The sequence below is a fragment of the Opisthorchis viverrini genome, assembly GCF_000715545.1.
Source record: "Opisthorchis viverrini unplaced genomic scaffold opera_v5_282, whole genome shotgun sequence".
Classification (NCBI taxonomy): Eukaryota; Metazoa; Platyhelminthes; class Trematoda; order Opisthorchiida; family Opisthorchiidae; genus Opisthorchis; species Opisthorchis viverrini.
The window spans coordinates 351,553-480,597 of NW_008751932.1; the positions used below are offsets into that span (position 1 = coordinate 351,553).

The window sequence follows — 129,045 nt, forward strand, 5'->3', positions numbered from 1 at the left end:
GAGTGGTAGTGGAAAGAAACCAGGCTCAAGCGCGATTGCAGCACACTTTTCCGAAACCTGTCACATCATAGACAAGGAGCAAGCCTTCACCATCATATACCGGGTACCTCTGAACGGACCACGACTGGTACGATCCAAACTACTATCGATCGCAGAGGCGATAGGAATCCGACTGCTGGATCCACAACTTTGCATCCAAAAGAAACTTGTGCGACCTCTGAACTTGAACTGGCCTACGAAACATCTGGTCCCACAAGTCTGTCTGACATTGATGTCATGACCCATTGACCTACCCCTCACCCAACCCCCTTCCTTTGACTTCTATTTCTCTAAAGTGTAGCCCCGATCTTAACCTTTTCCACGTGATTTCTGCTACCATATAAATTTGTGATGTATTAGCCAAGATGAACAATCACAGAAAACAAGCTTTGTTCGCTACCTTCTTCGTTCTCATGACTACAATGGGTATATTCAGTCGCCATTCTCTAATATTCTATTGCATCGCTGTCAGCTTGTTCAAAAACCGCAATCTCACATGAAAAGTTGGGCCTTTCGTGATTTATACAATTATTATTCATTTTCGCAGAAAAAATTACCCAGAAATTTTGAAAGCGTATATCTGTCCCGCTTTCCCTTTCAATCTTATCTGGGAGATTATTAGGTAAAAGTGGTCTCTCATGTTCCATCAGCCTTTTACTATGCTTGAATAATTAATGGTACTGACAAAGTTAAGTTACCTGAAAATTATATAGGTGTTTACGAGAGTCCCAAATGAAACTCTTGTTTATGCTAACTAGGAACTGAATGCAACGCGTAGTATCCACCATGTGTCTTGGTTGACATGATACTTGCTATATATATTCTCGACACTTCTGGTGAGAAAGAACATCATGAAATATCAATTTATTCGAGCCTCTAATTGATATCAATATAATCATTTTTTTAATATCTCCAGTTATTCGGCACTGTGCTTCATCGAGTGGAGTTCTTTTTAAATTCAGGTGGGCATTGAAGTAAAGCTGTCACTATTTTGTATTCATTTTACCAAAAACATCATTTTGCAGCATGTTTTTAAATACATATGAATAGTACTAGAACGTATGTTGAACATATTACCAAAAGGCCCTACAAAACAGATTGGTGCACAATTTTTTGTATATTTGATGGTGAAGACTACAGTAAAATAAAAGTAAAGTTGGTGTCTTGGAAATCCCGTCGTGGACACAGCATACAATGGATCAGTAAGAATTTGATCGTGTAGGCAACAATGCTGTAACAACCAAATAAAACGGTGAGTGTGTTCGATCGATTTTCAATGTAATTAGTATATATTTGGTGGCCCGTTTCTAATCGCAGCGGCAAACCTTACAAGTTAGTTCACAAGTTTATGAGACTAAACGTAAAAGCCGACCGTTGCGAGGCACAGTCGGTGCTGCAGAAACGTGTCGCATTTTAGAAACATGTCCAAACTCCATTTGTGCAGACACCGAATCTCCGGGTATTTAGTGATGCGGGGGCACGTACTTCAAAAAGTAGTTATGTCTAAATTGCAACCAGTTAAACGACAAGAGAATCGAAGGTATTTCCCCCAGGTTGTAGACATAAACCTACACTGCGAAAGTTCAAAAACCAAAGTTATATTTATGAGTGATGCGCATGGTGACAAAATTCTGCCCGTTACTGAAACGATAGGGTCGATGGACTGGATGTTATTTTTTATTTCAGTGTACAATGCTAGGTGTCTCAGTTTGTGGGCGAGCAACGGAGAAGTCGTTCCACCCAAGGACATTTATTTATGCTGTAAGATGCATTGCATTCTATTAATGCAGCGTGTCGTGGAACAGACCGCTATCTGGCTAACCCAAGCACACATTGGTCAATCAATCAGCGCAGAAATTACGGTACCACAAAATGGTGTTATGGATTTCATTCCCGTGAAAAAGCTGTCACTTTAGAGCCGGAACTTATTTTCACTACTAAGAGTTTATGGTTCATAGTTTGATGTACGATAATTATTTTTGAGGAATCGGCTGTTCAGCTGTTTCTTTCAAATCGCGAGGTCTAAGCGCGCAAACTGATGCAACCAATTTCGATACGATCACACTTTAGTACAACGAATATTCAACAGCAAACATTCACCAGTGTGAGCATCAATCGGAGAGTTCGAACAGAATAATCAGGCCCAAAATAGCACTTTTCGTGTCAGTCGCATCAATATTGCGGCTTCTCTGTCATTCAAATGAATTTAGCCGGTGAACGAAGGCAAAATGTACACACACAAAAATTTGCATTATTACGTGTGCATATCGCATCATGTTCCGTTCTCCGTATCCACCAAGCTTCACACGTTTCTGACATTCGCCCAATGTTTGTTCACCCACCGCTGTGGCATTTATTGTGAAGCGTAGAAAGCAGAAATCAACTCACTCTGTTTGACCCAACTGTTCGGTCATCAGTGGGATACCCGGGGAAGATGCATTCGGATTTTGTACAGCAAATGTTTTTGTCTACAAAACCCGTAGTGCACGAAACAAACAGGCACTGCGGCTTGGAATAACAAAAACAATCCAACACAAATGGAGGCGCTGTGCAGCCAGCTTAGTCTAGTTGACAAGCACAACGGAAGTTAAGCCCCTAGAATCACTAAAATGTCAAAAAGGGAGAAAAAATGTATAATGCTATGCGCCATACCATCTGCACAAGTATATTGGGATGATGAGTTCACTGACTCAATATACTCTGAATATGGGGCTGAAACGTTGCAAACTGTAACCGTGCGCTCGATCTTACATTCTGTCTTTCATCATACAACTCACAATACATCATCTTTCCCCTCCCCACAGGATGGAGGATTGTTATTCACTAAACAGTTACCTTCTGGCAAATATTTGTGCATTAAGTTTCAGGTCTGCGGTCACTGAATTAAGAGAATTCATGGTAATGCTTGTATACTTGCCAGTATGGCGTGAGCCAGCCGTACCCGTTTAGCACTTGCTCTCCAGGTTAAATCAATACAATAGGGATATATTTAACACAAGAAATTTCACTTAGTGCGATCTAATAACTTTGAATATGTTTCAGATGAGGTTTACTCATGTTTACCCCTATAATCATTTGTATCGACTAAATGTGCTTGATCAATCCTAGACCTCTGCATTCAAATTACCCAACAGTCCAACTCTGTGAACAGTGAACAGTTCATGGTCTGAAAAATAAACTGAAATCAGGTATGTTATGTCACATCCCGATATACCCTAAATTCGTCCCATCTTTCCATTGCAAATTTTCCAGGTCTAAACACACGTCTGACAATACTGCCGCCTCAAATTTATATACAATCTACCGCGAGCACTTCGTTCCAGTCCTTTATACAGCTACTGCTCGACAGCCAGTACCAACTCACAAAGGTCTGTGTAGACTCAAACTATTCATTGCCTTTTCTACGGCTACTAACCTATCAATAATCTCAAATCCAGTGACTCATTCCAGCTGTAATCATGAAAGCTTATTCGATAGATATTCTTGGATGCCCACGACTGTTCTCATGCGACGTAGGGCTTTTTAGGCACACACCGCCCCGAATTCTCATCAGCCTCAAGTGGGGTAGGTTATTTGGCGAGTAGTACTCTTCTTAACGGTTGAATGTAAAAGAAGTGCGTGTGGGACCGCTAGAGGTCCACCACCTTTCCCCAAGTGCATCTGAGATCCCAAAATTTGCCATCAGTTGGCTCGTCAGTAGTACTCTTCTTAACGGTTGAATGTAAGAGAAGTGCCTGTGGGACCGCTAGAGGTCCACCACCTCTCCCCAAGTGCATCTGTGATCCCAAAATTTGCCATCAGTTGGCTCATGGTGCTGTAAAACATTAGGCGGGATAGGAGTATAACCTATCCGGGCAGTGATGAACAATGCGTGGACTACGATTCTGATATCATCACGAGAAAAAAGTCTACAAAGGGACATTTCAGTGGCAGGAATTTTTCCACTGACACTTCTCAGCAAATATTCTACCAAACCAAATGTAAGAGCGGAAACCTAAATACCATAATCAATAAACTACAATAAGGCATCTAGCTGAGAGTCAAGAATACAGGAAGTCCAGAAATCTTCGTGAAGGAATTTACTCACAAGGCTGCTGAAAACTCTTCGACGGCCCACGACCGGTTTCGTCCTTCTTGGGGCTCATTAGGTAGGCGCAGTCCCCGAGTTTCCGTCAACTTTATATTCTACTTGAACCCAAATTGGACTGTTTTCGAGAAGTACAATCATATGCGAATCAATTTGGCTTTCACGAGAGACTCAAGTGAATTTCTCGTTTGTGATATTCTACGACTGAATGTGCTGCACACGGGCCACCTCATGGTTCAGTTGGCACGAGATTCGAGATATCGCAGTATATTTTTATAAGATTGTATATCTCAAAAGGGTGCTGAAAACCCTTCAACAGACCAGGACTGCGATATCTCGAATATCGTGCCAACTGAACCATGAGGCGGCCCGTGTGCACCACATTCAGTTGTAGAATATCATAAACGAGAAATCCACTTGAGTTCCTCGTGAAAACCACATAGGTCCAGATATCGTTTGACATTCGTCAACCGCAAGATCGAAGATACCCACATCAAGGAACACATGCAGAGATTATGTTTGAGAGAAAAGTTTTCCGGGATCACCTACAACATACCAGAGTCAGGAGACAAGACGTAATGGATATTTTAACCACGGTTCACCAGTCAATCTCAAGATAGTACCATTGGCGGACGATGTTTAGCTATTCAGTGAATCACGTCATTTCAGAGGGTTGACTTGTTCATTCAAAAATGGCACAGTAGACATGCCAATAGCAATCAAATGTTGATTGATAGATATCTATTAGGAATAAAAGAAGCACACTACTGGCCCAAAACAGCACGTATAAAAAGCGAGCGAACACCAAACTAATACCGAAGTCGCTAATTCAAATACCGTCACCGCCTACGTAATTTTATTGATAGCCGAATTCAGTTGCCTAAGAACCCTTTAAAATACACCCATTGCGTGGATGGTATACTCGATTTTACAGGGCCAACTCTACCTAATGTTTTTGACAGTAAGTTGAACCATACATACCCAAGTCTGTCTGAAAACCGCGAGGCATAACTAAATTATAGTCTGTTGTTTATGGACATTTTATTTATCATGCGCTCAGATGAGAGGCTAAGATGCCCATTCCGGTGGAAACCCTTTTGGACTGGTTTAAGGCCATGTTTTTCATCTTTCACACGCACGTAAAAGATTCCATGCATGCACTAACCTGGCCGGACACTTCTATGATCAAGAATGCACTTAAAAGAAAAACAGGAAAATGCGAAAAGATCCGATACCAAACTAACGTCAAAGAAAGCGCATCAGAAAAAATTGGCTGGTCTCGAGATAAAAAAAACAGATAAGAGAGAAGAGATTTCTTCATACTTGCACTTTGAAGTCACTATTCAAACTCTCCATGTTTATGTTTTTAGAACTTGGAAGCATGTTATTCCAAAACATTGACAGTTTTTCTTTGTACAGTGCTCCCAACAAAATGTGCATTCAATCATTCATTGGTTGCTACAGTTTGAAGTTGGCTCTAGTTAAGCTTGGTGCTTCCATGGATACGTCTTCCACGGTTGTCGGTCCATGTATTCTACTTTCCAGATTTAATAAGATACAAGGGACTATTTTAGCCTTGATTTCCGAAATGGTTTCAGGAACAACGAAAATAATGGGGTCAGTGAAATTTCAGTGAACTCACTTAATGCTAGAAAATCCTACTGAAAGACCTATATCAGCTACTTGCGACAGCAATTTTTTCAGTTTCGGATCCGGGCTTGCAAAACTGATCATCTTTTTACTTTGGATGTAAATCAGGTGGCCGTTAACATTTTTGCCGAATTGGACAATTTGTTTGCAAATGTTTCGTGACCTCTTTTGGGAGCCTCATCAGCGTGCTGTTGAAACTTTTGCAGGCAAATTGCGATATTTGTCAGAATGATCAACACCCACCTGATCTACTAGCAATCAAAGCACCGTAGCTAGCGATAGTTTTATATACTTCTATAATTATTTTTGCCCCAAATGGGAGTGAGCATGTGAGACAAGCCGTCTGTATTTTCTACCTCGTAATCATAATGTTCTGTCGAAAAAAAATGTAAAACGTTTGGTCGAATAACAACTTCTTTGGCAAAAACAACCGCATGGGTTGGTTCCAACTGAGCGGAACCCAAAGCTGTTTCTGGTTCATCCAGTATGGTTCCAGACCTTCACCAGTGAGATTGGCGTCCATCCGGTGTACACAAATTACCCAACCCATGTGGGTGAGTTGTCTGTTCTGCTCACGTATGTGGTCTGCCGGCAGAGTAGCAAGGCAGCATGTTAAGACACGTATCACCGCTCTAAATTCAGCAACGCACGGAATGCAAAATAGGTAACCTGTTATCAGTAACGGATAGCAGGCATGTCACTTGATCCACTAACCACGTGAGTCACACAAGCCAATGGGTATGAAGATAGCTACAACTGGAACAAAGGAGCCACGTTCAATCATTTGGCTTCTGTCACGTTGGTCGCCCATTCAGACTGTTTTCCGTGGTGCTATGATAACAGTCAAATTAATCTGTACTTTGGCTACGCTTCCTAATCTGCTCAAGGTCCGCTTGATGGGCGAAACTCACGGAAAATGAGGAGACCACTTGAGATCTGACCGCTGGTGGCGGCAATCCGGAAAGCCAACCAAGCGGACTACGGTTTGGGGGAAGTAAACTAAGTGAGACTGCTTCACAAGCACAAAACAGAGCAACGCAGATGGTCCTTCTACTCGTTTTGTCTATAGTTTCATTCATTTGCAGTGATTCCAAAATACGTTGCCAGGGTACGACAGATATCAAATCGAGAAAATATCTTTCCATCAACCGCACAGCACAGAATGTGGGTCATTGGGTTGGCCGGAAGCATCATTCGGTATCATTCTGTCACTGCATAGGCGTAGCCCACTACGCAGAAGAAGAACATGATAAGCGAGTGGTACATCTGGTTCATCCATGAAAAGCAACTGATTATGTGTATTTGTCGAGGTCTGTTCAATTTGAATTCGAGTAGAACATAAGTTTGACGGAAACTCCGGGGCTGTTCCTAGCTGATGAACACAAAAAGGGTGAAACTGGTTGTGCACTTTCAAAGAGTATTCAGCAATATTATGAGTTGTGCCACGTCTATGTAATGATAATAGACTGTAATTTCGTACTAAACAACGAATCTACTATTGCTTACCTATATTTTGGCCCACAATTGAGTGCCAGCGCCACCTTTTATAGTGAATCCATTCCCGCAACGGTAAGTATTACCTGTCATGTAGCACGTATTGTAAAACGTCAGTGCAGTGACGACTGGAGAAAAAGAGGACGGTTAAAAACCATTATGTAGATACAGTTCGCGCATCCACTTTACCCCGTACTTCTACAGTTCTTTCTATAAAAAAATATGCTTGATTCCAGGGCGTGGAATGAGGACTGGGTGAACCAGACTACATGCTCTAGTGTACTCATTCATTTCATCATGCAAATAACCTCAATAAAAAATAGGAAGAGTTGAGCAAGATTCTAAACAAACAATAAATCGCTGACTCAGTTAGTCTTTAGAGTGTTAAATAACTCGGTTATCCCTTGAAATACCAGCCGATTTCTGGCTGATAATCGGATTTTCTTTCCGATGATAAAATATGAAATTCCCCTCCAGTCGGAACTGCTGGTTACAGATCTACTGTTTAAATTAGACCACTGAATTTGTACAATCTCGAAAATAGTTGAGGAAAAAAGTTCCCAGCTAAACTAAATCCCGATGATTCTGGAAATCCTGATCGCTCCGAGTACTTTTTATCGAAATGAAAAAAATAGTTTGAAGTAAACAACAGTGGGTCGCTTGGTGTTGCATCAGACAGTGTGTTAATTTAAGATAAAGACAGTCGGAATGTAAACAGGGCAATTTTAGTAGCACAGACAAAATTAAATGCTTACATTCTCATACACCCAACTTTATACTACATTCTACTGGATAGAAACATTTCGTTTTGAATGCGAACTCAGTTCATGACGGTTGTGTGCTTCTTTTTTCTAGCCCGACATTAATTAAGGACAACTGAGTTCCCATTGAAAATACAGCTGATAATGAATCTCCCACTTATCACGCTTCCCAACTAAGCCTGCAGCGAAGAAGTTTAACGAGTGACCAGTCTAGCCGATATCGAAATGGGAAATACATGATTAGTGGGTAAAACCGGTGGTGGGTGGTCGATCATTGGGTGTCGATTGCTCACAAAATACTTAGGTAATTTGAATTTGAGAGGCTCTGTTTCAGTCACCTTAAATGTTGCCCGAAAATGGACTTCAGGATTGGATGTCTCGTTATTCTCATCGAGTTAATTGTAAACAGTTCTTTCTTAGATCCATACAATGCTATCGCACGTACCTTATCCGAATTTCATCAAAAGCGCCGACCATTAGTGTTGTGTCGGATCCGTGAGGGGTATGAGCGTTAACTAACTGCCAAGTTCGGCTTTAAATCAATATCACCCAGCTGATTGTTATTCGGTTGGTGGGTCACATGCGTACGAGATTACATCTTGATCAAATAAACGTTTGAAACAGTTTAGTTTTTCGTGGCGGCCTCGGAGTTGCCAGTAGAGACAGACCAATCAACCTTCGTAGAATATAGTATTGAATTTGTGCGCAATGGTTCCTTAAACAAATCCAAAAGTTTACCTCTCCGAATGAGGTATTTCCATGTGCTACATGCAGCATAGTCGCGATGGTCGATTGGAATAATCAGTGTACCTAGACCACTTGTACATCACTGCTCTTTGCAGATAGGTGGTCCCTTCAGATGAGTTTATCAAATCAGCTAACTTCCTCCGTGAATGTAGGTCACTTTTAAAATCTGCATAAAGGCAAAATATCAGTGAACCTAGTATTCAAGGTGAGATTTCATTCAAATTCACACAACTACCGAGTTGCAGTTTTGCACTCGAAATCTTGTAGCTGTTCACATCAGCATGCATTATCTTAAGTCGTTGGTAGAACGTCGTGTTCTCGTACTAGTTGAGACTATTTTGATGGAAATCCTCAAAATTCCGAATGCATTTGGAACGAAATTTGTACTCTCAATGGCATAGTCTCTTACTCTAGTGTTCAAGATCCCCGCGAACATGCAATCAGCTTGCAGTCGCAATCCCTCCTAACGATTAAGAAAACACGTTACTCACAATGCCTAAAGAAAAATGTTGTTCGCCCGGAGAATATTGCTGCCCGCCTGCTTAGCCGCGAAGGTATGCTGCCTTTGTTTTAAAGACCATCTTCCATGACAAACCGCTTTTGATTTCTGACTAGTTTCTGGTAAATTTCATTACGTTGGGGGAACTAGATGCCTGTTTTATTATTTGATTACACGTTCCGTTGAAATTCGTCAGTTGTATTAAAGCGGAACTTGAGAATAAATTGGATGAAATGGATACGGCAACAACTACAACGGAGTTGACGGAAAATATTCACAGCGAAGAACATCCGCCCCCTACGAAGAATTTACACTTTGAATTACCAATTAACAAAACCTCAGGCCTATTTTTCGCTTCTCGTATACCACCTCACCTTGTCACCACGAGCGCTAACAACAACCACCAGATACTACTTTTTGCTGTAATCTACAGCCCCTTAGCTCTTCTGTCTTGTGAGAACGTGGATGCAAGGTATTCGTTTCTGCGAAGTAATCAACCCTCGGTTCGCAAACCATGCAACTTTCTGAAAAACAGCTAGCTCCAAAATTCGTTAATCTATATTTTGGCGATGGTGACAGTGATCCCAATCGATTTAACTGAACGTAATAGCTAGAGTAAAGTCTAATTCATTCATTTGGGTCACCTCCTGCTACAACAGCCCTTTTATTCAAAACAGTGGCTCAATCAACCGGTCGTCTTATCGCTCGAAAAAATTCCACTGTCCTAAAATTCCCCTAGTCTCATATCTGATATTTCCAAAATAATGCTTTTCAACCAAAATGAACTGTTGGCTGGACGAGCCAAAATTGTTCACCAAAATTTGGTTTTATTCTAAACCTCTTTTTAAGGTTTTCAATCGCAAATTCGCTGAGTGACCTACATGATCATTTAATACAATTTCATAAAATGGTGATCGGTAAAGTAAATCCTACGCGTCCACGCGATGGGCGAGGTTGGCTTTTTGGTTAACTTTTCTTACGTTCTCGCACATGACAAACTCTGGTCCAACTTGGAGCCGACATTCGGTGAAATCCCAGAACGGCGCGCCACGTTGTTTTTGGCTTTATTACATCTGAATTTGACAATGAAACCCACGCTGCAATGTGTGACCCAAACGCAGAAACCATTCGTTTAGTCCATCCGTGCACTCGCACTTTGTGTGATGGCTTTCCGACCTCTTCGTTATTCTTTTGTTTTCTCAATCTCCAATAATCACGCATATGTTGTGTTCCCGTTTGAGGGCCTTTTAGACGTGGACGCCTCTGTTCAACCGTATGTACACATGAGAGTGTGTACGCGTACGCACGTATAATGGATTTGGGCATGTGTGCATGAGACCAGATTGCACACAGATCACTGTTCATGTATTGTGTAAGTGTGTGTGTGCACTTCATCCAATCTCCCCCATGCCACCGCACACTAGTGTGTGGCCGATTAGCAAAGCTAATAATCGAATGCAAGCGGACGCACCCTGCACACACCTTGGACCAGACGCACAATTCCACATGTTCATGGACAAGAAAACACAAACGTTACATCATTCGTCGGTCGTGGGGTCATGTTTGGATGGTGGCGACGATGTTATGTTAAGCTTTTGTTTTTGTTTCTTGTCCGAACCAAAGGTGAAGGAATATCACCTTAGACAAACAGTAGAGCCTAGTTTGATAGCCTGACCGGGCGTACAACTGAGTCGTGTGTGCACAAGTCCCTGGACGTATTAGTGTATTGCTCAAACTACCTGGATTATAGTGTTCTCATACAAAACCATGACTGAACATCCCAATGAAGACAAATTACTTATTTCAGAACAAGGAGTACACTGTGTTGGATGGCACACCTTCAGTCCATGAATCACATTACGGTGAACAAAATACAATGCGCCCTGGTTCTGGAATACCGTCTCTTCTACAATTTTACGCAACGGAAAATCTTAGCAACGAGCATGGAGCGATCTGCTACCGGAAATGCACAGAGATCGTGGTCGGATTTTTCGCGTGAAGCAGATTTTCAAGGTGTATGCATCCAACAATGGCTGACGACGCTCAAAATAGTACAACTGTACCTTGTTTTGGACAAAGCCTGGACAGCCTATCCGTACCCTGCATGCATTTTGCTGTTTATGCTTCCTCCATCTGAACCCAAAAATGAGGCTTTTTTCATTGTTTACATTCGTTCAAGTAAAACCACACAGCTTATCTACAGTCGAATATTTCGACTTGTGTATTTCTATTCGGATCACCACCCGTCTGTGCTGTTCCTCCGAAAGTGTAATAATCTACATCCTACGCACAATCAAGGCTTCCAAAGAACTTTTAGTTGCCACCATCGTACTCGATCGACTCTTTCATCCTGCACTAGGAGTTCAAAAAGTCCAAGATCGCCCAAGTTTTCCTGTAACACAAACTTTCGCCGATCGTTGGGTCAAATTTTTTTGGTCATTTTCCTCATGTTTACCTACCTACCAACAAGAAGTCTTTCGTCTTTCACTCTACAAAACTCCGCATTTATTGATAGTCGTCAAGAATCAACTAACCCGACATCATACCCAATCGATGACCAGGATTACCACCCAGGCGTTCAGTATTTGCCAGACATCACCATGTTTGAACCGTCCATTCCACATTTACCTTGTCGTTACCGCTTTCGTAATGACGTTGAGGCAAGCGCTCTGCTTGCGGACAATGTCATTGTTGGGTTGCCACTTGAAACCTATCGAAGACGGTATGGACCCATGTATAATATCAGTGTGTACGTTACCCAGGTATTAAAAGAAACTCCCGCGAGCCTGTTTCCAATCCGTGAACAGTATCTCATTCGAGTGGGGCAGTTCAGTGTATATCCTGATTTGGGAAGATGTCAGATTGATGCACAGCTGAATACACCTTACATATTTTTCATCCGGAGGCCTAACTGGGCCGGTTTCTGTCAAGTGTCACAGCTACCCGTCAGATACTCCAAGCAGGCGGTAAAGCGAATTCAGAGGATTCTACGACTGGGCCGTGAGTTTTAAATTATGCGCACTTTTTGGGTTGCATATGGGAAAAAGAAAACATCTTGTTGTGTACTGTGAGTCAACCGCTTAGTTACAGAAGCATCATTGAATGTGACTGGGTACTGATTACCAAGGCCTCCAAACAGTTGTACCGTCATCCACAGCTGACGCCTCTACATGCTCATTTGCGGTGGCTTTTTGCTAGCAGGCTATTGTATAGCATTCACTGAACCATCTTCATTCTGTTCGTAACGGATAAAAGCAGTGAAGGCCCGGAAATTAAAGCCACATCTCTAAGCCAGCCAGCAGTCTCTCACCATTGGATACTTGCTCGCAAAATTAACAGGCGTATCCGAGAACTGTTAAGATATTAAGTAACCAATTAAGTACTCATTCCTCTCGGGTAGACTGCCGTAGCACATACGCTGAGTTTCAACTGATATTCCAGCCAATGTCCTTAAACAAGTCAATAGCGGTGATATCAACTCAAGCCCCACCGACACGCTGATGCAGCACCAAAGGAAGGAAGGTTTTCTGGGATCCCACTGACCATACCAACTGGATCTGGCCAGTTAACGTAACTGGCCAGCTGGTATTATGTCGAAATATCTATTGGCCGTTAAACAGGTGGTTGTTGATCTGCTCGCCGAGCGTGGTAATTCAATCGAAAAGTCGCACAGCCAATCGTTGGTGACGAACGGTTCGCATACTAATTATCAAGCTGGGCAAGCATGTCAGCAGCCAGTCAAGCAACAACCAGGCACTGATCAGTTGCTGCTTTTTTTTGTCCACAAACATTGAGTTTTTTTCGGTGTTCCTTCCATTTAATATAAAAAACACTTGGAGCTTGGCAGCAGAATGCTTAAGGGCATAAATGAGGTCATAACTAACCTTGATGGTTTGGCCCCGTCTCTCTATTAGTAGTGTTAAGCAATTGACTAAATTCTGCCGGCAGCACGATGCGGTTTTCTGCTAGCTTGGGACTCATTCAGTGTGTGGAGTCCATAAAATTCGATATTTTCCATTGCCTGAACTCGGGTGTATTTCGAGTGCATTACTCGATTTAGTGCGTCATTACAATGAGGTTTTGTTTCAATTTGGTTTTCACGGGAACTTAACTGACAATTGACTAAATTCTGCCGGCAGCACGATGCGGTTTTCTGCTAGCTTGGGACTCATTCAGTGTGTGGAGTCCATAAAATTCGATATTTTCCATTGCCTGAACTCGGGTGTATTTCGAGTGCATTACTCGATTTAGTGCGTCATTACAATGAGGTTTTGTTTCAATTTGGTTTTCACGGGAGACTTAACTGAAGCTCTCGTTTATGATATTCTACAATGCGCTGCACACATGCCTCCTCATGTTTCAGTTAGCACGATATTTGAGATCTTGCAGTATATTTTCATAAAAGAAATTACTCACAAGGTTTCTGAAAATTCTTCGACAGCCCACGACCGGTGTCGCCCTTCTTGGGGCTCATCAGGTAGCCGCAGTCCCCGAGTTTTCATCAGCCTTATTTCCTTTTATTTGTTCGTGTTCGCTGTTTGGGGAATTTATGAAAAAATACTATGATATCTTGAATACCGTGGCAACTGAAACATGAGGCGGTCTGTGTGCAGCACATTCAGTTGTAGAATACCATAAACAAGTGATTCAGTTGAGTCTCTCGTAAAAATCAAATCGATTTGCAAATGAGTGCATTTCTCGAAAACAGTGCAATTTTGATTCAAGTAGAACATAAGGTTGACAGAAACTCGGGGACTGCGCCTACCTAATGAGCCCCAAGAAGGACGAAACCGGTCGTGGGCTGTCGAAAAGTTTTCAGCAACCCTGAATGTAGTTCCCTTTATGAGGGTTGTGTTCATTTATAACATATGCGGCGCTAAATTACATTCAGAGTGCAGTTAGACAGATGATCATACAGTTTTCGCTCTTTTACATGTGCAAATGAGATTGCCTAGAGACTTATCGTCAGGATGATGAATTAAGCCCAATCGGCAGATTCGATAAATGACGCATTGAAGGGTTAGGCCATTTCACTCATCCTTACCCATGCCATCGGTGAACAACTTCATTCGGCACTTGCATAGCAGTCCTTCGCCGAAAAGGTACCTGAAGATCCTTGGAACTACAAACTTATTATTGGAAGTAAAACGATCATTGATACTTTAACGCTTGTGAGATCTGTGTCTGCTGTTGGCAATTTGTTCAAAGGTACCAATTTTGAAATGTACTAAAAAGGTGAATCCTGGGCAACGAAGCCTACACAGAAGAGAGTTTACAATCTACGGCACCAGTTAATTGAAATATACTCTTGAATTTTGAGTTTTTTCGGCAGTAGACGAATTTATCCAGCAACGTAGAATAACTGATGAATGCCCGACGTTCTGAGGATCGCATATTTATTTTATTGCAAGCTATCATAATGGCAAAATGGGTTATTGGTTAGAGCGTGAATGTACTGATGGGAACGTCCGTGGTTCGAACCCAAACTCCGCATTTCACCTCCCCCTGTCTAGGCTCGGGAAACTTGGCAATATCCCAGGCCTAGTGTTTCCCCATTTTTGAAGTTGTCATTAAAATACTGCGTGATAACTTTTAAACTAAGAAAGGTCATATTTGACAGCACTGCAACCGATGAGTTACTTGTAAATTTTCAGTTGGTAATGTTCAATTTCTATTCATATTCTGCTGTATTTTTATTTTCCACTTCTGTTTGTGTTCAATTCTGTTTAATTTATAGTCGTAATGGGTGAGGCAGTCTTCCTAGCTTTCCGGAAAATAAGCTTGAAATTTTAAAATTGACCAGGGACTTGTTAAAATTGACAGAAAACATGCCCCTACATGCTAATTTTTTTCTCATCTCACTAGTGGACTTATGACACACAAGTTATTAAAATACACGACAAATACTTTTGAACGAACAATGGTTGACAGCATTCTCCGAGTCACCTGATCAAAACAAGCGCAACCAAACAGTTTGCTTCAATTGGTTTTGTACGCATAGTATGGGCTGGTTACGAAAAATTAACGGTACTTTGCTTAGGGATAAAATCTTGGAGTCTGAGTTGCGCAGTGTAAGTCGAAAAAAGTTGATGGGGCAAATTCAATGGCTAGATGTCCGGATAGTGACAAAGCAAGAGTGAGTTTCTTGTCCTTGAACAGACGGTCTTGCTAACACCATTTTGGACACATTTTGAATCTGTCCTGTCGCACACTCAGCTAGATACATTTCTGTTTTTTCTGACGCAAGGTTTCCGCAGCTACGTCAAAATCACAGAATACATGAGACACGGACACTTTAGACAGCCTAGACTCATGATTGTACCGAGTAAATCGTTTAGTGGCCAGCAGAAGACGCCGCCCGCATAATCGAGTGTGCTTTATATGAAGTGAAAAAATGGGTATACTCCTTCTGGTTCGTTAGATCTAAATTGTTTGATGTACTGTGAATTCCAGTGAAAGGCTTCGGTTGATCATCCTGTTGCAATGTTTTCCTCAAACATGATATTACTGTCGGTGTTTACACTGGAAAACAACTATAAACAGTAGATTTAAGTAAGTAGATTTAAGTGAGCATAACTATAAGAGTTGTTGCATAATATACTGAGGGAACGGCCAGTATACATGCCACACAGGTGTACGCCAAAAAGCCTATTGCGTACATGCCGATAAGATTGTACGAATGATGATATCGACACACATTCCAACAAAATATATTCTAATAAAGACTGATAACTAGGTCTAAAACCCCACATTTCACACTGCCGACCGGTTAAATTTGTTTGAATACTTGAGTAAAATCAATTTGTCTTTGGAGCGCCTTTGTTTTGCAAGAATGTCAAATCCGTTTAATGTTGCATAACAATGGACATATTAGAATCTTGCTCCATAGTGCAGAACACGCATATTGAGCCGCACTCAGCAAGCACCTGTAATGAATGAAACTTATTTAAATGTAAAATATCTCGTGAGTTTGTAAATCATATTGGAAACCTAAAAAACATTATGCCGATTGAAAGTCAACATATTCAGGGTAATTTCGGTGAGGAATATATCCAGCTAGGAAACCCTGGATGTCACTGAATGCTGGTTGGCTTAGGAACAGAAAAACATTCTATCCACATTTAACCGTAGCCGCTGACGCGATCGAAAAAAATAGCTACTTGATCAGCTGCGGCTTATAAGATTTCGTAGATAAGGGTTTACCATAATACTGCCACATGACTGAGGATAAAGTTAACATTATTCGCTGTAGACCCTACCATGTTATGATATGTCCAAACGAACAGCGTACATCTCCAGCCCACTGTATGTTTTTGTTTATGGTCTTGCAATATGGACTTTGATGCCAACATTGGTGCCGCGCGTGTACGAGGTCAGACCCAACCGGAAAATATTATAACATATAAACAAGCGTCTACGGACCATGCAGGATAGCGTTGACGCAGTGATTGGAATGTGCGTGAACCACAAACGGATTCAGTTTCAGCTTATGATGGTTTGGACCGTGCACCGCTGTTGGATAGCCATTTTGAATGCTTTCAACTTGCGGTCTGGTGTCATGCAAAGCGCAGTAAAGCGTAGCTTAAGGTTATGCATATTAATGAGGACCTGTTTATTGCTGTTCATTAATCTGACCCTGTCAAAGGTGGTATCTTTTGGCCTTTTACTATTGCACTTGACTAGGTTTCCTCACCTACCAGATTTCGTGAATGTTCCAGCTGCGCAATTTTCTGGACACATTATGGTATACGTTGACACCGCAACTTAACTCAGTGCAATTTGCTGAGTTTAGTGCACACACTGACTGCTTCAGGAGTTTTGCTGCATTCTTGGAAGTTCCGTGAATTGTATGAGGAAGCGATGAAAATAGTATGAGTACATAGATTCACCCACTTCATAGCTCAATTTTCTGTTCAAAACTAAACGCGCAGTGCTTAGAACCAACCCTCCAAATTACGGTCAACCAAATAGACTTTTGCGACTCTACTTCTTATTGAAAACAAAAATAAAGGGGTATGCCCAGAAGCAAACGTTTTCTTGTGGAATTTTGAATTGCAAGCTTTCGGGCGGTTTGAAGCTTTTTCTTCCAAATTTGTCTTCCATCACTATACATTGTAAACAGTGCATCAGAAAGCTAGTCGATGAGGTACCCTACAATTGATACGAACGTCTCGGTAGAATTGAATGCATTCGGTTACTATGAATCATCGGTAAACTACACACTGGCTAGTGGTGTTAATTTGTTTCAGACATGCTTGCGTCGAAAAAATATTATCCAAAAACTAATTTTCACCCTAATCACAAGCACAATTTCTACTGTGCCATCATATCAGTATGGTAACAGCAAAGTCTCGTTTAATTGTCCCCTTTCATTTAATCGGCCAAAAGCGTCTGAATTTAAGTACGTTCATGTTTCCTCATAGACTGCCGACTGATAACTTGCTAAAGTAAGTCGTTTTTAATGTCAAATATATCTACAACAAATTTTTGGCATAAGGATGTTTGTCGAGTTACAATTGCCTACTGTTGACTCTGTTGCTAACTGTACTTAAACCTAACCGGCCGTAATCACACTTGATTTTGATATTCTGTTCCCTAAAACCCAACGAACACGTTCTTTTCAGCAGTATAGTGAATGTTACCGGGCTCTTCTCTGACGACAGAAGTCCTCAGCGTGTTCGTAACGGCCAGCGAAAACAATATTCCGGCACCAAAGTCGTCTTCATCATAAACTTGATGCTGAGTAGCCTGAGTAGCACAAGGTGTTTGTTAGTAAACAAGCCAAATTTGACAAGCGATTTAGGTTTGACTCAAACTTGCACAAAACGAAAAATGTAAGAAAGCAGTCATCCGTATCTCACTATTGATCCAAGGTTGTTATTAAATAAAAATTCAACAAGTGAATCCCTTAGGGGAACAAAGCACCGTAAAAGATAAGATGAAGTTCGAAATTTCATCAGATCATAGTGTAAGAAGGACGTATTTTATTACAGGAGTTGAAATTTTTTGGAAAGAAAACATATTTGACAAGCGTTATATTCGAGAAGTATTAAGCCGACTCACTGACGCCAAGCATGACGTTAGTGATTCACAGGGACCACGTGTTCTTAGTGCTTGTGAAATATCAACGCGTCGATGGAAATGTCTGTGGTTAGTAACAATGTATGTCATCCAAGGTCATCAGTCGACAGCTGCCCGATTCGTTAACGGAAAACATACTCAAAATGACAGCACAGTGACGTATGTAACAGCAGCTAACAGCTGATGCTGTCATTCGAGGGCTCAGACTTATTCAGAACACTGGTTTCTTCAAATGGAAGTTTTTTAGCCTATGAGTTTTAATATGCCCGAATAAACCGTATCAAGTTATAATATAACATCACTCAGAGTGAAACCAGCAATTTCCAGGGGTTGTTTATCGTAGGCTTTGATGTCAGGCGTTTTCCTAAAAAACAAAACCTGAGCATTCTTTTTTTTTAAACACCAGCGGATCTAGTAAAGCTAATTGTCGTTCATCATAGGATAGTACAAAATAATATCATTTGAAAAGAACGATAAGACTTGGATTTATTCCAAGAACATCTCATGTTAAATAGCCCCCCAAGCAGCTTTTCAGCAGTCTCTTACATTTTTCTGTGATTTTGGCATAAAAATGTTGAGTTAAACGTCATATCAAAAGAACAAGCTTGTCTACACTAAGGAGACTGTTACCCATGAAGACAATCGTTAGTCAGTATTACTCGCACAGATTGGACACATCAAACGGGTAACCCAAAAAACGAACTCTTTTATAATTTCTGGAATACCGAATTTGTATTGAATTGGTCTGCCCGTTAAGAAATGCCCAACTTACTTCAGTAGGTACCAAAGTGATTTACGAAGGAGATTCCGTTTTCAAGCGTCGAAATTCATGCTGCTTCATTCCACAACAGAAAATATTGACCTGGTTTTGCAATTTCAACAGTCAAACTTCCAGAAGTTTTATCAGGAAACTTCACCTTTTGCTCAAAGTTGATATAGAATGTGAATGATGAGGAAACTACTAAATTTAGTGCTACCACCAATCAAATGCACGAAAAAAACGAAATGAAGAGATTCTAACACATCTGTTGTTCTTGATAGTGTGTGTCACAGAAAATAGGCTGGTGGACTAGAAGATTCGTAGCCGTTTATACTTCAACCCAAAAACTTAGTAACAAGAGCAATGGGCAATGATAAACCTACAGGCTTGAGCGGCTTGTGTTCACGGAGCCAGTAATTTTTCATTATTGACCTGTAGGCAATAAGACTATACCAGATAGGCATAAATCACCTTCAATTAGATTATGGTAATGAACCGTTACAATAGCTACAATTCTATCCTAAACACGCTACAAAGCAAGTAGCGAACACATCCTTTTTTCTACCGATAACACTACGTTATCCCACACACTTGGGTTGTACAGAAAAAAGCCGTTGTAGAACTTAGCAATTAGTCTGAAATGTCTTAAGCAGGCATCAGAATGAAGCGCTACGTGAACTAATCTTCTGATCAGTCGTAGTGGGTGGACACACCTGCGGGGCGTTTATCTTTGAGTTATGCAATGGTAAATTTTTTGAAAAAACGCTCCCAATAAGTGTTACAGCGAGGGATTTTCGAGTTCCAAGACTTACTTGAGTGCTAATTGTATAGAACGCCAGATGTCAATCCGGAGTTGCTCGTAAGGTTTTCGAATTAAGATTCGAAATGTAACTCCACTGGGGTATGCATCTGCTTAAGTGTTGCACGGGCCTCCGGGTGTGTCATAAAGCAGCTTCTCTGGAAACCGATTATGGAGGGCACTCGCATAGTAAACAGATGGTTGTTCACACAAATTCATACTTACCCCTTTGTATCCGAATATCATCATTTAGACGTGGCTCATCAAATTTATATTTTGCATGATCCTCAACTGCAACCAATGCACCCTATCGAAATGAAAAACAACGTGAAAAATACCATGGTTACTTTTTCGAATACCGGTTGGTCGTGGATGGCGCTTTTATACGATTTATCGCTTCAGCAGTGTTGAACAAGAAAAACAGCAATGATAATGCCAGGCTTGCTTATTATTTTTCAAAAGTAACAACGTGGTGGCAACTGAGCTGTTTTCACTTATAAAGTAGTCCAAGATGTAGGCACAATGACAGCTAAAGAACAACAAACCATTCACATTCTTCGGAGTTACAGACAAAATGTGAGGTGAATTATGAACTGGTCCTAAGTGTTTCTACAGCGCAACCAAAGATCAAGAAAAATCAAAAAGAAAATGATTTATTACTGCTTGAGAAATTTGTAACTTTTGAGTTTATGGACAGTTCTAGGAAAAGTTGAAGGCATACTCTGGGATTCCCAGATGTTATTTGATTATCAAATGTTTTTGTATTTTTCCTAATGCCATAGAATGCTTCAGAGTTGATCGTTTCTAAATTTCTCATCTAATTTGGAGCTTGGTTTTTTAAAGTTTTCGTCTGAACAAACCCACACATCTCTTAGCATACATTTTCAAACTGAATTAGGTTTTATTCGCACGGTCGGTGACCATTTAGTGTCACCTCTAAACAAGTAACTAAGGTTTTCGCCGTTTTGTGACACAACGCATAAATACGGTACACAGGAAACGCCTATTTTGCTTTATAGGTGAGAAGACGGTACTAGACAATTACATTTTGACTGAACTGCAAGTTTGCTTGATAAGGTTTTCGCCGTTTTGTGACACAACGCATAAATACGGTACACAGGAAACGCCTATTTTGCTTTATAGGTGAGAAGACGGTACTAGACAATTACATTTTGACTGAACTGCAACGTCGTTTGCTTGAATAGCCATTTAGGGCAGAAGTTTACTCGATGAGAGGGAAACAGGAGGAATACGAGAGTGAGCTATCGTCGAATTTGAACTGTGGTCCTATACTGCCTTTATTGTTTGCAATGAAATCTGGAGGTGTCCTTGATGCTCCCATTACGTTATAAAGCACCGAAATTTCTGTTCTGGCAATTAAACACACATACAAGCAACAAAATGTTATTATATGCGTCGTATTAATTTATTCATCTTTGCTAGACAAGGTCCAGCTGCTGGTTTTCAATCATCCATAGTTCGTATACATATATATATATATATATATTGTACACAGGTTTCCATATTGAATACCTATGTTATAACAGTCCGCGTCTGTTAGAGAAGTGGCTGCGTGAAAGGTCGTGTAATATGTTAACTGTTGCACTGAAAATGTTAACTTGGCAATTTCGCAAAATCTCACAATACTATCATTTGGCTTCCCGAATTTATTTACTTTGCGCGTCTGGATAACGTCATCAGCGGCACGCAGGTATCATTACTATTTCGCACTGACAAGCTCCATGTCTAGACACACACTTTCCCAAATGCTGCTATGGTTCGAGTGAAGTAATCAATCTCTTTGAAGCGGAATGGTAGAATACTTATGTACGACTGGGTACAAATACTGTTTCTGTCACTATTCCGCCTAAACTCAGTGTTGTCTGTCCATTCCGCCAAAAGATAGGACAACCTCCGTTAAAACAATTCTTATGTTGTATATAACTAGAAGTTGTCACTAGTTCATCCGACGCGGGTATCGTTTTTCGCGTGGGATGTAAACATCTGTTGGGAAAGTGTTCTTCGACAAACTGGTTGAAGTATCCCCTTTTGCTCAGGTGCAGTTCCACAGAAGGGGGAGGGAAGCTGAATGAAAGTGCATGAGAATCCACTCGGAATATACATGTCATGAAACCTGGAGTTTTGGTGCGAACAATAGCTTTTATGGGTTTAAACTTGTCGCTCATTCTCCTTGTTAACCGCATTCAGTCACCAGGTGGTGATTGTCTCATTAAAGCTTTGAACAAGGTGTGAACAAAACTTGGAAAGCTAAGACAGACTTTTATTTTGATGCCTGTCTATCAACAAATAGGTTCTGTGCTTTGCGCAGATGAAGAGAAGCAAAGCATGTTTTAGGACCACATTGGTAGAATTTCCAAAAACTGGTAGTTGCTCGACAGGATGTTTATCATCACGTTCAGTGGTTGATAGAGTTTGTAATATTTATCATCTGTGAAGTTAAGCAATCAATCAACAACAGTATTCACAGGACAGTAAAGACGGATACCGAGGTTTGGTTATTCCGCCAAAAAGTACTGCTCAAAATGGATTAATCTGGCAAAAACGATGCATAGCAATAGAGCGTATTTCATCAGCTATTGCTGGGACAGTTGCAAATGGCCAAGCAAAACTCAGAAAGTAATCAAGTTTAATTTTAGTTTACTGCTAAAAGGACTTTTTGTGAAGGAGTTTTCAAGTGCAATACAGACCCGCAATAACGAAATAAGGCTGATTTCCTTTCGAAAACTAGGGCAAAGTAACGCAAATAATGGAGGATAATTTTTGGCAACATCGGCCAAACATGTCAGCGTATCCTGTGGAGCTTCCGTTTAGTTTCCCCCTCTTAAAGTGAAGTAAACTCAAGCGGCCTATGACGTTGAGGAGTATCTACTCATCAAATATATCTGGGCGACAGTTTGCCATAAAGGCCCGACAAACTGACTGACAAATTTGGATTAAGATTGATAAATTAATTCAGATGAAAAGCGTTGGCGACTTTTAGTAGTATGTAAAACAATGTTGAAAGTTCGACGGCCTTAAAAACCTAGAAAGATGAGCAAACCTCAGCTGGATCTCATCCCACAGCGAAGGTTGAAATAGGCGCTGGTCAGCCACTTCATTTTTTAAATCTTTTCACCACCTGCAAACTAAAAATTAGAAGTTGTGGCTTTAACTCTATTTTGTTCCCCAAAAAGTCACTGGCTGATCAAAAAACTGCAACTCCTACTTCTCAGCCTTAAGGTGTAATGCATGACTTCGTTTATGAATAATAAAATGTTTGGCAAATTGCAAAAATGGTAACGTTTCTTCTTTTAGGCGTTAAGATTAGTTTTGTTCAACCCTGGTTCTATCCTATTGCCTCGGAACTCCGCTTTCGATTTGGTTTCTCTCACAATCTACTGATTGTACACCTAAGTCTAACGAGCGCATTGTGAAAGCACACGCCCTGGAGCCACAAGCTCTGGTTTCCATGAAGGATAAAGCTTCCTCTTCTCCGAAGAACCCACCGGGAGAATGCAAAAAACATCTCAAACAGCACCTCAGTCGAAACCAGGCATTATAAGTATATTACTTAAGCGTTCTTATTCTAGCAAGTGACGTAATTCGAAGGTCTCTTGAACTTCAAATTATCTCCAACAATATTCGACTGGAATGAAGGGCATTTAATCGCTATGACCATTGAGCAAAAGACTGCGTTAAATAGCTAACTGCGCACCGAATATTACTTGTCTACTGTCTAAAATCCCAATATAGTCGAGCCACAACAAACTCGCTTGTTTTGGGTGCTCCAAGGTAAACAGCAAAAATGACATGTAGAATAAGCAGAATGCGTGATTATTGTCTCTAAAAATTCACTGTAAACAAGGCGGTAATCCGGCATCATTGTGGACGGACTACTTTATGTAAGATGTGGGGAACATGGCCGTTTAGCGTATAAACAAGTACCGGTAACCTCAACTTGATTTCTAAGTACTGAAGAAATAGTTAGACAACGGATGCAACCTCCACTTCGCTTAATGTCTTCATCTGACATGAAGTAAATAAAACTGGAATAGTTCTTTCCGTTTATCTCCCATACTTCAACATTTCTGCTAAGTGTAAAGTGGTCATTGGCATGTTCTCTGAGCTGCGCAGATTGATTTCAAACGTTCCATCACCAATCGAGGTGACAACATCAGTGCGTTATTGAGAAAAGAGACTCCTACCGATCAAATATTGAACCACAACAGCAATCATCCGGTAAATCACAAAATGAGCTGCGTCCAAACCTTGTTCAAAAGGGCAGAGACCCACTGCAGCACCACAGAATTACGGAAGAAGGAAGAAAACCATCTATTCAGAGTACTCCAGAAAAATAGATATCCAATTAGTTTTATCAAGAGAAGCTCGAAGAGAAAATTTCAACAACAGCAACAGCAAGAACACGCCACCGGACGGGTAGTCCTGCCTTACATCAAAAATATTTCAGAACTCGCAACAAGACTATTGGCTCGAAAAGCAATCTTCGTGGCCCACAAACCGAATGCCACCCTAAGGAAATTAATCTCTAGACCGAAGGATAACCAAGACAAAACCAACAGGAACAGTGTAATATACCAAATCAACTGCAACAACTACAACAAATTCTACGTTGGACTAACTGGGAGGAAATTAGCCTCACCAATAAAGGAACACAACGCGGCTGTGAGGAGGCATAACGTCCTCTCCGTGATATCTATGCATTAAAACTAAGAAGACCACAAATTCAATCTGGAAAACGGAAAAATTTCGACATATGGATACACGAAACTTGAAGAAGAATTTCCAGAAGCATGGTACCCCATGGTAGATTTCATCATCCGATGCATCAAACTGGATCCAATTTACTTACCTGTACGTCCAGAAGACCCAAATTTCAACTGGAACACTCAAGGGGACTAAATATTGGAATCACAAACAACGTACCAAGGAACGCCTTGGAGTCAAATCAATGAAGGTCACAACCCGGGACCCGGGAGGACAAAGGTCACTCCAACACCGACCAGAATGCGACGGCAGTGGGTGCCAAGCTCAAAGGTCACGTGGGCGTCGGCGAGTGAGGACACGGGATGACAGAGCAACCAATGGAACCACCCGACCGAACAACTAATCGCGATCGAAGGTCATCTTCAGCCGGCAGCACGTATAGTAACACACGTAAAACTAACCAACGTACAACCACTAACCCCCCGCTACGTAACACTACGCTCCCCAATAACTCACTGATGATGTCACTTCGATTAGTGATGAACCGTTTGCAATCAAATTGCTCAGCTCAGTGAACAAGCTAATGACCATCTACGCTACCTGAGTTATCTCCATAGAAATATGTAAACAGTCTTCTCTGCGGTATATGGTATGAGCTACAAATCCTGTCTGATTAATTGCGTGGATTTCCACCAGTCATTTTGGTTTGTACCAGATGGTGCTTCACGTTCTTCCGTGATGAAATTCTGATCGACGAAGTGTTCAAACTGGCTGACGTAACATACATGTCTCAATGGTGGGAGTGCGCATGCCTACATAGCACAATTGTCATTTGTTCCCTCGCCACAGCCAGTTTGAATCGGAGTTCATTGATTGAAATGGCATTCAGGGGAGCAAATTTTGAATGATGACCTTACTGGTGTAAGGATTGGCTTCTAATAAAATCTGTCCAAAAGCAGTGTTAGAAAACCAACTGGCGAATACTTCAAAGGGTGTTTATCAAATGCCGAAACGAACGTGTTTATGTAAATACAGGAACGGACCTTCGGAGAAATACGCACTTTTTCGATCGTCATGATTGCCGGCATCATTTTTCTCATCAATGAAGATAGACTAGTTCACAGCCAGCACGATCAGTACGCCAAAACGAAAGCATTGGGCGATTTGAATCGACGAACACAGGTGATAAACAGAGGCATCTACAGATATTTGTATGTATTTACTTATTTAATAATATATCTCGGTAGAACCATACAAAATCGATGGAATGAAGATCGCTTAATGACTAAGCAAAGTATGCGTGAGATACGGCGAAATTCACCGCAAACAAACACGAATTTCTCAAATTTGGCATATTTCAGTAAACTTCTGAAACCGAACCGATTTATCAAAGAGCAACAAATAAATGCTGTCACTGAGTAGTCTATTGAACGAATGTCAGCATCACAGTGCACGCCAAGAGTTTATAAAACACTCCATCTGGTTTTTAAGACCGAAATTGATCAGGAGTCATGTAAGTATACTATTCAGTCCGACGGAACGCCACAGGTTGATTTTTGGGTTTTACTGTGATACACGGGATAATAATTCAGTTTTCCATGAACCAATTCATTCTTCCTAATTTGCAGACCTTTCGAAAGATTATGCGGAATATTTAGTTGAAACAAGCATTTCTAGTCACAGCTACTGATTAAATTAACCTTTTGTCCGTTTTGTTCACAAATGATTGGTAAATGGTATTCTTCGTGCGTATGCGCAACTTATATGTCACGCTAGCAAAATAATACATTTGGCCAAAGAAATTTTTCGATAAACTTGCGCCTGCTTCCTCATTTCAAGATGTAATACTTCAATCATAATTTGTTAACAGTCATTTGTACCCTTTAGTTATTGCCCAGCCATTCCATTTTACGTCTTACGTCGGAACTAGTCAGTTCATGAAGCCATTGGAACCATTACAACACAGATACGACTTACTTCAATGTTTCGGCTTCCAACTCATTAGAGTCGGTTTAAGCCAAGCGTAGAAAAACTAATCTTGTATTCACGCCCTACTAAGATTGTTTGTATTTCAAGAATTTCATTATTATCATTAGTTTTGAGTTTCCCTCAAACTGTCACGCAGCTATGTACTTAAACAAACTCAGCCACTTTCCTGGCTACAATTCATCTACAACTAAAACCTCCACTTAGATGAGACCTACCGCTTATCCATGGCCGCCGGCACTTCATTAAAAGCAACTTGAGACAATTAGCTGGCTTGCAGGCAGTTCATTTGGAACGTCAAATCTGTCCTCAAGTAGCTTTCTCGATTATCCTAGCCAACACTTAAGGATACTCGAACAGCTCGTCCCGACTCTCAGCCACAATTAGCCACGTGCATGATTACTTTTCGCTGGCGGCTAAACCATCCACTCGGAGTAAACTAAAAAGTTCAAAAAATGAGCACAGTTTTCACTGAGTAATGAAATAGTTTAAACTCATATCAGATTAAGCTTGTGTTGCTTAATGTGGATAATTCTTATTAAATAATAGATGGTTAGGATCTTCTAGGAACATCTCTTTTAAAAATTTTGATGGTAAATCATAATTAAGTCGCTTAAGTGGTTAACCCGGCTAGAAATCATTATGTTCAGAAAATGTAGGTCGATGCTTGCCCAAAAGAGGGCAAAATCCTTGGGTTTCTCTGATGACTGTAAATAAAGCAACATTTTTGTGGGTGTCGTAAACCCACCCAAAAACCATCACCTAGGGGCCTCCAGGTACACAATAAATTGCGAAGCCTTTTACTTGACTTGATCTGGCTGGTCGAAACATAACATTTCAAGTTGCTATGCATTGCAAAACGTTCCACATGATAACTGTTATTCTCAAGGGTTACATATGTTATTTTGACGGTAGAGAAAAATTCAGCCTTGTAAGTAACTATGCGTTGTTTTAGCTAAAACTTCCTCCAGGATACCAACGTGTATGTCCTGGCCTGCTAAGCTGCAGGTTGATGGGTGCGCCTTGACACTCTTGCTCAACTTGAGACTCATCTGGCAGACATTTTCCGGGATATTCTATCAAGTTTATCTGAACTGGCACACTAAGCTCTGCATAGCTGTCACGATTTGACAGCGTGAAACCTGACGTTATATTCGAGAGAGATTCAACTCAGGACCAACATGGTCTCCCGGTTATGGTGCTCTCCAACCACAAGTTCTGCAAAAAAGCCAACTTATTTACCAGCTGAGACAATATTCAATACTCAGAAATTACCAAGAGGACTATACAATAAACGTTTTACCCTGCTTACACCTCAACATGTTTTCATAGCCCTTGAGAATTTATCAAGCAAATTTTCTAAGTATACACCAAATCACTTGTAGGTGGAACTATGTACTTAATTGTCAATTAAGTCCCTCATTAGCACTATGCAACTTTGAGGGTGAACACATAACTCCACTAACGTATTTTTGCGTTCAAGATTATTGCAATCTCAGGGACTGCGCTCAGATTGTGAGCCTCAAAATCGGGATAAAAAAACAGTAACGGACTGCCACGGAGTTTTCGTTAACCTGACAAATTAAATTTGAGTCGAAGATTGCAGACGAAGTTATCATTTCAGAGACAAGAAAGAAATGTTTCTAAACGGTTACTGCCAAAATCAAAAAGATATTCAAAAGAGATTTCGTTCTGTCAGTGAACCCAGCGTACCCCAAACCACTGCACAGCTGTGTCGTTATTATTAGGAGTAGCCAGCAGTGCATATCTATCGAAACGTAGAGATCTCGGAACTCGTGACATTCTGAAGAATGGCTGACCATTTGATCGTTCAGTCTTGAGCCTCTGAACAACAGGGGGATTGGCTCCCATTAGACGGATTATAATCGGAGCTTGACGAAACTGTGTAAGAGTTGCTAATGCAGAGAAGGTTGCTAGAAAATGAGGGACTTCCTACCGCATGACAGCCACTTCGTTGACTACCTCGTTTCGGAAGCAGCAGAATTGTAGATCGCGATTTTTCGGCCACTGTTGATTTTATAATGCTTGATTTTGCAAGGCCATGATAGAGGTTTTTTAGCTTCGACTAGACATTATTAGTCACGAACCTTGCAACGCATGGAACCAAAGTTAGCTTCACTTTCTTGCCAACATACTGTAGGTTAGGTGACCAAATGTGGAAGCATAATTAAAAGATTCTGGGGAAATGTATAGGCCCACAGAAAGTCGGTAACATCTTCGCATCATCGTAAAGTAAAATGCTCACATAGGTATTTTGAAAATTCGATGGAGGAGCTTGCTAAATCGTAACGCGTACGCTGAACCCGAGTTGCATTTCCGCATACCAAACTAGAAACAGGATGCAGATGACCAGCACTGTGCGCCTGAAACTTGGAACGTTGATTCCAGTTGGCAAAACTCCCGTTTCGAAGTGCTCACTGGAGACGCCAGTTCACAATTTACCAACTCATGAGCACTTGGTGACAATATGTCAGCGATTATCGTGTAAAATATAAGTGTTCAGTTGCTCCGATTTGGTTCGCGTTTTGCATAGAGGAGGATTAACTGCAGACAGTTATGGTGTTTACAAGTTTGTCGTAGTGCTCACAGTTTGATGGATGCAGTTAGATCATGCCATGGTCTGACTGGAACACTTACACAGTTTTGCGGGAATATAGTGTGAATACTAGATGGACAGAATTATTTTGATCAGAACTTCCTTGTTAGCGCAGCGGAATAGTGGTTTGAAATTTGTTGACCTGTAAATAGAATAGTTCAAAAGATAAATATGTTAGTTAGTTCCGAGCATGTATTATGAGCACATTTCAACGTGAGGAATTTATGGATGAATTGGTTGTTGCTTATCTAATCGGAGAAATGTTGGTTTTTTACAGACCTTAATGCCTTTGTCACTTATTTTTTATCCGGTCGCATGTCGGCAACTGACAAATCCGTTTGTTATAATGTCATGTTAAAAAATACTTGCAGACTTTCGACGGGAATCGACATGCAACGTACCAGCTACATCTTGGGGAGACTAGATTTAGGTCAGTGTGTCAAACCTTTGCAATAAGCGGACACAAAAAAATAAAACCGATTGAAACTGCGTAGTGTGTCAAACCTTTGCAATAAGCGGACACAAAAAAATAAAACCGATTGTAAACTGCGTATTCTTCTCTCCGCTGATCTTTTATTAAAAATGGTATGTGATAAAGGAGGCAGTTTCAACTTTAATAGGTTTATCGGTTTTTGTATAGACCTGAATTTTTAATTTGATTAAAACTTTAAACTAATGGATTTTAATTAAATTGTGTGATCCCACTATGTCAGCTTCAATGAAACATACAGACGTGGTAGGTGAAATTCAGTTGACCACAGACATAGCATTTATTTAATTAACTCTGGGGTAGTCATTGTCAAGTTGGCGGTTGTTTTAAGAAAACAAATAGGGATAGTTTCATTCTTCCTGTGATTATATGATTGTCAACAGCGTCCGCGTGGACATAAGTTAAACGAGAACGCAGGAAAAAATTCGGAAGGCACTGGCAGTAGATTTTATAACACGGGACCAATTTTTTAAAGAATTTTCAGCTTGCACGCATAAACTGGAATGTAGTATAGATACGTTTGTCTGTTAGCATGAGTTTCCTGGCATAGGGTTATCCCTTGTCGGCTACGAGACACATACTGGTTTTATACGGCTGGCTACAGGGACGCATTATGAAGGACGTATAGTGCCACCCAACCCGCAAAACAAATAACAATGCGTAACTGTGCGTTGGAAAGGGCTGGCAATTGCTGGTTTGTGGCTTTTGGCTAGCTCCAGCTGAAAGTTAAATGTGATGTGCGCAGCAATCTGACAGACTGATAGGTCATTAAAGCGTTTTGATATAGCTGAGTGCGTCCATGGGGTGCTCCAGCTTGAAATGAAAAGGGAAAAATCAAGAAATGGCGTTTACAGTGTTTAGTCTATTGTATGGAGGGCGAAAATGAAGTCGGCCAGAAAAAGCAAAAAATGCCTTGTGTTTTACACGTTGCTTGATTCTGCCTGCCCATAGTGAGCACGAACTTAAAATCAATACGAGGAACAACCAAGAGTAGTTTGAAATTACTGAGACTACGTTTAGACAGATTGTAACTTGGTACTCATTTGCACTTATCCGATATTTGCATTGAGATAATATACCCTCCGCCTTCAACGAATAAATATTGGCACTCTGGCTTACCTCGCTAATCGAAAGCCTGTTCAAATCAAAGCCACGAGATACAGGTTTCCATTAGAGCGCATGATCATCATTTTTGATTAAATTACGAAAAAACGTATTCTCCTTATCAGATGAGCGTTTCCTCATAGCGCACTGTCTTTGCGGTCGACGTAAGCAGAAAACATTATTCACTGATTTAAAAATGGTTGAAAACCTACCGGAAGTCGGCTGACGCCAAATATCTTGTCTTTTCAGAGTATAGGAATGGCAAGTATTTCCCAACTAACGAGAATCCTTCTGTGCTATGATTAGCGTTAGGTTGCCTTTTGCTAGCAAATTAATTTTCATTGAAGTACAACGCTGGATTTTACTTCAAAGGAGAGGACAAACTCACTAAATATCAAAATGCCCGTATTCACACAACAGTTTGTTGGTTTCAACGGAGGGCTCAACTAGATCCCAGATGAGTATATTGTGAGGATTTCGCACAACGTAGGTTTAAGTAGAACATAATGTTGACTGAAATTCAGGGGATACGTCTTCATGATGAGCTTTGGGTATGGTGAAACCGGTTGTGGAAATGTTTAGCAAACTTTTGAGTGTTTCTGTACTTTGTATCACTCTGTCAAATTAAAAGACGGACGGGTTTGAAAACCATGAATAAGAATTGCACGTTTGCTGTAGCTGACTGCATTGCATTACTTGATTGAATAGTTGTTTATTTTTTGATGATCACTCTTGTCATGTTTGCAACAACACCGGAAGTTTGGCGGTTAACCCATGCTGCGTTCCCATGTACTCCAATTACTTTGGAATTGTTTGAGGAGCCTCCAGTAATTAACTGTGAGTTTCGATCTAATTAGCTTGTAGCAACTCACAAAGATAGTTGAGTAACAAATGACAAAACAATAGAAGAGCTCACAAACATATTCAAACTTTACTGTTTCACTGCCAAAATGTCAGTGTTATTTTAAATTTAATACCTCTAAGGAACTACCAGAAGCCATGCTCTGACCTGCTGATGTACTCAAAGCAAGTCGCCATTTGCTTGCGATTGCCGGTGCTATACGATAAAAAAAAGCAGGAATAAAAATTACAATCCAAAAGATCCAAGTCGTTTTAGACTCTCGCGATTGTGAACGGGAGCTAAAATACACTCAACCCCCGGATAGCTATCATATCTTCTAACAATCCATGATGTTTCAAGGAAAAATTGCTTGCAATATGGTGCTTCAGGCGGTTGCTACTCTTGGCAGTCTAGTTGCCTGCACGTTGGGATTCGGAGTGAATTATATCTGCCTGAAATTTCGCTTGCTGAGAATTTTTACTGCACTGAAGCATTTCAATATTACCTACTTTTAGAGCGCTAATCGGCCATTATTTGTCTTACAACTGCAGAGGCCCTTTTTAACACCGACACTGACTATACCAATCAACAATTGCGTCCGCACATAGTTCGTCTAATATTGATTGAATTTGAGCGCTTAATACAGCGCTTGTGTACGATTGTCCTACAATTGATATTTGTGCGTACACCAGAAGCGACTAACTTTGGAACTTATAAGGAATAAAAGGCATCGTTTCCAAGCCTTCATTCATTAGTCCTGTCAGTTTAATGTATATCTGAGCTCAAGTGCCGCCGAAAATCATTTTTTTTCTTTTTCCACTCATGCTCGGAAATCCTAGTGGCCACCGGGTCATTTATTTCACCTAATAACAAATAGTAAATTATTTGCTTGGTGTTCGCAGTGCAGGTGCCCCGAAATTCACCAACATTTGCCCACGACACAGAATATCTTGAATCCCCTAGTTCGTTGTTGCCCAAAAATGATGCAAGTTTGCTCATTGCTCAGTCATTCCATGTCGTATTTGATCATAATCAATCAGTCAACTCATTCTTATTTGTAAAAATAACTCACCCACTGCCCGCACAGCATTAGGCGCTGGCAAATTTCACGGAGTTGTAATTTTAAGCGGAAGAATGCCAGCAATATGACCGCGAACAAACAGTTCAGTTCTAATTTTTTTTAATCTAATAGCGTAAGCAATGACTTCCGGTTTCTGGTAAAGCCACCTCTTACCATCCAAAATGTCCAGCCAGGAAACAGAACTATGTCAAAAGACAGCCGTAACTCTAAAACTCTGACGGAAGGGGCAAACAACGATACGTACCAATTTGTCACTCAGAAGACGGAAAAGGTGAATGAGATAAGTACATTGAAATTGCTAATGGGTGGTAGGGTGATATGTATGGGACTCAATAAGGTTGTAGTTAGTCAAATGTCACATAACGATAGTAGACTAGTCCAAACTTTATGTAAGTACTGAACTTCTTCTCAGAGACGGAGTGTAGTTTAATCTTCAGTGATAGTTTTTGTGATGAGAGTCTTTTTGATAGACCATTTGCACTCGCAGAATCAACTCGTCACAAGAAAGGTGAGCAATATAATCATGGAAAAGTTCAGTGCTAAAAATAGTGGAGAATTTACAGAAAATATGTGAAATTACTCGACCTGCGAACGCTCTTGTTTTGAGGATTAGACGAATGTTATTGAGACGACTAGCAACTTCAAAATCTAAATCGTCACATTACCTAATTTATATATGAATATAACTTAAGTAGGAATAAAGAAATGAACATAAACTGCATCACTTGCGCATGGCGACTTATTCGCACATAACTAAGAATTATTTTTCGACGAAAACAGTCTACGATGTTGCACCTAAGTAGTCAAGATTGTTCAGGTCAAAACAGTTTCCTGACGATGGCGTCGAATGCTGTCTTTCATCATCAACAAAAATGTATTTTTAGTTTGTCCGTTAGCCTGCGTCAAGCCTTCTGTGGATTCTAGTCCGGTTGCAAATTCGTCTTTAACAATCGTTCATCTGGTCCTCCTCAACCATTGCTGAATCCAGAAGAATCTGGCCTTGTTAGATGACTCCATGTCTAATCAACCAACCATAGGAGCACCACCAGAAACTATTATTTGTAAACTGAATTCAGGAGGATGAAGGGTGATATACGACGTTTTGCACAGCTCATCAAAACAGGACTAGCTGTAAAGCGTTTTGAAGAATGGATAACATGTTGGTCCTCGATTAACCACTAGCTGCATGAAGGTCAGTGGAATCAGTGGAATACCTCTCAAATAACCACAGTGACGGGGACGGTGTTTGCGGTCACGATGAACACAAACCTTACAAAAATGGGAACTGTTCTCTACCAATTTGTGAGAAAGAATGAATGACCTTGTTGGCGTTTGCCCGAGGCGGGTACTACATAACCGCCAGCGTATTCATTTACCTTGCGCAGACATTTGACTGAAAAGGGAATGGACGCTGTATAATCCAATCGAAAGTTAACGAACTTAGTTTGTAACGATGTGTGCAACAATGTGACAAACATCCAAACGTCGCCTGACTTCCGCAAAGTAAGTGCATACCGCTACAGCTTCATCTCTAAAATAAACATTCAGACATTGTCAAAAAGTAGCAACTTAGTCATCAAGTAACGGCCTGAATTTATTTCCCTCTATTTGAATCTAACATTATTGTGTGTGTGAAACGGATTTGGTTTTTGTCGCGCCGAGTAAACACACATACATACGCACCACTGTAGTTTTATGCAAACAGGTGGTTTAGTTGCGTGCAAATGTGTGAACAGTGATCACTACCTGGCATTTCCCCTTTTGTTCTCACACAATGCCAAACTTTTATTGGCCCGGAACTTTGTGAGTTGTTGGGCAGTCGATGTGTTTGTGTACGTGCCGTTCGTATGTAAACAGTTTTAAGTGAGGCTTGAGTCATAAAAGAACTACAATACCTACCTGACAGAGCGGTGAATGTACAACACTGAAATGGTTTGCTGACGTGCGATGGTCACTATATTGCAACAGTGATGGTCGCCGTGATCCTAAAGGCGTCGATTTTGTCGGAAAATGTCCAAGGTGATGAAGTAAACCGATTTCATCATATGCACTGAAGCACATATACACAAAAAATATGTCATTCCAAAAGAAATCACAGAGAAGAGACTCTATGCAGAATTCCGGTGTGGATTTCGGAGAGGTTGAGGTTAAAATCAGCCAATTCATGGTGCACATGTGTAAGTTCCTCGCAAATGGCCTTGAGGTTTTTCTGAACTAATTTCCAACTATTGGTACAAATATTAATAATCATCTGATCATTAAACCACTTTCCAATACACAGTGAATATACATCTCCTGGAATTCGGACATCTACTGAAAACAAACGCTGATGTTTGATCACTGTCGGTTTGAAGTGTACTGGCTTGTCAAAGGTTTATTAGTAAACGGGAAAATGTGCGAAAGGGTGGATATTAGTATGTTTCAGTGAAATGGTTCACAATAAAACTTATAGTAATAGACATTGTGTGAGCAGATTGTCCAAATCCCAATAGGATAATAGCAGTCGGTGAAACTTTCTAGCGTTGCTTGGAAGAAATGGAAACTACTCGTTTTTGTGTTGCAAGTAACTCGTTTTCCATTTTTTTCATCCCGGATCTAAAAGGCTTATGCTCGATAGCACATATCAGCAGAATATAAATTGCCTCCAAAATGTCTTATAGTATTCATGCCTTATTGTGTTTCAACTACCATTCTAAAGTAAAAAATTACTTTGTAGGAAAAGACGCTTCCAACTAATTCCATTTGGCCTGAAAGTAAAAAAAATTCACAAAAACCTAGCGTCACTTTTTGAACGGCAATGATTTATATGTCACCAAAAAACTTCAGAAAGACTCGTTGATGCACTGATATATGAAAATGCAATCAGGGGTTAGTGACTTGAAGTTAACAGTAGCTGAACTGATGAAACAGGCAAGAACTTAAACTAACGAGTTGACTGCTGAACACAGCTCCATACGCGCATAAACACTGACACTATTGATGGTAATGATCACATATTTCTTTGTGAACTCTATTGTCCATAAGTAGTATAGATGGATGTACCATGTGTTTTGTCAATCTACCGTGATTTCCTTACCACCGTCAACCTGCACAATAAGCGCCGCCATTTCTAACTCCCAAAAAATTGATAGATATAATGTTAAGATCACAACCAGCTTGTTTAGTTATCCAGAATTCGTTATTAATTGGTCGTTCTATTAGATAATAAGTAGCTGTTTGCACAGCAAGCTCACGCATTGAAATCGGTGCCATTAAGACCAAGGTTCAGACTTTTTCCAGTAAGCGTTTTGTCTACACTAAGATGACCACTGAGTGCTAATTCGTGTCGTCCAAATTTACAACATTTCTCTGGGACATTCAAGTTGCCTACTCGATCAAAATGTTGTCATACGGTTGGCCTATGCATCAAAGTTCACAATATTTGTGCTTCATTTTCTCGCCTGCTTAACTGCCTTTCTCGATTACGAAGGCAAGGCAAGTTAATCGGATTATTTTGTATTGAGGACTAGTGGTATTCCAGGACAAAGCGCCAAACGCATGTTATTGTATGTGCGCGGTAATCTGGCTATATTGGAACGAGAACTGACAGAGGAAAATTGTTGAACAGACTCACCACCGTTTTTCTATATTATCACTTGAAAAGAAGATTGGAAATTTATCAGAAAATCCAATCTTCTGCCCTTAAACATACCGAAAGTTTGGTAATACATGTCTGACGAATAATTTGGTGGGATGTGTTGTTGTCATTAAACTAAGCTGCGTAACTGACGCCGTAAAACTTTCAAGCCTGTTTTAGTCTTATTTTTAACAACCCGAAATTACAGCAGGTTCGTTAAAACCAAGCCAACAAACTATGTACAATAGTTTCTTGCAATAAATATTGAAACCCAGTCTTAAACGAATTTGTAGGACTGCAAGCCATCCGTGGGTTTGAGGTATCAGCCAACTCCGGCGGCTTACGAGGTCACCAGTGGAAGTCAGGGAGATATATCCTTTCCAGATGTGCGCTTATTTGACAACATTCTATCTATGCAGTCGGCATCACTCAGAAAGAGAATGGTGTAGACTGGTTCGTGTTATTACTGCAATAGGTAAATCTAACGTTATTCATTCCCTGCCCGGCTAGGTTTTTGTTCCTCTATCTTGCAAGTGACTCGCGCATCGGCTTTGGCAACATTACACAAAAAATCAGCTGAAAGACAATCCGTGCCCTAACGCATGACACTGCCACTTGCATTTTCCCTTAAAGTGTCTGGGGCAAATTAGCAGTACTGAACGGCTGCAAAGTCACTGTTACGTGAGTCTAGACAGTAGAGCATCCAATACTGACATTTGTTACCATGACTAGACAGGAGGGCGGGATAATTAAACAAGGTAACCCGGTGTTCCGCACGCTAACGCCATCAACAGCTGGTTTCGGTTCGGAGGTTTCTGACCGTCTAATTTATAGTCAACCTTCCAATCCGACTGAAGTTCTGTGGGATATATTAGCACACCAAATGTAAAAACAAGCAAAGGTCTGTGGTCCCAGAACTGACTTGAAGTTGCTCTAGAACAAAAACAAAAGGGCGCCAGTCAAAATATCACTTGTATACCATATGGTATGTCACAGTAACTTTCGGAGGTCTGACGGGGCGAAACCTGCAGAGGCATAATTAAGATGTTTAAAACGATGATGGCACGAGATGACCCGTGGTCAAACCGTGTTTGTTTTTTTGCATTCTGACATTTTATTGTCCGTTTACAAAAGCTAAATTCCTGTAAGCTCTACGTGTCATCTTTACCATGAGTTGTTACCCCTATCTCGAAAGCACACATATCCAGTAGGGTGTGCTTCTTTAATCTTGTTTCAGGGTTCATATATTACCCAAATATGTATATTCTGCAAATGGATATGATTACACTAGTTTGACTGCAACATACAACATAGTTTAATTTTACAACAATAATGGCGAGCCTATTTTTGTCACAAATTATATATATATACAATGTGGGGGTCTTAGTTTCAGTAAGTGTGCATTTTCCACAGACATCTGGATTAATTGATGTGCAACATGGGAGGAACGCAGGAACTAAACAAAGGTTGTGTTTCTGAGATTGCTCCTTTTGGCTTTGATATGATATCAGGGATCACGTGTAAACATGGTCTGAAATTCATGAAAAAGTACAAAGACCAATGTGTCACGGAGCCAAATAAGCTATGTGAACGCCGTTTAGCTTGTGGTGCTGATCAGAGCAAATAAAGTTCGGAGATCTTACATGCTCCTTTCTAAGGCATAGGTGCGTTTCCTGCAGCAGGATTCATCTTCCCAAAGAAGATTGTCTTTTCAAAGGCAGCTTTTATAGCTTCCATTAAGTACCACTCATAGTCACCTTGATAGTTCCCGTAAGTGATGACTGCTGAAGAAGCTTTTGGTACCCATTCAGGAAAGACCCCATTATAATTCAGGCGGAATAAGAAGATTGTGCTTCGATGAAATCAGCCATTCAGCATTTCTCATATTTTAGAATATGCCAACCAAATCTTTGGCTTCTTGTTTTTGCTTGTCATTTTCTGCACAAACAGGGATGTCCATCACAGAGCTGAAAAGTGATGAAACCATTCATTGAAAGCGTTCTACATCCTGTTTGCAGTGACCTCATCCAGACCGCTAGGGATACCTTGACTTATGATGTTGATCGAATAAAATTTGACGACATACTTTGTTTCATCTGGATGAAACAGTTTATTCCTTTTTACCCCATACTCACCGCTGTCTTTAATCCTCTTGATTGCGGAAGTATTCATATTCGCGCTGCAGCTACTTTTTTTCGGTAAACTGCAGTTGTTTACAGATAAAAACAGCGTGATGTTCTTAGGTACGAAACTCAATACCGGGTAGCAGGAAACAGAGTTTTAGCGAACCAACAGACTCAATTTGTCGCACTGTTTTGGATTTGTTTTTCTTAGTTCACTTTTGGAACATACCACAAAATAAGTTGGCCTGCGGGCCGCGGTATGTATGCAGATATTTGACAACTTAAACCAACACGACAAAAAAGGTCTCTTTAGAAAACCGCCAGGTTTTTCTCAATCCACAACGAATGGCTTTTACTACTGCTCCAAAAACTGGTTTTATTGTACTCAGTTTCTTAACCTGATGCACTGAAACAACCGATGTAATTTGACGCCGATAAATGCGTCTATTGAAGTGACTGATATTTTTATTACGCCCTCGTTAGGGATCATTTAGCTTTATAGAATGAATTTTTTACGTAAGCATCTGTTGGAAGCCACATCTTTAATGGCGTGGAGCTAAAAGTAATGAACTCTTCTTTATTCAAGCGTGTTATCCACAAGTGAAATCGACTGTGGAGTAAAATTCCCTACTTATCTTTGTAGACGACAAGAGATAGAAAAACTCAGGGTGCAAGGAACAACCAGATAAGTGACTTGTTTCAGTTCACCGCGGACGATTCACTAGATGGATGTCAGTGGCGCTCATCGCAAAGTACACCATTAGCATAACTTGCTTGCTAATCTTAATGCTTTTGACATTACCTCTAAGGCAGACGTTTTAATACCATCAACGTGTATTATTTGGTTTGTTTAACCTTTCAGCCTACCCACTGCAAATGCGTCCGTTGCATCATGCGGATCAACTTGAGGCCGACGAAAATAATGACGTGCTTTTGACATGCCGTGTTCGCGGAAGGCCTACGCCTCTGATCTCCTGGTATCACAATGACACAGAGATCAAAGTCCCTTGGAAACCAGGCTCCAGATACGGAATAATACAACAATCTCAGTAAGTAGCCATTTTAGAATTTTGACAATGGTTGTTCGCATAGATTCATCTTGTTCTCGCATTCGCGGCGCATGTTGGTCGCTATTTTATTCGTATAATTTTGTCAGGTCTATTTGTAAGTGAGTTCCAATTCCCTCCACTGAAGTTGCGTAAGGCCAAGGATTTTCCATTTTGGAGCAACACAGTTAGTCACTTATTTATCAAACATACAGGTGTTGCCGAACTACTGAAGATTTTATCTAATCGCCATTTTGACTCACCATGAGGGCGGCTGTCATACTAAAAATCAATCGGTGGCCAACTTTACTCCACTGGCTACTGCACGTGGTGTTTTTAGAAATCCGATGCTTCCTTGTATATCGCTAAAAATCCGCAGCTAGTCACCACTAAGTCTACTTGTTTCGAGCATTACATTCATCATCCGTGACTGGCTACATATTACAGGTCAACTAACCTATAAAGATAGCTGTATTTTTTTTGTTTTTTTTTTTCGAGTTGAAACACTACAAAACTTACTTGATTATCACAAATAAATTCATTAGATAGCCGTTATGAATATTTAAGCACTTATAACAAGGAACAAGATCATTAAAAGCCAGGTTTTGAAATCCTGATGTACGCAGTTTTCAGGTTCTAGGTCGGTTGGTGTTTGAGTAACTATTTTGTGGACCTCGAGTCAGCAACTTCCACGCTTTCATAAACACACTTGGATTTCTATATAATAACTTTTGAGATAAATTAATAGTCCATTGTAAGTATCAGGAGATTAAGAAGTGAGACACTAACAATTTAATTCATTTGGCATTCTCATCTTAGACATTAACACACTGGTCTGTATTTTGTTTACTATACAGCTGAGTTACTAGGTAGGAGAACTATACTGATATGAACTGTGGTGGATTTCAGCAAACCGTGAGGCACCCTTTTTCTTTCACCAGTTCGTTGTGGTTATTGCAGACTCATAATTATGGAGCCGTCTCCCGATAAACGTGAAAACAATTATTAACATTTGGCTTTTATCAAAAGCCGTTTTCACATTATGAATCATCAGGAACCCTAGAGACATGTGGTATTTGGCGGCAGGACACTTTTCTCACGGTTGGCGGACAGAAAACATGAGCTTCTTTGGTTATAAGCACCCAATTTTTAAAATAAGGAAAGTCATAAGTCCCTAGTGCAAATGTCAGCCTGTAGTTTGAATACGACGAGAACCAGAACAATTCTACCAGAAAGCTTTTCTGAGTTCACCTACTACTGTAACGAAACGCTTCGTTTTTATCAGCGTTTTCGTGCTTTTCAGGACACCGTAATTTGATCAAACAGTTGGGATAATGGCGTTGATTGCGGTAGTGGTTCCCTTTGGATAGCTATCAACGCCACATTAACACTTATATGCTAACCGCACCAAGCTTTTGTATTTGGCAAGCCTGCGTCCAGTTTGCTAGTAATTTAGTGAATTACTTCGTTCGTAACCGGACCTTTCTTGATTTGGGTCTTTGATGAATATGAAATGTTACGGCTACGAACATGCCTCAACACTGTGATTATAACTCGTTCACGCAAATTATCCGGAAAAATAAGATGTTATTTTTGTTCTCAACGGTTTGAGCCTCTTTCCAACGCAACTGGAGAGTCTTGATGTCCAGGGCACGCCGCCCCGATGGTTTCGCCATATGGTCTGAAGATTTCACCGTCGTCAAGGTCACTGAGTATTTAACGGCATGTATCGCATGTCTTACATACATTTAACTCACGTGTTCGGAAAGATGAATAATGACCGTCTCGTCTGTTGCCCTGTACAGAACCACTACACAAGCATCAATCAGCGGCGCCTTAGAAGTCGTCTGACCGGCGAACTTTACGCGAGACTGGCAATCTTTGTTTTCCCCGAACCCTCAGTTTTGATTACTACATTATTTCTCGGGTCGGTACCATTCTATTTATCGGCTAAACGCAACAATATATCCTGCGGGCTATTAATCAACCCATTTTGGTTAATTGCGGAGCGTTACTGGAGAAAGCCGCCCTTGTTGAGTCGATTAGCTTTTAGGAATCTAGCAACCTTAACTAAACGACAACCCTCCGAAACCTTTACAAATTGAGAAGCACCCGTCACACAAATGAAATGTGAACAGGGCTGTTCCCATGTATTCGCAAGATACTCGAAAGCACAAGCAGTGTCCCAAACTTGAAAAAAAACTGTTTCAAACTAGGGCAGGCAAGTTCCGAAAACAATATATGGGAACAAACTCTGATATTTGGATCTCTTTGTAAAAGTGTTTTTGTTTTAAGTGGAGGGTGCTGATTGTGATATCGGGTATCTTACAGACGTATGGGGACACACCTGCTCAAAGGTCATCTGAGCTGAGGCTGCATTCCAGTTTGCGAAGATTTAATTCGTATTATCGTCAAAGCCAATGCAAGAGACACTTGCAAGACGGAGGAATTAAAATTTAGCCGACCGGGAGGTGAGTAACGTTAGACATTACTGTTACAGTGCTAACCGGATCCAGCCTGTCCCACTGAGTAACGTCAAAAGCATATATGACATCTTGCCAAATTTGCGTATATCTTTGGAAATAATATGCTCTCCTGCCTTCCACTGGGGACCCCGTACGACGCCAAAGTTGGCTAAAACCCATGATTTGTTCGCAGCCCCATAAATCTGTGTCTTACCAGAGTTCAATCACTTTCGAAATAAACAAAACATTGCGGGCTTAGTTTCTGCGAATGAACTTATTGAGATTAGGAGTAAAATAAACTTTCGAACATTTTCCGGCAGCGTATTTTAGTAACGATAAGACAGCCCTGCACGTTTTTTATCAAATATGTTTCAATGAATCTCCGACAGTTTTCTAAACAGTGGATCGCATTCTTGGTTACAGCAATCTGTTCAAACTATTGACCGAAATGTTCCGTGTTCCGAACTCCTTATACATTTGCGCGATGGTGATGAATTACCGCATGGATAGAGTAGCTGTACAATGCTTTTCGGCTTTTCAGCATAAATTAGCTTCAAGTAGAAAGCCGAATCTCGACATAAGCCGGCAAATTGTCGTTCGTAAGCCTGTTACATCCCTGGCACATTCCATTTGTTCCGTAGGATAGCTCTCCATGAGTAGTTATACCACACATGCCCGTTATGTATTTGCTTCGATGAAACTGTTGGTAAAATGCTCGAAATTGCTTCCACATGCTTTGAGTCACTGTCCTACTAAAACAAATCAACGATTGTGTGGAAACCCCAGTTGTACTTACAACAAAGCGGTGGAGTTCTGGCTTAAGCCAGAACATCATGTAAGATATTTAGGAATACTGGCTTTGCAGGTCGCTTTTACCCGGACGTAGCAAAACCGCATTTCACGAGATTATTGAAATTACGTTTGGACGATGTTCGCACTAGACATCTTCCTTCTTTAGCTTAGATTTGGGGGTCAGTCAAATCCCTGACTCCAGCTCAAGGCAGATGGAAAAGCGCAAAATAATACTTCTTCTAAACAGACAAGGTGAAAGCGTTTCAACTTACAAGCAGATTTCAGATCTCTTTGTGGTAAAAAAAAGCAGGCGGCGATTTTTGAAAAGTCTAAATAGAACATATAACTCTCAAATACAGAAAAAACATCTACAACCCAAAACAACTGCGGAAAAGTGCATGCCAACTGAATACTCAGAAAAACAATTAGTGAGATTGGGTTCAAGGAATCAGCTTCCCAAAAAAACATTCCAACGTCATGGTGACGAACATAGAGTAAACATCCAATCGTAAAGCTCAGAAAAACTTTTGACATTATCTTTGGTTATAATGATTCACCGTTTTCTTGAACTTGAGACACCAGGCGAGTCTCCATTTTCAAGAAAGATATGGAAACATGAAAAGAAGCTCAAGTCACAACATTTGCATTGAAAGTCGGGTTTCGCTTACACACCACGAGTTCTCACACCCTTATATCTTATTACTCATGCTCCCAATGTCAGATATATTCTTATTGTAAACAGAATAGTCACAATGATCCTCTTTGAGGAGCTAAACTGCCACGATATACGTTTACTGTTCTGCTTAACACTAAAAATCTTTCTTATTTAGTCTATAAGGCCACTTGAGGGTCTGCTGCTGTTCAGAAAATAAGTTATTGTCCACATTTTACTGAAAGGCTGCAAGGTACTTGACAAGAATACGTTGCAACTTGCAAGCTAATTGCCAAATTCGGTGAGCACACCAACAGACACCAGATCAGCAACAAATAATGTAGATGAAGTGTAGATAAAACTTTTGATTTTTTTATACTATTCTAATCATCTTTCAAGGGTTTAAGCCAAAACCACAGAGCCCTAATTGTATAGCCTCAAAAGGTGGAGGAGCTTTTCCAGATAAGCCGGTTTGTTACTTTGGTAGGTGTACTTGGAAAGGACATCCTTCTGATTGGTTGAAGAGGCTCTGTTGAACAAGTACAAATCTAATTAGAATGCCCATGTGGCGCAATCATATAAGTGGATCTGTTTGGAAAGCAGATGATTCGTGCTGCGTTTGCGACCGTTTTTTTTGTCTTTTGCAACTTTTTTCTAAGTTTGGTGCAGATTTTACGATTTGTAGCGAAGGTAGGTAGATAATGATAAGCAAACTGATTTCAAATTCATTTATTCATCCCGTGAAAAGTGATGGCAGTCCTTTCTAAGCAGGGATTTTCACGGATCGCGAATAACAGCTAAAACACAGTTATGACAGTTATTTTTTAAAAAGCATTATATGAATGGCATCAACGAACATCAGCAACAACATCACATCGAATTGCGCCGGGTGAAACTATGTTGGTCTGAAACATAAGGGTTAAATAACAACATGATGAACAGATAATAAAAGTTTGGATCCCACAAGAAAATCATGGCCTAGGAAAACTATTCTACAGTATGTTTGCGTGCCAGAATACAATCACTTTGATATCTAAAATATTGCTAACGAGATAAAAGATAAAGTTAAGCCTTCCGAAGCTGACATAGGCGGTACTGTTTCCGTTCTTTACGACCCGATCATGTTTTGGTTAAAAAACCCATTGTATTGGTCAGGTTTCCGATGTGGCATCTCACAGACGTTCTAGTAAATAGCATGCAAAACAAAATCAGGAAAAAGCCAACATGCAGCTTTTGCTGCATGTTTGGTTGCGAAGATTTCAGCAGACAGAACAACAATGCCATAGTTAGTAGCGTCGGGAGGGTTAACTGGGCAAAATACCACAGCTAATAATTTCGATAATGATACACTGATGTCCGTAGGTGAACCTCTTGTGTATGCATTCCCTGCAAAAGACATCTGGTAGTCGTGAACAAATACAACGAGCGGTGACATTATTGCGAGAACAAGGTTTTCTCTCTCTTCTTCAGCTATAGCCGTAGAACAATACCTCAGAAGCTCAACGAAGGGAGCGAGAAATTCAGGATCAATAACAACCCAAACAACACGTCAAGGTTGTTCATACCTGGGGCTTTTTATTACACCATATTGCTTTGCACAGTCAAGTGAACTTTCTCGTCCCCAGAGTTGTTGTGATCGAAATTGGAAACAACCAGGGAGTTGAAATTCCGTGGTTATCCCTATCTTTCTTGCAAGCGAAACTGCTGGAACTAGGCATTGAAGCGTTGTATCAAACAGATATTTAGAATTTGCTCTCTTACACTGCTTTACTAAATCGTTGAATATATGTATGTATAGCGTCAAATTTTGATGAGCAGGGTTACTTGGTATTAGGACTGACTACAGTTGTAAAGTGTATACCGCTGATCAACCATGCGGGGAGCATCTGACCTGATATCCAAGCTCTGCCTCCGTATTTGATGGAATGTGTAGGTTACTACGGTGTTCGTTTATTATTGTTTATTGCTTAAAAAAGTCTTTAGGAAGCTTTCAAAAACTCCTCGTGGATTATACATTTACCGTCGTCTACAATGACTTGCAACTGCTTATTTCATCTTAGCAGCAATATGCCTTCCTTCTTCCACGAGCATATGCATATAGCCAAAAGATGAACTATTAAGCCACTGCAGGCTTATCCCTAGTAAGCCTGGGAAGCGCGTCAGGGTGTAATTTCAGTCGGAGAGATCGGACTAGTAGTCTGTTGGTAACCACTTGTCATCGAGAGCAATGAAAAAGGATGAAACGGAATACTTTAAAAATTTGCTCTCCTATCTCGAGTTAACTTACCACACACAGGTTTGCTACGGCGGTACTTCACCCCTCAAACAATGGCATCCCTCATAATTTTGGAAATATATTTTCTACTGATGGCACTCCACATGCGTAAAATGCAGAAACTTGGACAATCTGCCGATAAATACAGAGACGTTTAAGCCATCTTTATTCGGCGACCGAACTACCGAAATAGTCAAATGTGAGTGAGAACAGTCCGAACGATGTACTTGATTATTAATCGACCATCATGCGGCACTTTATACTAAGCTTGACATTGGCTCTAGGTTTTCCCACATTGTTACCGAAAACACACAGTTTATGGTATTTCTCATAGTTTTGATGGCTTTTTTGAACAGGGCATTGCCATTTTCGTTTTTCCTTAGGTTTGTTTTTACCCTTACTTTCCCAATTTTTGTCAGTCTCGTGTAGCAAATAACTTAAATGCTAATGATGGGATTAAAAGGAAATGCAAAAATTTGAAGCTTTTTATTAATCTGTTTGTACACTCATTTATCATTTATTCTTGAAGAGCATGGTCACAAACATAAAAAGTGAGTTCAAGCAATGAATGCGAAAGAGTAACAGGAGAATATGGGAGAAAAGAGAGAAACGTCTCATTTGAAATCATGCCAAGGACAGTACCAGTCTGATGAGGTGAATCCCAAAGTATGTAAAGATTTTGGTATGGGAACACGCGTCTAAGGACCAACAACCAAAGAAAGGACAAATAATGGTGAATGCTCTTCAAGGCGCAGTGTGCGCTAGTAGTACCAGTGCTCGGACAACTTCAAAGAACTTTGTGTATTTGCATCGATTGTGACCCTTTTCTCCACGCCCTGCTAATCCATCCAATTGTCGTTTGTGTTGCGATGAGAGTACCTTGGGAGTTCCTTGAAATGGCGTGAAAAATGACTGCCTGTCTGATATCCAGGTAATCGTCAATGTACCAATGCACCAATCATTGTACTATCTAATTCGTTATATAAATTATGCGCGCACGATTCTTTTTGACAATGTAAACTCTTCCGAGCGCGAGTTCGGTTTCCCGGTATTTCTCTCTTTTTTCTTGGGTAAAACCTGTCCGAGGAATGATGTTCAGAAGCCAGTGTTTGAATGAAAGTATCAAATCCTTCAAGCCGTACATTTGACAAAAATAATTTGAAAACCAACTGATTGCGCACAATATGGTTGTTTAATACACCACGTTCCAACAAGTTTCACTTTGGTCCTGACCGCAATGCAAGCACATCGCTAGATATCCTGAACGTCGATGCTGTCAATGTTCTAAATATTAAAAAAAGGCCCTTCTCTGTTTGAAGTGTCTGTGATTTAACATTACTCCTTAAGGGTCTCAGAGCGTTCCGGATCTCCAAAGAATTTCCACAGCTGAGTCAAGTTAGGATCTCTTATAACCCGATAAACCTCCACCACAAGAAAACGTGACAGACCAGAATGCTTCGAGTTGTACATAGCAAACTAAGTATTTAAAAGCCCATATCCTTATTCAAGTGATCTGTTTTTCACGGGCCATAAAGTTCACCCATTCCAGAATGCTGCTAATTATATCGATCACAGTCTTACAAATTCAAAGTAAAGCGAACCTTTGAAAGCTACATCGGCCAGATTTAGGATGAACTTATTACTCGGTCTGAATTAATTATGCGTCATCGGGAGCACATGAAATTTCACATGCTTTTCCTTTATTCGTTCTCTACTGCTTAAAAGGACCGTTTTACTAAAAACTTCACAGCTCGCTTTGAAAGCCTCATTTTGTACTTGCCAGCTGAAACACTAATATTAAATTTGGTTGGTTGAGGCACATCAACATTGATTATAAAAATACGGTCCTCTTTGTGTCCGCTGCTGCCAATGACTTCCTCTTTGAGAGTGAGCTGACAATAAAGATAAAAATGATCAAACTTAGAACGCTTCAATGTATTTCTGGTAAACTATAAGCACCAGTGTGGCTGTTTTCGTGTCTATTCTGCTTCCTGGTAATTGTGCACAAATGCTGAACCATAGATGGAATGATGAGTCTGTCATAGTAATCCACAAATGTGACTCGAAAAATTCTAGAAAGCGGAAAAATTGTGCAGCAGTTGTTTTGCCATGACTGACGAAATCAATCAAACTGAGCCGCACAAATTATGCTCCGCATGAAACGATACCATTGTCCACGGGCCATTATCTCATGTGAATAAGTCAGGCATTATATCACTCACAGAGGTGTCTTCTATAAAAACCGTTTCCCACACAAAACAGTAGCATTTGCGCGCATATGTTGTGGGCGCTTTCGATGTATTCTGCGGTAAGCTTCTAATGTCGGTTCCGATTTCCTCGCTTTTGAAGAAAGTAACACATACCAAACGCATTCTCGCCTAAACATGTTCAGAACGTCACTTGTAAAGTGCTGTTAAGCTGCACAGAATATTTTTTTCTGCTTTTTACACAGTAGTCATATTGTTTTTCGCAGAAAACTCACTCGAAGACAAAAAAAGAACCTGGTTACTGTCGTCTTCCGGAGTGTACAGCTGATGACGGAAATGAGACCTGTTTCATTAGTTTATTGTGATTTTATACAGAAAGCAGTCATGTACAGCTATGCTAGACCACATCCCATTGTAAGCAATTCTTGAACAACTACGCCTCTTTACCGGATTTGAGTTAGCCTATATCAACACTATTACTTCGTGCTTTATTCTCGTAGACCTTGTAATGATGGTCTAAGGAGAATGTACTTCCTTGTCCTGGTGCAAATTTTCACTGGCATTTGGAACTATTCAGCCATTAGGCAGTGTATGATCTTCAAGAAGACGAAAACATTTCTCGAATGCTCATATTTAAGCCTGCACACAAACACAGCTGGAAATCACATTAACGTAGGAATGCTGAAAAGCTATCTAAACACTGTAACAATAATGCTGCATTTCCCAGGATTATTATCCACGATGTTCATGTTTTAAAAGCCGTCATTTCGGCGAAAAAATTGCCTTCTCTAGGTTTGAAGAGGCGGCCGCCCATAGCTAACTATTTTCTGCTGGTGTTGAAAGCTTTTTCAATCACTTTGATCCTTTCAGCATAGTGCCTTCTCTATGATACATCCACTATGTTCAGTATTTACAGAAGTTTTCTAAAAAGGATACAAGCACACTAAATACAATTCAACCAGTGCAATCCAAGCAGTTCAGGTTTACTACTTAAGAGCCTGTCTGCTCACTAGAGACTTGGAAGTCATCACTGACGGTTGACCTTCGACGAAGACCAGCCTGGATTGTAGGAACGGCAAACAGTTTTAGTCCATGTGGTCGCATTGCACCTACTAGTATTTTCAATGCCATTGTGTGTAGAAAATTATGATGCGGGTGATTTCCGGTATCCACACTATCTAGGACGTAACACTTATTTACCGATATGCTGCTCCCTCACAAATATCTCAAAAATCCTTCAGCATACATATTTCGCCACATATTTGTCATCTAGCTAACCTAACATACAACATTACAATTTATTCCACCTTACTTTGGTTTGCTTGCGGTTAACTGAGCAGCCTGGTGCACATCATTGCATGCATTTAAAATGCGCAATATTTGCCAGAGTTGGTAAAGTGTTGCCAGAGTATCTGGAAGCTACACTTCCCTATGGTGTTTCTCATTGAGAATCCCGGTAACTAGACGGATTTTGAGTGTTATGTTATTTCGCTTTCACCGCTAAATACTTCTTGTTTTTCTAACACGTTTGTTTCGTTTGCTAACGCTTCTTTCGGAGTTAACCAACACTCCCATCCACATTTTTTAGTCACACCCACATTTGTTGAGGATCTGCTTTCGGTCTTAGTACCGCATTTAGACGTTATCATAATTTTGTTTTTGCACTGAGCATTCAAATCCCTAAACTACGGACTTACCCTTGAAAGAATCCCGAGGACAAATAAAATAGTTGACTTTTTGAATCGTTGATGTGTCACAAATGTTTGATTTAGATATTGCAGAACGTTGTTTTTTATAGTAAACTTTAAAGACGTTTATGTACTCCTAAACCGCATTGGCAACTAGCGTTGCCTTTAATCCCGTATGTCAAATACCTGTTTTCACTGGACAGTTGACATCGTTTACACACCTTAATGGAGAGCATTGAAACATGTCACGGCTACCTAGTAAAATTGCTGGGAGATAGATAAGTTGCTTTTACATCGCTATCTGAAATCTATGTTAGACACTGTATATCGAGCACTTGCGTAGGACTGTATCCACATTCACTCTGATTTGTACTTTTTTGCAAGTTCACAATAGTTTGGTGGGAACTGCCACAAGTAGGCATGCAGTTGAATGAAGATGCGCCCAATCTCGAACAGGGTAACTCTGACTGTAGAGTTGTGCGTCCTTAAATCGTTCATATTTTCATACTGTGATAAACATATGTTTCTGTTGCATGTCCCCAAATAAGGTGGTATAATCATGGGTTGGAAATGTGTTCGGGATTCACCTAACGTCGATGATCGGAGTGTGGAGGATATTGTTGACAGGATTTTCGCCTGAGACGAATATGACATTCAGACAAACACGGACAGCTGCACTGAGAAATGCAGACACAAAGGTTCACAAGCATGTGTACGCTGTCACTGTTCTTTGGAGGCTTCGTGTCATGTTAGGACAAATCAAACTGTTCACCTCCGCAACTTGCATTGCGAACCCATAAAGCTATAAAAAACCAGTTTAAACGGTGGTCAAAAACGAGTGAAATGCTGAAAATTCTATAATTCGAAGTAACCTTATTTCCATTCCATCCAAGAGTCCACTATTCTAGCGGGTCAAAGATGACAAAGATTAACGTTGGTTGATGTTAGTTCACTTGAATCCTCTAGAAAAGGCATCACTATATAACACCTCCGTTTGTGACCCTATTTCACATTACGCAAACGAAACGATAGAGTCCATGAAGAAGGGTTTGTCACGCCATCTCCAGCTTACCTGGTAAATGCTCAACAAACTAAGCTACCTCATGCCGAATGTGCAGTTTTGATTCACACTGATCCACCAAGTATCCGACAAGTGCGTCAACAGTTGGTACATGTTTGTACCGTTACTAAGCATTTACCTGGTAAGCTCAAGCGTATGTGACACGAGAACGTGCTTTTAGTGGCACAACTTGTGGGTCACTTGCCCTTCGTACGAAGGTTTGTGTTTCCTTCAAAAAAACTCCGTCCTTTTGTTTGCATCGCGTATATTGCTGTCCATCTTTCAGATCCTGTGATTAATTCGGGTCTCAAATCTTTCGCTGAAACATCTCAAATGGAATTTTAAGCGCAGGGAACCTCAGATACACATTCACTTTCATTTTATCCAACGAAAGACGCTTCCGATGAGGCAGCCCAGATTCTATTTTGCTCAAGAAATGCAAAGTGGAATAACGGGCATCCTTTTTGCTGTGTTTCCTATAAGAACTACCATCCTTCTATGAGCCTACGCGGGACGCACAAGTCGGCACATCATGCGCTGTCGAACTTGGATGGGTTCCTTATATTCCGCGATTATTTCACTGGTCTCCTTTTTTACACGGATATTGACAAGCCTCAAATATTCTACTGCCCCTGTAATTACACCATAAATTCAAAGTATTCCGGGCAAAACGTGTTGAGTTGTGACATTGAATGAAACCATTACTCCACATGTTGTCCAATTATGTCCCAGTTAAATTTGTGAGCTGAACGTTCGATATGACTGACTGACGCAGTCTGCTAAATAGTTGTTATACAATAAAGTTCCTTCTCGTGAAATATGCCGGCGCCTGTCTTACAAATTTCAATGAAATGAATGAAAGAAAGTCAGATAGAAAGTCAGGTTTTCCTCACGAGTTCTCAACTGATTTCGAAATCGCTTTAATCATTTATCTGTCTCTGGAGAATTTACTGGCACTGGTCTAGTGGACTGTCCAGAAAGACAGCAAAATGGACTCAATGCATTCTCAATGCAGCCCGGTTTGAAACGCCCTACAATTATTGAATTTGATCTTTTTCAATCATAATATCAATGTCCCATTCTTATGACACTGCTAAAACAAATCTCGTGGAAGAAACATTATGATGGACGTAATGCACTATTCATAAGGTTGCTGAATGATCTCCAAGAGCCCACCACCGTTTTCGCTCTTCTTAAGGCTCATCATCTAAGCGCATTCCCCGATTCAAAAACATCATAAGCGAAAGATTCAACCAGGTTACATGTGAGTCTCCGGCAAAACCAAATTGGCTGGCGAAATAGTGCCTTTTGTTAACTTCATGTCATTTGGGTTCAAGGAGAACATACGAATGACGGAAACTCGGGGACTGCGCCCACCTGATGAGCCCCAAGAAAAGCGAAGCCGGCCTCGAGCTGTTGAATGATTTTCAGCAACCTTACGTCTATACATTTGTCATAATATTTTTATAATCACGCCAACCGAAACATGAGGTGGCCTGATGCAGCACATTCAGCTGCTTCAAAAAAAAGATTCGTTCGGGTTATAGGTAGGGCTCCCATCAAATCCAAATTGGTTTGAAAATAAATGTACTTCCTCAAACTTTTGATGCTTTAAAGGGTGCGCAGATAAAAAAAAAGTCAATTTTTCCTTCCTAAGCTATGCTGATGGAGGGAATATCACCTCAAATCAAGCAAATAACATTGAGATAACCTGAAACATTTGGACTGCTGGCACACTCCATCTGTAAGACATTTTCAAAGGATTTAAACCCAGTTACTCACCTGGCCAATGCCCATAACTTGAGATTATGGCTTTTCACTCTGTAAGGATTGAACAAAGGAGAGTTATGAACAAAACGTTCCATTTTCTCAAGAGATTTTGGGATCTGTGGGTTAATACCACCATTAATAACGCTTTTTCGATGGCTGGCTGCTATGCCATCGCACAGCGGGTCACGAGACCTGACATACTGCCAGGTTGCTCAAACCTGGACAAAAGCAGGTGGGTTGGCGAGGTTGGGTCTGATCAACCGGTCGTCATGTTTGCACCTAAAATACCAAGTCATCTCGACCTCAACCTATTTTCTATTTGGGTGTCGTTTTGTTACTTGCCACCGCAACATTACCACCAGTAACAGATTACGTTTGTGACCTTTTGGCTTGCACAGGCGAACACACTGGCTTCCTATCACACATATGGAGGAATACTGCCTTAGTTCACCAAAAATATAGAGGTACAGAGGGGGTTCCTCGGGTTTACTTCTATCACATGCAAGGGATGAGAATTCCCTCCACGCCAGTCCGATTTCGTGGCCGCCGGACGAATGGTAACGTTGTGCATTCAAGCGATAGAACTGGTCAAATCAGCCAATATTGTAGTGATGTTTGATCTTGCGGCTGAGTATACTGAACGGCTAAACTTTCTTGATATTGGTTTTTTGATTAAAATTGGTTTATTGGAAGAAACCAACCAAAAGATGCAGCGGAAGTTTCACAAAATTCGAACTTTATGGGTTTTTGTTTTGAAGTAATCAAGACGGACTGAACAATTCAAGTAAATTGAGGAATTCAACAGCCACATTACTGAGGAATAAAAACGTAATTGCGTTTCGCGAATTTTAAATCAAACACTGACATTTGAAATACCCTGGAGAAATGAGGGATTGGTATTTTACATGTGACTGTATTTTTTACATTTTGACATTGCTTTTTTTGATTTGTTTGTTGGACTGATCTGATTTATTAGCGTCTGAAGCTCCCTTAATGCAAGATAGCGCACAGAACCACGGTGATAAGTTCACTGAAAGGGAACAACGAGTGCTTTATTTGTAGAAAGCGCCACTTTTTATTTAAATCATGTGTGGAACTTTGGTTCTGTTTATTCTTGGTTTCATGTCCACAGAGAAGCTTACTTTTACACCCTGACCAACTATCGTGCTTCTGTTTATTCGTATACCCCAGGGCGTCTGAGAAATGGGCAGCCTTAATTTTTTCCAATTTTGTCGATTATACACTTTGCCACACTAAATCGCCATGGTCTTAATTGTTTTGTTTTTGATTCAGCATAATACAAATGCATCAAGAAAGATTTTGCCTGGAAATTGTTTAGAACTCCGTTTGATTTGGTTTGCTTACTATGGGAAGACAATAGCCACTCTCTTCCTCCAACAGAGAGATAGCTGATTGCTCAAGTTTAAGGAGAATCAACAGTTTTAAGACCCCTCGAATTAGCTATTCCTTGGAAACAACAAGGCGCAGGACAACTATTTCAATCCATTAATAAGAGCTTTTGAGACGGCCAAACGATTTATAAGAAAACCTCCGCTGCTCCCTTTTCTAGGCTCCATGTATGTCACTGTCTTTTCTGAGAGCATGCATTTCAAATCAACTGCAATGATAGCCTTTTGGACCTCAATACGGGTTTCTTTAGGTGTGCCACTGAGGACTCCATATCCAACGCACTTCTCGTGATAGCTCTTAGTACTAGTAACATCAATCATAGCAGACTACATGTGGGCATGTATGCTTGCTTACGAGTAGATGAAACAGCACTGTAGACTAAGACGTCTCTCCACATCTATGAAATCATCTCACGTCTTTCTATATGGATTACTGGCTGAGTAAATTGCTTGCCACACCACCTTTCGTCTATTGTCACCTTAAGCATTAGTTGTTTGAGTCTCAGGGAGTCGAAGTGACCCGCTCATACGAGAAGTGGAAGCAGTAAATCACCTTTGGTTGCAATGAGTGAGGTATCCTTGTAAAACTACACCCTAAGAATCAAACAAAACCTGGCATTTCCCTCATACTAATCCGCAAGTTGCGAATGCGCTATCGGTTATTTTAGCGAAATACATATTGAGGTAAAAAGTGTTTTGCATCCGTCAAGGCTTGTGGCTCCGCCATATGTAAATGCTGACAGGCTGTCAAGTGCACGCGGCAAAAATTTTGCCGGCACTTTTTGTTCTTTCCGATGTTACAGCCGAATAGTTAATGGTATAATCTTTCAGACTGTCTGATGCCTAGTGACACAAAGGAAATGAAAGTTTTTTGCTCTGTTCTGGAGAGATCATCGAGAGAATGAGACTGATAATAAAAAGAACTGTCGATAACTGGTGTAAGAACGAATGCCCTTCATATAGTTCTTTGTTGATAGAACAGTATCTGTAGTGATGTTTAGTTAGATCTTTACACAATAGCCGTATTGTTTATGTAAAGTCTACTATAAATACTGATGACACTGGCTTTCCGTACCTAATTCGCCAGTTTGTATCAGTGTTCAATTTCAACTGATGCCCTTTCATAGGCTCTCTTGATTTTCTTTCATAAAGGTGCGATCATAAAGACCGATAGGTCCGTGTTTCAATCCCGACCTCTGAATTTCTGGACTTGGGAAACCTGACAGTATCTCAGCCCTCACACTTCCTTGTGTGGCCATGTCAGCCATGCACAAAAGGTGTTGCGGTCGCAGTTTTTGTTTTTTTTTAGATAGAGACCTATCAGTTATACTGGTACTCTAGCTGGACTTGGGAAACCTGACAGTATCTCAGCCCTCACACTTCTCTTATGTGGCATGTCAGCCATGCACAAAAGGTGTTGCGGTCGCAGTTTAGTTTTTTTTTAGATAGAGACCTATCAGTTATACTGGTACTCTAGATAGTACTAATGTACAACTATTATGTACTTCACATAGAGTTGTTTTGGATAATCTGGATTCGAAAATCGCATTGAAGTTGAATCACTCAGTAGGAGACTTTGTGCTAGATTACGAAGACAGACATTTCACTTTTTCAAAATTCTCTCAATTTGATTGAGCCGAAATCAATATGGGAAGACCCGAAACCATGGACTGACAATACCTAACTGTCAATTGTTCCCGTAGTTTATTAAAGTGAACGATAAATGTCTCATTTTCTTGTTATCATGTTTCTAATTATCTTGCGTGACATTGAAACAGCGAATGTGTTTTCTTCAGCCAGCCAACAATAAAGCTGCTATGGAACGGCTTCCGCAAAGAGTTGCACATATGTATAATCAGCGCTTGAACGCTGATGATGATGCCGCCATAATGATACTTTAATCTCAGGTTAAATGGAATGCGCGATTGTCCTCAGGCTTAAAGTTCCGGTTTATTGTTAATCGTGTAGTCCTATCTGGTTTTTTTGCACATATTTCGTGACAAATTAGATACACTTCAATTGCAAAATAATTGGTAATCATTGCGAAACAAGGTTACACATATTAAAATTGTCCACCAACTCATTTTTGTCATTTTTATGCTGCGCTTGTGCTGCACTGCAGCAAAAAGAATTTTTCACCAAAAATCTACTGACTGTTTCCACCTGCCACAATATGGGCCCGCAATATTCATGGATCAGTGCAAGTTCAAGTATTTTGCAGATAAAAATTATGCTCTTCGCGCCACCGGAATACTTATAAATAGAAAAATTCCTGGGATACACTTAAAAATAGACGTTGTATCTTCATGAATACTTAAAAATTTCATACCTTTTCCAGCCGCTGACTAATGAATCAATCTATGATCGTTAAACAGAAAACTTATGGTCACCCAAGTGTCCTATCAGCCGGCCCTACTTCGCGTTAGTTGTTTTCCCCTATTTAGAACAGCCAGAAAGTCGTCAAAATGTGTTTATCAAATTCTTCTTTGATAATCTGGCCTGATGACTCTTTTCTCAAAGATTGGTTACGCCATCAAGTTAGGATTTTTGGCGCCAAAAATAATTATTGACTAGGATCATTTTGTTGGATAACTAACATAAGAATTTAGTAAGTGGGAAGAACTTGCTAGACAGCTGGTATTTGCCGCCACGCAATCATACGTTTATAATTCCATCAAACTTCCTATGCGAAGGAATTAAAAATGCCTTCGAATTTGAATTTTTTATATTCTTGAAAAAGCTAATCAGAAATCACAAACAAACCAGGACTAACTTTTTTTGTCTTGACAAAACTGTTTTGTTCTCGATGTTGGTGTACGTTTGCATCGTAAACTTCCATTACGTAAGATCGCTAGACATCATCCAACCAACTTGAACCCTGCGCTCATAAGATTGCCATCTACTGCTGCCGGACTGGCACAAACGTTCTGTCGGTTAGGTTTTCTAGGCGGTACAATCATTCATTTATTTGTGGTGCATTTTTGGTGTCCAATTTTTACTGCACACACCTAAAAAATCCCAGAATGTTTAACTTGCCCTATCAACAGCCTTATTTATCGATTTGTACCGCCGCTCACGAGGGACAAAAGGCATTGTTTATTCTTCCAGCCGGAATGTCAAAACAAACCAATGATTATTATACACACCGAAAGAAGTTTTACACAGAAGCTAGAATTCTGAATCAATAGTTTAAACGTAGAAAGATGGGTACTTGTGCAACCTCTATTTTGCTCTTTTCTCCATGAAATGCGGCATGTCGTTTTTGTATGTCAAGAACCTTTTGAAAACAACGCTGCCTAGGGTAAATGGCATACCTGATTCAAAAAGGTGCTTTGACATATCTGTTACTCGCTTATTTGTAAAAACTGAATGTCTGCTGCATCGCTTGAAACATCTGAAAAAATCTGCTTCGAGGCATCAGATTTGCGCTCCCTGGTAATTACGAAGCAAACAATAATAACTTACAAAAATCCTGTTTGTATGTCTATTCTAACTCAGCGATTTTCAGAGGCCCCATCGTTCAATGATTTTCAGTGAAACTATCCCATCTGATACAACTCAGACTCACACCAAATAACTCTTCTGATAAACGTCGAAGTGTCATTTTAATGACGCAAAACAATTTTCTGAATCCTAATTAAAACGGTCTGCAGTCAGGGCTTCCCCAAAGAAAATCTTGAGCAAGCTTGTGCTATATAATTTCACAATTTTGTTGACTTTTAGGGTGCTCCCGAGTAGTGATTCACGCTTAAATTTACATGATAGTTTAACTGACGAATCTTGATCATATAACAACATATGCTATATGCTTATATTTGATCCCCTTTTCGTGGTCACGTTAACAGATTTTCAATAACAAGACAAGAGCACAAGACTCTATCGTTACCGAATTCTATACTTTGGTTGCTGTTTCCTCTGTGTGCTTTCTGACTGCAATTTGCGAAAGTCTTCTTTGCTAGACGCTGTCCGACTAAAGTAGCCAGATTTCCATTTAAAATGCTCTCTGATCTTTTGGTTGATTTCCAACACATTATTGCCTTCAGATCGTGTAGTCAATAAGCGCACATGAAATCTGGGTGTCTTGACGATTGCGTCCGGCATGTGACTTTCATTTTTTTTGTAATCTGATTGCATACCATCATGCAGTTTTGGCTTTATTCTGTTGGTCTTGTTTGATCAGTCACAACAAGCCAGTCATAGTTGATGAATTATAACTTACACTATATTCGACCAGATTTTCATGACATGAAAGATACAGATAGCGAAAAACCGTGAAGAAAGCAGCGTGTCAAATGAGAATTTCTTACCGAATGATTACGATGTGTCGATGAGAGTTACACACTAAATCCCATCTCACGTGACAAAAATGTCGGCAAGAGCATAACTTCCAGATAAACACAGAAATGACTGTTTAATCTCTTACCGGAAAAGTAGAGGTTTCTTGTGGGCTTGCCTTCAACACCCCGCGACAACGAATTTTCGTGAGTAGCGCTCAGCACTTGAAACAAAGCTGAACACCACAACACTGAACACGAAAACTTCAGAGTAGTCGGTTCATAATGTTTTGTCCGCAATTCGACGAAGATACACATAGTCACTATTGATTAGCGTGTAAACATTTATTTTTACATGCGGTATCAGGGATAGTAAACTGTTTCCTTGATTTTCAATTCAGTGAGTTTTGAGAATCCCATTGGCTCTTCATTCTGCAAGTCAACCTAGGCTACAAATCCACACAGCATTGTGTATCATTCTTCGAAATCCTCAGCAGGGCGCACGTGGCAAACATTCATTGAGATTCAAACACTTAAACAGTAGATGAGCAGGTCAGCATTTTCATTCGGCTATGAGTAGTATGTGTTGGCTTTCCATCGAGAAAAACATTCTCGCAAGCTGTTAAAACATGACGGCTATTTTACAAATTCCATTCAAAACTTTTTAAATAAACGATTACTATCTGTTCGTTGTTTGTTCTTTGCAACTGCAGGAATCTGTCCAAGCTGCAGCTGGCAAAACTCCAACTCACTGATGCTGGAAACTATACTTGTTTGGCAGAAAACCTGAATGGCCATATAAGAAAATCCGTCCAGCTAGTCGGTGAGTGCTAGTGGGTGTCTTTTTGCAGTTACTTGATCAATTTTACGACGTGGTCTTTGCGGATACAACTATTTAAAAAACTCTTCATTTAACAAATGATATTGCTAAAACATAAAATTCAATTAATCGGATAAAGCTTGGGTAAAACAGCTTTCTATTGGTTGAAGCTCTTTGGGTAGGGATGATGTCTGCTGGTTAACCAGGCGTTTGACCTAAACTAAAATATTTCAATCAGAGTAAAAAAAGACTACCTCTAATTCCATAAAAATAACAGACATCTTACATACGAAACTTCTATTATAGCTGCTATCACAACAGAAAAAGTCAGCAACAAATTCGCTTTAAGGAAAGCCATAGCTCATAACTGTGTATATGTTAGACTAGTTTAATGTGAGACTACTGAAAATGTGCCGTGAAGATCAGGATCAATGCACGTGTTAGTGAATGAGTGAACTTTTTACAAAAAATACTCTACCAGAATGTTCACTTTTCTCAACCCCGTTTAATGCAGTCATTTGTCTTCATATCATTGTTCTTAAACGCTTGTGTTGATTTTATGGGAGTTGGAGGAATTTCATATTAATTACAAACAAATCATCAACACTTGAGAAACCCAGACAAACGTTTTGTCTTTCCGCCGGTAAACCACACACGATCGAAGTAAACGTTGGATGTCAAACATCTCAGGACCATTTCTTTCAATCCAATGACTTCAGGAAAATGCATCGACCGACTTTAATCAAAGTAAGTAAATTGTTCCGACCACAGGCTTATTATTCCCGACAACCTGTCCGCTTGGAACAGCCAGACTTTCAGTCTTTGAATGCGTTGTTAAGTACAGATTCATAAGGATAGGTTTTCATCAGGTCCAAACATGTGGTCACTTCCTGATAATATCAACTTGGAGATGCTTTCGCCTTCAAGAGACTCGTCAGGTACGCGAAGGTGAAACTGGCAGCTAGGACATTCTACTGAGAGTTACAGGCTGCTGACCATGAATGGTGAAATAATCGGTCATGTTTTACTTTTTAAATCAAATTAATTATTTAAAATTCGCTACTGACATGCGTGTCTACTGCAGGTCCGCTCGTGGGGGCTGAATTCCTAAAATTGAGGGTTATATGGTGCCGCTAAACTTACCTTTAAGAGCTGTGTACTCAGCCTATTGTGCAGTACACAACTTTGTTGCATAAACTAAGGGATGCTGAAAAACAAACCAGTTATGCTATGAAAGAATTTGGGCAAACATATCGCCCCATCGTTTATACCTGGAAACAACTCATGAGACAGACACTTCAACCTTAGACTGGGGCCTAAACTCCACATACTATATTTTTGCAGTGAGACGCCTCAGTCTTTCCATGTAATATCAAAAGTTGTGGATTTTCTAGCCAAGTTGGGTGATAATCACTCTGATTCTGAAAGCTGGTTCATTCCGTTCGCCGTGATTCTGAGAAACGTAGATGTCGCACTTACAGAATTCACGTCACCTTTTCCGTAGTGCCACGCTCCAATTGAGTGAAATAATGAGGCGTTATGAAAATAATTTCATTTTTTCACCGCAATATATTACTTAGTATACACGGTGTCTGACGCTGTTGCCATATTTATAATAAACCTTTAAACCTTCAACTCCCAATTCCCTATCTTCTGACATTCAAACGTTAAAAATGTCGACACTGATTTGAAATTTTCTGATACTTTGGATTTCGGTTCTTTTTGTCACATGCTTTGATGTGGTTAAAATCATAACCGAAACTGTAACACCAAATTTTGTCCACATCCTTCCTTTGGTTTAGTTAAGTTTTGAATTTGATAATTCTGCAATCGACACAACTTGGACTGTTCTACATGGCATTTAGATGCCTTTTGCCCCCTTAAGGTTTTCATGGGGTGAGCACAGTACATTGTTTTTGTGATGTATTAGGCGAATTTAATCGATTCGTTTGATGCCATTAAACATCTCGTTTCCAGATTTTGTTTATGTTCTACACTGCTAAGGCATATGCAAATTGTAAAGGCGATATTTTACGAAACAGAAGCTTTTGAAGCTGAAGAGCAGATCAACCACGGCAAGCTATCCCAAAAGATCGGGCTATAGTGGGTTAGCCACCGCATGTTCTTCCCATCTGGTGATTTAAACACGGTACTTATGAGTAGTACATTACGTTTGAACAGGGCACTGTTTATCTAGGCACGATTATAATCTGTCATTTGTAAGTTGGTGTGTATATTAAGAACATTCTGTAATGAAACATCTCCACGTGTAGTCATCTGTCAGTTGTGACCCCCGAGATTGGATGGGGTAATTGGATCCAAATTTGGGCCATCACGTTTGGAAAGAATCGCCTTTTTGAAGCTGGGCTACAAAGTTTTAAACTCTTCATTATGGTGATCGGTTTTACAGAAGTTTTTATATATGCAACATTATGCTCTGCTCGAAATTGTTAGTAGTTTTAGCGGAGACTGACACAAAACTGAACTGCTCTTTAGCCTCAATATTCATTAACTGGCTACAAAGTTCCTGTCGCAGCAGAGATTTCGGACGTCCACCAGCAAGCGAGACAACTAAGAATGCTACTATCAAGGCCATATCAGAAGCAATTAAAATGCATTGACATATGCTAGGATTAACTTTGCGTTAAATAAATACATCCAATTACATAGGACGTTGTGTCGTTCCATCTGCAGATGAAACAGGATAAACACATAAACCTGTCCTGTAAACAAAAACATTCCGCATCAAACTATATAATTAACTGTTTCGCGCGAAGCACATTGCATGCCCACTGGCTATATGTTACTTAATGTCCCGTTTGCAAGGTACTACCAAAGCAATATTGGATGGTTTTATATTGCAAAAGTTGCCAGTTATCTGGACACTGTTTAAAACTGTTTAAAAATGCAATTTACTTGTGAACTGTTCAATTTTCAACGTGGACTGAGATACGTTACAACACTTGACAGAATTAACTCTGATCATGATGAGGTCAACTATAGAATAGGTACTTTTCATAACGAACCATTTTTGTTGGCCGTTTGTAATTTATTTTAACAAGATTTTCAAAACAGACCACCGTGCTTATTCAGCAGCGTTTGGTTGACTCTTTTGAATGAGATTACAGAACAAATAATAACCCAGATATGTTATATAAACATATATAATACCGTATATTTTACGACCTGGAAAGTAAAATAGGCAGAATTATGGGACAAGACGTAAGGAGTAAAGTACGGTTGCGCAATCCACCAGATGCAGGAGTGTAGCTAATGTTAGGGTGAGTACGTATCAGGTGGGGAATCCGGCTGGTTTAAAGATCTGAGATTTTAAGTGCAAAGCCGGAAGCGGTGTTGCCAACTTTTCTCAAGAATGACAAAAAATTTGGGTCAACTGAAAGAATATCAGATGAGACATGAAAATTTAATTCATTACCTATGGAGAAAATTCTGATTTCAAGAGAAATCGTTTTTGCTTGTAAAAGATTTCAAGTGCCACATCAATCGTTCAGCTTTTTCAAGAAAGCCTCACTTTTATCCTAGTGTGTAAGCTCCATGGCGTTACTTATCGTCATAATTCCAAATAGATTCACACGTGGTATTACCAAACTCACTGTCCGATACACCAAAACATTTGCCCTAACTGTTATTAGCTTTTGATATTGCCCTCCAAAACAATGACAGTATTCCACAGTTCAAAAGTCTGCTAAATAACAACTGTTTGTGGGATTGCTATGACGGACCGTTAAATACTCACTATTTCGTGTTAACTTTGAGCCAAGCAGGAGAAAAGAATGCTTAGTCAATGTGGGAACTGGATAAATGAAGAGGATTTCTTGGAAGAGTAGCGGAGTGCTCAAAGGAATAAAGTAATCGTGAACCCAGGTTGTTTTTGACATACTCATACTAAAAATAGTTCTTCTGGGTTTCCCGTTTAGCTTCAAATCAATAGTTTTGGGAAAACACCAGCTCCGAATGACGACAGGTGGCAGTAACAATGAGTGCACTATATTTGAGATCATTATCTTTATGACATCAACTCGATTTCTTATGAGAATATAAACTTTGTTACGGATTTTGAAGCTAAAATGGGCGCGTTTGACGCTGCAACCATGATACCCTTTCACATGCAGAAAATCTCAAAAGTATGCTGTCTTTCTCGTTTGATAGAAACATTTACCGAATCACATTTGACTTACTATGGGCAACCTAGCAAGTTTCAACGCTAGTATAGTTTCTTCAATAGGTCAGTTGCGTTCAGTAAAGTCACGAAGTGAGTCCATTTCTAAGCAATCAGGCGTCGAAGATCAGGTGAATTGTCATTAGCAGATAAAATAATACTGATGTAAAACGTTTACAGCGATATTTTCTTCATTCCAGATTAAAACAAACAATTATTGTTTGCGCACAATTAATCTGATTATCGATAATTTTTATCCATATTATAATATATATATAATATATATAATATATATAATATACGTATAATATATATACTAATGTTATCCCACTCAGAGTTGTCGATCAACAACTTCCAGACAGATGGATCCATACGCAAAGCCGGTGAATGCGAGGCTGGGTGTGGTACTGCATGCAAGTCTGGTTGCTGATGTGGACTCTAAGGAATGAAGTCAGCGGAGATATCCGGAGGCAAGCTGCAAATCATCGGCAGGCATACACCTGATGGCCTGAAAAAGGGCACCGTCACCACTTACATGTATATCATTAAACTGCCGGCACAAACCGTCAAGCCCTTTGTGTTTCAGCATAATACAGCAATACATTCTCCCACTACGGCTCCCTGCGACTGTCCTAGAAAACGCAGGTTAGATGGTAGCATATGACTTGATATCATTCTATTAGACTTCGAGATTTCCATATTACCGTCCTCAAGCTGATGCTATATCTGGCAACGATTCAAAAGCAGATGGAACAGACCTCAGTTCCAATTGTTCAAGCCGGCTTCATCCGCGAGTGAGCTAGAGAACCCTTAGGGAATTTCGAATAAGGCATATGATTCCGCATGTGATGCACGTCTACATGGAAGCCGCACTAGAGGAAGTGCACCAAATCCACAGAAATTGCTTCTTCTACAACAGTGAGTTGCGTTACGTCATCGATTCGAAGGAGAAGTGTTTCCTTATCCAAAGTGAAGCTGTTCTATCAGTTAGTAAGCAAAACCTTCAGGGGTTCCAAATGAGATTTTATCCTGCTTGTAAAACCAATTTATGCCTAAACCTGGACTGAAATTTTCAAAACTCCTACTCCCGGAACACTTTGACCGGCTCAATTTTCAGCTGGTCTTAAGCAGATTATTTTAAACTCAAATTTTGGTCATTTTTTTTATAGCTTGGCCAATACTACATGCTACAATTTAGTGAACGTGATTTTTAGACTAGAGAGGCAGTTGGGTAACCAGCCTGAACTTGTGCAGCACTGAAATTCTCCAACCCAAATGGACGATAATTAAGAAGAGTTTTTCAATGTTATGTTTGAAGGTTTTTTCCGTTTCTCTAAACACCCTTTTATCAGCCCCCAAACCTGGCCTTGCGTAGGATAATATTTCTAGATTGACTCCTCTTCACAAACCGGTGTTTATCTGGACCACACGCTACCATCGTTCTTTTTTGACAGTTTATGGAATCACATGACCAACCGGGTAGTGCAAAGTCATCTCGTTTTCCTGCACTCTCAGTTCCGTAAACCTTATGGTTTCTTGTGCAACATTTGTTGTTTATCAAATGAGGTCAAAGCTAGGCAGGGCACAGTTCGTTCCCAAATGACTCGACTGCGATCTTCCTTTTATCACTGCTGAATATGCTTGCATTTGCGTGCACCTATCCGAAACACAAAAAAAAGAGGTTTTCCAGACCTCAATTTGACCAATCACAAGTAGGGGTGAACGAACTTTCGTTTTAAGTAGCTTCTGCATGGTAACATTATTACTTCGGCTGTTAGAAGAGCAAAATGCTGTTCAGGAAATAAATAGGTTGGGTTCTATTGTCCGAATGCATGTACAAACACCTCCAACCGGATGACATTTGTGTGTTCCTCAGTCTAAATGATGATAAAGTGGAAGCGCGTACCTATTTGATGAAGTTGTGTCTGGGGGAGAAAACGACTTCGAGGCTTTCGAGACCTGTAGATGCTATCTCAAGTGAAAGACGAAATGTATGGAAAAATAATTCTGCATGCACATCAAAATAACGATCCATCATTTTTCTAGGTTTCTGTCTTGCACCAGCACAAGGCACAAAAGGGTTTTATTCAAAGGTCAATGTTGGCAACCCTCTAACGGAACCCCTGGGAAAAAAAGCACTAATGAACGAGAAGCCAGATTGACGAAGATGATGTGGTCCATTTGTATTATTCAATTGCGATTCAATCGCCTCCTGTGGCAGTCGGACGCTGAGGTCAATGGATACCATTTAGTATTCTTTTTTGACTGCACAGATTTAGGCCACATAACTCATTAACCCGTTGGCTGAACTGCGGCTGTCGTGAAACTCTTTCACGGAGATAGACGTTCCCGTTTTTCCTTGATTCAGCCGTCAAAACTGTTCAAGTACCCGTGTCATCTCTTGTGAAAAATTATTTTCACTTCATCTGAAAATCAGTCGAACACTTTTCTTGATAGAAGTTGAGATTTTTCACTATCTAAATGAACTTCAAACTGTGAGCATCATCCTCAGACGTAACGGGTCACTCAACAAAAATAGACATCACACAAAACATATGGACAAAAGTTGATTCAGAGCTAAAAAAAATTCTGTAAAACTTTGTTAAATATCTTCCGCCTTCTTTCTTGTTTAGTAATAAATTGTTATCTTGTCCAATCTAAAGGGTACATTTCTGACCACAGTACATCCTGGCAACCGGGTGTTAGTTTGAATCTGCAAACTACTATTTTAGGAGATTTTATGTTGTTTTTGAAGGCGATCGAAAATCTTCTGAACCTCTGGAAATCATTGTAGAAATTTGGGTCAGGTGTAACCCATGTGCGAGTTGTTCTAGCATGTTTTCTCTTCTTTTCACACTTTGGAACTACCTGCGTTATTATATGTTTTGGTTTTGACCATCTGTGTAAAGAAGCCTTAAGCGTTATTACGAACTATATCCGTATGGACCTCGCTCATGTTTGCATCCGTTGTGACCGTGCTGAATCTAATCTGTCAGCACGCAGATGACAAAGACCGCCAAAAGTGTTCGGTCACCTTTATTTCTAACTTAAACAAATGTCAAAAGGTGCACAAAATGCATATTAATTAAATATTTCCTCCACTAATGCACAATAGTATGCTTGCAAACAAAAAAGACTAAACATTTTACGAACGGGAATCGATAGGTTTGTGCCAGTTATTGTGGCATGTTGTCCACTAGGTCGATAAGTACAGGGGAACCCCCACACATGCCATGTTAGGTTTGCTTTCACTGACCTTGGAGAAACAAGACTTTTCTAATTTGCCTTAACATCATGTGAAACGCCAAACAAATAATCAGTTCGCAATCGTACATGAAATGCGGCCCACGCTCTGCCAGAAAAATCACGACAATGTCCCCATTACCGTGGTTTGATTCAAAATTTGGTGCCATACTTTGCTTCGCCAACTGCGTGATGTGACGGCATAATGGTAAGACATGGCTGTCCAGGTTTGTTTACTTCATAGAGACACATGGAAGCAACGCCGAAATAAAACTGAAGGCCACTGGACGCATTGGACTCACATCATCTGACCGACTGCACTCTCGCATTTTCAATTCATTGAGGAGAATGGTGCAAAGATCCATATGCGTGTCTTAGGCACCCTTAAACAGCAACTGTTGGCAAAAATGTCCGCAAGCAATTTTCAATAGACATTGAACGTTTTTCACTTCTGCTTGTGGTTAAAATGGTGTCGGTGTTGCACAAAAGCTTGCGGTTAAAATAGCCACGATTTCTGCCGGTGTGAATGAAGCTTACGATCGGTTTCTGTGTTAAACACATGTAACCGCCTAAGCGATACGTCCAGCAATAACATTTATATTTTCAAGTTAGGATCTAGATAGTTTCCGAATCTGTTGGGTTCTTTGACTTCTTATTTAAGCGCAGTTTTACCACGGTATCTATATAAAATCCCTTTGACGTTATAGGATGCGCCACAACTTTACACACATAACTGACTAAAGACAAACTGTTTGCACCACCAGTAATATTTCTTGGGAAGCAAAATAAGTAAAACTCAAACCCATTCAGCAGTCTTTCATGGTGACGCAGTGGAATACTTTTGCAAAATTCATTTGGTCTACCGCTTGAAAACACATTATTTCCATAGGTTAAAGTGCATATATTGTTTTCCAATAAAAAAAGACTTCCAAATAAAATACTGCGCCACCACCCAAAATGTTCCTTAATTCACTAATATTATATAATTTTAGGAGATCAAGGTAAGCCGCAGAATGCCACACTGGCGCCAGAAACTGTAACCGCGTTCCAGGACTTTTTATCTAGATTGCAGTTGGAGCACAGTATTCCGCAATCGCCAGTAACATTGGAAACCACCAGGAGAGGTTTCACACCGAGCTTCATCAGATAAAACAAGTTGCCCATTATAAAAGACAGCGTACGCTCCATGTTAGAAGTGTAATCATGTTAAGTTACAGCAAATGTGAAAAACCGAGTGCTTAGGGTCTTTCGTGCAGTTACGGTATGTTTTATCTCGCCGTTATTTCGGATTGAGGTTAAATTATAGCCGATTTCTGGGGTGTTGATCCCACGACAACTGAACTAATCCTGATGTCACTTATAATAATTGAATTACTGGGTACCTGATTTCCTATGTAATTGAAAACTCAGTTGCGTGTTTAAGAGCACACCTTTTGATGGCCACGTAAATGTTTCACAGAAAGTCGAGAAAAGTTTACGTAGAGCTAACTCGCGTAATTATTTTAACTGCAAAAAAGTGAGCGATGGGGTAAAACTGAAACAAAAATGTTTTTTTCAACGCTGTATTTGTACAATTAAAGCAACCGGATAAACTTTGAGGCGTTTAACTGACAGCATTACTTATTCAACAGTTGCATTCAGTGCTCCGTCGGTAGTGAGAAAATTTTGAACATTTTATCGAAGTCCCATCTGTTCTTTTAATTACGTTAACTAGCTGTCATTTTTCAGACTAGGGCCATATTCTTTCCAGATATTTGTTTAGCGTGTTTTTGGATGTGCTCACCCTTTTGCACTCTGAAAAAGAAAGCTAGCTCCAGGGACTGATATTTTTGTGTGAGTCGCTGGAAAGCCGCAAGCTCTCTGTTTCGAAAGATAAGAGCATTGTCTCCCCTATCGGTCCGTTTCATGTTATGAAACGTGTTCTAACATCCCACGTCCAAAATCACCCAGAACTGTCTGAAACTAATCAGCTTATTTGGAAAACAAAAATAAGTAGTCAATTCTGTTCTCGTGCTCCCATTTCTGCTGTCTGTGTTTCAAGTGTGTGTACAAGTCTGTGTACAAGTGACCTTTGTTTTGACTATTGTTACGGAAAAATTTTGGGTGCGTGTACAAGGACTGGTTGTGTAACACGGCAAAACGTGTTTGGATAGTGACTATATCTTCTAAAGCTGCAGCGCTATGATCCTCTAAGAATTATTCCGGGAGACGTAAAATCTCTCTGGAACTTTTGGTTTCCATGTAACAGGAATTGAACTGCAAAATCGCTTTGACTCTGATATCCACACTCTCACATGTTTCCTCTATTCTCATGTTTTCCAGTAAGGGCAACCAGCACTACTTCGACGCCGACCACTACAACCACAAGTCCATCACCGACAAAGTGTGAGTTACCAAACGGGATGCGTTTTTATCAGATTTACAACTTCTGTTTATCACCATTAATCTGAAAAACAGAACTGAAACGGTTTCTTGCGACAGAACTTGGGTTCGGGTCCTGATAAGTCAGAGTTAAAATATTCTTCGAACACACTCATCACCTTTAGTTTAGAACGTAGAGCGAACAACTTAGAACCCTCAGCGATGATGACTCCTATGTCGATCTCGACATTAAAGGTAAATAGCAAATTTGCTGCAGCTGATCAACTTTGTTAGCCGAGTGGTTTGATAGGCTCGTGATAAAAAACAGTAAAAACCAAGCCTGCTTCGTCCTTTTATCGCGACAGATTTCCTGTAAGCATTGCGTGGATATTGCCGGATTTCCAACACGTAATTATAGACAGCGGGACAGTCCGCGACGGCAAAATTCCGTGATTTTTGACAGATTAGTCCGTATGTACGGTTTGTTTCATGAATTGCATAGCAGTTGCTGATCACTCATTGTAAACCCAATAACGTGTATCAAAGACAAACCGTATCATCTAGCCCTAATAATCGGCTTGATTAGAACCTAGGTGCAGTTCCACATTTGTTAAGCTATTCCAGATAATCACCAATTGCTCTTCTGTATTAGAGTGCATCAAAGCGCAAAATGACTCCTACAACCTTTACTGTGAGGGGATTCTGTATTTGCTGTTCTTTATCGGACGATTCTTTCTATGTAACTAGCCCTGCTAGTTTGACTACAGTATACTTACATGTTTGTGTGGGAAACGGGTTCAGCCTATGAGTAAACGTGGTGGTATGTGTATCCAACTGGGCTCCATCTTGCACTATCTGTGCAATGGGTTTTCCTTTCAGCAATTGAAAACAGTGTGGAATCGCGCAGCATCTTGAAGGAAGTCAACTGCACACCTTGGACCATACGTGAATCGAATGACTAAATACTGCGAGCTCATTGTCTGGTATGTGTCGCTAGCAGATTTGTATAGGCCGGGGAACTATCCTCTTCAAAACAAAGTTGTTTGAGCCATCTGTAATGGTTCCTTTCCCGAAGCATAGTTACTCGATATAGGGATATCGAGTCACTTGTAAGGTTTAGTGCGTACAGCACGTTCACTTGATGTCGGCTAGTGCGCACTGACCTAGAAATTAGGAACATATTGGGTTGCAAAACGAAATTCACTCGTTCGGATCACATACACACGGGGTTTCAGATTTACCAATTCCCCAGTTCATTCATGTCGCCCAGTCTACTCTCGCACAGTAACTGCAACCACGAATACTTTTTCACCATTAGGCCATCAACCAGCTGATTACAACTGCCTAGTTTGAGGATACTTGTGACACAGCATCAAGATACATTGTGTGGTACGATCCAGGTGATCTGCATAAAACAACAGCACTGTGCAAGTGTTAACTCTGATTGGATTAGGTCTGCCAGCAGGACTTGATTAACTGCGCTGAAGCCCAGGAACGAATGTAAAGTTGAGGTCCCTTGGGTAGCTTTTAAAAATAGCCGCCAGTGTAAGCGACACCGTGCGCCTTGCCTGACAGATTCAATTATGTACCGATGAGACAAGTTGCGTGCGATGGCTTTACGAGACACCTGAGAAAACACTCCCGCAAACAAACCTAGCGCTCCGGCCGGACATTCTGTTGAGGCACATCATAAACACGAAATTCATCTGCATTTGCAAATAAGTGCTCAACCGAACGTCTGTTCAATTTCCTGTTTCATGACGGAACTGCATTTGTCCAAAATTCCGTGTCTGTCGAATAAACCCAAACAGAGCAAAGCCGCAAAGTTGGTGCTGACGTGTTTTCATTGATGTTATAGGAGGCAAATAATACTAGGGAACAGTTTCTTGTCGCTGACTTATTTGAGGTGCTTCAATAAATAACTTCTATGCAAGAGTATGTTGGTGTTAATTTAGAGAACTTTCCAACACCTAAGGACTTAGTACATCACTCATATCACCACAGGGTGAAGTTCTTTTGAATTCGAGGTACAACGAGTAAGAAATCTGCTAAAATAAGTGTAGTTTTTACCGGAAAACTTGACCAACTATATATCAAACAGCCAGTTACAAAGCTTTGTAACTGCTGACAAAGCACTCTTCATGTGCTAACACATGTGCTCACATCCGACCAGTGGATGTTGTGTCAGCAACACGTTCTTTTAGTCCTCATCACGGAAAATCATATATACAGTGTATTACCTCTAATTTTGGGTGGATCCATCATAATAATCGTGCAAGGAAAAAAGTAACTGTTTCAACAGATCTTGGCGTAAGCGAAAATTCCACAAAAATCGCACCTACCCACAAGTAGTTCCGCCTCTGGTCTGAACTGATCTTCCTGGAAACAAGTCACGCTAAACTTGCAGAAATTTTGGTATCAGCTCTAAAAATCAAGCACACGAGTGAGTATGAGAACAATGTTTCTTAGTATCTCATCCATCACAGCTCTATTCCTGCAAGCAGGGTTCGACGTTTTGATGCCATTTTCAAGTTTATTTTTTGTTCACACCAAGTGCGCCTGAAGTTTTCCTTTAAAAAAAAACAGAACATAAAACATCTGTCACGGTATCAGCTCTAAAAATCAAGCACACGAGTGAGTATGAGAACAATGTTTCTTAGTATCTCATCCATCACAGCTCTATTCCTGCAAGCAGGGTTCGACGTTTTGATGCCATTTTCAAGTTTATTTTTTGTTCACACCAAGTGCGCCTGAAGTTTTCCTTTAAAAAAAACAGAACATAAAATCATCTGTCACATTTTTTCATGGAATCAGGCCTGTATTATTTATTTGACTAAGGACCTTTCATTCTGAAATTTTTATTCTTAAATCCATGAACGCATTTGTGAACTAAATTTAAAAATATGAAAATCTGTGCCAAGGCTGCTTCTGTCAGAGAGTGGTGCCAAGATTCTTAAACTCTGAATAAATTTAGGACGTCTTTAGATTTCGAAATTCCTTGCAAACTGACTAGTCACGTGCGTAGTTTATTGCTTTATTAGCGGTAGTACCGCTTTTCTACCAACAAATACTGCAGATGGATTGGAGACTTGCTTCGGTGACCCCTTTTACGAGAAACGAAATATAAACAAAGTGCCCCGAAAGTTGGTAGGACTCACGGGAGATTACGAAAGTCGCTTTTCGCAAGAAGCCTGGATGAAGGGATATACTGAGGACGGTGTTCGAATCTACGATTTCTCATTTCTAGGATTACTGCGGTATTGGCTATACCGGATGTTATTCCAAACTGCTCATGTATGAACAGACTCGATCATCATCAGAGACGGCACCATTAAGCTTGACACCGATCAATGACTACCGTACAACCAAACATTTGATTCAGTCACACTTAAAGATTTTAAGGGGCAAAGAAAAAGGTTGGATGGATGTTTGGTTTAAATACACATAAGCAATACATCGAAATACAGCAATTCCAGCTGCGACGGTTATTGAGGATGAGATTAATCCTCGCAGTGATGACCAATGGAATTGTTTGTCCAGGATGGCAAGAAGGCACTAGCCTTGAAACAGAACTGCCACTGGCTGCGTAACACAGCCAGGTCATAAACGGACCGCTCCTTGTTCATCTAAATCCGACACAATATTGACAGAAGAGTGTTCTGCGAGGCGAATGGTCCTCTTGCGTATGAATCTCATCGGCCGATCAACGTAACATGTGGTCACCAGCTCACCTATCGAGGGGAAGCTACCTTCCCCGGAAATCATCTGCGGTGCCTCAGCATTAGTGATCTTATGTTCCCACCAGATTCAAGCAATGCTGCAACGGCACCTACGGCGAATCACAGAGGGCCTTCGAAGACACTCTACGCGAAGTGTTTACGTCTCTGATCCATAAAGTAAGGCAATCGAACCGCGGCATTGTACATTCTACCCTTGACAGCCATGCTGATTTCATGTTGGTGCCACAAATATCTGGAGTTGGCAAACGCTGTCTGGCCCTCCCAATACGGGGAGTGAATTTGTCTTTCTTTAGACCGCCTGGGACTTATGCAGCTGCCCATGTAAACAAGCTTATCTAACACATCGGTCAGTTTGCCTGAAAGCATAAGTCTTGGGTTTGATCCCACTCAATCGTGCAGGAGCACTTTACTGGAGAGTCTAGAATGTCACCACTATAGTGGGTCATGCCTGATCTTATCGATACGATAAAAGCATTAAAAGATATTCTTTTTTGTGCCTAGACGATAACACAGGGCTTTAGTGTATTCGCATGCGTTTGACAAGAGTCAGCGTTCTCGTGGACTCAAATGCTCGATTTTCCAATAGGAATTCGAGAAATCGTGGGTCAAATCTTTACATCGCCTATCTTTACATAAAGTTTCTTCTTGATACATGAAAACCTCCGTCCCTTTTGAATCAACACAAGATTTCGTACAAACAACTAACGGCCAATTTACTGTTTTCGTTTGTTTTGTGAAAATATAAGCACGAGAGCAGCTGGAGCAACCAACCACTCGAAGCGAGGCCCGTGTGCTAACTTAGAAAGTGCTCAGTTTGGCGGCTAGAGTCGTTAACCTCTATCCTCAAAGTTTAGAGAGGTTGGAAGGTAGTTCACTGCCAGTACCTCAGTTTGCTTTCGTTTTGCTGATAAGCCACACTTATAAAAATTTCTGATTCTCATTATTTTAGGGCCGGATGCAAAACTGCAAAATGGACCAAAGTAGCGGAATCACTTAATCTCTGGAAGGGACCACGTAATGAGCTATCTATTCTACGAACTATCCAGAGTTTCTCCAGTGTTAGGCAGCTGATTAAAACCAAGCACAAATGTGCTGAATATCAAATTTTATTGGAAAGTCATCCGTTCGACGCACCATCTGGGGCAGTTGACGAATTTTGACAGCTGCTCCAAAAATACGAGATTAGCTCCATCATTCTAACCGGATTAGAGCTTTTGCTTCAAGTTCTAGCTTAGTTAAGATCGATTGTTTCTTAAATTGCTTTATAGAGGTGGTTGTGAAGGGCATCGTAAAAAAAATAGCACCCGATTTTGTGTACTTCGGTTGCCCACTCATCAGTTGTGCCTTGAAAATGGTCCTCTCCATGATTTGTCTTGTCGGAAACGTGTTCCAAATTGGAACATCACGAAATGCTGTGGTTCAAACTCTTCTTTGTACCTTTTAATTGGGTTCAACAGCAATTCATATATGCATTTTAAACGATCTTTTTGACCGATTACAATAAAATAAATGGTCAAAAGGGTAGAAAACCAACGAAGGTCATTAACAGCCCATATTTCACTACGTTACACAAAATACTGGGAGGGCCAACTTATTATTATGAGTCAAGATGTGCAGTTTGATCTAGATAACTTTGCGAGTTTTTTTTGTGTGGAACCACTTGTCACATTTATGAAGCCGGTTCTTGTAAACAATCTGTCATAATCATGACACCCCAGGCTAGTACAGAACACCGACATTGTCCATTGCATGCCAACTTCTGTACTTTTTAAGACAATTTTGCAGACCTTCTTTTTATATTTCCTAAAGGTTGACTGTTTATTCTTGTTCTATTTCAGTTCATCCATGTCACGACTACTGCTACCGTGGACAGTGTTACGTTATAGATAACAAACCATATTGCAGGTGAGTAGATCACACCCGATACTCATCAATATGTGCAGTTTGTGGCAAATATACCTCAGAGTTTCCGTAGGTTGATGGTTGCACTGGATTAAGTTCCCAAATGATTGCACGCAATTGGGACGATCGCAATCACAGTATTTGTCCGATAGAATACCCCTGAATGAGTCCATCGGCAAACAGGTAAAGGCATCTAAAAGGCATCCATGACCAGAAGCAAACTAATGATTTAATCACTTATTTTTCAAAAACTTTCTCCATTTACTCTGGGAGAACTTCTAACAAACGACTAAGTAGATTGATAGCGGACTGGATCACTCGCCTTTCCAGTCTACCAATCAAATGAAATCTCATTGGATAGTGATTCTCACAATTTTTGCTTACTTCTGGCTGCAACTTACTATACTTTACCACCTTTTTAAAGTAGGAACTTCTCGGACGACTCAAAATCCCACAAGCGCCCCAAGTTTATATGTCATCAGACGCTTCCATAATGAAGTAGGATTCAACTGACCACTGATGATATTCCTTATAAACTATAACCCCGATTTTGTTGTGATATCATGTGATAGTTGGGTTCAATGCACTGCTTGACTGTATTGTTTTTACTACCCACTCGACATGTCAGCATCTTACCTCCTCACCCTCGTTCTTCCAAAGTGACAGTTTCCGTCGTGAATATGGGTAACAGTTCGTACTTAGTGATTGTAGTTAATTGCACTGCAACACGGATGATCAGAATTTCTCACAAAGACAAAAATATCAAGGAATTAAAGTATGTAATAAAGTGTTCGGTTATGCAACAATATTTGATCGCCGGTTAGACACTGCTGCTGGTGGTATTACAATCTAAAATGTATCGTAATTGGCAAAATGTGGCTCACTTAGGGCAATTTTGCCTACCTAATTGATCCAAAATGTGTCTGTTCTTGGAATGGCAGAGGATAGTATTAAGCTCGTGGTGGGGAGAGGCAATCAACAAGCAGACCCTGACGGGATAGTTGCTACTAAATAACATCGTTTGGGCTTTCCGGAATTCTGAGCGTTATATTCAGTAGTAAAAATGTTGGATGCTTCCAAATGGCACCAGCAACTTTGTCTATGCGTATGCCTAAACGCACACATTTGTCGTGTGTGTTTATCACAGGTGCGTTTCCTCCCACAGATTGGTTTTGTTGTATCTAAACACTGAAATGTGTTTGCTTCTGTTTTCTTACTTAATTTAAATCTGCCAAAAAAATTTAAAGAAACAATAGAGACAAACGTTCTTTTCCTTGTTCCCGTCCCAGGCGGACGGCTGCAAAAAGCAGTAAATTTACTGGCAATTCACAACCTAATCCATTTCACACGTTCGACACTGGTATATGGCGTCATTCCATGAACGCCTTTTGAAAAATCTCAGAGACCGATCCTTTTTGCTGATGGAAAGTGATCAACCAGTCATTGGCATGCAAACGAGTACCTACAACTTGTAAAACCGCACCATTTGTGTTTTATCAGTCCGACGTGTAAAACTGCCTAAATTTTGTCCCGCAAACATCACCATCACCACAAGCTGAATTGTGAGTTTTCAGGCCAATCATACGCGCGTAACATTTGCCGCAACACATTTTCCCGCAAGCACAATAATTTCAAGGCTTACATTGTTCGGGCAACCCCACTGGGCTTTGATGAATATTTCCTCACCTAGACCCGGCACACATGTTTTTCGGTTCTGTTATTGCTCCTGCAATCTCGGAGCCATACAGCAGTTATTCCTTCTTCATCAGTATTCGGTGAATTTCCCTGTTTTGTCTGGGTCAAAGTAGGTAACCATTTGTGCATATCCCGGCTGAAAAGCCACATATGTCTAGCTATGGGCGTACTAACTGCTGGACGCTCACCACAAAATCCGAAAAACCCAAGCAAGCCTCTATGTATTTTTGAAGACAATGAGTCATTCAGAAACGGCAAATGTCTGAGGATTGCGATGATGTGGCCGATTGTAAACGTGTATACAAACTTTCTCACGCACGTGCAAATTCGTTAAGTCATTCTGTTATGTTCATCATACTATTTACCACATGACTTTTTCCTGTAATTGGCTTGATGATATAATGCCACAAATCCCGCTCGGTGCACCCATACTGAGAAGCGCTGTGATCTGGTGTACTTACAAACGAAGCAGGTGGTTGCGATGCACCGCATCAAGTTGGGATGATTTGATTATGGTAGAACACAAACCATCACTGTGAGTGGACCTCAGTTTCAAGAACTCCACCAAACCTTGTGGTGTTTAGGACTTGATATGACAAGCCATTGAGAGTTTTCAGGCAATAAATCTATTGCCGTACATTTGAGAGTACGTACATTTCTCCAGGTCGCTTGTCAAGTGAACAAATACCGCCAAAAAGGATAGAGATAATGACAGTCTGGTAGCTCGACTTATTCACTTTTTCGGCATCTACTGATTAGCTACTTAGTAATGAGATGAAGAGAACATGAATATTACTGAAATTCCCAGCACCCCATTAAATAACTTCTGTCAGTAAAACAGATCACCTGATCTCTCCAACACGGCCACAGTATGTCAACAGCACCGTATTATATGATGAAGTCGATACATACAGTACTTGGACACCGTATTTTGGACTTCAAAATTGCCACATCACCATAATGCATTATCTGATGTACCTAGGACTACTCGAGTACGTGGCTTCCTGTTTGCTTTTATTTTCCAGTGCTCTGTCTTCAAGGCCATACTTCAGAGAGGATGTTACCGTCAGAACGTTTATAGTCGCCTAGTTTTGATTTATCTTGCTAGACTATAAATCATGGCACTATTTTATAAGGAAATTGAACAACAAACACTTTATGGAAGCTACCTTGGAAGCCTTAACCGCCTTTGTAGCTTCTCTCCAACTGTGCAGGCTTATGTGACCAGATTATCCATCAAATCCGGTTTCATCCACCTAAACTAGACGAGAAATGTGGCATTTAATTTTCCATGATATAATATAGCTGATCAGAAAACCCCAGCGCCGGATAGCGTGTGTATTGGCTACGCATCGAATCTCTCAAGTGCACATAATTATTCATGTTCTCCTCTTCGGCTACCAACTGGTCTATCTCAGCGTTTCGTTTGCCACGCTGTTGCGCTCTGGAGTGTCCTACCTAACCAAGACTTCACTGCTGGGTGAACGAGGCCATCTCACATTAGGGCATCAACATTGTTGTGATACAACAATGCAAAAAACAGGTGTATACTTCGGCTGGACCCTAGACAAATTTGCACTCTGTCGAAATAAATGCAACCGAAGAATCATTACTAACTTTCAAAACCACGGCACATGACGGGAGAACGGCAAAGAGTAAAGAGCGGTAGCTCCAGAAAAAACTGATCTTCATATTTATATATTTGTGATGCATTGCTCATAAGGTTGCTGAGAATTGTTCGCTGAGCTGGGCAATTTGGTTGAAAACGTTTCTTCGCCAATCGAGGTGACATCATCAGTACGTTGCTAGAGAGCGTAGTGGTGCGTAGCGATGGGTTGGTGGTCGTTGGTCTGATGGTTAGAGTGTAGTTACCTCGAAGGTTTGCGACGGTCTATCACAAAGTCGGATGTCCTGTTCATTCGCATTTTTGTGGCAAGGGATTTTTGGAGAAATTAGAGAATAAATGCCTACAGTTCAACAACGGGGGCCGGATCACTCAAGTCCGTTCAGCAGTCATCTGCCCAAAGTATCTGGTTCAAAAAGTTCCCGTCAACCATCACCAATGAGACTTTCCTTGTAAACTCCTACTTCTGTACAATTTGCTTGTCTTTCTTTGCCTAGGTTAAACCTGCTCTCTTTCCTTCTCTAAGGATGTGAATAACCCTTTTCACTCTCTTCTTTGTTTAAACAGATGTAAATTAAATTACTTTGGAGAGCGCTGTGAGGTACATCTTTGTCATTTTTCTAGCCGTTTATTCTTGATTTGCATTGTTCATTGGCATGATTTGGACGTTGCTCACGTTTGTTCTCTGCTTGGCAATCACTGGTACATCGGCTGATTGCATGCCAAATTGCTACTAATTGCGCCTGTATAGCCAGCTGACTGCATGTTGCTTTCTTCCCTTTCCTGATCTGCTCTCTGCTCGCATTTGATTTTGTATCACGCAATAAGAACTACTTTGTTTCACGCTCCTCTGTCCTTTAGACAGAGAAATACATGAATTTAAAAAAAAACTTTCACAAAAGCAGACGTACAAAAATCACGTATGTACATGTTGATGTCAACGAGCTTTTTTCTCCATCGTGTCTGATCCTGCGTAGTTGCAAAATGCTGCTGTGTGGCAATTTACTTCCAACTCACTCTGCTTATTTTCATCCCATAAGCCTGTGAATTTTAAACAAAACTCAGCATTTTTACCAATAGGCCAAGAGTTATGGTCATTTATGGCTCAAAACAAAGCTTGCTTCCCTCCGAATTGATAGCTAGAATTTTGAGAGCGTTACTAGTGAGCAACCCAACAGTGGTTTTCCTAAAATAACTGGTGACGGTGGCTTGTGACAGTGTCTAATTACAAAAGAGCACTTAAACTGCCTCTTTAAAATATTAGTTGATCCCTGCATACGATCTGGTTGACTGATCTGATCAAAAATGTGGCCATATCTCAAAACGCCTGGTTACTCAAGTACATTTGGTTTCCTTGGGACGTCGTCGGCCTGTAGCTGCTAGTCTGATGGTCATGAATCCTGGTCGTTTATGCTCAGATATGGGGTCCTGATAATCGAAAAAGCTATCGGGTCGCTGATTCATTCACATTTACGTAGCAATTGGTTTATCTTGGATTGTTTGTATCCTTCCTGCTGTTTAACCTAGAAGCTACAAGAGTCAAACCTAAACTAGTTGTGTGATCACTGTAGGGAAGCAACCCACAATTTTGCCTACTGTTTTTAGCTGTCGGTTTTGACTTCGACAAAAAGCAATCTGTCCCAGGAATGTGGATCTTGGTTGTGTCCGGAGAAAGCGCACTTCTACATCCTAGTTTCCGCAGCCCTTAGAGGATGCATTTTGAAACCCGACAGGCAATTTATTACATTCAATCATCCCTCAACTTTTTGTTCCATTTAGCTTACTGACCGGGTTCTTACTGAGATAGTGAGTCTTGATAACTGCTTACTTCTGCCAAAACCAAGAGATGTAATGTGAACTTCTAGCCTATAAAAATGTTCTTTTATGCGGCCATGAATATCGATAATCTCGACTGTCCCTCGTGTGTTGCGATCGATCACTAATCCACCGAATTTTTTTCCTAAGTACAACCCTGGCGTCAAAGCTTAGAGTAAACGGACATCTTTTTAACCCTTCTCGTTTTTTTCAGTCACGAACCTTTTTTCCACTAGCTGGCCCTAAATGTTAGCATGATACATGTCAGACATTACTATATGGCGCCTACAAACGACAGTCCTAGTGATTTGACAATTTCCGTTTCTTCTTAGCGAAACCTATTATGGGTGTACCAAGTTTCGTTCTTCGCGTCAGTTTGCTGTCCAAATAATTCCGTTCCTGATCTGACCATAAACGCATGTTCGCGTTACAGTTTTTTTTCACACTTTTACTGTACCTTTTTATCTGCGCTTTTTGTTTATGACTGGCACTCACGGACTGTTTCGCTTATACTGCGCTAATTTCCCCGTGAATAACCACAACATTGCTTTCTCGTTTCACCATGTAAGTTCATTTTCCACGTCTATTCAGTCCAAGAACACGTGAGAAAGTCAGCAATAAAGTCACAACAGCATTTTCACTTTCAGAGAAAACTGGCTAAAAGACAACACTACTTATATTGGTTTGTAAACACTGAGCTTTTGGCTCATTCTAGCGTTCACCGGCGTTTTGGAAATGATTAATTTTTTGGCTAGAAACAGGCCTGCAATCGAGAACTTTATCAAGGCTTTCATTGGACCGTAACAGTGTACATGTTTTTCCTGTAGCGACACAAAGCCCAGTAAAACACCAGATTCTAGCTTAAGTATGTTGTACAAACGTTGATTTAGCTACTGAGATTGGGATTATATGCTTGGTTTGAATGGCTACTCACCAGCCCCAATGTCAACTCTGAATGATTAATCCAACCGGTACACTCAAAATCGTGCGTCACTGAATTTGTGCTACTTTTCACGCTGAAACAGTCAGTCCACTGGATGTCTGATTTTAAAATCCGACTAACTCCACAAAAGGTCTGGTCTCGATAATAACGCACCAGGCAATTACATGACGCTTATTATGGCATTGCGTGCATCCCCGGTAGTTCCACTGCGACCAAACCTGACCCAAGGAGGTATATGAATGAGGAGACTCCCTATCGGCCCAGAAACCACTTGAGGTCTTGAAAATTTCAGGACCTGGAATTCACATTATTCGGCATTCGAATTGGCGTAACCTTCTGATTAGCACTGCGCGATGATCCGATTGGATACAAGGAAATCTCGTGGCTTTTTGTTGTTTGCCATGTTTGTAATAAGACAACAAGAGCTGTTTGTTCCCAGTTGTGTTGAAGCCCTGTTTTACACGGATCTGTGAAGGCAGGTTACGACGAATTGTATACAGTTGTGGACAGATTCAACATTCAGTGGTGATTCACTCTTCATCAGTCATCCTTTACTGCGTTTCGACGGGGATGGTGATGTGGCTACTCAAAGCACGGTAGAATGTTGCCTTTGTTAAAGTGATTAAAGGCATCTAACGGCATGCAACGAAACAAAAAACATGGGCAACAATTATTTCATTTTTTCAATTTCTGGTCGTTTGCTTGCCCGTAATCTCACGAGAGAATTCTCGGTTTCCTGATAGTGGTGGGAAATTAGGGTGATTGTTTGGAGCTTTTGCAGTCATTTTCAACGGTTTGCTAGTGGAAGACGCTTCAGGACATAACTAGAACATGCATTTCATTTACCAGAAAATTTGTAATAAATTGGACTTAGACCAAACAAAAAACGCCACTGAAAAGGTCAAAGTAGGTTTGCCACTAAAGATTTCTGTAGATAGCGAATATGCACACATTTGCAAACTAATTTGGTTTTTCGAGAGACTCACGCGGAACCCAGCTGAATCTCTCGTTTGTGATGTTCTCAGACAACTGACTGTGCTGCATCAGGCCGCCCCATGTTTCAGTCACTACAATATTCGAGATATCGCGATACATGTATATCTTTGTAATGTAGTACTCATAAGGTTGCTGAAAATCCATCGACAGCCCACGACAAGTTTCGCCCTTCTTGGGGCTCATCAGGTAGGCGCAGTCCCCGGGTTTCCGTCAACTTTGTGTTCTACTTGGAACCAAATTGCACGAAATTAGCGGATATGCACTCATTTGTAGGTTTCAAGTAGAACTTAAGGTTGAAGGAAACCCAGGGACTGTGCCTACCTGATGAGCCCCAAGAAGGGATGTCGACGGATTTTCAGCAACATTATGAGTAGTACATTACAAAGATTTCTATAGTTATTTGCCTAGGGCTAGCTTGCCTGAAGCTTCGAAATGCACCTTGCCTGGTTCCTCCTAAGTATCACTGAGTATTAGTGACGCTGAACTAACCACAGTGTTATGCTGTGCTTTATGAGGTCAACAGTAACTGAGGTAAGGACACACATGATACTTTATGGTTGTTACTTTCCTTACATAACTACCTCCCACGAAATCCTGATATCTTTTGGAGATACACGGGTACCAAAAAGCTGGCTATAAGTAGTGACTTAACCGGCATTCAAAAGGTAGGCGGAAAGGTAAAAGGGACCACTGGAACTCGCACATTATCTTACAGTCCTATTTTCAGTGATTTCTGTCCTAGTGTACTTTCTCGAATATCCACCACTATTCTCTCATCTTCAGTTGAAGTTAAAACCGCTTTCAAAATAATCTAATAAGAAGTAGAGACTATCATTTACAATGTAGATATGTGCACATTAAAAACTGAACTCAGTATCGTTGTTAATTTATACCACTAATAGACAGGTGGAAGAGTATGCTAAGGACCCATCGCAGCAGTTCAAACCCTTTATGTTATCTAAGCTTCTCAACCGAGGAAATCGGAACGGCCAACAGACTATCCTGATCTTATCACCAGCGTGGTTCCAGGCGCGCCAAGAGTACAACGGTAAAGCGTCCTCAATTATAAAATCGGAATTGATTAGTTTAATCGTTCAGCTGGAACACATTTTTGGTGACTAGCTGTCATGCCACCCGAAGAAAGCACGAGGATGCAATACTTCCAGGTTGCACAAGCCTAGATAGGAGGGGTCGAGAAGCAGAGGTCAGGTTCAAACCACAGACCTTCCAATCAGTAAAACCACCCTGTAACCACCAAGCCACATCTCCCCCTGATTAATCTAAGCCAGAGAGATGCATAAAATTTGTGACGAAGGCTTGATGAAATGAGTAACGAGAAATCCTCTTGATCAACCTGTTCCCTGCAGTGGTTCCATAAATCTGTCCCGTTCATTCTCCATCATCCAGTGTAAAAATGTTTGAGATTTGCCTCCGACGCTGGTAGTCTTTTTCATGCCGAGATTCCTTTTATTCAGCCTCCTAATAACGGAACAAGGAGAAATCATTCGCGTTCTTTCCATTGGGTATGGTAATAGCGTATGAACAATCCGTACCTTGCAAGAGCTGGCCACCGCTGGCTTTCTACAGTATATCTTCATTTTGTTTGCCCCTGATTTAACGAAACTTCGTGCGTAAAACCCGGTTTGCCGTTTACAAATTTTTTTCCACACACTATTTTTTCACTCCCACCAGCACTGTCACCTATGGTAACCTAGCTTTAGCCTTCCCAGTCACTGACATTCGTTGTGTCGCGGAATATGAGGTTAAGATTGTACCTGAAAGTGTCGCCATTTTACAGCGTAATTTGGGTACCTCTAAACAATCAAAGTTGAGAATTGTTTTATGGTTGGAGAAATCCTAACCTCCAGAATACTGTCAATCAGTCTGAAGTATAACATAACTATTGGATTTTTGATTCGAGCGTTGTACTATGCCCTAATTTTCCCCAGTGACCCTATTATGACGAATCGAGTTGCCTAGCACAATAGAGTGAGAGTTTTGTTACTTCATCATTATTTAAGTCATAAAGAGAAGGACACTTTTTCAGGCGATGACTCCTGATTCAGATGTGCCCTTCGAATGCAGTTTAACCTTAATAGCAATGCGGTCTAACAGGCAGTTTTAGGTAATTGCCTGTTCAGGTCTTTCTCCAAATTAGCACCAAAGTAAGCGTGTTCTTACTGCATTCCTAATCAGGGGAAGCAATCAATGCACTTCCTAAAAACCAACGTTAGATTAGAGAACTCTACACTAGCTCCCTTTTAACCAGTCCTTCCGTTTCAAGGGGCCTCTTTGTTTGGTAGTATATTGCTGATTCAATGCATAGATTAAGATTCTTTTCGGTTTTGTATTAATCTTGTATCATACCGGTACCAAAACAAATGTGGTGTTTCGATGGAAAGCAAGTGCACTGCATTAGTTGCGGTACGCCTGTTACTTATGACATGTGGTACGCTGCAACCTTGTCCGAGAAACTGGATCCCAAACATGTGAATACAGCTCATGGGCACACTACGTAAGTGTGACAGCTTACCATAATCAACAAATCATGCCATTTTCAGGGGAAATCTTTCACCTTTGTAGCGCAACTTTGTACATCAACTCCGAGAGTATGCGGTCTCTTTCCGCGTTGTCAAAAGCTAACCGATTGTGAAAGATTTGATTATACGAGACATGAAACTATTTGCAAGCTTTGCAGGCCCAAGAGAAAAGGAGGAAATTTCGTCGACAGGTTAGACAGCTGTCAACAATGGCTTTATTGTGAATGAATTCGAGAGTGGGTAAGTGTGACTACATAATCATCCTACTTGGTGAAGTACGCATTTACCGACACAAACCTCATTAGGGTTGACTCATCTAGTCAGTGGCTGAAGGTTTAGACTAGTAGCATATCTTAGGATTGCATATAAGTGGTTTTAAAGGACCGTGTATTATTACCAATAGTTTGACTTGCATGATTGATTTTTTCATTGTGCTACTAAATCCGTATATGAATTGTACGTTGGTCCATCAAATAAACCATACACGTGATTATAATACATTATACATTATAATACATATATGTAGATCATAGTATCACATTGATAAAACTATTGCTCGGCGTTTGAATAATCTGTCTCGAAAGTTTGAATATCACAATAATCAGCTCTAAAGTTCATTTCCCATGGCAAGAGGTATCTAAGAGATCAACCACAGAAAACGGCATTCCTAATTGTCCCCTATATTTTGAATGAGTCAAGGATATTTTTCCGCTGATGCGGAAAGGCCTACTTAGTATCAAACAGAAAAAAAAGAGCAATGATTGGGTTATCAAGTTTTTAACACCTGTTAAACATTCGAATCCCCCTGTTGGTGGGTTGATGAATCGAGTATTTAAAATACCAATCCTAATACAGTATTATCCCACGAAAAGTAGACTCTGGGAGAACATAATAGCTATTTGCAGGCAGCCTGCAAGTCGTGCTTTTCAAATAGCACGAATAAACCCTGGAACAAGCCTACATTATAGAAATTAATTCCTGAAAATGACGCTCGTAATCAGTCTTCCCGTTGTATCTGACAACAAAAGGTTTGAAATTGGTTGCTGCTGCGTGTTTAGAGCCTTTTCGTGGCCTCTTATTCTCTCAGCTTCAAGCTGCCGCTATCTAACCCTACTTACTTTAAAGGTGCATCAGCTTATGACGTCAGAGCAACCACTGGAGTGATACATTCGCTCATCATAACACGCGACTAGACTTAACCTTCGCTCACCAGGCTGCATCAGATTTGATTGTGTCATCAGAACCATAACTTAGCCCACGCCTTACACAACACTCGAGGTGAAAACAACTCAGGCACTACTGTGATATAACATAATATAATGTTGTGTTAGTTACTGCAACTTCCCCGAAACCAAACACGTGTTGGCAACTGCTGGAAGAACCGTTAACTGGGTCTCCAGTACAGGTTTAGAACTGTTCGGTTCATTCTTCACCTTGAACACTGTATCCCGATATCCATCTATCTGGTTGCATGATCATCGGTGAAATTCCTAAGCTAGAGGGCCGCTGACGGATTGTAAATCCTCCTTGTCTGGCAGTTTTTGTGCCCTAACATTATATTCAGCTGCACATCAAGTCGTTGAATTGTACGCACAAAAAAACTAGCTAGAAACGTGAACCACAAGGACCTTTTTCTTTCTCTTGCCGCAAAATATCCTTGATGGTTTTGTACACGGCAAATGTTGTCTCAACAAGGAGAAAAACACAGCAGTCAACAATAAACTCTGGTCATCTAAATTCAGTCAGGTTTTCTAATAAACGTAGAATCACCCAATTCTCCTACGTGACTGTCAAGAGAGAGGTGGCAAAAACTTTGAAAATGAACTACATTCAATGGATAACTTATAGATGTCTACTCATCTATCAAAGCCATTTCAGTTTGGCTTCTTGAGAGCATCTATTGATGACGATCAATTGTAGTGAACTGCGTTAGGTTTTGGTCTGAGAATAGGTAGAATTCAGCGGACATTTCGTTCTGTCAACGGAGCCAATCTGTGCTGAAGTGCCAAGAAGTATTGTACAGCCGTCTCATCCCTGCTGAGAATTACCAGAGTCTTAAATCCCGTGAACTTTCGGTCATGAGGAGCAGTGTGATAAGCTCTTAATCCATCATTTAATAACGGAAACCACATCACGTGGTCACTTACCGACTGACTTCTCGAGTGACTACTTCTCATAAACTCATAAGGTGAAAAGTATCCTTTCTCACGAATCGTTTTGAAATGAGCCAAAGAGATGGTGTGAGATACCTGGTGCACGGACATTTCGATCACAGCTCATTGCTTACTCCTATGATGCGGCATTTTTCTTACATAATGTCTACTTATTATCACATATAATGCCAATTTCAGTGGACAGTTTAACTCACAACATAGTTGTGGCTCACGTGATTGTACAGTGTAGACTAAATCCTTGCGCCCGTGGACATGCAGTCATTACAAGTATTTTTCTTCGGTTATATCGATACACGTGACAGGCCAGACGAGAGTTCGCTAACCACTCCCGATGTGGCTGATCAGACAGTATGATCAGCACATGCGAAGCTGGGTAAACTAAAACTTATCATAATTAGCGTAATATCAAGCACTGATCTGGCTAATAAGTCGGTTCATGGCGTCATTCAGCTTAGTTTAACTGGATGTGCACTAAATTCGGAATCTTTTAAGATGCGTACATTTCCTTATCACTGAGCTCTCCCACTTTCCGTTAAAAGCCATCGCGGACAACACAGTAGCACTCGACAGATAACACAATTTTTCGGACAACATTTTTCTTTTCACAAAAGGAAAGAGACGGGGCATCAAATAACACTGTTCTGGGCTGAAATTTTAGACTGACATTCTTTTAAGCCAGAGCCTAATCATGTGATGTAAGCTGCACTTTTTGAAGGTAACTCAAGCCATATCCTCAAATGTTATTAAATGACGCCACTCAGCAACATCCTTTAACTGAATTCTAGTTTTGAACTTTTATCCTAAAATGTGTCTGCTGGAATCTTGGAGGAATTTCCTCGTGATCCCTCCCATTATTTTTCTTTTTTACTCGATTTCTATATTTGTACCAAGAGGAATTTTACCGGTCTTAATTCCAAAAGTGAGAATAAATCATAGTCTACACATCATCATATTTTAAGCAGGTTATATTTTGTTCACACATTTATATGGTTTTCGAATTGCAGCCAACGAGGTAGACTGAACTATGTCCCCTCAGATAAAACTAACAAGAGCAACAAATCGGACAAAGATATGACACGCTTTGTCTGATACTCTAACGTTAAGAGGCGACTATTTATAGCTTATAGTCTACATGACTTGCAGCACAACTCAGTTCATTATCGGTTGTAGAGATAACTACCAAAAGATGCAGCAAAAACTGTCCAAGGCATTCGCAAATTGTGCGATGAAAAGTAGGCTTGACAAAACTTGCGCACTTTGGCTAACAAAACTCCAAAACACAGGTATTCAGAACAAAATTAAATCCGTTGTGGTGCGCGGTTAAAATGACATCTAGTCCAAGAGTTGTTATGTCAAAAATTGGCCTTCAAATCCAAAGGACTTCGACGATAATAACTTCAAACTACTGTTGAAGAGGTGGTTTTTTCTCGACGTAGTTAGCGACTTAGTGAATAAAAAATGAAATTATTAGTAGAACAAACGTGAATTTCACTATTTCAAAAGGAACACATCACGAGCACGTATGACCACTTGGGTGGGCCCTGCTGAGTGCAAAAACTATAATGGTTTTATCTCCAAGATGAAGTAAACACCAGCTTATGACATGAACTTGGAAGTCTCTCCAAGTAAAAGCAAATATTTACAGGTTGTCCTAAAACATCGCACTTTTACTTGTTCTGAACACTTTATGAGCGAATAAAGTTATGCCTAAATGTTCGCAAGGGCTACAAGGGGTTGACCGAAAACCTTCATAAAAGGAGAACAGAAAGGATGTTTAGATACATGACAATCCCACGTTTACTTCTATCTGAATCCTTGTTTGATGTCGACTTGTCCCACCCAAAGAAAACCAGTTATTCAGTTTTTACGGAAAACTCAACTTTCCCGTGCGTTTTCTTGACACTGGGGTACTTTTCATAGCCTGATGCCAGATTACATTTTGTGAGTAGGTGATAGTCAACACCTCCAAGTAGCACTTATATCCCACGGTTGATATTTTTACGCATTTCTTCTTCTGCATGAGTATAAAGTAGTGATGAACCTAAAAAAAGCCACCTAAAAGATTCGGTGCTAAAATGTGCATGGTATATGCTGAAGGGACATCGAGCTATCAGAAGAAAAACATTTATCGCACAGACTAATTGGAGCGGTTTAATTGTCGGGAGATTTTACTGACCCTTTCTTTTTTGTTATCCACCCAACAATATGTTATGTTGGTATACGTTGGGTTGAGGAAATAGGACGCAATGTTCGAAACCTTTGGCTTTTATCAATAAATTTCCTCTTTGTACAACAACGCACCTTGTGTAGTTCGTTCTTGAAACAATTAAGGTCAGTCATCCACGAATATGTTATGTTGGTATACGTTGGGTTGAGGAAATAGGACGCAATGTTCGAAACCTTTGGCTTTTATCAATAAATTTCCTCTTTGTACAACAACGCACCTTGTGTAGTTCGTTCTTGAAACAATTAAGGTCATGTCATCCACGTGAATTCATTGCAAATAAGCCTCTCCACGCGCACCAATCTGAACCGTTTCAGATGAAATGTCACACCGGATCGAAATCGACCGGCCTAATTTCTCCCCAAACCACAATGTTATTTCTGTTTATTAGTAGTGAAGCTGATTGAAAGTCAACTTAAAAACCAATTTTCTTTGTACTACAAGAATTGGCGCCACTGTTGGACGTTTGCATCAGAAAATCAAACTATGACAATTGCCAACAGAGATTCTGCCTTGCAAGTGGAGCCAATTTTACGGAAAACCCGAGAACCACTGTATAACTAGTTATTCTTTTCGGATTTATCAGCAGTGTCTATCTGTAGAAACTCGGAATTTCGAACCAGCAAACGCCCAGTAAATAGCTAGACACTTAACACTTCAACTACGAGACAGCGCGGTTAGCTTTTAAATAAATGAGACATAGTGCCACTCAGCCTTCAAAACCGGGGCGCACGTCACCTAATAACTTTCTGGCTGACCCCTTGAGTGGCAACGCCTCAGAAGGTTCAATTTTCGTGTAAATTATTCTTATTTCAAAGCCATTCTTGTCTGCTGGTAATGTGAGGTAACTTAAAATTTATCAACGGCGATTCTACCAATCCTCCCAAACCTGCATAAGGTATGCAATCCCTGAGTACCCGTGAGATTATTCCATCTTACATGAACTTTTAGAAGCGCGATATATGTCCAGCCAAACTGATAAGCACAAATTCAACTGGACACTTCACAACTGAGGGAGGCAGAACATATACAAACCTGGTCACGAGGGCTAACATAAGAACAACGCCAGACGGGCGTTGCCACATTTTTTAGGGAATTCCACTTGGAGTTGGTTGCACTTTGCCTTTCGTTTCTTTTCCACTTTGAGGTTTCGTCGATGTTTTGAGCTTTCTGTTCTTTGTGTTCGTTTCAATCGACAAGCACTGCGATTAGAATCAGCATCAATGGCGCAGCTAACCGGCACCGTTTGTTTTGTTTTGCTTTTGTTATATACATCGGACAGTTGGATCAAATATCAAACATCACTGAAAATAACTTCGCTTTGCGCTCACTGAGAAAAGCACTGGGTGGGCTAGAAAGATGCATTTTTTTAACTATTCTTATCAGGGACTAGACTATCGAAATATCTACTGAATATTGAGTTGACAGAAACTAACGGTTTTGGCAACGGCGTGAAAACAATTAAGGTTTGTTTGTTTGCATGGTTTATCATCTTTCCTGCGTGCACTACCAAAACACCGAACAACGAATGGAAACCACCTGACCCTGAGTTAACCTTGAGTGTCCCAGGGTGTTTTAATTGTTGGGCATAACCACAAAATCGATCATTCCTATTGAGATGTGATCGGGTTTTATAGCACCGGCCAAAAAAGGCAAAAAAGTTATAAAAGCCCAGTAAAAAAATAGTCCACCTGACAATACGCTACTCAAGAAGCCAGTCAGCACAGGATCACATGATGTGAATACCGTAAATGAGGAACGAAGGTCGCTGCATATTTTCTACGAGCGAATCAGTCGTTGTTAGCCGAACGCTTTGGTCTTCAGTTACTGGCCGGAGGCTTGAAGTTTCGAATTTTCATGTGGATATGCCAGAAGTGAGGATGAAACAACTTTACAGTTCTTGGCTTTTTACAATAGTTTGTCTTCGTTGCAGGACAAAATATCCATTTTTGAACTTGTTCGAAATTTTTCTATGCGTTAAATCAGTAGTATAATGCAATGGAAAATTATATTCAACGCAACCTATTTATAGCTGATCAACGTTTAATTTTTTATGAGAGTTACGTCTACCACAAACTCGTCCAGTTAACCCTCACTGGTAAAATGCCCTACTGGAATTGGTCACACACCCTAGTCTAAACGAACCCAGTCATAAATCAAGATATATTGAAAGCGTTTCCATTAGTGCGTCGTATTCAACTATAAATAGATGACAACTAGGCTGTCGCCCAAACAAAAATTTCAGGTTCAACATCCAGGGATTCTGCATGCATCTTCTGAAAATCTATTTTTGTTGAGTTTCCAAGTTGACCTGTACGATCAACATTTTGCAGATACCGAAAGTATGTTTTTGGAAATCAACAGACTTCACATCTGGAAACTGATTAATCACCGTCAGCCATTCAACCTAACCTAACTTATTCGACCTGTTTACTGGTAGTCATACATCATGCAATAAAAAAACTGACATTTTTACAGTCTAGAGTAACAGTTGACAGATTTGAACGAAACAAAAAATTTCAATTTACTGCGCCTGGAACCCAGCAAATTAGATCGACTTCTGTATTATTCGACCTTTTTGTCCAAACATTTGCTGAAACATTAGAAAACTTTCCTTGGTAAAGAGTGGACATTTTAATTTTTGATGGTTCATTTTTTTGTCAAATACTATGAGAAGACAGACATTATGACTTACTGCTTGACACTCTCGGTAGGTAACAATCTGACGACTCAAAAGTACAGGAGAGACAAATAGTGTCATCGTACCCCTGATAATTTATTCTGTGGAAAGTTCATACTTTACAGGAAATTTTTATTTTAAAAAACACTGCGAAAAATATTGCGACGGATACCTGGGAGGTGCGGAAGAACACGCTTGTGATTAATTGAATAATTCACATCAGTTGGATGCAGCATCATCCAAGCCAAACGATACGTCGCTTGTACAATCGAGGTTTATATATTCATCAGTGGAATTTACATTCCTTTGTGTTCATCCCCTCCATTCTTGGATATGTTGTTAGAGTGCGCACAACATTACCCTCATCTCACCGCATCTCTATGACAAATCCTTGGTAGTTTTTTTTGAAACTCGCTCGTTTACTCAACTTTACTCAAAGTTCAGTTTCTGTTTATCCTTCCACGACGAACTTTCCAAAGAAATGTTCCTAGTTGTCTCCTGACTAACGCTCTCATGAAGACATAGGCCACTATGGCATTTAGTTGTGTCACGTTTATTGTTTTATTAGTTTTAATGACCAACCCATTTGGCGTAGGGTAAACCGGTCTCACCGATCGGATATCAGGACAGGATCTGGCGACCAAATGTTGTAACTCCTTGCACCAACATGAATCTTTCATATGGTGTTCCACTCTGCTGGAAAGGCAGACGCAGGAAAAGATGCTGAGTTCAGCTTAGCTTGAAGGAGTTCTTGGAAATTCGGTGCTATGTGTTTTCTTTTGCTAGAAGCCTCTCACTCTTCAAAGATTCCTCTGTCAAAAAGACTACACTCATAGTGGTAAACACTGTTTTAACATCCATGCCTCGCGTAAGTCTCTGAACACCGTTTCATATTGTACTTTTAAAGTGATTTCTGTAAACTATGCCTGCGCATGGTAAGGCTGATGCCCTACGGTGACTTATTGAGCACCCATTAATATCGCTTAATTCCATTGCGAAAGGTTGTGTGGAGGTTATATATCATCTTCGTCTCTGTAGTTGTAATTTCATCGCAGCCTCCAAGAAGGCAGTCTCCACTAAGCGTCCATAGAACAGCCAGATGGCCTAGAGTGACTGCACTGCCCAGTTCGGCTACATTAAGAATAATGGCAGTGATGTCATAGCTGTTGCTCTTTGGTACCTAACCGGGATGGACGACAAGGTCAACTTGAGAAAGTGACCTGATACATAAAACACACTTATTTACAGATCACACTTGTGATAGCAAGAGACTAACGTCTATGGTTTTCTTCCAAGGAATACGCTGCACAGAGTTCAGCTGATTTTTCATCTGGCAAGATATTTTCTCTCCCAAACATAGCCATATTTCGAATCTTTGTGTCACCTGAAGCTAGTAACGTGACGTGACTGACTAACTACTCAAAGTGTAGGACACAGTTCAAGTAATTCAACCGAAGAATCATCTTTGTCTATCTGGATGGGGAGCGCATTGGATCATTGACAAATACAATGGCAAACCTCACTTTTGAAAACAAGAAAAAAGGAACTGCGCTCAACCAAATATGGTTGCACTGCACAATTTAGAGATCAGCACAATGGTTAAAAAACATCAAGTATTTACTACCGGTTTCGAGATGTATTTAATTTTGTTTGAACAGTACTTTCCCATAGTTGAGCATTTATTTTCATCTATCTACATCACAGTTAGACTCCCAGCAGTCTAAACTACATGGACCCGAACTTGTATTCCAAACTTTTGTCACATGCAGTGGAGCGTAACTTTGTACATGTTTTCGGAAGATGTATTTGCTGAGAAGTTCATTGCATTGTTGCTTTAAGTGACCTCCCAAAATACGCATTATGACTTTAGAAAGGCATTGAACAAGTATCTCTACATCGAAACGTTCTCTTAACAAGTGAAAAAACGAACCAATATCAAATATCAACGACAACAATCCAGGTAGTGTAACGTCTGCCTGCAAGCAACATGCTCTCCCAGAATCAAAACTCGTTCTTTTTAGTATTTCGATAGTACGTGCTTCTGATGTGTCAGCTATCTGTCAGCAAAGTGAGCCAGTTCACGATTTTTCTCGATGTAACGACAAAGCCCAGAGACATTTGACGTATTTCATTCCTTAACCGCCCCGTTTGATTTAAACATGATTTGAGTTTATCCCACTAGACGGTCATTAAACCGTCATAAAAATGGATTCTGATTGTTGCACGTTCCTCTTAACTTACCCCTACTTCACGGACAAATCGATTTTATTCGTTAGACGGTACCCATACTACCGTACTGACAGTAGAGTTGGATAGGTTATTCCGTTACTACCAAACTAATTTGCCTCAGCACCAATAACCTTTGCGAACTGAAACGGAAATTTTCGCACAAATTCTCATCTCCATGACATTTTGTTGTTTTTTCCTGAAACCTAATGCTGGTAGCAAAACGCAGACATTCGCAATTATAGTGCGCAAATAGAAAATAGAAAATGAGAAACATGTTCGCGATTTTTAGGGAAATGAATACCAGCCTGGTTTGGGTGAACGGTACAAATGGAGAGAGAGAGAGAGAGAAGTGAGCTTCTTTTTATTCAGAAGATGCCGCAAATGAAATGATCCTGTCTAACCATGGTTCAACTTGAACTAATCCAATTTCTAATATGTGGTCATATTTCTAATCTAACAATTCATCGGTCTTTAGTCAGGGCATACTTTATACCAAACCAACCGGTGAGTACTTGGCCAAAGGTTGGGCAGGTTTCAAAGGACATAACTACCTTGCTGCGGTACATCTTGCGTCATCGTTCTAGTTTTTATGAGCTGTGGCGAATCATTCCTGTCCTGCCAACTGACGTGATACCATATCTACACACGCGGTTGCATGATCTACAACTCGATAGCTCAGTTGTTACGGTGTCCAGTGAACCAGAGCCACGAGAGTTTCCCTCCGAAGGCCGTTTTAGATGAGGCTTCATGAACGGTAGGCTTATCAAGTGACACAGGTGGTAAAATTAGAACTCCTGTTTGCCCAAGATAAAATTCCCTCATTGGTAGTGAGCCCAATATCCACTTTTTGTTCAACCTTTGAACACTTTCACACGCACCACGTATTTTGTTTGAAAAAATTAGTTCACACATGTCGACGTAAACTTTGTTAGCAGTCTCTTCCTTTGTTCGGTTATATTTGTGCAAATTGTTCCCAATCAAAGACTCAAACTTTTCTGGAGCATCTGTATTGTACATATGCATAACCTTCCCAAGTTTGATGGACATATTTTATGGAAACTGACAAGAAAATGGTGGCAAGCTACGTTTACTTCTACGAAATGCTATCTCGGATCCAAGGAAACATTGTAGAGAGGATAGCGGTTTACCCCACAAATTTCCACCTACGTCTGCGCAAGCCTTCTTCTCTGAAGTATGCAATTCCCAACTGCAAGATTTATCTTAAAGGAACCAAAACAGATGCTGGTCTGGGTAGACATTCTGAACTAATTTTGAGCAGATAAGAGATAAGCTCCAGTTTTTTGTCTCCTAAAACAGTGTTTAAATAAGTCCTCCTACTTGTCATTTACTGTTCCGCCGGTGCATGCTTTTATTGAGTCTTAATCTAGTTTTCCCCAAGTCCCCTCAAAGGAGAAGACAAATAGTTGGTGCCCTACTTTAGCTCTTCAGATTAGCCATATCCAGATTCAGCATGTCCCAGTTTTCCAAAGTGTAAAGTGCTCTACAGATATGCCCGTGAAACAATCGGCACCTCTCTACCGGGCGCCCCACTGGTGGAATACCCACCTACAACTCCTTCCTACCTTTGATCTCAGAGGCAGTCTTAATCCCGTAAACAAGAGCACACCTGTATGACTATCACATTAGCTGCTGCGCGTTCATCTAGAATGTCCAGTTTTATGATCAATAAACTGGCCAGTAGTTTAAAATAAGTGAGCGTGCACTCGTCATCCAGCTGATCACTAGTTCATTACTCTTAAACTAAGAACACCTCCCTTCCTCTGACATACTGCTTCTTGATCTTTTTGTCCTTTTCGCCTCCCTTTTTTGTGTCGTTTTGCCTGCCTACACAAAAAAATTCTGTAGCTTCAGCAATGATAATTCCTCCTCATCATGAATTCGATCGGTAAAATCCTTTAACCTGACCCTAAGATAGTTTTTGATCCAAAAAGCACAGATCCACAACCGCCCAAAACACATCACTGCAGAATAACGATTTCTCGGAATACGATGGAAATACGATGGAATACGATGGAAGTTGGATTAAAGCTGAGTAAAAAATTGCCTTCTAGGAACTGGGAAATTCATCTGTCCATTTGATAAACTCGAATCAAACCAATGTTCTTTTTGTCCCTATTTCAGGTTACATATTACTATTTATTCTTTCACAATGCTGAACGTCAGACCAGAACCTACTTACTCTTCTGTTCGCAATCCTAGGTTACTCTGTTTACCCATTTTTAGCACTTTTTACTCCCCCTGCTCTAGTGGTGACCTTCAGGTTACTAGGAATGTAAAGCTTGCTAATGAATTTGCTCACAGTCATTGGTATTCCGGGTTCGTATGTCGTAGATTGTTGCACTATTGCTCGTCACTGCTACATTCTCATCGTCCACCATCCTGGAACTTATGCAAACCCTTTTTCCGTTGCGGTTCGCGTTTGTTGCCACTAACTTGGTTGTACCATCCGTAATCCTAATCGTATCCACACCGCCAACGAAACCGCATTGTTTAAGACACTGCGAGAGTACTGACGGTCGTGTGTTTACGCTAGCCAAGTCTGATTGTTTTTTAAGCCACTATTACATCGTTCCAGCCGTGGCTTTAACCAGCCGATCTAAAGGAAACTGACACGTAGATGCGCACCGATTTCCTCACCCAGTCGACTAGTCGGCCTTCATTTCTTCCTGTTTGATCATGCTTGATGAAATTTGTGGCTTGACCTTAGTCGACATAATGACGCGACCAAGTGGTTCAGATGTAAGGGGGTGAAACTCCGGCGTCGCCACCTCATATTGTCAGAGGAAAACACACACAAGTCACTAACTGGGTTACATCAAAGCGAATTCAACAATCGTGGTGGCGAGTGTGCGCGAATCGATAGGAAATGGGCAATCAATACTGTTGGTAAAAACGGTGAATCAGTAAAGTCCTGTGAGAAAAACATCAATCAATAATAGATAGTGTCCGTTGAAGGAGATCATCTGGTGTTTCATGTTCGTATAAACATGCCTAAGATGGTTTTAGTGACCCTCGGGCTAGTGACGTCAAGTGATTCTTTTTGATCTCTCCACAGCGTTATTGTTCAGGACTCTGAGATTTTTTGAGCCAGTGTTGAATGGATAAAACTGAACAAGGTATTTCAAGCGACCACCCAGTTATTTTCAACATGGGTGATAAAAATGATAAGAATTTGAATCTGGCGACCCTGGAGCAAATGGAAAACTGACGAAGATGACATTCAATTTTCTGGAGTCTACGACATCACAACCCTCTGATCAATGCATAAATCTAGCCAAGAGTCCACCGTGAAAGATATCAATTATTTTCAAAACTGGATGAAGAAAAACCCCAGGGACGAAGCATTTGTAAAAAGGAGTAGGTAATGGAAGAATTGTCATGTTCTGAGAATGTAAAAAACGAAAGACTGTCACCGGTTTTTTTTGACAGACTACACTAATCACAAAGTTACTGAAAACTCTTCGAATTCCCACGGCCAGTTTTACTTATCTTGAGGTTCTTCAGATACCCGACGTTTCTTCCACACTTACTTTCTGCTCAAACATGAAGGGAGACACAACCGAGGAAGTGTACTGGAATATCTCGAAAATCGTTCCAGCTGGTGCATCACTGTTCAGTACATACATTTGGAGAATATCATGTAGAGTTTCAGCAGGGAATCGGTTGAGTCGTTCGTTAACACAGCCTTAAGTTGCAAAAGAATGCAACAGTCTCCTTGTTTGAGTTCTGTCGACATAAAACCAATGAGTCTGACGCCAGCCTCTGCCAACCGCTCTGTACTGTCAGCTTCTTTTTTTGTCACTTTTTTTCAGAAATGAATGGCGGCATGAAAACAAAGTGATTTGTAGCAAATCGTACTTTCAAAATATTTCCTCACCAGTGTGCACCAAAAGCTTGGGGATCAACTCACATCCGTTGTTAGTTAACTCCAACTGATTGGCTATCGATACTTGTCCTCACATCCGTACAACCGTCCAGCCAAAGTGATAACCTTAACATGCACCGTACGCGCAGTCACTGGACAAGCCTCCGAGACTAGCTGTTACAAGCGAGCGCGCGCGTGCGAATATGCATGCAAGAGTGTGACCCGAACTGGACAGCATCTAGTCCTTTTTCTAAACAAAGATCTTGATCCCTTCGAGCATGCTATCCCCAAATGAATCATTCTGAATGGAGGTTCACCTTGTTAAAGTTGACCAGTGGAACGTCGTGTTCCAAATTAAAAACGATATCTACTAATAGAAACCGTCTGTTTGCGGCTCAGTCCGTCCGAAATTTAGTCTTGTTTTGGTCCGTATAACTAGTCCCCACTTCATAAATTCTGTGCAAATGTGAATGAATGAAACTGCCCTTCAACCCCGAGAAATTTCAATACTGATATTTTTATTTAGTAGCTAATCGCTACTGAAAAATCCAGCGGTGCAACATCCCAAAAGTGGTCGATTGGCAAACGCGAAATATTAGTTATTGCGTTTTTTAGCCTCTCTTGAAAAGCGAACTGTATGCGTTAACACTTGTTCCAATCCACGTTTATGGCGCTACGTACCTGATTGGATAAATAAGGATCCTGATAGTTCAAACGACGTCACAGCTATGATTGCTCCAGAAGGAACATATCTTGAGATTTGTTATCGGTAAGAAATGCAAAATGGGCTTCGATTTAAGCAGCCAGTGATTTGGAACTCATGGGAACTTTTAATACGATCTTGAAGATCTTCCAAACAAGTGACAATCTTTTGTCAGGGTCGAAGAAGCCGCATCGGCACAGTGGGTTGTCCACAACGGCATTTCGCAGGAGTCCTTCCTTAACCCTGCACTTTCCCTAACATATCTTTGTTTCTCTTCACGAACATCTATTTTCCATGCCTGAAATACTCGGATGATTGCGGGAAGACAGAGGTGGTGAAAAACCGGACTTACGTCAGATGGACACGGACCATCTCACCAGATTTCCAAAACAGTTGTGCCTACGCAAAGATGTGCATCGTACATCCACGCATCAGCGGCGAGATCGCAATAGAATCCATTTATCTCTATGGAACCCTACTAAGGTTATCGCGATGTGAAAGGGTTCGTGCATCATAGTCATGAATCCCGGTGAGAACGGTCTTTGTGAATCGGGTTTATGAATTGGTCATGGGTATGATTGTTTGCTTACGTAGGTCTTTCACTAAGCTTACAAAAGTAATTTCTATTATCCTCTTACCACACAATAGAGTACGGTGGGTGTGCAACATAAACCTCTACATCGGAAGAATTACAGCAAACAGTGAGTAAAGTATAACAATGTTTAGTGCTTCGGTGGCAAAATGTGGGGAATGAAGACAGCTTACAGTTCTTGAATTTATTCTTCCAATACTGTCACCCTTATGGAGATGGCTTGATTATTCTCCGACGAGTAACGCGAAGAGACTTCGGAGTGAGGTGCCAACCGACTTGCTACTGTGCAACGATGACCGAGGAAAACAGCACGGCATCGTTCTTCAAAATCTTATAACCAACGAGCCCTACGTGACCTTTCGGTTGTTACGCATGACGTTGATATCTGGAACTAGCGGCCAACTGTCGCTGTAGAAGAGTTTTACGTTAGTAGTTTCAAATACACATTGGATAAACACACAAAGGGTATGAGGCATTGGACTCAACAGTAACTGCTGAATGAAGATTTGTGGCTCAAATTGTTTTCTCACTGCCCTCTACTGATTAATCACTGAAGGCGTTTTCCTGGTACCAAATTAACCTCTCCCACACCACAGTCTGACAAGAACGTCTAAACTGTTACTTTATCTACTGAATCCACCATTGTTTGCTTACACCCAAAACTAGGAAAAGCGGTGCCTTAATATGAGGTCTCACGAATTCAGAACCACTCTTCCAGAAAGGCGAACAACTTTTTCGCTAAAAAGTAAGGGACAACGTTCTTTTAGTTGGTTTGCTTCGTTTGTTCCTACTGAGCAAGAATCATCCTAAATGCCTGTGGCAGATAGACGTTTTCCGAAAGGGTAAAGTAGTGGGTTGCGTCCAAATCCAATGGGGTGTGACTGAGTGAAGTTCTCGCTTCTGTCCGTCCATTGGCTAACGTTCATCCGCAAAAGAACAACTGGTTTTTCCAACTTATTCATGGTTGCGATCGTACCGCAGTAATGCATGCTTAAACATGGAATTTATTTGCTTGCAGCACACCTTTCTGGTAAGTACTTTCTTCCTCAAGATGACCTGAATGAAGGATAGCTTCAAGTGATCTTCCCTGACCCGATGGGGAGTATAAAATACACAATTTTCGACCGACAAAAAACGTTGAATGGTTTCTATGAGCTTCAAATAGTTATTTAAGGTTTGTGGTGGACTAGAATCGCCAACCATTCAGCAATCTTGCTTTCCCTTCACTGGGACTGAACACACCGTCGTAACCATTACTCTTTGTAATGTCGGTTATTTGGGGGCCAGGTTTTTTAAACTGCGGTTGACCGTAACAGCGACTGGGGATGCCCGGTACACACACAAACTATTTTATCATTTATTGTTTTAATGTCGGTTATTTGGGGGCCAGGTTTTTTAAACTGCGGTTGACCGTAACAGCGACTGGGGATGCCCGGTACACACACAAACTATTTTATCACTTTATTGTTTTTTTTTCAATCTCAACAGCTGTATTACCAGTTATCGTGGAACCCGATGCAATATACCTATTCCTTCCGTCGAGCGAACCCAAGGAGACCATGGGGGAGGTTACCAAGACGAATTGCACAGTTGTAAGGCAGGTAAGTAATTTAGCTCAAAAACTACAGGCAGAACTTACGACGGTATTCCCCGATGGGTGGTCGGGTTCTTTTTTGATTACTCGACTTTTCACCACAAAAGTGAACTGTAGCTGCAGTCGATCGCAATTATGTGTCAAAAATTGAGTTGTCGGACGTAACCAACGCACGACTTTAGGTTGAATGCAATTTATTATCCATAACCTGCTGTATATTTAGCGACTGATAAGAAAGTTTCGACTAAAGCAATGCGAATAACTACCTCACCTCAGTATTAATGGTTTGGACTGCTACAAGTATATACATTCACTCGGTAAAATATAATTATTGTCAAAGTTAGCTTACCAGCGATGTGAAGTAAATTCTGAAGAGTTTAAATGTGCTTTTGAAGTAACACTGACGCCCAAAGGATGGTAAATGTCAACTGAGGCACTTGGGGAGTTCTAGCTATCCAACGCGAATGAAATATTGGGTTTTGGCACGGTAATGCAAGAACATTCAGACCGTATTAGAGAAAAAAATTCTGGTCACTCTGATAGAAGCCAAGTTTATCAGTTTTAAAGGTACTGCAAAGGCCAGTAAGCAGATTTATCTGTTTTTTTCCGTAGTGAGGAGTAATGACATATGCCAGGCCTCATTTTATGGTGCTTTGTTGGAACCGACGCTGATAGAGTCTCTCTGAAAGGATAATTTCCCCAAAATACAGATCATATGCATCTATAATCTAAATAAACGGTAATGTGTACGCCTTTGCTTTTCTATCCACTATTTCCTTAATGGTGAAGTCTAGCAACAAAATAGTCATAAAACGCAAGCTTTCTAGATTATAGGCTATCGCTATCATGTGTGAAAACCTGCGGTGCCTTGCACGAACCGGTTAAATCCTACCTCTAAAGTATTCTTTGAAAACTCTGAAGTGGAGTGCACAGATGTGACTTTTCAAAACAAAAGTTGAAATGTAATCCAATAATCTGTTGCAATCCGTTCTTGATCCCACTCCGAATGCTAATCCGTGATCTTAAAATAAGTTTTTACGAGGATTTGTTTTTGTTTCACCTATATGCTTATAACTAAAGGAATACGAACATGTTCTTTTAGCTTGAAAACTGTTGAAAGTATTCTTTGTGTTTTTGATGAGCGTAATATCTGATGACCTTATGCATTGCAGGACATGAGCGAAGAAAGAATTCATGTTATATGGCATATAGCAAGGTTGAGTTTATCTACAACAGCTAGGCATCGTTCTAGTGTGGATCAGTCATTCACCTAAACTTTTTTGTTTCCTCAGAAATTGCTCAAGTTCAGAATCGGTTCTCAGGTATCATAACAAGATGGTGTTTGTATGATGTAGCCAAGAGATTAAAAAAGTTATTGCGAACGACGTAATCTTGCGTCGCCTCACGGAGAAACTTGGAATGTTTCGGTTGCTCTGTATCTGCTGTGTAATAGCTGACACATTTCACAACCTTTAGTTTTCCTCCTAACTGAGATAATCGAGTCTCAGTCAGAGTGGGTTTAGTACCCCAGTCTAGCATGCGCAGTCGTCCAAAGCCAAGCACATCCAAATTGCAGTTACTGCTACTCACAGATAGCAGCACAGAATAGAACTGATCAGCATATCTCCACTAGAGTGTTCAGGGTTGTACTTGGTCTGTTCTGAGACGCCATTTAAAATTTTTCCAAGTTCATATTACAATATCACACCGCAGGTGAATGTATACCTGAATGATTCCACCAAAAACGGTTGCCTTCTTAGGGTTCGTGTATTCGAATGCTCGTCAGGTAAGTAAAAGCTGTCCAAGATTTGCGATGATGTTCCGGGTAGATTGAGCTGAGTAGTACAAGGGCACCAAGCGTTCAAATGTCAGCCACCACAATGAGTGTGAACTAACCTCGCCTTACAACATTCACGTCTACTCTCAGCTGACAAGGATATGATTGTGAACAAAATTAAGTAAAAGCACTGTCAGTTAATGCTGTTATGTTACATTCAAGGAAGTTGTACCTATCAGTTGGACAATTGTGTTCAGTGTCATATTGTTCTAAAAGCTAGAATATACCCCGGAAAACATTTTCTCATAAAACACGCATCCGTTCAGGCGGAATAGTGAACACTGAACTAAGACCTCTGACAAGTTCGTTATATATCCGGTCATTGCGTGACCATGAACAATTGGGTGTTTTCATGCCGGTTCTTTAGGTGAAAACGTCAGCGCTGAATACCACTACAACATTCTGTGGCAATTTGTTTGCACGGGCACTGGTGAATGTAGAAAACATGTTTATGCATTTGTTATGACAACAGTAGCTGACAACATCCGAAGTTACTAGACCCTGACACGTGCACACGTACACTTACAGAATGAAATGTTAAAGGCTTTCGTCTATGCCCATTTTCTTTCTGAAAGTGTTCTAGTTGTCTGCCAACAGTTTGATCGACTTTGTTGTCAATTGGCTACTAATTGGCGGCAAAACACCCACAGGGTTCGTGATTATAGGATCAGCTGGTCTATTACTTTATTTTCCTGACGTGACTCTCTTCTAATTGGACTAATATGAACCAGGGACAACCACCGGTGAACAATGCCCACATGTATGTGCGTCTACGGTCAAAGTTGAGCTGTACAGCAGTCCCCCTACGAAAAACAGTTGTGTGGTACGGTGCCGGCTCAGTTTGCACCGCGGACAAAACAGGAAACAAAGTTACTAACACAAAAAGGTGTATGTATCGGCTGTGTGTAATTTTCATTAAGTGTATGACTCAAATAGATGGAATGAACATGTGCCTCAGAGTAACAAGTAGCAGAGGAAAATGGATTCGAACATGTCAATCTCCCAAAAAAACAAAACAGCAGATTGATTTGAATCTAAACAAAAAACATCTGTGTAACTGTTTAAAAACCTCTGCTAGAAACTAAAACGAATTCGTTGTCAGAAGCCAGTGCAGTTCTTGACTCAGAGGCTGTTACTAAACTGATCCAACTAACTGAATAAGTCCATTACTGTCCTATATGAAATCGTGTATCGCTTCTGGTGGTCCTGTAATGTTTGTTCACTTTTTCGAGAAAACTGGCGAACGCTGCCTATGGTTTATGTGCAGCGCTGGACATAACACTCACGATCTGAACAAAAATCTGAAAAGTTACATCCAGCTTTAGCCGTTTTCTCAAGCTTCCGTTTTACAACTCATCAAGATTAGGGGAATCAAATCTGCGTCATCAAAACACACCCAGTCTTACCCCCTAACTACACAGTGTGTGATTCTGTACGACCCTCAATCGCCATCTCAGGTCGATCGATAACCTTTGAGTCCTGTTGAATTACTGTGCTCCAGAGTCTGGTTATTCCTCAACATACAGAGTATTAGTACTGTACATGACCAGCAGAATTTATGACTATTGCATGTTAGCAAGCTTATGGTCACTTGAGTACTAAGTCACTGAAAGCACGTTTGCGTTGCATTCAGTTCGACGGATTGTCCCCTTTTAAGCGTTTGGTGTCAAGGTTAATACTGAATGCAACAACTCTTTTCACAGGCTGTGAATCCACTATGGCACGCATTCTTTTGATTTCTGCCATTGGTGTTCTCCTCATTCTACTGGTCGTACTATTGTTCTGCTCCATTTTTCAAGTTTGGTAAGTCAGCTTTCTTTACGTGAGTTGATTATTGTTTTTTATTTTGTTCTGTTTTCGGATACCCCCAGCTTGCAGTAGCTTTCTAAAAGAAGACACCGCAGTAAAGGGGGTTTCCTTGGACTGGACCTATCTTTAACTCAGAATAACGGAAAACCTATTATTTTCCTTCAAGTCGACCAGTTGTCTTTCAGGAGAAATGTTTCCCACTCCAGCATTAAATTGACTCAGATCCTGTTCATCACGTTGCTGCACACATAAGCAACAAACCAGTGGATGCAGTTCTTGAACATCAGTTGACTATCGCTTTGTTAATTTTGATTGGATAGAACTAAACGTATCTGCTTCTCTCAAGCCATATATGAGGCCAATTGTTACCTGCTCATATGCAAGCCCATCCCAAAGAGATCGATCGTTATCGATCCAGCCGCAAACCAACAAACCTGAAGAAAGTACAGAAACAATGATTGATCTGAAATGTGGCCGTTCATTATTTTGCTTAAACTGGGGTCGCTGTCGTGTGTAACACATTCACAGGAGTGTTAACTCGCGAGACTAATGAAGAATAACTCCCCCTGGTGAGGATACAGATAGCAAACGTTTTCATCCACTTGTGGTGGTGACAAGAAAACATTTAAAAATGCCATTGGACACAAAAGCCGTTTTCTTAAGTGCTAATCTTTTTTTTATTTTGACGACAATGTTGCTAGTTGAATCTGGAATGTGTCGTAAGTTAGTTTGCAATGGGAGAGGGAAAATAGATGTGCGATAGCATTCAAACTAACCTCGAAGACGAAGTGTTCTACCGTCATAGAGTAAGGGATAAAAAGAGCAGATGTAGCGAATTGGTTCACATTCCAAATAAGAACCACACGCAACCAACTATTTGATTCAACTTGAAAGTGAAATGTCGGTTTAAAGCAACAACAAAAAAGGCTCTAGAGACCTAAATTGCATGTATTCCACCGTCCGATGTCTGAAAACTTTTCGATACTATAATTTCTGGTGTCAAACCTTCAGGTTTATGCATTACTTTCAAAAAACTGTATGCTCCTGTGGAAGTGTAATCATGAAAATTCATCCGCAAGGGTCTCTTCTTATGGGCAGTTAGGAAATATTTCGCGGGTAGAAGGAAAATTCTTGAAGTTAACCGCCTTTTCTTCGGTCTACCGGTTGCTTAAGTTCATTTCCTCTTAAAAGAAACGAACTTTTGAAGAGATCACCTTTGGTAGACTCTTACAGTTGACCTGTTCAGAGCAAAACCTGTACAAGGGCTAACTTTTCTGAATAGCTTGGTCAAAGAAGCGACTAACGGGGGCCCCTTCAAAACCAGTTCTCTTCTATAGGGTATCCAACGATGGAATTTTCAAGAAACTATCCACAAGTAGCCTCAAGTAAAGGATAGCCTCTGTAGCAAGGGATGGCTGCAGCGGTTGTGTTCGAGAAGAAAGCTGATGGATCAAGGAGTGTAACCGGTGGTTGACTTGTCCGCTAATCTTAAGAGCTCTATTTTGTCACAGCTAATCAATGCGTAGATAAGTAGCATTGCCTTGCTTTTATGTGTGTAATCAGATATCTAGCTTTTGCAGGAATAAAATGAGAGCCCATCGCATGGTATTTGTACCCTGATATTTGGTTTGAGTAAGATTTGTGCCGGGGAAACACTGAATGACTCAGGTTTAGGGCTTAGATGCTCAAGGCACAAAAGATCACCCCTTGTGGACAAATGGAAAGTGCTCGCTTGGGAGGAACAGAGTAGTTTTTTACCTTAAGTGACCATTTCGTTAGTGTTTAGTTAAACACTTGAATACTTTCCCTGTTCGACTTTTTTGAAAGACTTACGTGTGATTAGAGCTTTAAGCTCCGCGTGCTGTTTGAGGGGGTTGATGAAGGCACCAATATGCCTCTTTGTATAATTAGCAAAGTAGGTCTTAGCAGTTGTCAACACAATACAACAAAAAAAACAGATTATTCCCAGTTATCTTTTTTGAAAGACTTACGTGTGATTAGAGCTTTAAGCTCCGCGTGCTGTTTGAGGGGGTTGATGAAGGCACCAATATGCCTCTTTGTATAATTAGCAAAGTAGGTCTTAGCAGTTGTCAACGCAATACAACAAAAAAACAGATTATTTCCCAGTTATGCGATTTTTCATGTGAAACATGTGTCTCGTAGGTTAGGAAACCTAGAACAACAGTAGGGTTATTGGTGTTGATAGTGTAATGTGTAGCAGGTTTATCACGCAGTTCAAACACCCAAAGACCAATTGTGCTTTTTCCGCTTGCGCTTTCAAGTGAACGCAGGAAGAGATCTCCGAAACAGTGTCATGTGTCACGTGACAATCAACAAGTGGATACACAAAACCTGCCTGTAAGTGTAATTTTCCTTGAATTTCACTGGGTCTCTCAGTAGTGCGAGTTTGCGTAACTAAAACACTAAACATAATCAGGTGTGGTGATTTCATGCAGTGTCAAAACACATTCAATTCGTGCTCTGTTTTGCAGAACAGAAAAAACACTTTACTAGATCTGATCGTTGTTGCCGAAAGATATGTCTGAATTCTGAGTATCCCGAATAAAACGGGAAGCTTTAGAGCCAAACCAATGTGAAAATTCTGTAACTATCTCTCAGTGACGAAAAAGATTTTCAGTTATAACCAAGGTTGCACCAAAACTCGACGTAGGTAAGAAAGTCATTGTGTGTAACAAAGTTTCATTTTCGATTTTCTGAAACACATTCTCTAATTACGTGACTTCGAACAAATGGATGCAAGTTCCAAACGGTTCGATTGTCGGAGGCCTGGGGACTTGTAGTCTCCGTATTTTGTGCCTCAGTAAATTCTTCTGAGCAATGTTCGGTTAAGTGTAAACAAACATGTTTTAGTGTAAGTCTGGAAATCCACCATTCACCAAAGAGAGTACGCTGATTTTCCTTAACACAGGAGACACAAAAAATATGGCATTCTGGTTTGCCGAGGGGGAACTAAATCAGGGTTGATGGGGAACAATACAATGGCTTCTGTATGCATGTGTTCTTTCTTCGGAGAAGCTATTTGATTTGTCTAATCCCATTGGGTGAATATGTTTGGCTCTGTCATCCTACCAAAAAGATGCTTTATTTTGAATATCTATACATGTTATAGTGATGTACAAAAAGTTCCAATTTTCCAGGCATTTGGTAGTTTTTATCAACCTCTCTAATATTGAACGCTAAGATTGTTTGGGTTCACCGCTGCAGAATCGGCATTTATATTCGCATAACAAGTCGATTCTCCTTAACCTGGCATAAATTTCTAAATTTGTGGGACTTAAACGATCCCGTTTCGTCAAAAACGGCACAAACTACCTAAAACGTGACATCTATGATTAGAAGTTTGAAAATTGCATTTAAAAAGTGATATTTTTTACCGGCAACCACTAAACAGGCCCAGTCCGGAAGGAGGGGTAGAAACTGGGCTGAAATGTTTGTGCCACCCTGTTGGGGACTTTTCGTACTCAAACTGTGGAGAATTGACCAACCATTCATGGAAATGTTACGCGAAAACAACTGTCATCACCGACCGGATACATTCTGTTCTTCATTCTAACGCATCCACATTTTCAAACCCACCGGCTAAGCGTGTTCGCAGCTACTTATCTGGTTCAAAGTAGCCAAGAATCGGCAGCAAAATATCCAAGGTCACGGAGTGTGCGGCCTAGTCATCCTATGCGAATTTCCTTCGATACTTCACGAGTACCATCAACAGAATTGACGGCGACACCAGTAAGAGAAGGCCAGTGGTTAGTTGTCTTAGAAATATGGCACCTTATTTAAACATACCCTGCGAAGGGAGGCAGAATGGCAGAAGTGAGTGTTGACAGCCCACCGGGAAGAGTCGCTCAAACGCTAAGTTAGACAGCAACACTTGCAAAGTAGCCTCAATTTAAGTCGGTTGGAGGTTCAGAATGAAGTGTATCGTTCCAGTAGAAAGTTTTTTCTGGATAAATCATCTTGAGAGGCCGACAACACTCGGGCAGACAGGAAGTTCGGTTTATCTTCAAGGTCCATAGAAATGTGACAGTTAAAGTCAGACACACTTTGACCACCCTCATCTCATCAGCTTTATTACCATAGAAAATCACTTTTGACTACGTTAACAAAAGTCTAATGCATAAATGAACTAAGCCTGTGTTCCAACTTCATCGATCCAAATCAAGTTTTACGCAAGAACAAGCAGATCACCTGTCGAATCGTTGAGCGCACAAGCCTGGCTGAAACTGACAGTCTAGCGTGGATCCACTGGATGCGAGCCATTTTGAGTTAACTTCGCGTTCAGCAAATGTCACTGACTTCATATTGACAGTGAATTTATATGCGCGTCACTCTCGTTAGAAAAATCACCCTCTTTTCCTGGGACAATTATTTTGATGAGTCCACACCAAAGGAATGAGACACTGAACTTAAATTCCCCTCTTATTAGAGCTCACCAGCAGTACATATTCTTGGCCAGACTGGGGGTGAAATCCGGACATGTGATTTTCAAGGCGAGCGTTCTAGCATGACTCTAGAAGCACACTTTGGACGCACCTGAACTGTCACGTTCCGACAAGCGAATATCTGTACGCTCAAGTTATGTGATCGGTTTACCGAGGTATCCAGAGAAAACCTTATACCGATTTGCTTACCTGTCAAGAACTTCATGAATGCTCCAAACGTGCAAGGTAATTATTGATTAGGTGTGGATGGTCGCTGAATTTTAAGGGTTTGCAAAATGTCATTCGTCTGAAAAATCCTCCTCGAGGTCTGGATCAAACCAACCGCATCATTGTAAGGATGTGAGACTTTATCTGGTTAATCAGTGAAACGGAGTTGTCTTTAGGTGCCTGACAGTCGTTGTCTCGTAGCCATATCTTGTGTGGATTGGTGTCGGAGAATTCGTGACGAGGCAATCAGAAAGCGAGTTTTCTTTTGTGTAACGGGGACTTTCATTAAAGAATGTGTCCAGTACCAGAAGCTGCATTGGTTAGGCGATGTACTGCATATGCCAAATCGTCGTTTCCATGCCAAACTCAGAGTGGCAGGAGCAGAGAGGTGGCCACTCCTTGACATGGTAGAGTGTTATAACTGAGATTACGAAACGCTTGGGTGCTGTCGGTGCTACTCACCTTCCAGGATGGGTACCGCTTGATCCTCACTGCGCCTGGTTGGAGGCATTTCAAGGTATGACTGCCAACCGTTGTCAGTGGCATTTTTTGTTGTCAGTTTCTATCCAGATTGCTTAAATGAGTGTCTTGAGGTGTAGGCACCTAGGAATGATTGCAGTAAGCTAGCGCTAAGTCCCTCCCACAGTAGGGCTTTCCAATAAATCATGTTTTTACGGCGGCAAAGCATCACTTTTGAGCACCGATGTCATGGCCTCGATGATGATGATGAAGTCGTTCAAGTGTGAACACTTTTGCATTTTCAGACATGCCTATTCAGGTGGTGTGGTAGTGTTAGAATCTTCGCCTCGCGTGTCACATTTCCGGACTTGAAACACCAGGCGCCGCCAAGAATAGGCACATCTGATGAGCTCCACTATTGTGCCTGGATAACAGAGGGACTAGTTAAACAATAGTGATGGAAATGTGAGTCATGGTACCTACCACTAATCTAAATTTTACAATAGTTTGAAGAGATCTGATAGTTTCCAACTGATACCTCGTCCTGTAAGTAAATCCAATCTAGACTGAGTGGCTGAGAAGCACAGTGTACCTCGAGAAATACACTCATTTGCAAATCAATTTGGTTTCCACGAGAACTCAGCCGAAATCTCTCGTTTATGATATAATGTGCTGCATACAGGCCGCCTCATGATTCAGTTTGGTTCAAGTAGAACATAAGGTTGACGGAAACTCGGGGACTGCACCTACCTGATGAGCCCCAAGAAGGGGCGAAACCGGTAGTGACTTGTTAAACAATTTTCAGCAACCTCGTGGGTAGTTTCCTTTATGAAAATACAAAGTGTATCTGTTTTATCCTCATTGGGAATCACCAATAGTAAGCATCAAACAAAACTCGGAGAAGCTTCGAACCCGCCGCCTTCCAGGCAGTAGCCGGAATAATTGACCACTCCGCCAACAGCGATTGGTTATCACTGTGATTAGCTCGCGCTTGGACGGGATGAATCGCCACTCATACTCCATTCACGGAAACCACATCACGTGGTCACGTATTCACCGGCGCCTGAGTGTTACGTGACGCTATATTTTGTCTAACTGCGAGTTGACTAGAATTAGTTAATGACTCGGATTTCCTGATCGCTCCGTTTTCTACCCAGTTAGACACTTGAGGCAGGCTTTCACAGATTTGTTCAAGTGAGTTTCTTTCTTCTGTAACCAAGGATGACAGACATCCCGCTCTTTTTAATGATTCTTGTTTCCTAATGGTGCCAGTTTTCGTGTCCTTTCGAGGTCGAATACACACGCGTGCATTCATGGGAGCTTAACCCAGGGAATAGACGAGCTGGATTTGCTGACCAGCATCAAAAGATATCTGCACACGGACGTTAGATAAATCGTTGATTCCCTGAACTCCGCGTGCCGTTAGTAAGTGGGGGAACGGAATATCCAAACAAAACAACCACACTGTTCACAGTTTCATCCTCAAAAGCGTAGTGTATATAATTACTGAACTGGCCAAGTTGCACGTTTGGTCATCACCTGGCTGAGAGACCGTGAGTGTAACAGCATTCCGATCGCACAAAGAAACCAAAAAAAAAACAATTTCACAGTGGATTCAGCTGCTACTCTAAAACGGAAAAGTTCGACGTGTTACTATGCCACTTCTTTTAAATTGTCTGGTACAGATTTTTGGACGGACTGATCGACACGTCTAGTCACAAGCTCTTTCAATGAATCGGCAACAAGGCTTCATCTTGTCGTGCTAGCCAACTAAATTATGGTAACTTTACCTCACCAACTCTGAGCGTTTCAGCTCCTTTTCCAAACTAATTTATCTCATCCTGAGCACAAAGCCTTCAGCTGCGTACATAACGTGGGAGATGAAGAAAGCCACCATATTCATGTCTCTGAATGTCTCAAGGAGGCAACTTGATGGTCAGTGTGCGACCGGAACTCCGCTTACTTCCGCTTTAAAATATTATGGTTTTCCCATGATTACTTTCCAGCAAGTTATGTCACCTTCCGAATTTTCCTCATTTCAGAGCTTATCTACGATATCGGAAAATCCACTCTATGACGCCCGCAGTTGTTTTGGAACGATAAAGCTAATCGCCAACCAGCATATTCCGTCCCGATCATCCTTATCTCATCGATGGCTAGCTGATCCAAGCACCCAATTGACAACCACCCACAGCCCCAACAAACAAACCATAGATCTGGACTTTGACCAAGAACCTCCCATTTTCAACGAGGGGAATGAATCGAAACACCGAATTCGAACATTCTCGGCACCGGCCTCAATAAACTCCATTTCAAGGGATGAAAAATACACGGTTGTTGGAAACAAGCAAACAAAGCATTGCACATCTCAGAGTATGTCGTCTCTTTGTCGAGGAGAAGACTTGCCGTCCGTAACTCCCAACTATCGAAGCATTTGCCCTCCGTATGGACAAATAGAAAACAACAGCACATCTTGCATCCACCAAATGCAAGAATTTCTTCAATTGAGACCGACACACTGGTGCTCCTCCACCACATTTGCTATAGCTGATGATGACTGGAAACCGCAAGCACTACCATCCCACCTGCTGGAGCCGGATTCCAGACTTGTCCACCACATAAACTATGAACCAGCGGGAACTTGTTCAACGTTGGCCTACCAGAACCCTTGTTTTGGGAGAGACCGTTCATATTTATTTTTCGATCCAACTTCTATGGACCAAAATAATATGCTTTATTTTCTAAACAATTCCACTTCGGTCACAAACAATTGTACAACTTTTCAAAGGTCTACCATAGCGGAACCTCATGACCAGGACCCTGAGGGCCATTTACGCCACATGACACATTCTAGATCAACAAAATATTCGCCGAGAATAGTTCTGTAAAGTTCTTTATCTATCAGTCGCCTACATGCATTGCTGTTAATACTTGCTTCCTAACCTCCCAGCCGTTTTCCGACCCCCGACCCTCAACTCAAACTAAAGTCGCTTGACCACCCGAACGATTGTCCATTTTCATGTCGGTTCGCAAAGTTCTGTTGTCTTGCTTAGGTTGTGCGTTTTCCATCATTTTGTCAGCGGATCAGCCAGCACCAAAACATATCATGTCTATCCAATCTGGTCATTTCCGGTTCATAATTAAACGTATCAGAGGTTTTACTTTCTTCCTTTCTCTGGCAGTCGTCTGTGAAGAAATGTATCCAATTGGGCGAATAGAACAAGTAAGGGAAAATGTTGATCTTGTTGGAGAGGATCATGCTTATTGTAACCGTATTCTATCGGTTTCCTTCTCAACAGAGGCCATCTTACAGAGAAGGGAGTTTTTTGGCCAGTTCGGTTGGGGAAACACAACTGTTTGAATCTAGTTTGCACCACCGAATGATCTAATCCTAAAGATGTGCTTCTGCACCTATGAGTCGCAGAGTTTTGCCGCGCATCTTCTAAGAGTGGACGCAGAATTTCAGTTTAAAAACAATTATGCTCACATTAACGAGCCTGTTCCAACTTCTGATTACGATAGTGGGCGACGTAAGTCAACTCTGGTGAACTCGAGTTATGAATACATGAGCTACGCAGACACCAGTAGAGGTATTCCGACAACGGAATATTCAGATGAACCACATTTCTTGATCCAAAACACGTAATTATGCATGACTAAGCTGGACAAGGGTGCGAGCACTGTTTTTTTTTGGTGAAAGAGACTATGTGAGCAAATAAGCAAAGATTCTGGAAAGCGAAGAGAAAAGACAGAACAAGAGATATGGGAAGGTTACTGCCCGTTCCTAGTCATGGATGGAAGAACGGCGATGTAACGTTTCGACTGCCCAACACGGACAGTATGGTTTATCAAAGATCTACAAAGAAGGTATACCTTTGCGGTCTCCCTCGGATAACTGCCACTCGCGTTAACTTACATGAGCGCAGTGACCAACAGAGCTTATATAATTGACTAAGACCATTCGAACAAAGTAGTTTGGAAGCTACCTTCCAAATCGGCCCCCTGAAAATGTCAAACAGTATACTGATGCCTCTTGGCATCTCATCGTCGTCTACGAACTCGCCGCTACAAAAAGCTGCTGATTACTTGTTTTAACACGTCCAACAAAATTAGGCGTATCTGAATACCCTCCCCCCAATAGAGAGAGCGAACTACCACTTTTGTCCTGCACTGAACAAGGGTACTTTGAATTCACTGATGTCGCTTGACATCGAAAAGACGAACTGGTGAAGTTAGAATACAGCGGCTTCAGTCAGATAACCTAAGGAATATATTAATATTCGAGACTGGCTGATATTATTTTCCGCTGAACTGAAGAGAGAGAAGAAGCGAGAGAACTGAACACATAGACAATCTCTATCGGATGTAAAATCCAGCAAAATCCATGTATAAAATTCACGATCAAATACGAAGTGGACTCAGTCTCATTCTTTCCAGGTGTCTCGCTGGAATGCCTAGAAGGCGACTGTCTGCAGTGTAGCATTTTTTGCAAGAACCCATGAAGTTGTCAGTACTTGGAACTCCATAGTTTCCCATTACTTAAAGTGCAACCCAAGCTCGGGCTACTTTTGACAGAGTGAGCTAGAGAAGTGTTTAGGAGGAGTACACAGGAAATAAAAGTGAAGTACATCAAAAAAAGCTATTCATCATAAATAATATATTCCGAATGGATCAGACAGCCCCAAGACGAAAAAAAGATAGACCGTAACCAGGCTTCTCACGCAACAGTTAAGAAATGCTTTATTTGAATTATTTCACGTTTCCAAACCAATTATGGTCCAACCATTAATTCCTGCGGTTTAGTTACACACGGGGAACAAAAAGCTCGTTTTTTTGTAATCCTTGACTTGTCTCTGTGGAACAGCTTCCGTAGGCCGTGACAACTATCTGTGCATACACAAGAGCATGGGAATGATTAACGGTAGTACTAGATCGGGTTGCAGCGTATCCTTGTCTGGTTCATCGGCTAAAGACTACCAGACACAGAAAATCGCTCTCCGGTTCCCCGACCATGCAACCGGGACGAGATTAGTCATTACCTCCCAGCCACGAAGGAAAGTGTCACCATTGAGCCTAACAACTCAAACGTGTGCAGTCAACAGACGTTTGTGTGGACTCAAATGAACTTCAATCACACCTTTTTTACACACAGTAAGAGTTCATACAACTAAACTACCAACTGTCATGGAAATTGATTACAGTTTGCAGCTGTGATAAGTCGGTGACCCGACGGGGTTCAGTAAATTAGCGTGTTCATCTTACATACCTGATCTTAGTCTAACCTAAGTAAAGAACTCAATTTTTTTTAAAAACAATCTGTTTGCGGGTCAGTCTCATTCGGGAACTTTTGGTCAGTTTTTTGCATCACAGTTGCTGAGTTCAAAGTACTACAATTGGCACGAGTAACTCATGACCGCCAAGTCTGTTATTGGACTGGGAATCCCCAAGGTCACAGCCAGTGTCTTGTGTTTGCTTGTCATTGTGGGCTCTGCGCGTACTTACTACACATCACGTTGCGTGTACTCTGTTGTCATTGAATCTTACATCAGACCCAGTATGGCGGACACTTTGTGCCTGATATGCGAGTCTCGACTGTGCTAACGCTTACCACGCCTTGAAGAGCATTCAGCCTTATCTGTCCTTTCCTCGGTTGTTGGTTTTACACGCGTGTTTCCATACCAGACATTCTTACATACATTGGGATTCATCTTGTCTGACTGTAATTGTTGGTGGGATGACTTCGAAAGGGAGGCTTCTCTCTTTCTATTGAATATTCTCCTGTGACCCTTCCACATCCATCAATTACATCTACTTTTCATGTCTATGACCATGCTCTTCTGAGTATCGCGATGGGTCTAGACGACCGAACTGCGTTGGACTCACATATTGATGCAATCTACTGAATTACGCTTTCAATTGGTTCTCACGTAAACAGTACTAATTTTCGCCTTCAAATGTACTAGAGTACCAACTTTATCGACTTTGGCAATTAATATACAATCCAGACTTTGCATTAAGCAGGAAACGTTGTTAAAATCCTGAAAAAAATAAATATTTCTCAGTACATGAAGCAGAATGTCACGAAATTCGGACTGGCCCAAAGTGACAACATCCTCGTTTATTCAACAACAAAACAACAAAACGTAATATTTTTGTGCACTGAACACTTCTTGGATGATCACATGTTTGACCAACCACATTTGAATCCGTTATTGATCTGCTGGAGGAGACACGTTGCTTTTGCTAGTGACCTTGACGTTATCCTTACAATAAATTCCACAGTATTCAGGCACTAAAATATGGGGGAGTGATGTTGCGACAAATAAAATGGACTGAAGCGTCGTCAGACATTCGGCCAAGTGAAAATTCCACGCTTTGTTCACTCAGACGTTCGTGTGACATAGTTGCTCGGCTTGCGGAAAAGATTAATGCTAAATTGCTTATCGGGGAAGGAGTAAACAAACCAAATAAAGGTTCGTCTCCCACGAGTCTAAGCCCACAGGAGTACCGAGTCTATGCACAACTCAAATTCAAATCTCAAACCATGGTGGCTTCCACCAGTTTATTTGTAACCGTGGCGGAATGCCTAATGATGGCTCAACAGCAGACAGAACAGAGACAACAGGAACTACGAAAGCTTTCAAGGGAAAACCGGGAATTAAAGGCAGATATTGCTTATAGTATAGAGAGGATACATGACGCCGAAGGAAAACTTGCTGCTGCAAAGGAAGAAACAAGTTACTGGCACTTGCTCTGCTCCCTCAGCCAGTTGGATTATGAACTTTATCTGGCTGAAGATGACTCTGAATCATGGTATGAACCAGTCCGGTATGACAGTTTGTGGAATGCAGAGTACGCCGGATCAGCCGGTACTGAAGTTAATGCCATCATTGCAGAGGTCGACTATAGTTCCGCTGATGAGTTAATCAAACGCATCAATGAGAAGTCCACCCCGGACATTCAGGACATTCCCACATACGCCTCGCTTCTGGAATTAGTTGCGAGGCGATTCTTTGAGGTTGATGACTTTGATTCGTGTTCCGTTTTACTGGACAAAGTCATCACATTGCGAAGACAAACTTATACGGACACACATCCCATTATAGCTGCCACTCTTGTTTGCCTTTCTATCACCTATGGAGGACAAAAGAAGTTCAGAGAAGCTCAAAAATTGATTGGTGATGCTTTGGATATATTAAAACAACACCCTGAACCAGGACGATACCGGGAAATTATTGCTGGACAGTACAAACGCATCGGACAAAAATTGATATCTTGGGGTCAGCCACAGGCTGGAATACGTGTTATGCAACAATCCATGCGCTTGCTGGAAGATTTGCTCCCGAAAGAAGAAACACAGTGGTGTGACGTCATCAATCGGATGGCGCGAATTTGTAATGACCGCGGTTACTTCGATGATGCTATGACGCTTCTGTGTGACGTGGTTGATTATTATCATGGTCGACAACATGGTCATTATGCAGCTCGCATTCCAACTATCGTAGAGGTAGCATATGCGCATCAGTTAGCCAAGCATAATCCTGTTTTGGATTTGAGCAATTTTTCAATCCCTCCTTCCTCCTTGCTTAGTCGTCCTTTAGTAACCGCTCTCAAAGAGGTTGGCATTGCTTTTGCATGTCGGAATGAATTCACAGCTGCACAAATAATCGCCAGTTATTTGAATGCCTGTTCTACCGCCTCACTTTGTGCGCAGGAACTGGCTGTCCTCCCACTATTGATTCAAAAACAACCACACGTTCCGAATTTTCTACACCCTCAATTATTACGGACCGCTTCGGGGAAAGAACCAGAGAAACGCAGTGTTCGTAAGAGTATTGTTAACCTTTTTAGGGCAAAAAGGTAAACATTCTTCCATGATCCATCCAATCCAAACGCGCACATCTGTTATTTATGCACCTGATTCTTCCCTGCCCAAAAGGTGGAATTATGACACTTGCGTCACTTCTTGGAATTATGTCCTCCTGTGTTACGCGTTCAGTCAACCCATCATAAAAAGTGACAAAAAAACAGGCGATTCATGAATATTCACCGGCTTGACGAACAATTGTTTTCGTGGTTCAAACCGACCGTTACTTGTACAACTGTTGTCAGTTGGACAGTGTAGAGTCCAAGAAGGAAACTAATTTCTCCTGAGCTCTTCTTCCCCTTGTACCCCATGCTACTCAGACCAGCAAAGACAACACCAAAGACTGTCCGCCCCTCTCCCTCAACTTTTTTTCTACTTCGAAGTAGTTTACTACCACGTATGCGCCGGTCATTTTCGCTGTGGTTTCACCTGAAGCACAGTAATGTTGTCCTGCGTGAAATAGACCAAAGGTTGTTTTTAAGTTGTCCTACCACACAGATTTCGCCACGAACTCCCTAATTCTGCGCTTATTGGACATTCATGAAGTTTAAACCCAGTTCATGCTGATTTTATGGTACACAAAGCGCTTCAAAACCAGCCGTTTTTTTCTGTCATTTCTTTCTTACGAATTAACACATACAGATTTTAAGAACCTACGTAAAAATCATACGAATTCTTGTGTTTTGTGGTCAGCTGGGTGTTAATAAGGCAGGACAAAACCATCTACACGAAAGGATACGTGCAAAGCTAATCATCTAGTCAGATTTGATTATACGTGGTTTTCGCTTTCACGTTGCTCATACAACCCATATTTCTTTTATGCACCTCCAGTATTGAATAGACCGACCTCACCTCTTTATCACGCACTGTCAGCTGTCAAAAAGGTTTTTATCAGGACTGTGTGTGGTAGAGTCAGTGAATGAAGCATCGCTTCTTAAAAGCGGTTGATACACATGCCCAGTGTTGATCCAGTCGGTTACGGTTTATATATCACTGGCAATGCACTGGCAACCTGCCGAAGAAAATAATCATTCCGTAAAATTGACAGCGTTGAAATCAGTCTGATCTAGGATCCTTTCGCAGCATTTCGTTCACAGATGAAAGTATTTGCTCCAGCAATACATAAAGTTGACAGAAACGCAGGAACTGTGCCTAACTGATGGGATCCACAAAGGATGAAACCGATTGTGAGCTACTGAATGGTTTTCAGCAACGCTATGAGTAGTTTTCTGTCAAAAGACATTCCGTTTTAACTGTTTTTAGCTACTTCTGGGAGGACTAAGGAGCATTCTTAAGCTACCAGATATACCAAGTATACAATACGTTGACCGGTTTTGGGTGAGACTGTTGATCACGTGACTGTAAGTTTGGTAAGTTGTCACGTGTTCATCTAGTTGCGTACCTTCGTAATCATAGATGCGACGAGGTCACTAGTCACACCAACAGGCTCTTAGGTCATTAGGATATTATGGTTTCCCCAATTTTCCAAAAAAAAGCATTCTGTCACTCAGTCGGCACGAAACTCCTTGACTTTTCTAGTGTGGATACGTAGTGCTTTCACACGAACCCCGAGACCAGTGCTCCGCGAACCGGACGCAAATGATTGACTTTATCGAGCCAAAGTTTCGACCTTATTTATGCTTGTGGCCTAATTATCCAGCAGCTACTATTTGGAAATCGGATTAATCGGCCCCCCTTCAAGGAGAATTGTAGTGATATAAGGCCAAATATCTAACTTAGCTTCACTCATAAACGTTCGAAAATGCAAAAAAGTGGTGTCGATAAAGCAGAGTGTTGTCACTTAGTCCAATAATGAAAATGAACATGGCTACTACACTTAGTTGCAAATTAATTTGGTTTTACGAGAGACTCATCTAGAACCCAGCTGAATCTCTCGTTTGTGATGTTTTCAGGCAACTGACTGTGCTCTCATAAGGTTGCTGAAAACTCGTCGATAGCCCACGATCGGTTTCACCCTTCTTGGGGCTCATCAGGTAGGCGCAGTCCCCGGATTTCCGTCAACCTTATGCTCTACTTGAAACCAAATTGCACGGAATTAGCGAATATACACTCATTTGCATACAAATTTGGAAACATCAAAACCGAGAAATTGAGCTGGGTTCCAGCTGAGTCTCTCGCAAAACCAATTTAAGTTGCAAATGAGTGTTATCCGCTAATTTCGTTCAATTCAATTTCAAGTAGAACATACGGTTGACGGAAGCTCGGGGACTGCACCTACCTAATCAGCCCCAGGAAGGGCGAAACCGGTCGTGGACCGTCGACGAGTTTTCAGCAACCTTATGAGCAGTGCATTACGAATACAAGAGTCTGAACTTCTGAACTGTTGTTTTTAATGGGCCATAGTGCAAGTATATTTAAAACTACTTACGATCTTGTCTTTAGTGGTCAGAGGGCGCCAAAATATAAAAAATCTCATAGAATGGCCGAGTTGCGCCTCTTTCATTGCCTGCCCGTTTGGATCTGGCATTGTTTCCCTTCGATAAAGCGGTCCAACTACTCGCAGGACTAAATGGTGCGATGTATACACTCGATCTCACTATCCAGGCCCCGACCTCACCAAGATCTCTCGCTGCGATAACACTCCTTGAATTTACAAAATTTAACCCTGAACTTCTTTAAGCCCCCCTAGTATCTACCCCCAAAACCTTTACAGAGGGCGCGATTGTTGAGAGCCCTCAGTCTCAGGCTTGTCAGAAATCCCTTCCAATCAAGCACGAAAAAGCATAATTGACAATGTAGTTTCTAACCACAAACGTTTATGATATCCCTCTTTTCGCACAAACTCAGTATGATGATCTCCGTCTGTCACGTGCGTACTTCCAAGCTTTTTTTAAGATGACACAACTAATTCATCACACACGGTGATCCGTCCCAACAACTGACATCAACAGCTTCTTGACCGCCCATTCCTTTTTGGAACGCTATAGCCCTGAAATCGACTCAATGGATCCCACTTAACATGAATTCAACAAGTGCTATTAGGAACATCCCGTATTTTGGCGATCCCTCATACTAGCAAAAGGAGAAATACCATTTGCTACGGAGTTGTTTATCAAGAAACAATGAATGAGAAGCTACAAGTTATTAAGCACGAAAGTACACAACTCATCTGTACAATGTTTTTGAAAAGTGAGCATTATCACTCGCCCTTTTGAACTTTCCTTGACGTTGTTTGAATATCAAACAATAATGAACGAACATTACAAAGCAGTTTCATGATTTCCGTAGTAACGCTCACTTCTCATTAGGTGTGAAGGTGTAGCTTGGACACAAGACTAGACACTACTAACATGCTTCATCAGTATTATACATCGTTGCACACCTCTCTCCTTCAAAGTTGGCATGCGTGCCACTAATATTCCATATGTTTCACTTGGGTGAGCTTACGCAGTTGGTTCATTCAGTACTTCTCTTGATGTATAACGCAACTTTCAAGGCTAAGCACTGTTTACTCTTTTTGACCGTCAACCCTCCTGAATTGTGTGGACGTTCCCTTGACTGCCTGTCACGACAAGCGAAACTTGCCACATCTACTCCTTTTTTTAAAAGTCATTTCATGCACAAGGCATACCCAAACATACGATTCGTCCAAACGGGCCTAGCCGCTCTCATAGCGGTTTCCACTAGCGGTACCCATGGCTGGGTAAAGTTGTACGTAGATAACCACGAGTACACGGTTGGAAATGGAGGCCTCCGTTCGACTTGCTCCGTTAGCACGTTGCTTCACAGAGCACTATTGGTTTTGCTTACAGCTACACACAGCATAAAATATGAGCAAGCAGGATGAAAGCAACTGAAAGTTCTGAGTGCAAAAAGTCGTGGATACGTATGTGGTTTGCTTTGAGATACCCAAAAACACAAATGTTGACTTCCTGTCAACCTTTTATTAGAGTAAAATTGTGGGTAGTCACCAAAAGGTTGTGTAAAGAAAGAAAAGTCTATAGTGAGCACTTTTAGGCACGTGGATATGCTTTGTAATGGAATTTAACGTATTCACTGTATAAACGTCAGGTTGAACATATCTCACTAGGGGTACGCGGAGTTCTGCTGAAAAAAATCTCCAAAATATTTTGTACTATTTTCGTGCTTGGTTTGACGGACCCTTGTAAAGCAGGAATCCGCTAAATGAACGCACAAAAACAGGCCCCCATCCCAGATCTTGCCCGGAAAACACCATTATACTGCGTAAGCACATGAGACAGCCACAGGAATGAGTCAACCGTGTTTTCCTTGTGTGATGGGAACGCGGAACCTACAAGCGACACAATTGTGGTATTTGAGGTCTAGGGTACACTATGCAGGTCTATATTCAACCCAAGCGTCCTCGTTGCATCCAATCTTGTCAAGACGTAACTACAAACGGTCTCTAACCTACTTGGTCTTCGCGGAGGGTGGCATTTGTCAACTCTTGTGCAAGATCAACACATTCGGCTCGTTGAACCCAGACGAGCTACACCCGAGGATCCCAAAGGAAACGTCGTTCACACTGTTCTTTTGTCTATCGCTTGAAGAACGTCACCTCTGCTTGGAAGGAAGTGATTGTCACGCCAAGTTACAAATTTGGTGACCGACCGACACCCAGCAGCTACAGGCCTATCAGCCTCACCAGCACATTGTGCAACGTGAGTGAGCGCATTCTGAAGCAAGCCGTCTCGGATCACCTTACTACCAACATGATCATGCCTAACGGCACGCCACCCACAAGTTGCGAATTAACATTATTACTATTGTTAACTTCATATCACCAGTTAAACACGGATTTTTTCCCGAACCGCTCTTGTGTGACTGACATGCTATAATTTATGAACAGCCTAACTAGAGCTTAGAACGATGGCCTCAGCGAATGTCACATTTTCGAATTCCCCAAACCCTGATTCATGTTATCCCACCTCCACTTACCAAGCTTCTTTAGTACCAAAATCCACCGAGTACGAATTTAGTAACTACCTACTTGGTGCTGGTCGCATGCAAACGAGCCTGTCAGTGATGTTGTTTGAATCCCCGCTCTTCACTGCCAAAAATCCATAATCTCTGAGCCATCAGCGCCATCGCAAGACCAATTCTGATTAGTGTGACCGAAACATGCCTCACAGATGGAACTCCAGACGCGATTGGTGCTGGTCGCATGCAAACGAGCCTGTCAGTGATGTTGTTTGAATCCCCGCTCTTCACTGCCAAAAATCCATAATCTCTGAGCCATCAGCGCCATCGCAAGACCAATTCTGATTAGTGTGACCGAAACATGCCTCACAGAGGGAACTCCAGACGCGAATCCCCAGCTATAATATTCACCGCTCTGACAGGAAGAACTCAAGGAGCAGCAGCTGCGCCAAATCAGAACTTCGTGCAGCCCCCATCAATGACCCAATGCCGAACGGGCTATTAGAGGATCTCTACAGAACAGACCAAGCAACCTGTAATGGTAGGTTGTATCCAGCTACCACCAGCCCCTCCCCCACCTCTATTGCTGACTTCTCTCGCATTATCTACACCGCACATGCCCTCCCACATTTGTCTCAATTTGTGCTGGGTGACTTCAACCTACCAGATATATCCTGACCCCCCACTACGGACCCTACTCGTTATGCCCTGCTGTGTGCTCTGCTCACTGTTGAGGGTTGGTCCAAATTGTATTTAGTATATGTATCTGGCATACTTACCCTAGACCTAATATCCTCAAGCTATACCCATGTGACCACAGTTCCGGTTGGCCCATGCCTCCCAAAAAATAATCACTACGTCATTTCCTGCAAAGTGATCGGTTGTAGCCCCAATGCTCCTTCGAATCCTTCCTTGCTTTACCCGCTCTCTCCAGACGTTCAACGTGCTTTTTCATCTGTACTTGCTTCCTCGAACTGAGGTGACTTCTTTCTCTCGACAAACATACAGCTGGGTTATGGCATCTTCTACCAAAACCTATTGACTGCTCTTCACCTCAATCCTCTCATAAAATACTGGTATCACTCTCCATGATAGGGTACTGAACCCGTTAGATAAAAAATACATCGGGCTAGCGGGAAATATAGGAAACCTCACGATTTCTCCTTAATAGCTGTGATGAATAATCCCCCAACTGACCAAGCGCTCTTACAGGTAGCTCCAAAACGTTGAAAAGAGAGCACTTTCCTCAGAACTCCTTCTAACTCTAAATTACTCAGCCGACTGTTTCGTGGGCGTTAAGCCCCAAATAGTAACCCAATTGCTTGTTTGCGTTCCGTTAAAGGTTGTTCCATCACTGATTATATCAATGTAGAAGACCAATTGAACGCTTACTTGCCCCTTACCCCAAATATCAAAGCCAACCTGCCCGCCGGACATGTCCCAACTCAAGGCGACCAGAGTAGCCACCCGTCCCTCAGAAGCGTAAGCCTCACACTGCTTGATGTTTCTGTCCTTCTTTCAAACTTTGAGGACTCGCCTGCGCCCGTGGCCAATGGCCCTTTACCTCGAGTTTTGATGCAAAGCGGAATCCTTGTCCTAAATCCCTTCACCCATTCGATAAACTACGGAATCGTCTCCTATCAGTGAAACCAATCTACGGTCCGCCCAAATTGCAAATCCCGATCACGACAAGCTACTCTCAGCTACAGGGAATTCCACTGTACGTCCCTTTTATTGAGAACCCTTGAACACCTGATCAAAGCCCCAAGTTCCTCCTGACTACAAACGCTATAGGCGATAGACAGTACGGAGTCCTGTCTCGGCGATCTATTAGCGGTTGCCAGCTTCACTTCTTTGGGACCATTACGGCAGCTTGCAACGCTTTGCACTCCATTGTAACAGTTTACTGGGATATCCAAAAAGCTTTCGACCAGGTTCCTCATACTTCCCTGCCACATAAGCCTGTTATTGTCAGCTTCACAGGGACCTTAATGCAGTAGTTCGATTCCTACACATTCGACAGGAAACAAGTGTCACCAATTGCAGATAAAGTATCAACCCCTCTATCGATCACTAGTGGAGTCATACAAGGAAGAATATTGGACCCCATCCTCTTCCTAATGTGTAACAGCAACGTCTTCGGCATCCCGCCCCATCATAAAACCTTCCTCTTCGTGAACAACATAAAATTCGTATACACATTTCCTCCACCCGCGCAAGCACCTACCTTTTGCCAGATTCATTAAGACTTATACTCGCTAACTCACTGGTCAGGTTACTCTGGCCTGAGTCTCTCTTCTGTAAATTCTCGAATAATGGGAATCCCGTCACCCAGTCCACAGAGATGAAGGTTCTTGGTCTCAGATATTCTTGCACGCTCAGCTTTTCTTACCAAGCTTAGTTCCAAGTCGCCGGAGCACGTAAGCTCAGCTCTCTTATACTGACCTCCTTTCAACTTTGAGACGCAATGATTGCCATTTTTAAGCTATGCGCACGTCCAATCCTAAAACTCTGCCTTGCATTTTCTTTCCTTTATATTCAAAGTTGTAGACTAGCACTTGAGAGCATCCAACGCCTATTTACAATGGAATGTACCCACAGTCCAACCTACCTCCTACCAATCCCGCTGATAAATTCTAGGCCTTGAACCACTACCGCTGAGACGGCTAAATATAAATCTGACTCTCTTACACCGTCTGCTGCGCGAAAATACCCTAATAGCAACGACTAGACCAAACGTCACTTCACTTCCTCGCCATACGTTCCGTAGCTCCAGCAACCTCTTAATATTCCCTCAAGCTTGTACAAACTTACGCCACTACTTCTTTCTAGTTTACTACGGTTTTATCTGAAACAATCATCCTGAGCAGCTGCAAAACGGCACGCACCGTCATGCTTCTTCAAAGTACTTGGATAATTTGCCCAAGTGTGAAACTGATGCCGCCTTACTCACTACCCAATTACCCCCTATCTCCTCTAAGAATATGCTTACATGCATATTTAGGTGTATAAGTGATACAGTTGGTGGGTCAGATCCCGTTATTATATCCTGCCATCCCCTTGACTTGCTTCAAATCATTGCAGTACGCTGGATGCCCACTTGATCCGAATGTGTCGCGTTGCTGGCCTGTTTTTTACGTTCAGACAACTTATACCTCATGCCAGCCAAGTCCCCACACTGGGCTGCTCTGTCATCTGTCTAACGAATGGTGCTCTGTTTGACCTAGCTCTAACAAAACCCAAACCGAAGTCAGCGCTTCTTCAATACGTCAATATGTATATATATATTCCATCTGATGATGTCCTCCACAGCCCACCAAGCGCCGACGTACAACATCGCAGTGCGCCCCTGCTTGATAAGTTAACTGATAACAATGCTCCGTTACCATTTAGCCGTAATGCACTCTCTTTGAATATCGCCATTCCACTACCATAGAAAGCTGCCATTTTCACTTGTCTCCTCCGCGACTTGCCTTTACCTGCGTCTGTTATGTGTTTGCCTGTCCGAATTGACTGAACTGTCTTACTGGCCAGGCTTTCACCCGACCCAAAAAGGGACCTGGTAGCCGTAGTATTTCATTAATTCACAAACCGTATTTACGACTGCTTGGTGGTTTTACTTCTTGAAGATCTGGTAGCATGCACGAGGGACGAAAACCTAGTGTGGTGTTTGGGTACGCCCCGCAGGGGGATAGCCCTGTTACGTAGCACCACGGTGCGTTCGTCTACCCGCCACCCCTCCAGTAGCACGGGTGCATCGCTCATCGCCGGTGGCTCTGAATGGCCTTCAATTCGGGGAATACTTAAAAGACTACGTTTGTTTTCTGTTTGCTGCTGCCGGTGATAAACTCGTCCCGGATGTGTTGCTTATTTGGCAGTGCCACAAACAACAGATGCGGTAAAACGGGCCTTTCATCTGTCAAGAAATTCTTCAAAAGTACTTTAGATAGCCCGGAGATACTCCGCGATGCCCACGGCTTACATCGATATGCTAAGCTGCAGCTGCTTTCGTCATGATTGCGGTTGAAAGCTACCAAAGTTCACGTCGTCAAACAAACAAAACGCACACCTACCTACTGCTTCCCGGAGTGGATGTATACGAAAACGAATAATATGCACGCAATAAGACTCCAGAATGCAAGGCTAGCGCCTAAAGCCTTTTTTGCAATGCACCACTCTTTGATTAAAGCTGATTGCAGTGCTTCGGGGGTAGGTGGCCAATACTCTTACGTTTACCGTCTAATGCAGAAATAAACCCCACAAAATCTAGTCACTCACCCCGGAAGTTCCTGTTTGATTCCTCTAACCAAATCACTAGCTGCGTATCTATGACGATTTTTATCTATAACGATTTTTATACTGAGAAGCCCAGACAGTCACTGATCGCCAGGCTACTAATTAAATATCTAAATCCATCCTGTCTCATTCAGTCACTTGCTGCCACCACCCTTATTGTGATAAACGTTCATTTTTTTCTGTTTTGGACTTTGCCCCGTCTGATGCCTACAAAACCCATCAGGCCTCACTGATCCCATTACATTCTCTCTTCTTCCCAAGCTTCGACCTTCGACCACGCCCGATTCGGACGCCCTGTTTGGCTGTTATTCACTCAATTTGATCTGCGCTTTACAACCAAAAGGATCCCTATACGGACCAAAAAATGCCTGCGACCTTGCAATGGCTTCGCTCTACATCAGTGGATTCCGAGGACCGACCCCCGCCCAAACGAACCCCTCTGTCCACAAAATCGCACATCCCAGCCCATGCACCTCAGATATGAACTCCGTCGCGAGGTTGTCCAGAAACCGAAGTGCGTCAGTGAAATGATGATATGGCACTGACCCAGCTTGGCCCAAACGAACCCCTCTGTCCACAAAATCGCACATCCCAGCCCATGCACCTCAGATATGAACTCCGTCGCGAGGTTGTCCAGAAACCGAAGTGCGTCAGTGAAATGATGATATGGCACTGCTATACCCAGCTTGATAGCACAACCGCAACTATCCACTTCATACTCTTGATTATGCTATCACCCACTCGTTCACTTACCTACAACTGCAAATAAACTCTTCGCCCGGCCCCAGCCGCCTCTGGGACAGGTTCATTTTAACCCGCTGAAACTTCGGATATGAATATCTCGTTGACTTTCATTCTATGCTCTTCACAGAATCAGTCATTTTCTGAGCAGACTGCGTTCCTTCTTTTGCGTTTGCACCAAGGTCCCTCCCCCAAGGAACTTTTACTCCAGGCGCCACTCCAGCAGTGCAGCTAGTGAGTCTACATTTTCAGTGTACACAGTGGGCATGAGACTTCTGTTACCATTCATCCGTATGGCTGATTCTTCTACTCAATCATCCCCGCTATTGTTTTATATGGCCCTGTGCATAAAACCAACAGTCTAAGGCCGAATGAGTTTCATCGGTAGTTTTAGACTTTAGTTCACATTGACCTATCAGATCGTGGCAGTCCAGCTACCGTATCAGATTCGTCGTTTTGGTTCACCGTATTTTGCAGTTTGAAGTTTTCTCATGGGATACCAAGCAGGATACCTCCTTTTTTCCTTCGCTCGTTTTTGCCCGCCCCCTTCAGACCCTAACGATCTGATCTTGCCTCAGCTTGATATGTCCCCCCCCAGAGAAAAAAGTAAGATAAACTCCTGGTAACTGTCTCCTTTTTGATGGCGGCTTAGGCGTGGTCAGTTCTACACAGTATATTGCCCACTATTCGTGACATTGCCCTCTTCTTTGCACAATCCCCACAAACTTTCCCAGTCGTGCTCTATTCTGGCTGTAACCGTATGATCGTTCCTGAAGGTACGCCACCCACCAGTTCGGAATAAACATTATTATTATTCGATCGAGTCCCACAAGTCCCGCTGCGCCAAAGATTCAAGGGAAAAGTGCACGCTTGATGAGGGTGTTTCTATATGACAAAACAGTCCGAGCAAAAGTAGGCTGAACCTACTATTCCCTGGCGCCAGTCTCCATTGGAGTTCGACAAGGCTCCGTTTTGGGGCCACCTCTGACTGCTATACGTCAATGACCTTCCCGATATTCTTGTCCGCTTTTCGCAGACGACTGGAATTCCTGGGGTTTAAACGCCACTGCCCCGAAATGGATGCAGACGTTGCAAAGCAGTGATCGTTTAATTGAAAGCTTTCCCTGAATGACGAAAGGTGTGTCCGTATTTCACTAGAAGACTCATCCTTTGTCGTGCATGGTGAGAATGGACCAGAGGCATCATGAGGATGGATGCCAATAAGGATTTTGTTATCTGGCTTCTTCAAACATGTCTTTCTAGCAGTACCATTAGAAATTGCCCTAACGGCATTCGCCCTTCCACGGATGATTCGGCGCATCTTTTCCCGTATTACTCGCATGGACCTCCAAGTAGCCTATGGGGCCTAAGTCAGACCGCCTCTTAAGTTGTCTACTCAGGAACCAGGAAGAACGTAACCTCCGTTGGGCACGTTTAGCGAGCTACTATGAAATTGTCGCCGGCCTTAAATCCTGTGATTATGAACTCTTCCCGTGGAGTATCCCGCCTTTGAAAAGGTCTAATTCTTACTTACTCGCGGTTTGGAAAAGCTTTGGCCAACATTTTTTCACCGTTATACCAGCAAACACACAGCGGTGAAGTAGTGAAATTTTTAGGCTCAGAGGGAACATTCTCGCTTGGCAGAATTCTATCTCCCTTCTGGTAGTTGCTGCGTGGAATAGCATTCCCCTGACGGTTTTTCATGCTCCAGCTAGAACCCAGTTCAAAACACTGGCTAGCTTACTGCCCCGCGCTGAGAACCTAAAGAGCAGCGCTACACCATTTTTCACTCGTGCCCTTCATGTGAAGGCAGCCGCTGAATGACAAGAACAAAACCGATGTGGGGAACTTGTGCGAAAGCTTCCATTCTGTATATCAGTTCGTAAATCCGTGAAAGGCTTTTCGATATGCCTCAAGAGTTTTCTCCTTAATGTGTGGTCGCCCTCAAGGGACACAATACTTACGTGCTAGTTAAACGAAATTTAGCCAACAGATTTTTCAGCGCTGGCCTAGATGATGTGCATTGGGGAACTGGTTAGATTTTTTCAATACCGGGGCATGCATTTGTTGGGAAGCAGATTTTCTTATTTCAAGCAGTTGGTGAATGCAATAAAATTCCTCAGACGATTATTCATGCTGCATGTAGAAGGCACTTCAGACCACCCTAAGATTTACGGATTCATGGATTGATACACAGGATCGAGGCTTTTGCCCAAGTTTCCCGGGTCGGTGTTGTTCTTGTTGGTCAGTGGCTGTCGTTCACCTGAAAGGCACAAGCGAAAAAAGGGTGTAGCACTGCTCTTTATGTTCTCAGCGCGGGGCAGTATGCTCGCCAGCGCGAGGATTTGCATAAATAAATGTCTAATAGTGCTTTAAATTGGGTTC

General features: G+C 41.2%; 2 protein-coding genes across 2 annotated transcripts; both read left to right on the forward strand.

The window, feature by feature from the left end:
* Positions 1-10,858: 10,858 nt before the first annotated feature.
* T265_09415 (hypothetical protein) lies at positions 10,859-111,994 on the forward strand (the record flags this gene model as incomplete). The annotated part of the gene is made up of 6 exons (XM_009175468.1): positions 10,859-12,277; positions 39,363-39,549; positions 58,852-58,961; positions 68,704-68,766; positions 99,974-100,086; positions 110,897-111,994. 6 exons carry the CDS (start codon positions 11,107-11,109, stop codon positions 111,740-111,742), a joined length of 2,490 nt encoding a protein of 829 aa, XP_009173732.1.
* A 3,170-nt stretch (positions 111,995-115,164) lies between these two features.
* On the forward strand, positions 115,165-116,718 carry T265_09416 (hypothetical protein; the record flags this gene model as incomplete). Its single annotated transcript, XM_009175469.1, has 1 exon — positions 115,165-116,718. The coding sequence occupies one exon, from the start codon at positions 115,165-115,167 to the stop codon at positions 116,716-116,718; it is 1,554 nt and encodes a 517-aa protein (XP_009173733.1).
* Positions 116,719-129,045: the final 12,327 nt, after the last annotated feature.